The 138,027-nt window shown below is 45.4% G+C and overlaps 3 protein-coding genes across 6 annotated transcripts; 1 reads left to right on the top strand and 2 right to left on the bottom strand.

Moving 5' to 3' along the window:
- Positions 1 to 22,514: 22,514 nt before the first annotated feature.
- On the bottom strand, positions 22,515 to 42,131 carry LOC143806780 (uncharacterized). Of its 2 annotated transcripts, none has more exons than XM_077287681.1 (2): positions 41,717 to 42,131; positions 22,515 to 28,812 (listed from the first exon to the last, which is right to left on the bottom strand). In XM_077287681.1, exon 2 carries the CDS (start codon positions 28,800 to 28,802, stop codon positions 25,272 to 25,274), a length of 3,531 nt encoding a protein of 1,176 aa, XP_077143796.1. In that variant the 5' UTR covers positions 28,803 to 28,812; positions 41,717 to 42,131; the 3' UTR covers positions 22,515 to 25,271. The 2 variants fall into 2 exon arrangements, with proteins under 2 accessions (XP_077143796.1, XP_077143795.1); XM_077287680.1 differs by lacking the exon at positions 41,717 to 42,131 and adding an exon at positions 33,515 to 33,642 and having other exon boundaries at positions 22,516 to 28,812.
- Positions 42,132 to 48,143: 6,012 nt separating this feature from the next.
- Positions 48,144 to 56,182, bottom strand: LOC143806781 (uncharacterized). 2 transcript variants are annotated; one of them, XM_077287683.1, is made up of 2 exons: positions 56,077 to 56,182; positions 48,144 to 51,767 (listed from the first exon to the last, which is right to left on the bottom strand). In XM_077287683.1, exon 2 carries the CDS (start codon positions 51,755 to 51,757, stop codon positions 48,281 to 48,283), a length of 3,477 nt encoding a protein of 1,158 aa, XP_077143798.1. In that variant the 5' UTR covers positions 51,758 to 51,767; positions 56,077 to 56,182; the 3' UTR covers positions 48,144 to 48,280. The 2 variants fall into 2 exon arrangements, with proteins under 2 accessions (XP_077143798.1, XP_077143797.1); XM_077287682.1 differs by having other exon boundaries at positions 48,150 to 51,767; positions 55,995 to 56,129.
- LOC143806782 (pre-mRNA-processing factor 39-like) lies at positions 56,059 to 135,034 on the top strand. 2 transcript variants are annotated; one of them, XM_077287685.1, is made up of 14 exons: positions 56,059 to 56,232; positions 70,029 to 70,228; positions 71,152 to 71,277; positions 78,043 to 78,161; positions 87,233 to 87,400; positions 87,503 to 87,650; positions 112,627 to 112,731; positions 120,610 to 120,774; positions 125,827 to 125,953; positions 126,098 to 126,366; positions 128,059 to 128,234; positions 129,108 to 129,179; positions 133,699 to 134,026; positions 134,109 to 135,034. In XM_077287685.1, exons 1-14 carry the CDS (start codon positions 56,190 to 56,192, stop codon positions 134,169 to 134,171), a joined length of 2,109 nt encoding a protein of 702 aa, XP_077143800.1. In that variant the 5' UTR covers positions 56,059 to 56,189; the 3' UTR covers positions 134,172 to 135,034. The 2 variants fall into 2 exon arrangements, with proteins under 2 accessions (XP_077143800.1, XP_077143801.1); XM_077287686.1 differs by lacking the exon at positions 78,043 to 78,161 and having other exon boundaries at positions 56,170 to 56,232.
- Positions 135,035 to 138,027: the final 2,993 nt, after the last annotated feature.

The following is a 138,027-nucleotide window of genomic DNA, read 5'->3' as shown; positions in this document are numbered from 1 at the left end:
TAGTACCTATGAGATTTCAGAAATCTCATGCACACACATTTTTTTTTTTTTTTTTTTTTTTTTGTATTATCAGTATTTTGTGCTTTGCTGCGTTTTTTGGACATGGAGCATGTCACTTCTTTCAGCGTTTTCCACCCACTGACTTGAATGGATGGTGAAAAAACTCTTCAAATACGAAGGATGACTTTTCTTGCAGCGTGTTTGCTGCAGAAAAGTCAAGGACAGCCGGATGTGACATCACACTCTGCTCTGCTACATCTAGATGGCAGGCTGCATGATGAGTCCATGCAGCCTGTCATCCAGCAGAGCGGACCTGATCCCCATTCACTCGAATGGGGGCCCTGACATTACAGCGTGGCAAACAGCGCTTCTGACCGGCGGGGAAATCATCCCCGCCGGTCAAAGTGCCGCAGTTCCCACGCTGTCAAAAGACAGCGGGGAGCGCTCAGCTGTGAACTGAGGTATAAACTTCACTTCTGGTCACTTGTGTCAACTGATGGGACTACTGCTCCCATCATCTGACACCTGCAGCTGCTAATTACAGTGAGAGCAGGAGCGGCGGATGGGAGTTCATCTGCCGCTCCTGCGCTATAAATAATAATAAAAAAAAACTGCCGTTGGTCCCCCCCCCATTTTTGACAACCAGCCTTGCAAAGCAAGCCCAGCTCTTCCCACTCGCCCTGTAGTGGTGGCAAGCAGGGTCATGATGGGTTAATGTCACCTTCCTATTGTAAGGTGACATTAAGTCGGCTTAGTAATGGAGAGGTGTCAATAAGACACCTATCCATTACTAATCCTATAGTAGTTAAAGGGTTTAATAAACACAGGCAGAAAAGTCTTTTAACCCCTTTCTGTCCTGTGGTCGGTGCTCATAGCAATGCAGCAATTCTACTACATAGGAGCGATCTGAGCATGCCTCTATGTAGCAGAGCCGATCGAGTTGTGCCAGCTTCTAGCCTCCCATGGAGGCTATCGAAGCATGGCAAAAGTAAAAAAAAATGTTGTAAAAAATATGAAAAGAATAAAAAAATAAGTTTAAATCACCCCCCGCTTTAAAATAAAACAATAAAAAAAAAAAATCAAACCTACACATTTGGTATCGCTGCGTTCAGAATCGCCTGATCTATCAATATAAAAAAAGGATTAAACTGATTGCTAAGCTACGTAGCGAAAAAAAAGGCAAAAGTTTTTTTGGTTGCCGCGACATTGCATTTACCCCTTCATGACCCAGCCCATTTTGACCTTAATGACCTGGCCGTTTTTTGCAATTCTGAGGTGTCCCTTTAGGGTATGTGTCCACGTTCAGGATTGCATCAGGATTTGGTCAGGATTTTCCATCAGTATTTGTAAGCCAAAACCAGGAGTGGGTGATAAATACAGAAGTGGTGCATATGTTTCTTTTATACTTTTCCTCTGATTGTTCCACTCCTGGTTTTGGCTTACAAATACTGATCAAAAATCCTGACCAAATCCTGATGCAATCCTGAACGTGGACACATACCCTTATGAGGTAATAACTCGGGAACGCTTCAACGGATCCTAGCGATTGAGATTTTTTTTTTGTGACATATTGGGCTTTATGTTACTGGTATATTTAGGTCGATAATTTTTGCGTTTATTTGTTAAAAAAATGGAAAGTTGGCTAAAATTTTAAAAACTTTGCAATTTTTAATTTTTATTCTGTTTAAACCAGAGTTATGTGACACAAAATAGTTAATAAATAACATTACCCACATGTCTACTTTACATCAGCACAATTTTGGAAACAATTTTTTTTTTTTTTTTGCTAGGGAGTTATAAGGGTTAAAATTTGACCAGCGATTTCTCATTTTTACAACCATTTTTTTTTTTTTTTTTTTTTAGGGACCACCTCACATTTGAAGTCAGTTTGAGAGGTCTATATGGCTGAAAATACCCAAAAGTGACACCATTCTAAAAACTGCACCCCTCAAGGTACTCAAAACCACATTCAAGAAGTTTATTAACCCTTCAGGTGCTTCACAGCAGCAGAAGCAACATGGAAGGAAAAAATGAACATTTTAACTTTTTAGTCACAAAAATGATCTTTTAGCAACAATTTTTTTTAATTTTCCCAAGGGTAAAAAGAGAAACTGGACCCCAAAAGTTATTGTACAATTTGTCCTGAGTACGCCAATACTCCATATGTGGGGGGTAACCACTGTTTGGGCGCACGACAGGGCTTGGAAGGGAAGGAGCGCCATTTGACTTTTTCAATGAAAAATTGGCTCCAATCTTTAGTGGACACCATGTCGCGTTTGGAGAGCCCCTGTGTGCCTAAACATTGGAGCTCCCCCACATGTGACCCCATTTTGGAAACTAGACCTCCCATGGAACTAATCTAGATGTGTGGTGACCACTTTCAACCTACAAGTGCTTCACAGAAGTTTATAACGCAGAGCTGTGAAAATAAAAAATCATTTTTCTTTCCTCAAAAATTATTCTTTAGCCCGCAATTTTTTTATTTTCACAAGAGTAACAGGAGAAGTTGTTGTCCAGTTTGTCCTGTTACGCTGGTACCCCATATGTGGGGGTTAACCACTGTTTGGGCACACGTCGGGGCTCGGAAAGGAAGTAGTGACGTTTTGAAATGCAGACTTTGATAGAATGGTCTGCGGACGTTACGTTGTGTTTGCAGAGCCCCTGATGTGCCTAAACAGTACAAACCCCCCACAAGTGACCCCATTTTGGAAACTAGACCCCCCCCCCCCCCCAAGGAACTTGCCTAGATAGGTGGTGAGCACTTTGAACCCCCAAGTGCTTCACAGAAGTTTACAACGCAGAGCCGTGAAAATAAAAAATCATTTTTCTGTCCTCCAAAAAATGTTTTAGCAAGCAATTTTTTATTTTCGCAAGGGTAACAGGAGAAATTGGACTCCAATAATTGTTGCCCAGTTTGTCCTGAGTATGCTGGTACCCCATATGTGGGGGTAAACCTCTGTTTGGGCGCATGTCGGGGCTCGGAAGGGAGGGAGCACCATTTGACTTTTTGAATGCAAGATTGGCTGGAATCAATGGTGGCGCCATGTTGCGTTTGGAGACCCCTGATGTGCCTAAAAAGTGGAAACCCCTCAATTCTAACTCCAACACTAACCCAAACACACCCCTTGCCCTAATCCCAACTCTAGCCATAACCGTAATCACAACCCTAACCCCAACACACCCATAACCATAACCCTAACCACAAGCCTAATCTTAACCCTATTTCCAACCCTAACCCTAAGGCTATGTGCCCACGTTGCGGATTCGTGTGAGATTTTTTCCGCACCATTTTTGAAAAATCCGCAGGTAAAAGGCACTGCGTTTTACCTGCGGATTTCCAGTGTTTTTTGTGCGGATTCCTATTGAACAGGTGTAAAACGCTGCGGAATCCGCACAAAGAATTGACATGCTGCGGAAAATACAACACAGCGTTTCCGCGCGGTATTTTCCGCACTATGGGCACAGCCGATTTGGTTTTCCATAGGTTTACATGGAACTGCAAACCTGATGGAAAACTGCTACAAATCCACAGCGTCCAATGCGCTGCGGATCTGCAGCCAAATCCGCACCATGTGCACATAGCCTAATTCTAACCGTAGCCCTAACCCTAGTGGAGAAAAAAGAAAAAAAAATATTTTCTTTAATATTGTCCCTCCCTATGGGGGTGATAAAGGGGGGGTTCATTTACTATTTTTTATTTTGATCACTGTGATAGGTTTTATCACAGTGATCAAAATGTACCCGGAACGAATCCGCCGGCCGGCAGGTTCGGCGGGCGCACTGCGCCCGCCATTTTGGAAGATGGGGCGCCCATGGAGCAGACGGATGGACACCGGGAGGCCCGGTAAGTATGAGGAGATGAGGAGGGGGGGATTGGAGCACTGGGGGAGCGGACAGGCGGACGGAGGGGAGCTGAGCACAGGACGGAGGACTGGGGAGGCGATCGGTGGCGGTGGGGGGCACATCAGGCTTTCCAGCCATGGCCGATGATATTGCAGCATCGGCCATGGCTGGATTGTAATATTTCACCAGTTTTCATAGGTGAAATATTACAAATCGCTCTGATTGGCTGTTTCACTTTCAACAGCCAATCGGAGCCACGGGTGGGGGGGGGGGGTGCTGGGCTGAAGTACCACTCCCCCTGTCCCTGTAGGTCGGGTGTTGGAGTTAACCCTTTCACCCGGCATGCAGGGACGCGATCATTCTGTGACACAGCATATGCATCACAGGTCGGATTGGCACCGACTTTCATGACGCAGTCGCAGACGCTGTCACAGGTCAGGAAGGGGTTAAAATGCAATAATGGGCGATCAAAAGAACGTATCTGCATCAAAATGGTATCATTAAAAATGTCAACCTGGCACGCAAAAAAATAAGCCCTCACACAACCCCAGATCACAAAAAATGGAGACACTACGGGTGTCGGGAAAACTTTTTTTTTTGTTAGCAAAGTTTGGAATTATTTACTACATTTTTTACTACTTGGACACCAAACATGTCTAGGTTCTTTTTAATCTATGAACTTGTAATGACCTGAAGAATCATTTTGGCAGGTCAGTTTTAGCATTTAGTGAACCTAGCAAAAAACAAGTGTGGAATTGCACTTTTTTTTGCAATTTCACCGCTCTTAGAAAACGTGTAAACAAAATTCCAGTACACGACATGCTAAAACCAATGATGTCGTTCAAAAGTACAACTCGTCCCGTAAAAAATAAGCACTCACATGGCCATATTAACGGAAAAATAAAGTTATGGCTCTGGGAAGAAGGGGAGCAAAAAATGAAAATGCAAAACCAAAAAAAAGCTGGGGTCATTAAGGGGATAATGAAATAAAACAATACACACCGTTGTACCATTTTATTAGTCTGCCCTTCCAAGCAAAGCCCTCGATCTTCTGAAACAAAAATAATAAACCAACACAAATACTCCCTGATCCGATGCAGTCCAATATATCGAGTGTCCCACGCAGCATCTGGGGGAGATAAAGCTTACAACCGGGAGCGCTGCTAATGCGACCGCCCCCGGCTGTAAGCTACTGGGGAATGAATGAGACGGAGCGGGCGCAGGCTCAGTAACTAGCGGTGACGTCACCGAGCCTGCGCCCGCTCACAGCCTGACCTGAGGTAACCTCTGCACCGTGGGAAAATGCCGTCTCTCTTCTATTCAGTCTCGTTTTTTTTTTTTTTTTTTTCTTTCTCTGTGCACTCAACTTTGTTGTCATGCACAAAGAGAAATAAAACCCATAACAAAAAACGCACCTAAACCTGCGTGTTTAGCGCAGCTTCTTTCCTGCCAAGATCAGGTTTGGCTGCAGAAAAAAACGCAGCAAAACGCCCTGTGTGAACTAACCCTTAGAGCCTGCAAGTATGGCTCTGATGCTGATAGGATCTCTGAATCTGGACTGCTTTTGTCCTGTAGTTTACCCATGCCTTATCGGCAGGACTGCTTCTGGTAGCAGCCTGACAGCACTAAGTACAGAACAGCGCTGTAATATTGCCGCTGATCTTAACTATCTTTATGAGCATATTCTTCCCTGACAAACAGGGAGCTGGAAGGCAGAGATGCAATGCTCTTGTAAAAAGGGAACATAAAGGATTTGTCTAAAGAGCGTAGTGTCCTGCACAGAAAGTATGGCCCTACATGGACTCCAAAGGATTTTCCTTACATTTGGAATTTGAGGAGGTGTTTTCAGTGGAACGGAAACATCCAGACAAAAAAAATTCTCAACTTCTGTTTGGATATTATGTATTTTTACCCTTAAGAAGGCACTTTAATGTCCCAAATCTACAGCTGTGAATTGTTAAGGCTATTGTCTGTCTGCCAAGAAGACCACCATTCCAATAAGAGATGCAAGGGAGCACCAGGGCCCCAGTCGTGGCTGAGTTTCTATATTTTAACAAGCCCTGGTCGCCTGTCACATGAATATAGTATCCCTGCTGCAGCATACCTTCCGCTTCACCTTCTGCACGGTCAGGGTCCCATCGGGCTGGCTGTAGGTCCACTGCTGCCGTTGTTGAATATAAAGACAGTCCGTTTCAAACTTCAAATACAAAACCTAATTGTTTTCACAGCACATCCATATTCGTCACAGCTTCCACAACGGATTCCACACTAAACATTTCTTCCTCTTTACCTGTACTTTTCTCCTTCTCGGATCGTATCATACGCTTCCTCAGCGTCCTCCCTGTTCAGACTGCGCTGTGGAGTTCTCTCAGCAGTTTCGTGCCAGATCTGAGGGCATTAGCCCATGCGATGATCTGCCACATGGCGAGTGACCTGCCCTTTGGTACTGTGACTTCTCCTGCAGCTCCAATTTCTGCTACTGCTAAGACCGGGATCACACACAGCGAGATACGTCTGAGTCTCGCAGGTTAAAAGCAAGCTCTGACACCTGCACTCCAGAGCGGAGCGTGCAGCCGCATAGCAATACATGGAGCCGCACGCTCCGCTTCGGAGTGCTGGTGCCAGAGCTTGGTTTTAACCTGCGAGACTCTGACGTATCTTGCTGTAGTGTGACTCCGGCCTAACTCTGCTGCTGTTCTGGCCTACTGGCCCTGGATGGCTGGACTTCTCCCTTGTTAATGTTATGGGGTCACTGTGCTGTCCTGGGCACTAAGCCCATCTGGACTGTCCGGGCTTCCTGGCTCCTCTCCCCAATATCAGGAAATACTCCTGGCTACCCACACAGCAGAACCCTCCTATATTAACTATTTACTATATGTTTCTCCTATCTATAGTGTGTCCACTATATAATGCCCCCCATCTAGTGGCCAGGAATGGGCACTGCACTTTCCCTATAAACAATTTACAAAAGTGCAAAAGCAGCTAAAACAAAATATACACCTATCACATACAGTACAGACCAAAAGTTTGGACACACCTCATTTAACCCCTTCACGCCGCTGCCCTTTTTCGTTTTTGCATTTTCGTTTTTCGCTCCCCTCCTTCTCATAACTTTTTTTATTTTTCCATCAATCTGGTCATGTAAGGGCTTATTTTTTGCGGGATGAGTTGTACGTTTCTACGACAGACGAGTTGTACGTTTCAACGACACCATTGGTTTTACCATGTCTTGTATTAGAAAACGGGAAAAAAATTCCAAGCGTGGTGACATTGCAAAAAAAAAAGTGCAATCCCACACTTGTTTTTTGTTTGGCTTTTTTTGCTAGGTTCACTAAATGCTAAAACTGACCTTCCACTATGATTCTCCAGGTCATTACGAGTTCATAGACACCAAACATGTCTAGGTTATTTTTTATCTAAGTGGTGAAATTTATTTTTTTAAACTTTGCTAAAAAGAAAAAAAACGCCATTTTCCGATACCCATAGCGTCTCCATTTTTCGTGATCTGGGGTTGGGTGAGGGCTTATTTTTTTGCGTGCCGAGCTGACGTTTTTAATGATACCACTTTTGTGCAGATACGTTCTTTTGATCGCCCGTTATTGCATTTTAATGCAATGTCACGCCGACCAAAAAAGGTAATTCTGGCGTTTTTAATTTTTTTTCTCGCTACGCTGTTTAGCGATCAGGTTAATGCTTTTTTTTTTATTGATCAGGCTATTCTGAACGCGGAGATACCAAATATGTGTAGGTTTGATTTTTTTTTTTTTTTTTATTGTTTTATTTTGGATAAGGGGGGGGGGGGGGTGATTTAAAATTTTATATATATATTTTTTTTCATATTTTCAAAAACTTTTTTTAACTTTCGCCATGCTTCAATAGCCTCCATGGGAGAAGCTGGCACGACTCGATCGGCTCAGCTACATAGTAGCAATCATCAGATCGCTGAAATGCAAGGTTGGTATGAGCGCCGACCACAGGGTGGCGCTCATAGCAATCTGGCATCAGCAACCATAGAGGTCTCAAGGACCTCTATGGTTACCATCCTGACGCATCGCCGATCCCCGATCATGTGACGGGGGTCGGCGATGCGCACATTTCCGGCCGCGCGACCGGAAGCGGTAGTTAAATGCCGCTGTCAGCGTTTGACAGCGGCATTTAACAGATTAATAGCGGCGGGTGAATCGCGATTTCACCCGCCACTATTGCGTGCACATATCACCGCCGGAGCCCACATCGAAGGGGGAGACACGACATGCGCAGTAATAGTATGAAGGGGTTAAAGATTTTTGTGCATTTTTATGACTATGAAAATTGTACATTCACACTGAAGGCATCAAAACTATGAATTAACACGTGGAATTATATACGTAACAAAAAAGTGTGAAACAACTACTTTGGCTACTTTGAAGAACCTAGAATATAAGACATAATTTCAGTTTCACACTTTTTTGTTAAATATGTCATTCCACATGTGTTAATTCATAGTTTTGATGCCTTCAGTGTGAATGTACAATTTTCATAGTCCTGAAAATACAGAAAAATCTATAAATGAGAAGGTGTCCAAACTTTTGGTCTGTACTGTATACTATAATATACACAGTACTAGACGACGAGACGCATACAGTACTAATAAATCACATTGAACCGGAACGTAATTAAAGTGATGAAGGCGTGCATCAGTCCTTGTAACCCATTACACAGACACCACTTTCGAAAGGGTTTTTTTTTGTTCTGTAATATTATTTCTTGCAATCTGGCCAGTTACAGAGGAGAGTTTTACAGTTCTATTGGAAAGTAGCTCCTTGCCTGAGACACTGATCACTACAGATAGAATGCAGCAGTGACCAGTAACCTAGGTAGAGAGCAGTGAACAATAACATTTTAAAAATCTCATATTAAGAACCGAGATGATTTTTAATAACCTTGCAATCTTAAGCCATTCATGATGATGAGAATAACTCATTAACATTACTATCCATGGTGGTTTAGGGCAGAAAGATGATTGTCAGTCCCTATTGTGGTCTAGATTAGACAGTGTTTTCCATGGGCAAAATTAACCCCTTTCTGCCAGCTGACGGAATAGTACGTCAGCTGGCAGATCCCCTGCTTTGAGGTGGTGGGCTCCGGCGGTGAGCCCTCTCAAAGCCGAGACATGTCAGCTGTTTTGTACAGCTGACATGTGCGCACAATGAGCACGAGCGGAATCGCGATCCGCCCGCGCCCATTAACTAGTTAAATGCCGCCGTCAAACGCTGACAGCGGCATTTAACTAGCGCTCCCGGCCGGAAGTGCTCGCACCGCTGACCCCTGTCACATGATCTGGGGTCATCGGTGCATTGCCATAACAACCAGAGGTCTCCTTGAGACCTCTATGGTTGTTGATGGCCGATTGCTTTGAGCGCCACCCTGTGGTCGGCGTTCAAAGCACACCTGCATTTCTGCTACATAGAGGTGATCTGTGCTTCACCTCTATGTAGCAGGGCCGATCGTGTAGTGCATGCATCTAGCCTCCTATGAAGGCTATTGAAGCATGCCAAAATAAATAAAAAAAGTGTTAAAAAAAATAAATAATAAATATATAAAAGATCAAATCACCCCCCTTTCGCCCCAATCAAAACAATAAAAAAAAATCAAACCTACACATACTTGGTATTGCCACATTCAGAATTGCCCGATCTATCAATAAAAACAAAGGATTAACCTGATCGCTAAACGGTGTAGCGAGAAAAAAAATCAAAATGCCAAAATTATGTTTTTTTGGTCGCCGCGACATTGCATTAAAATGCAATAATGGGCGATCAAAAGAACGTATCTGCACCAAAATGGGATCATTAAAAATGTCAGCTCGGCACGCAAAAAATAAGCCCTCACCCGACCCTAGATCACAAAAATTGGTGACGCTACGGGTATCGGAAAATGGCGCAATTTTTTATTTTTTTTAAGCAAACTTTGGATTTTTTATTTACCACTTAGATAAAAGAGAACCTATAAATGTTAGGTGTCTATGAACTCGTAATGACCTGGAGAATCATAGTGGCAGGTCAGTTTTAGCATTTGGTGAACAAGCAAAACAGCCAAACAAAAAACAAGTGTGAGATTGCACATTCTTTGCAATTTCATCGCACTTGGGATTTTTTTCCTGTTTTCTGTTACACGGCATGGTAAAACCAATGGTGTCGTTCAAAAGTACATCTCGTCCCGCAAAAAATAAGCCCTCACATGGCCATAATGACGGAAAAATAAAAAAGTTATGGCTCTGGGAAGGAGGGGAGCGAAAAACGAAAACGAAAAAAGCTCCAGGGGTGAAGGGGTTAAGGTTTTATGTTGCATTCCTGGTGTTTGGCTTATTCCCACCAGATGGGGTCACGGAGAGTAGTCCTTTTGACAGACTACTACCTTATTTCCCCATTTTCCCTCCTATTGTTTTTTCCACCTCCTTTCTTACCACCTCCAGGCAGCTGCCTGTGGTTTCTCGGCATCAAAGAATGGTCCTCTCTGTCTCATCAGGACCAATATTCTGGGGATTCTATTTTGATTTCTTTGGCAAAGAAGGATTGATCAGCCGAATCCTAGACCTCAACCATCTCAATACTTATTTCCAGTTTTGTCACTGCCCCATGGAGCCCCTAAGGTCATTCATTGAACATTTAAATGGAGCATTGCTTCCATCAATAGAAATGTGTATTTACACCTAACCATCAGCTCATCGCGCTCCCTACACTTTGGAGTACGTTTCCATCTCTAAGTGAAAAAAAACAGAAAAATAGCGGGCACCGCACAGATTAGTAACACAGGGATCAACCATGTGCATATAACAAAGTACAGGACAAAAAAAAAAAGAGAAGAAAAAGATATGCACACTAGTGGGATCAACCAACTGTAATATATTTTATTAAGCACATAATCACAAAAGGGCAACAAGAAGGACACACAGTTTAAAAACATTTAAAAATCAAAAAGGACCAACCTAGGTCCCCCCAGGACAAGTTTAGATGTAAAAAAGGACCAATATGGCAATATACAAAGATAATATAGGCAAAACACATACAAGGAATATATAATAATTTAACTAGACAGCAAATTACATACAGGTAAGAAGTATATAGTCACCATCCTATGCTGCCAGCTGACCTTAGCCATATACTACCAGTCCGTATATATAGCGGTAATCCATTCAAACAGCCAGGAACAGACAAAATATCAAAATAAATGACTATGTTTCTATACCATATAATATGTCTAAAACCTGCCTCAATACTAGTGCACTAGAAAATAGTATACATAGCCAAAGGAAGGTTATTCTAGCCCCAACCGCAGTGGGATGTTATCCAAATAACGGAGATGTCACAATAATCCCCATAAAAATACCCAAGCGGTGGGCGCACATAAAAAATGTGCAAATAGCAAGTCTAAAGTGCATATGGAAGTTACCAAAGAAAGTCCATAGGGGGACCAGGGCCCCACGCGTATCGACGCTACTAGTGCGTCTTCATCAGGGGAGGGTTGTTGCCCTTTTGTGATTATGTACGTTTCCATCTCTACCAATTTATTGCTTTCCCATTTGGACAGGTGACTGCTCCACAGGTGTTCACGAAAGTTCCTTTTGTGATGATATTCCTCAGCTTCAGATAAGAGCTTTGGCATCCTCTATATGGATGATGTCCTGATCCTGGACTGAAAGTCTTTGAATTATTCGATGTCTTGTCTTTCCTGGATAAAATTGAGACAAGCCCTTCCCTCATGAAAGGTGACACTTCTTCATATGCTAATTTATACTGATTTAGCAAGGTTATTTCATTTTTCAGAAAGGAAATCTGTCTTTATTTTGCTTCTACATGTCATATCTGGGCATCAGCAGATAATGATTGAGACTAGTGATGAGTGAATATATGCGTTACTCGAGATTTCCAGAGCACGCTCGGGTCTCCTCTGAGTATTTTTTAGTGCTTTATTTAGTTTTCATCACTGCAGCTGAATGATTTACAGCTACTAGCCTGCTTAATTACATGTGGGGATACCCCAACAACCAGGCAACCCCCACATGTACTTATGCTGGCTAGTAGCTGTAAATCATGCAGCTGCGGTGAAGAAAACGAAATCTCCGAACACTTACAAATACTCGGAGGATACCCGAGCGTGCTCGGGAAATCTCGAGTAACGAGTATATTCGCTCATCACTAATTGAGACATTTCCATTGGTATTCCTAAACTCTTGTCCTCTACAACGGGCAATTCTCACTGCCGGAACGGGTTGCATGACGTGTTGAATCATTTCAGCCTTCAACCCTTGGACATGGTTTAGTCCCTTCACTGTGGTTCTCCTCCATAGGGGTGATGCTTTACATCTTGTCCACAGTCTGATCTTCTGCAAGTATGGTTGTAAACTTCTTGGGCCAGGGCCTGTTTAGGGATTCCTTCCTTGATATGAACGTCCAGGAGTTGGAGGCAATTGTGCGGTCTACAGCATTGAACTGACCCCCTGCCTGAATTATTCATTGAAAAAGCCTATGCCATTTGCCATCAATTTTGTGCCCACTCTTATGCAAGGAATCGGTAGAAGCTCCTCCTCTCGGCAACTGACTTGCCATTTCTCTTAGCTGCAAGTGTATCAACCAGGAAAATAATTTCTCATCTAGGTTGGTCACACTGCAGAGAGACCTGAAGTCATAAAGATACAACTACAGTTTCCTGCCATATTGTGGGCTCTGGTTCCCAGGCGGTGTTGGTGGGGTGGCATGTAGTTAAATGTTTCATATTGGCTTTGTTGCTCCTAGACATTTAGTGGTGATCATTGCAGCAGCAACATCACATTTACTGCTATTTTACAAAAGGAAACAATTGAATAACTTGATTAGCAGCAATTGGAATGTTAATGTTTTTCAGTTGTTCCATTAAGGACAAGCACACTCCTACTAATCCAGGTTATTTATTATGCTTTGCTCATGTAGCGCAAACATATTCCGCGGCACTTAACAGACATTATCATCACTGTCTAGATTCCCTATCAGTATATCTTTGGAGTCTGTGAGGAAACCCACGTAAACAGGGGAGAACATACAAACTCCTTGCAGATGTTGTCCTTGGTGGGATTTGAACCCAGAGCTGCAAGCAACAGTGCTATCCACTGAGCTCCATACGGTTCCAAGTAACATCCAGCTTCATAGTTTCATGCTGGTCCGGCACCAACATACAACTTTAGCTTTGTTGTTCCATCTGCTGCCAAGATTATTCAACTCGCTGCACCATTGACTTTGCGCTGAGCTGTTTGTCCAGACCTATGGATTAGAGAATCCACGACAACACGGTGAGCCATAATGAAGTCAGCACTGTGGTTCATTCCTGCTGTACAGTAGGTGAGAATGAAATCAAACAAGTGACCATCATGCTTGGCAATTATATAACTCCTTTACAACATGTGCCCTCCATATACGGTGAATGTCACAAGCTGATGTATGGCGCAGGCTCATGCAATAAGCACATACCCGGCAGGCGATGGCTGTATATTACAGCCAGGACCTGCTTCTGACAATCATGGGTGGAGCAGAGTTCCGCCAACGATTGACAGCGGCATTTAACATGTGCCCGAGCATCATTACTTACGCTCATCTTCACGCCCATTACATGATCGTGTGTTGTCATGACAGCTGGGGGTAAGCTGATGACCCCCGCGCTTGTCATTATGGAACTCCTTTGAAACCCTGCCTGTGACCGGCCTTCAAAGCAGACTGCGATTTCTGCTATATGCAGAAATGCTATGGCAGTGATGTCCTGCATGGACATGACGGAGATGCCATCAGCTTCCGGCTTCTGATTTACTGGTGGTTGGTATTGGGATGTAGAGAGCCAGTCTCTGCCCAGCAATACATTTCAACTGAATGTGCGTCTGTGGGTGCATATTCAGTTGAAAAGGGGGCCTGACATAAGTGGCCCAGGTACCGGGCCACAACAGTCTCAGGGGCCCGAGGGACACACAATGGAGCTTTGGGGGCCGTGTGTTTGAGTCCCCTGGCTTAGATTGTAGAAGCCACTTCTGGGTCACACAGAGCACAGCATGACCCGTAGAGGCTACTGGGCAGTGACATCACTGAGAACGACACTGGAGCGCAGCAGTAGATGGGTACATTAATACATTCACACTACGTTACATGCGTACTTTCAATTAAAAAAAATATAGAGAGATAAGAGGGCTTCTTTAAATACGACAGAAGAGGGAGGATTAGGAAACAAATGGAACCCCACTAGGTAAACTAATTAGTAGAGTCAAAACTGGAATACTTTTTTGAATATCACCAGTCTCAAAAATACAAGATCAAAAAAAAAAAAAAAAAAGGCAAATGCAATTCTGGGATGTATTAACAGAAGCATACAGTCTAGATCACGCAAAGTCATTATTGCCCTCTAGTCCTCTTTGGTCAGACCTCATCTGGAATACTGTGTCCAGTTTTGGGCACCACATTTTAAAAAAGACATCAACCAACTGGAGCAAGTTCAGAGGAGAGTGACAAGGATGGTGACCGGTCTGCAAACCATGTCCTATGAGGAACGGTTACAGGATTTGGGAATATTTAGCTTGCAAAAAAGAAGACTGAGAGGAGACTTAATAGCTGTCTACAAATATCTGAAGGGCTGTCACATTGTAGAAGGATCATCTTTATTCTCATTTGCACAAGGAAAGACTAGAAGCGATGGAATTAAACTGAATGGGAGGAGACACAGATTAGATATTAGAAAAAACTTTTTGACAGGGAGGGTGATCAATGAGTGGAACAGGCTGCCACGAGAGGTGGTGAGTTCTCCTTCCATGGAAGTCTTCAAACAGAGACTGGAAAGACATCTGTCTGGGATGATTTAGTGAATCCTGCTTTGAGCAGGGGGTTGGACCAGATGACCCAGGAGGTCCCTTCCAACTCTATCATTCTATGAACCATGTGTGAAAAAGCAAAATAAAAAAATGTTCTATAAAAACCCCTTCCATTTGGATTGTTACTGGTGTAACAAAACAGACTGTAAAGAAGATTGGAGCTTTTCACAGCCATGAACCTAACTGGTGTTTAAAGAGGGCATAAACAAAAATACCAGAATGTAACTGGCCAGAGATAAATCAGTAAACTTTCCTCCAGCTTCGGAGTTCACAAAAGCTTCTGCAGGAAAGTCAAAGGACATGGAGATAAATGAAGCTAAAATTACACAGTTTTCTTTGTAGGAGGATGGCAAGATTTCCTATGTGATCCCTCTGTTCTTACTTAGGGTCTTGGGAGTCCGACCTTGACTCTCCATTTGGGACAATGTCCACAATATTTATTAATTTATTTCACTAACTTACATAGCGCCATTAATTCCACAGCGTTTTAAAGACACTATCACTACCCCCATTGGGGTTCACAATGTACAATCCTTATCAGTATGTTTTTGGATTGCGGGACGAAACTGGAGAACCTGGAGGAAACCCACGCAAACACGGGGAGAACATACAAACTCCTTACAGGTGTTGTCCTTGGTCGGATTTGAACCCATGACCCCAGCACTGCAAGGCTGCAGTGCCAACCACTGTGCTGCCCTAAGCCATGTTTACCCGACAATAAGACAGTACATTATATGATTATCAATTGTATTATTTTTTTACTGTAAAAGGTGGGTTAGTGCTTATTTTCAGGGGATGTCTTAAGTGTTTTCCATCAACAACAATCCACATTTATTCCTCAACAAAAAGTCAACATTTATTCACATATGATCATGTCATCACACACATGCGTATATATACACACACTGCACATACAGTACATACCAGCCTGTCTCCTCTTCAGTTCTTCTAAACACCATTAACCTCGAAATAGCCACAATGGGGGCCCCTAAGAGTGGGGGTCTTGGGCAATTGCACAGTCCACCCAATGCTTGCCCTGACTGTAACTAAGGCTTATTTTTGTAATAGGGCTTACTTTTCAACCATACTCCAAAAATCCAGTAAAATCATGCTAGGGCTTATATTTTGAGCAGGTCTTATGTTCGGGGAAACAAGGAAGGAAATGAACCCTCAAATTGCATATAAGCCCTCTCAGAAGCAGGCAGAATCCTATGGTCAATTATCATGGGCTCAGGTAGACCATCCCTGGACAGAGACTTGCGCTTACTTACAGAGAAGTGCACTATATACTGGTTGATAAAACCCAGAATGGCCCCTTGGATTGACATCAAACACAATGGGGATGGAAGAGGAGAATATCCAGACAATTAAATGTGTCAAGAAGCCTCTTGCAGAACTGGATAGAAGACAGCTGGAGTTTGTTCCATTTGTGGCGAGACATCATGCACAGCCTTCACTAACTTCTGTTGACAGGCGGCAAATAAGAGACTAACTCGGTCAGTAAAGATCTATGGGTAATGGAAAAGAAACCGCTACACCTATGGGATGAATGGACTGAGTATTAGTTGCATCCTCAAAGCCCTCAGACTACATGAGCAGTGTTTGTCCAGTAAGGTGAGATGATGTTGGTGCAACAGGGCGATCTGGTTGGAACAACCGAGACTGAAGAAACTGGACAGAATTGAAACAATTGAGTAGCCGAAGAATTAGCACAGGAAGACTAATGATGCAGAGTGAAGATAGCGGAAGGGTAGACTAGCAATGTATCGGAGCCTGGTGTGATAGGAGGCTCAATGAGATCAGCAGTTTAATAATGTAAAAGAGCTAGCAATACAGTCAGGTTTGATATGTCAGGTGCCTCAATGAAAACACGTTCACCATAATTGTGTAGGTCAGGAGACAGATAGCGGTGATGTAGCAGAGCCCAGTGATGTAACTGGGTGGCGCGTAGGTCGAGAGACTGTGACATTGCAATATAACCAAGTTGTTGTGTTCAGTAGCTACATTGGCAATGTGGCAGAAACAAGAATAACAGCCGAATTTAGCTGGTCAGGCAATATATCAATGTAGCAAAGCCCAGTGTGTAAAGTAGTGATGCAAATGCTAAGTACATGAATACTCAAGCAGCGTCCAGTCGCCTGAAGCGATTGTTAAGACCAGAAAGAGTAATATCACTGTAGTGTATCATTTTACCATGGTAATGCAACTCACAAAACAGCTGTGTCAGGAAGGAAACACAAAGCCAAGAGTGCGTACTAACAAAGAGAACACATGTGCATTCTTATATGTTTCTATTATTCACAAAGTGCTTCAGGCTACTATGAATTACTGTCATTTTGACATATTTGAGAAAAGGAGATATTTTATTATTCACTTTAAAATCTTTTTACCAGTTCACTAGGACACACAGCTCACACCGAAAATATAGTTTGTTTACCTCTTTCAAGTTTCCTAGCCTGGTTTTTAATCTACAGTTTTTATTTCATGCATTTGATTGCTTAAAAAAAGTTTTTCCCACAAACATACACTTTTATCTAAACATCTTGGAATAATAATACGTTTCACAATTTGATGTATTATAAATTTTTTTACTGTACTGAGATAATCTTATAAATGTGCCCCTGCTGTGTACTGTGTAAGTGGTGGCAAGTGGGGTAATAGTTGTGGGGTTGATGTTACCTTTGTATTGTATTTATTATTTTACTTTTATTACAGGAGATCGAGGGCATCGCATGGATTAGGAGTAACAATAAAATAGTAAAACTGTTGTGTTTTATTTCATTAAAAGACTTTATTATGGCTGTGTCTTTATTTAACATGTACCATCTATAGGATTAGTAATGAATAGGTGTCTTATTAACACCTCTCCATTACTAACCCGTGGGCTTGATGTCACCTTACAACTATTACCCCACTTCAAACCGCTACAGGGCAAGTGGGAAATGCTAGGCTAAGTGCCAGAATTGGCGCATCTTAGAGATGAACCTTTTCTGGGGCGGCTCAGTGCTGATGTTTTTAGCCAGGGGGAACAATATTCATGGTCCCTTCCTTGGCTATTAATATCAGCCCGCAGCTGTCTGCATAGCCTTTGCTGGTTATTAATTATGGGGGAACACCACGTCATTTTTTGGGGGTTCCCCCATTTTAATAGCCATTAAAGGCTAAGTATACAGCTGTGAGCTGATATTAATAGCCTGGGAAGCTCCATGAGTATTACCCCCTTTCCAGACTATAAACATCAGCCCCCAGTCGCTGGCTTTCCCTCTGCTGGTTTTGCAAATTTGAAAATTGGGCGGTAGTCCACGCCATTTGTTTCTAATAAATAATTGTTTATGAATTAAATACATGTCCCATAATTTGCACACTATACTAATTGTATTTGTCACTGACATCTATATATCTACCTATTCTATATGTATTTACTGTATGTAATCCATCTCTTCTATCCTTTCGGCTCCTGCAGTGATTTTACAGAAGCCAACAGATGAATTATCGGCTTTTCTTCTATCTTTCAGTTCAATATAAAAAAATATATATGTGTGTGTATTCTATGTGTATATTTCTATTCTATGTATTCTATTATAACCTGTCAGTATGATTTTACTTTACACCGCACATGAATTACCAGCTTTTCAAAGGACACCGATGCGTAAAACATGGTGCGAGTGCTGTGCATTTTTTCTTGCATCCATTGACTTGCATTGGCGAGTCTCTTCCGAGATGCGCTGCAAATCACAGCATGCTGCATTTTTTTCTCAGTCTGATTTCAGCTGAGAAAAAAAAATCGCTGATGAGATGTAACTCATAATAACATTGGTCAGAGTGCAATCTGATTTTTTATCGGATTGCACTCATCCATTTTTCTCGCAAATGAGTATGAGCCCTAATGGTTGTGTCTGATTGTAAAGGAACATGGTCTGATCATTGCACAGCTCCTGGGCAGGGGAGGAAGCAAAAGAGAGTATACAGAAAGGACAGCACAGGATCACAGCTGATGCTTCCTGTGAGGTTAAACATTTCCCAGACAATTGTGTGAAATTTCTAAGGGTATGTGCAGACGTTCAGTAATCGGCAGCGCTTTAGATGCAGCACATGTCCGCTGCGTCTAAAGCGCTGCCGGCTTTTGAACGCAGGCGAGTCCTCTGTGTTCACTGAATCATGCAGACTCACTGCGTCCAATACATTGCATGGGTGAAATTTGTCTTGCGGAGATAAATAGACATGCTGCAGTCTAGAAAGACATGCCGCATGTCTGTCTCTGCAGGGACATCGCGGGCATCGGTGCACGCATAGTGTGCATGTGATTTTTTTAAAATCCCATCCACTATGCTTTAATAGCTGGACACTGTGGATTGGATGTACGCAGCGTCCAACCCACAGCATTTACTGACAGTGGAAACGTACCCGAAGAGTAACACACCAGAATTTCTGGTGAAAACTGTTTCATGAATCAGCCCCTTCATGTACATTTATGTGAATTTTTTCTTTGTTTAAACTGCAGGATACATTCAGAACTCAAAAAAAAGTAAAGACCAAACATTTACGATTTTCATCATCCACCAAGCATAATTAAATACTTGCTACTTTTATTCTATGGCTCAGTATGATTGCAGAAATTAACTTGTGTGCGTTAATAAACTTATGCACAATAATTGCAGACTCCATGAACAAATTGTTTTTCAAATTTTCATATTTTTCAAAATGGCTTTTTTTTTTTTAATCCAGGACAATTCATTATTATTAGAACCATAGTAGGATACATTTAAGTAATTGTCAAACATTTTGTAAAAAAAAAAATGTTGACACAAATAATTGCTTAAGAAATGTTAGCTCAAGAACTGGGAATAGTAATATTAACAACCAAGTAAAATAAATCATTAAAAATTTACAAGTTATATACAGTGTTAGGATTCTTTGGGTAGCATAAATACAGGGAGATCAATCAGCACTCAGAAGTTTGGTACTCTACTTGCAAACCCTTAAAGGGGTTTTACCACAATAAAAAGGTACCACATAGGCACAGGATAGATGCTGGGTTGCCGATTGCTTGGTTATGACCCCAAAATAACTGCAACAAAAGAGGGTTCCAAGTCCTCGATTTCAATGGATTGGTGGTTGACTACAGTGCCCGGCTTTTTCCGTCAGTCCCATAGACTCTGAATGCAGCAATAGTACACAAGTTTGACCACAGCTCACTTAACCCCTTCCCGACCTTTGACGCATACGCTGCGTCATGAAAGTCTGTGCCTTCCCGACCTATGACGCAGCGTATGCGTCATGGAGGGATCGCGTCCCTGCAGATCGGGTGAAGGGGTTAACTCCCATTTTACCCGATCTGCAGAGACAGGGGGAGTGGTGCTTCAGCCCAGGGGGGGTGGCTTCACCCCCCCGTGGCTACGATCGCTCTGATTGGCTGTTGAAAGTGAAACTGCCAATCAGAGCGATTTGTAATATTTCACCTAAAAAACTGGTGAAATATTACAATCCAGCCATGGCCGATGCTGCAATAACATCGGCCATGGCTGGAAAACCTAATATGTCCCCCCCCCACACCCACCGATCGCCCCCCCAGTGGTCCGTTATGGGGTCCGGTCCCCTCCGTCCGCCTGCCGGCTCCCCCGTCCTCCTGCCCGCTCCCTCCTTGTTTGAATAAACCCCCCCTGTGGTCCGATCACCCCCCCTGTGCTCCAATCCACCCCCCAACCACCCCTTCATACTTACCGATCCTCCCGGTGTCCGTACGTCTCCTCGCTGGGCGCCGCCATCTTGGAAAATGGCGGGCGCATGCTCAGTGCGCCCGCCGAATCTGCCAGGTGGCAGATTCCTTACAGGTACATTTTGATCGCTGTGGTAGGTTCTATCACAGCGATCAAAATAAAAAAAATAATAAATACCCCCCCCCCCTTTATCACCCCCATAGGTAGGGACAATAAAATAAAGAAAATATATATATATATTTTTTTTTCGTTTTCCACTAGGGTTAGGGTTAGAACTAGGGTTAGGGTTAGAACTAGGGGTAGGGTTAGGGGTAGGGTTAGGGTTACGGGTAGGGTTAGGGTTATGGCATGTGCGGATTTGGCTGCGGATCCGCAGCGGATTGGCCGCGGATCCGCAGCGGATTGGCCGCGGATCCGCAGCGGATTTGGCCGCGGATCCGCAGCGGATTTGGCTGCGGATCCGCAGCGGATTGGCCGCTGCGAATTCGTTGCAGTTTTCCATCAGGTTTACAGTACCATGTACACCTATGGAAAACCAAATCCACTGTGCCCATGGTGCGGAAAATTCCGTGCAGAAACGCTGTGTTGTATTTTCTGCAGCATGTCAATTTTTTGTGCGGATTCCGCAGCGTTTTACACCTGTTCCTCAATAGGAATCCGCAGGTGAAATCCGCACAAAAAAACACTGGAAATCTGCTGTAAATCTGCAGGTAAAACGCAGTGCCTTTTACCTGCAGATTTTTAAAAAATCGTGCGGAAAAATCTCACACGAATCCGCAACGTGGGCACATAGCCTTAGGGTTAGGGTTGGAATTAGAGTTAGGGTACCGTCTCACAGTGGCACTTTGATCGCTACGACGGTACGATCCGTGACGTTCCAGCGATATCCATACGATATCGCTGTGTCTGACACGCAGCAGCGATCAGGGACCCTGCTGAGAATCGTACGTCGTAGCAGATCGTTTGGAACTTTCTTTCGTCGCTGGATCTCCCGCTGTCATCGCTGGATCGTTGGGACAGCGATCCAGCGATGCGTTCGCTTGTAACCAGGGTAAACATCGGGTTACTAAGCGCAGGGCCGCGCTTAGTAACCCGATGTTTACCGTGGTTACCAGCCTAAAAGTAAAAAAAAAAAAACGTACATACTCACATTTCGGTGTCCTTCAGGTCCCTTGCCGTCTGCTTCCCGCTCTGACTGTCTGCCGGCCGGAAAGTGAGAGCACAGCACAGCAGTGACATCACCGCTGCGCTCTGCTCTCACTGTACGGCGGCACTCAGTCAGAGCGGGAAGCAGACGGCAAGGGACCTGAAGGACACCGAAATGTGAGTATATACGGTTTTTTTTTTTTTTACTTTTACGCTGGTAACCACGGTAAACATCGGGTTACTAAGCGCGGCCCTGCGCTTAGTAACCCGATGTTTACCCTGGTTACCCGGGACCTTGGCATCGTTGGTCGCTGGAGAGCGGTCTGTGTGACAGCTCCCCAGCGACCACACAACGACTTTCCAACGATCACGGCCAGGTCGTATCGCTGGTCGTGATCGTTGGTAAATCGTTATGTGAGACGGTACCCTTAGGGTTGGAATTAGGGCTAGGGTTGGAAATAGGGTTAAGATTAGGCTTGTGGTTAGGGTTAAGGATAGGGTTAGGGTTGTGTTGGGGTTACAGTTGTGGGTAGGGTTGGGATTAGGGTTAGGATTAGGGTTAGGGTTGGATTTAGGGTTACGGGTGTGTTGGGGTTAGGGTTGTGGTTAGGGGTGTGTTGGGGTTAGGGTTGTGATTAGGGTTATGGCTACAGTTGGGATTAGGGTTAGGGGTGTGTTGGGGTTAGTGTTGAAGTTAGAATTGAGGGGTTTCCACTGTTTAGGCACATCAGGGGTCTCCAAACGCAACATGGCGCCACCATTGATTCCAGCCAATCTTGCGTTCAAAAAGTCAAATGGTGCGCCCTCCCTTCCAAGCCCCGACGTGCGCCCAAACAGTGGTTTACCCCCACATATGGGATACCAGCGTACTCAGGACAAACTGGGCAACAACTATTGGGGTCCAATTTCTCCTGTTACCCTTGCAAAAATAAATAATAAATAAATAAAATTACTTGCTAGAACATAATTTTTGAGGAAAGAACAATTATTTTTTATTTTCATGGCTCTACGTTATAAACTTATGTGAAGCACTTGGGGGTTGAAAGTGCTCACCACACATCTAGATAAGATCCTTTTGGGGTCTAGTTTCCAAAATGGGGTCACTTATGGGGTGTTTCTACTGTTTAGGCACATCAGGGCTCTGCAAATGCAACGTGACGCCCGCAGACCATTCCATCAAAGTCTGCATTTCAAATGTCACTACTTCCCTTCCAAGCCCTGACGTGCGCCCAAACAGTGGTTTACCCCCACATATGGGGTACCAGCATACTCACAACAAACTGGGCAACAAATATTGGGGTCCAATTTCTCCTGCTACCCTTGTGAAAAAAAAATTGCTTGCTAAAACATCTTTTTTGAGGACAGAAAAATGATTTTTAATTTTCACGGCTCTGCGTTGTAAACTTCTGTGAAGCACTTGGGGGTTGAACGTGCTCACCACACATCTAGATAAGTTCCTTGGGGGGTCTAGTTTCCAAAATGGGGTCACTTGTGGGGGGTTTCTACTGTTTAGGCACATCAGGGGCTCTGCAAACGTAACATGATTCCCGCAGACCATTCCATCAAAGTCTGCATTCCAAATCGTCACTACTTCCCTTCCGAGCCCCGGCATGTGCCCAAACAGTGGTTTACCCCCACATATGGGGTATCAGCGTACTCAGGAGAAACTGCACAACAACTTTTGGGGTCCAATTTCTCCTGTTACCCTTGGGAAAATAAAAAATTGTGGGTTAAAAAATCATTTTTGAGGAAAGAAAAATAATTTTTTATTTTCATGGCTCTGCGTTATAAACTTCTGTGAAGCATCTGGGGGTTCAAAGTGCTCACCACACATCTAGATTAGTTCCTTGGGAGGTCTAGTTTCCAAAATGGGGTCACTTGTGCGGGAGCTCCAATGTTTAGGCACACAGGGGCTCTCCAAACGCGACATGGTGTCCGCTAATGATTGAAGCTAATTTTCCATTCAAAAAGCCAAATGGCGTGCCTTCCCTTCCGAGCCCTGCCGTGCGCCCAAACAGTGGTTTACCCCCACATATGGGGTATCATCGTACTCAGGACAAACTGGACAACAACATTTGGGGTCCAATTTCTCCTATTATCCTTGGGAAAATAAAAAACTCCGGGCTAAAAATCATTTTTGAGGAAAGAAAAATAATTTTTTTATTTTCATGGCTCTGCGTTATAAACTTCTGTGAAGCACCTGGGGGTTTTAAGTGCTCACTATGCGTCTAGATTAGTTTCTTGGGGGGTCTAGTTTCCAAAATGGGGTCAATTGTAGGGGAGCTCCAATGTTTAGGCACACAGGGGCTCTCCAAACGCGACATGGTGTCCACTAACGATTGGAGCTAATTTTCCATTCAAAAAGTCAAATGGCGCGCCTTCCCTTCCGAGCCTTGCCGTGCACCCAAACAGTGGTTTACCCCCACATATGAGGTATCGGCGTACTCAGGAGAAATTGCCCAACAAATTTTAGGATCCATTTTATCCTGTTGCCCATGTGAAAATGAAAAAATTGAGGCTAAACGAAATTTTGTGTGAAAAAAAAGTACTTTTTCATTTTTACGGCTCAATTTGTGAAGCACCTGAGGGTTTAAAGTGCTCACTATGCATCTAGATAAGTTCCTTGGGGGGTCTAGTTTCCAAAATGGGGTCACTTGTGGGGGAGCTCCAATGTTTAGGCACACGGGGGCTCTCCAAACGCGACATGGTGTCCGCTAAAGATTGGAGCCAATTTTTCATTCAAAAAGTCAAATGGCACTCCTTCCCTTCCGAGCCCTGCCGTGCGCCCAAACAGTGGTTTACCCCCACATATGAGGTATCAGCGTACTCAGGACAAATTGGACAACAACATTCGTGGTCCAGTTTCTCCTTTTACCCTTGGGAAAATAAAAAAATTGTTGCGAAAAGATCATTTTTGTGACTAAAAAGTTAAATGTTAATTTTTCCCCTCCATGTTGCTTCTGCTGCTGTGAAACACCTGAAGGGTTAATAAACTTCTTGAATGTGATTTTGAGCACCTTGAGGGGTGCAGTTTTTAGAATGGTGTCACTTTTGGGTATTTTCAGCCATATAGAACCCTCAAACTGACTTCAAATGTGAGGTGGTCCCTAAAAAAAATGGTTTTGTAAATTTTGTTGTAAAAATGAGAAATCACTGGTCAAATTTTAACCCTTATAACTTCCTAGCAAAAAAAAAATTTGTTTCCAAAATTGTGCTGATGTAAAGTAGACATGTGGGAAATGTTATTTATTAACTATTTTGTGTCACATAACTCTCTGGTTTAACAGAATAAAAATTCAAAATGTGAAAATTGCAAAATTTTCTAATTTTTCGCCAAATTTCCGTTTTTTTCACAAATAAACTCAGAAATTATCGACCTAAATTTACCACTAACATGAAGCCCAATATGTCACGAAAAAACAATCTCAGAACCGCAAGGATCCGTTGAAGCGTTCCTGAGTTATTACCTCATAAAGGGACACTGGTCAGAATTGCAAAAAATGGCAAGGTCATTAAGGCCAAAATAGGCTGGGTCATGAAGGGGTTAAAAAACAGAACTCAGCACCCCATTTTTTTATTCATTGAGGTTACCAGTGGCTGGACCTCGAGCAATCATCCAACTGTCATATAACCTGTATATAGGTGATAAGTTGTTGCGATTGTGATACAACCACTATACGTGTTCCTTTTCCATAAAAGGTGGCTCATTGAAATGTTTTCACCTCCTTGACAAGTGCTGTAACATCATTCAGAATTTCAAAAAGAAAATTTTGGCAATCTGGCTTATACAATGTCTTGACAATCCATGATTTTTGACCTTTGGAGACTTCCAAACTCTGTATCACAGTGCCTAGTAAATCTTCACTTGACGCATTTTTCACCACTTCCTTCACCCTGTGGACATTTCTGTTATGGTCAAGGGCAGCGAGTTGTGTGCGCGCCAACATAGAGTCCATGAAGAAGTGAAACGTCTTTGAACGATATTTGCGGCAAGCGATATGGTATATCTCTAACTCTCCTGTGTGACAGAGGAAGGAAAGCTGTTTTAAGTCTTTCAGTAGAGACGTATTTTCAACAATTTTTTTGAGTTGTTCATAGGCAGCTGAATTTTTCTCCAGCCAATTTGTGTTTTTCACCACTTCTTCTGGGAGAGGCAGATGATGACAGGCTTTGCAGTCACTATCACCACCCCACTCATGGACATTGGTGACATGCTGAAGAACGGATTTCCATTTTTGGGTTAACAGATCATGATTTTTAGAACATGTGCAAGAGCTCCACCAAATATGGTTTCTGACTGCCTCCACCCATTCGTAGAGGACTTCACAGTCTTTGTGTTTTGCTGCCATTAAAACTTCATTACCTATTGATTTGGATAAATGCCACAGATCTATGAGATGTACGATACCTGAATAATTGTCCTTCAGAAGTTCTTGGATAGCGACACTTCTGTCAGTAACAATCATTTTCACATCAGCGTTCATAGTCTGGAGTTCACCCATTGCCTTCTGGAATCCTACTTTTTCTGAGTCTTCCAATCTCACTTCTGGAGTAACCGGCTCCACAGAAAATGAACATATTTTTTTGCTAGCCACGTCCATCAGAGAGTATACAGAATACTTGGGAGAAAATCCAGGATTGTCTAATTGTCGATCTCCTGCTAAGCAAAGTGGTCTTTCCTGGATACTTTGTATGACAGCTTTTTGCTCCTCCTTCCAGTGATGGTTAATGGCCGGAAACAGGTACATGGACTGATTTTTATAGTAAGTAGTTTTGTCTATTGATTTCACATTGAGCAATTTGAACATATGTTGGGATGTTAGAAAACTTGAGCCGCTGAATAGTACTGCAGCCGATAACAGAACATTTCCCAGTGGCTGATATCCATGTCTTGGCTGGCTTTCCCACAGTAACCTTGTATGACCAGACTGGCACCGAACCTCTACTGACAGATATGATCCAATAGTTTCCTTTCTGTACTGTGTAAGAGGTGACGTACATTTTATTTCGGACATACACGGGATCATCATGATCAGTTTTTTGAGACAGGACTCAAATACAAGATACTTTTCTTCATCAACAGGATTTTCCACTGGTGAATCTAAGTCCTGGAAGACACGTTTTACGTCATCTTCATCATCACTTGGAACTAAGAATAATTCATCTTCATCCTCACTCAATTCACAGATATAAAAGGAGGAGTTGTTCAGGTCTTCCTGATCTTCATCAGTTTTTACAGCAAAAGTATCCAATGAATTTGGATTTCTACAAACTGGAACTAATGGCTCCATTGGAATTGGGGAAATCCTTTCAATCTTGTTATCTTGGGATATGAAGTTAGTGATGGTTTTTGAAGGACTAGAAATTGGAAATTGATCCTCTTCTATTTTTATATTGGGTTCTTTTTTCAGTGTAATAATGTCAAAATCTGGTATTGTAAAGTTATTGTTAAAAAGTGTTGGCGGCAGAAGTGATTGTCCTTCTGATGATTCATCTTCTTCTTTAATATGGATTGCTGTTTTTTCATCTGAAGAAGTAGGTCCAGATGCATCAACTTCAGAATCTGATAAGATTTCATCTTTAACAGGATCTAAATTACCAGGTTTCACATCTTCACTCAGATCATTGTCATGGTCACTGGAGCTGTAATATCTGCAGTTACTAAATCCTTTATCTGCTGGGCTGGCAAGAGATGTGGTTGATTCTGAATCATTAGATGTTTCACTTGGAACTGATAAGTTGTGCATAATGTTACTAAGGTTTGTAAATATTTTAGTTTGTGTGTATGCATTTCTTTTCCTATCTGAGAAAAAATCAGTGTTGACACCTTTGTCGACCATTAACGGCTTCTGGATCAGACAAGATGGTGGCACAAACGGTGGTGTATTAACAGAAATCTGGTTTGTCAGAGAAGTTGGATCATAAAAGGAGGCAGTAATAGGTTTCAAGAAAACATTTTCTTCCAGTTTTCTTTTCTTTGATGGAGGCACACAATAAGGGACCACAGTTTGGGAAGCAGGTGGGACATGCACAACAGATATAGAGGGCGGTTTCAGTGTCAAACCAGATGTTGGTGGCGTCTGCGTCACAGTGGACACTTTTCCAGAAACTGGAAGAACTTTCAGAGAGCATGGATTTGTTTCACTAACAGAATTCAAAGGAATATTGATTGGTTGAGCCGTGTTTAACCCAGGGGTAGAGATTACTGGTGCTGGGGCAAAGGGTGTTATTGAAGAGGAAAATATGGTGGATGATAAGGTTTTGGTATTTAAACATGATGCATCTTTTCTGAGCTTAGAACTCAAAGGCAGATTTGTATTTTTGAGGACAGAAGAGAACTCTTTCTTCAAAAATGTGAGAATACTTTGCTTCAAGTCAACAGGTGCTAGCTGTTTCACTTGACCACCATGGGACAGTTTTAATTTTGAATTTGCAAATGTACCAAGTTTAATGCCAGAGGATGACGACGGTAGTTCTTCCACAATGGGTGAGGTAGAAGCTCTCGGTACCGATGACAGCTGCCTTACACCAGACGACGCAGAATGTTTTTGTGTGGCAGTAGTGGTTGCTGTTATTTCAGTAGTTACTTTTGGCGGTTTGTCACTAACTACTGAATTAGATTTTTGACTAGAAATGCATGCTTGTGCTGCTCCAGAGATGGCAGACAGTTTTTGTGTGGCTGCAGTTAGTTCGATAGTTACGGATGTTGGTTTGTTGTCAACTACTGGATCTGATTTTTGACTAGTTCCACATCCTTGAAACAAACCATTTTGAGGATCCATCGGAACTACAGTCATATTCTCAACTCGATATGTACGTACTGTACCGGAGCAAGATTTCTGTCTCTCAGCAAATGGAACAGAAGGGATGTAATGCTCACTAGAAGAGCTTGATGGTTCTGACACAGATGGAAAAATTCTTGATACTGAAGATGGACCTGTACCTGTTTTATCCATATTAAAAACACTAGGAATGGCATCCTTTCTTAATCTCTTCCCACAGCCCTTATAACGGTAACTGTCATGTGTGAAATGTAAAGAACACATTCTATATGAGTCACTAAGTTTTCCTTGCAATACTTTCTCCACCTTTTTTTCAATGTCGATGTCATACTGTCCTGTCTGTTGTAGCCAAAGCTTGATTAGTTCACGATTTCTTGGAAAACTATGAAGAATTCTGGATCGATCACGCGGCTTCTTTGTGGAATCACAACCTCGCACAACACAGGATGGCATGATGCAATGCCTACATAAAGAACACAAAATCCTTGTTATAGTTCAGACCTTCTGAAAAGTGAACATTATTTGAACACATAAAAACCTTGTAGGTTTTAATGTTTTGTGGCCAATGTGAACATGTGTTTAACCTCTGCATGTGTACCAACTCAAGTTAAGCTCAATTTTTGTGCTTTTTTTATTATTTGAACACATTATGAAACTGAGAGGGAGGAAGTTGTCCACATCTTAACCCCATGAAAATCTCCCATGGAAAATAACAGTGTAAAGAGAATTTATAAGAATTTATTGTTCATTGCTCTTATTTTTAACAATATCATTGCAGATAAAGTGAATATTTGTGCCTCATTCATACAATGCAATTTTGCTTCAATTCCTGTGAAGCATCTGAAGGGTTAATACACTTCTTTAATGTGATTTTGAGCACCTTGAGGGGTGAAGTTTTTAGAATGGTGTCACTTTTAGGTATCTTCTGCCATATAGGCTCCCAAAGTTACCTAAAAAAATGGTTTTGTACATTTTGTTGGTAAAATAAGAACTTGCTGAGGAACTTTGAGCCCTTCTAACTTCCTAAAAAAAAAAGTATGTTTCAAAAATTATGCAGATGTAAAGTAGACATGTGGGAAATGTTATATATTAACTATTTTGCGTGATATAACTGTCGGGTTTAAGGGCATAAGAATTAAAAGTTTGAAAATTGCAAAGTTTTCAAAATTTTTGACAAATTTCTGATATTTTCACAAATAAACGCAATTCATACCAAACAAATGTTACCACTATCATAAAGCACAATATGTCACAAGAAAACAATCTCAGAATCGGTGGGATCTGTTGAAGCGTTCCAGAGTTATTACCTTATAAAGTGACACTGGTCAGAATTGTAAAATTTGGCCTGGTCAAAATTACATGAAATACCTGTAGGTTGAAAATGCTTATTGCACCTATAGATGAATTCTTTACAAGGTGTAGTTTCCAAAATGGTCTCTCTTGTGGGCTATTTCTGTTATTTTGACATCTTAAGGGCTCTGCGATTTGGTGGCTGCAAATCAATTCCATCCAAATTTCTGTCCCAAAGATCAAATTCCGCACCTTTCCTTTCGAGCCCTTCAGAATGATCAAACAGTAGTGGGAAACCACCACATTTGGGAGAAATTGTGTAACAAATTGTTGGGGCCAAGTTACAAAAATTAAAAATTTTGAGCTAAGGCAACATTTTAGTGGCAAAAATGTAATTTTTCATTTTCACTGCAAAATGTTATATTTTATGAGAAAATTTTATTTTTTTCTTTCCATTCATTTCACTGGGTGTTGGTTCTGGTGAAACACCTGAAGGGTTAACAAACTTTCCGATAACAGTCATTCCATACCACACTTCTTCCTGCTGTAGGTGTCACCTTTCCTTAATGTGTGACTTTTTAATGTCTTGCTTTAACCCTCCCAATAAACTATACTATATATCTATACTATATATATTTTTATAAATTTATCCGTTTGGTCTTTTATGTGCAGGTACGCTAATGGCGTCTATTGGGCGTAAATTATGCAACAGATCCAATATTGCGTTATGGTTGTTGCTTAAGACACATGAACATTTTGTATTATTATTATTTTCTATTATTTACAGAGACTCTGTCCACACACATGACTGTACAAGCCACGTACAGGTGCTCGGTGCATCATGATGGGGGCAATCATTTATATACACCTTCTACCAGCTTGTTTTCGCTTTATCTCTGCCCTTTCTGTCTCTATGAAGCCAGGGCTATCAATCAAAGTAAAGGGGGTAGAGATAGAGGGGAAACAAGGCGAGAAGGTGTATATAAATGATTGTCCCCGAGCGGCGGAACTTAGTTTGGACCGTCATCCTATGCTAACAAAGTCTCTTTAAGGGAAATGGCTAAAGTAGTTCTTTCTTCTCAACCCCTTCATAAACTAAATGTTTGGCTCTGATAAAAAAATAAACTATAGTTACCGCCTGTGTCGGCTCCATTTCAGCAGTGTCGGCACTCGTCCATCCTGGGGCTGTGATGCGGTGGAAGACACGTGGTGCCTGGCGCCCAATAAGTGCTGGCGTCACTGTCTCCACTTTCGGACAAACTGAACATAAAGAGGAAGTCCGGGATCAGCAGACCTGACTTCCACTTGATGTTCAGTTTTTTATGAAGGTGGAGACAGTGACACCAGCACTAATTGGGCGCCGGGCATCATATGTCAGAACGCCGCATCACAGCCCTGGGACAGCGAGTGTCAACAGATAGGTGGGTGTACAGATAAGTGTGTGTGTATATATATATATATATACAGTACAGACCAAAAGTTTGGACACACCTTCTCATTTAAAGATTTTTCTGTATTTTCATAACAATGAAAATTGTAAATTCACACTGAATGCATCAAAACTATGAATTAACACATGTGGAATTATATACTTAACAAAAAAGTGTGAAACAACTGAAATTATGTCTTATATTCTAGGTTCTTCAAAGTAGCCACCTTTTGCTTTGATGACTGCTTTGCACACTCTTGGCATTCTCTTGATGAGCTTCAAGAGGTAGTCACCGGGAATGGTTTTCACTTCACAGGTGTGCCCTCTCAGGTTTAATAAGTGGGATTTCTTGCCTTATAAATGGGGTTGGGACCATCAGTTGTGTTGTGCAGAAGTCTGGTGGATGCACAGCTGACAGTCCTACTGAATAGACTGTTAGAATTTGTATTATGGCAAGAAAAAAGCAGCTAAGTAAAGAAAAACGAGTGGCCATCATTACATTGAGAAATGAAGGTCACTCAGTCCGAAAAATTGGGAAAACTTTGAAAGTGTCCCCAAGTGCAGTTGCAAAACCCATCAAGTGCTACAAAGAAACTGGCTCACATGAGGACCGCCCCAGGAAAGGAAGACCAAGAGTCACCTCTGCTTCTGAGGATAAGTTTATCCGAGTCACCAGCCTCAGAAATCGCAGGTTAACAGCAGCTCAGATTAGAGACCAGGTCAAGGCCACACAGAGTTCTAGCAGCAGACACATCTCTACAACAACTGTTAAGAGGAGACTTTGTGCAGCAGGCCTTCATGGTAGAATAGCTGCTAGGAAACCACTGCTAAGGACTGGCAACAAGCAGAAGAGACTTGTTTGGGCTAAAGAACACAAGGAATGGACATTAGACCAGTGGAAATCTGTGCTTTGGTCTGATGAGTCCAAATTTGACATCTTTGGTTCCAACCACCGGGTCTTTGTGTGACACAGAAAAGATGAATAGAAGGACTCTACATGCCTGGTTCCCACCGTGAAGCATGGAGGAGGAAATGTGATGTGTGGGGGTGCTTTGCTGGTGACACTGTTGGGGATTTATTCAAAATTGAAGGCATACTGAACCAGCATGGCTACCACAGCATCTTGCAGCGGCATGCTATTCCATCTGGATTGCGTTTAGTTGGACCACCATTTATTTTTCAACAGGACAATGACCCCAAACACACCTCCAGGCTGTGTAAGGGCTATTTGACCAAGAAGGAGATGGGGTGCTACGCCAGATGACCTGGCCTCCACAGTCACCAGACCTGAACCCAATCAAGAAGGTTTGAGGTGAGCTGGACCGCAGAGTGAAGGCAAAAGGGCCAACAAGTGCTAAGCATCTCTGGGAACTCCTTCAAGATTGTTGGAAGACCATTCCCGGTGACTACCTCTTGAAGCTCATCAAGAGAATGCCAAGAGTGTGCAAAGCAGTCATCAAAGCAAAAGGTGGCTACTTTGAAGAACCTAGAATATAAGACATAATTTCAGTTGTTTCACACTTTTTTGTTAAGTATATAATTCCACATGTGTTAATTCATGGTTTTGATGCCTTCAGTGACTGTACAATTTTCAGTCATGAAAATACAGACAAATCTTTAAATGAGAAGGTGTGTCCAAACTTTTGGTCTGTACTGTATATTAGATGGTGGCCCGATTCTAACGCATCGGGTATTCTAGAATATGTATGTAATTTGTGAATCGGGAGCGACCAATCCTCACACCCCGAGGAAGGAGCAGGTTGTTCCGAAACGCGCATCGGGGTGGGCCAATGGTCCTCCACTCCTGCATTCATCAGGTATTGGACCGTGAATTATCTGTCTTTGACTGTTGTTATAATATTAACCATCTAGTTATGTGGCATTTGCCAAGATAGTTTTTAAGTCTTTGGGATATTTGTGATTATAGCTATATGCTATTACACTTATACAGGGTTGGCTGGCCATCCTAGCCCTTCTTTGAGGTGTCGCTATTGAGAGCGTACATTGTTTCCCACTTATGCCATTGTACCTACACATTTCCAGGTTTTATAATTGTATTTAATAAGGTTTGTACACTTCTATGGGACTTTATGACTGCTGGTTTGGTACTCGCCTGTCTGTATACACATGCACCTATCTACATACTGTACATATATATATATATATATATATATACTCTCACCCAGCTATCTCTATCACAGCCCTATGGCCCTGCAGATGAGAGGTAGCCACTGCACATGATGAGGCTTCTTGCACTTCTGACCCTGTACCCCGGTGCCGCCCATTTGCCTTCGTTTGCACTCACACCGTGTATCTATAGACACATGTCTCCAGGCCTCAGTATAACGTGCGGCACGTTGCCATCACACTGATACACAGACGGGTGATTGCACCCCGGGGCGGTGACACACGAGCACACATCCCGGTAGGAGCCGCCGCCAGTTACCTCAGCACACTGCGCCGCGCCGCCTCTTAGTCTCACAACAACGTCTGACGTCATCACCCTGCGACCCGGAGGCAGCGCGGCCCCCCGGTGACGTCACGCAGTGCAGGCTCTTATTTCCTCATGGTTGCTTCTTACATCGCAGTTGATATTTTGAGTTTCTCACCACAGCCACCCTGGTGTAGACGCTTCAGTGCTGACTAGATCGGAGGTGATTTTTTGAGGAGCTCATTTTACCACCTCCTCTGTAGACGGCTCAGTGCTGAGGATACTGGATCGGAGGCTGCAGTGAGATCCTCAGCACTGACCCGTCTAGATCGGAGGTGATTCCTGGAGCTCCTCATACAGACTCCATTCTGGTCCCCTCTTCTGGCTTTTTACTGCTTTTTTGATGGAATTTCTCAAGCGCTCTGCGGCCCCATAGAGCAGGGATGGAGCTCAGACTGCGCATGTGCAGTGCTGCTGGGCTCATTCACACTAGAGTATAAATAATCGGTCCCGTTCTCATCCCGGAGAGTGATCCGATTTTTTTATATTGCACTCAGCTGGGTTATATGTCAGTATGAGCGTAACCTTACAGAAATAAGTGCCCCATTCTGCCGGCCAGTGTAGGGCCCAGCTGATGGACACCGATCCCCTTGGATAGATGATAAAGGGGTTGTCTGATGAAAACAAGTTCTGTATTCATACATGGAAGCATCGTTATAAGATACAACTTCCCCTCAGTGAGATTTTAGTATTCTTTACACCAGCGGTGGCCAATTTATTTTCCCAAGGGGCCACATGAGAGTCTGTGACTGTTGTAGAGGCCGAACCAATAGGCTGAAATTCTGCTCAATATAACTAGATGGTGGCCCGATTCTAACGCATCGGGTATTCTAGAACATGTATAGTAGTATATAGCACAGCCCACGCAGTATATAACACAGCCCACGTATATTGCACAGCCGACGTAGTATATAGCACGGCCCACATAGTATATAGCACAGGCCACGTAGTATATAGCCCAGCCACGTAGTATATAGCACAGCCCACGTAGTCTATAGCACAGAGACGTATATAGCACAGCCCACGTAGTCTATAATAAATAATAATAATCTTTATTTTTATATAGCGCTAACATATTTCGCAGCGCTTTACAGTTTGCACACATTATCATCACTGTCCCCGTTGGGGCTCACAATCTAAATTCCCTATCAGCATGTCTTTGGAATGTGGGAGGAAACCGGAGTGCCCGGAGGAAACCCACGCAAACACAGAGAGAACATACAAACTCTTTGCAGATGTTGTCCTTAGTGGGGCTTGAACCCAGGACTCCAGCACTGCAAGGCTGCTGTGCTATCCACTGCGCCACCGTGCTGCCGTGCTATAGCACAGAGACGTAGTATATAGCACAGCCCACGTAGTATATAGCCCAGCCACGTAGTATGTTGCCCAGCCACGTAGTATATAGCACAGCCCACGTAGTCTATAGCACAGAGACGTAGTATATAGCACAGCCCACGTAGTCTATAGCACAGAGACGTAGTATATAGCACAGCCCACGTAGCATATAGCCCAGCCACATAGTATATTGCCCACCAACGTAGTATATAGCACGGCCCACGTAGTATATAGCACAGCCCACGCAGTATATAACACAGCCCACGTATATTGCACAGCCGACGTAGTATATAGCACGGCCCACGTAGTATATAGCAAGGCCCACGTAGTATATAGCACAGGCCACGTAGTATATAGCCCAGCCACGTAGTATATTGCCCAGCCCACGTAGTATATAGCACAGCCCACGTAGTATATAGCACAGCCCACGTAGTCTATAGCACAGAGACATAGTATATAGCACAGCCCACGTAGTATTTAACACAGCCCACGTAGTCTATAACACAGCCCACATAGTATATAGCAATGTGGGCACCATATCCCTGTTAAAAAAAAATAATTAACATAAAAAATAGTTATATACTCACCTTCCGGCGGCCCCCTGATCCAGCACAGGCGTTTAGCGATGCTCCTCGCGACGCTCCGGTCCCAGTAATGCATTGCGAGAATAACACGTGATGATGTAGCGGTCTCGCAAGACCACTACGTCATCTCCGATCATTTCCGCAATGGATTCTGACATTGGCGCGGAATTTAAACCACGCTTCGCTGATTTGTCGCGCCCGGCCGCGACCAATCAGCGACCATCCCGGACCAACTTTTTACTATTGATGCTGCCTATGCAGCATCAATAGTAAAAAGATATAATGTTAAAAATAAAATAAAAAATCGTGATATTCTCAACTTCCGGCGTCCGCGGCAGCTTTTCCTGCTCCTCGCGATGCTCCGGTCCCACCACTTCACTGATTGGTCGCGGCCAGCGACCGCGACCAATCAGCAACATTGGCGCGGGATTTAAACACCGCTTCGCTGATTTGTCGCTGCCAGCCAGGTGCGACCAATCAGCGAAGCAGTGTTAAAATCCCGCTCCATAACCCGTGATGACGTAGCGGTCTCGCAAGACCGCAAAGTCATCTGGGTAATTACGCAATGCATAACTGGGAATGGAAGCTGCCAGCCGCATCGCGAGGAACGGGAAAGCTGCGGAGGCAACGGAAGGTGAGAATAGCATGATTTTTTATTTCTTTTATTATTTTTAACATTATATCTTTTTACTATTGATGCTGCATAAGCAGCATCAATGGTAAAAAGTTGGTCCGGGAAGGGGCGACACACTGGCACTGACTGGAGGGGAGTAGGCACTGACTGGAGGAGAGTAGGGAGGGGCCAATTCACGGCCGGACTAAGCCTGTCGCTGATTAGTCGCGGCCGGCCGGTGCGACCAATCAGCGACGTGGGATTTCAGTGACAGACAAACAGACGGAAGTGGACCTTAAGGTAATGTTACACTAAGCGACGCTCCAGCGATATAGACAACGATCCGACCTAAACTAGATCGCTGGAGCGTCGCTGTTAGGTCGCTGTAGAGACGTCAAACACAGCAACTCCAGAACGATGCAGGAGCGATCCAGTGACGTAACGGTGACTCACTTATCGTTCACGCTCCATGTAAAAACATTGCTGACATCGTTGCTTTTGCTGTCAAACATGACGATACACGCCGATCTAGCAACCAAATAAAGTTCCAGACTTCTAGCTCCGACCAGCGATATAACAGCGGGATCCAGATCGCTGCTGCGTGTCAAACTCAACGAGATCGCTATCCAGGACGCTGCAACGTCACGGATCGTTCTCGTTGGAAAGTTGTTTAGTGTGAAGGTACCTTTAGACGATTATATAGATAGATTATTACTATTTTATATTATTTGTATCAATACTGAGCAGAATTAATTCCACTTAGGCTACTTTCACACTAGCGTTAACTGCAATACGTCGCAAATGCGTCGTTTTGCCGAAAAAACGCATCCTGCAAAAGTGCTTGCAGGATGCGTTTTTTCAGCATTGACTAACATTAGCGATGCATTTGCGACGCATTGCCACACGTCGCACCCGTCGTGCGACGGTTGCGCCGTGCTGTGGCGGACCGTCGGGACCAAAAAACGTTACATGTAACGTTTTTTGCTCCCGACGGTCCGCTTTTTCCGACCGCGCATGCGCGGCCGGAACTCCGCCCCCACCTCCCCGCACCTCACAATGGGGCAGCGGATGCGCTGGAAAAATGCATCCGCTGCCCCCGTTGTGCGGCGGAGACAGCGCTAGCGTCGGGGACCTCGGCCCGACGTACTGCGACGGGCCGAGCCCGACGCTAGTGTGAAAGAAGCCTGACTCGCTGCTACATGTCACGAGAGAGATTATTGTCACTTGTGTCCTTACTTGTAGCAGAAAATCGGCTCCATATAATTTACTGCTTTTTATAAAATCTATAAATCATTTGCTCCCATTATTCAGCCATTGTACCTTGAACACAGTAAGATGTCTCCACAGCCCTCCTACACAGTACAATGCCCCACACACAGTACAATGCCCTCACAATGTACGATGACCCCACAGCCCCAGCCACACAGTACAATGCCCCACACACAGTACAATGCCCTCACAATGTACGATGACCCCACAGCCCCAGCCACACAGTACAATGCCCCACACACAGTACATGCCCCCACAATGTATGATGACCCTATAGCCCCAGCCACACAGTACAATGCCCCACACACAGTACATGCCCCCACAATGTACGATGACCCCCACAGCCCCAGCCACACAGTACAATGCCCCACACACAGTACATGCCACACTAACATACGATGTCCCCACAGCACCAGCCTCAGACAGTACAATGCAAGATGCCCCCACACAGTACAATGCCCCCACACACAGTACAATGCCACCGCAACGTAGGAGGCCCCCACAGCTCCCGAACATAATTTGATTGCCCCAAAGACAGTATGATAGATCTCACAGCACCCCCCACACATGGTTTGATGGTCATCACAGCCCCCCTCCCACACAGAGTAATGGCATCCATATACCCCCACAGACAGTAATGATGGTCCTCACAGCCCTCCCCACACACAGTATGCCTGTCCTCACAGCGCCACACACATGGTTCACATGGTCCCCTATACACAGTATAATCCCCCACAACAACCCAGACAGTATTATTGTCACCACAGTCCCCCTATATAGTATGAGCCTCCACACACAGCCACTTATGCCTCTGATGCTTATATACCAGCAGAAAGCTGTGTGATGGGACGCTGCTCACATCTGTTTTGGAGGCTGTCACAGGATCCATTATTAGAGTTTGTGTAAATCGAAGTGCAGGACGTGGTCTAACGGCCTCGTCAGTAATCTGTGGCCATTGTCCTGGAGCCCTGTGAGCTGCTTCCTACCGCCCGGCATCCACGGATTGTCTTGTGTATAGCCATTCTGGTGTAAAATTACGTCACGCCATTCACAAGTAGCTCTGTGTATGCCGGTAGGTAGGAGACTGTTTGTCCTGACGAAGAAGTTTGAAACTTTAAAACGCGTGAAAAAAACTGAAATGAAATGGGTTAATCTGCGCTGCCACTGGAATTCTGTCTTGAATTGTCTGAGATGTTCTGTGTTGGACACTCCCCTCTAGTATATATGCTCACCACTTGCACTTGGGAATTGCCAGTGATAGCTCACATTTCCTGGTTTGGTGACAAATAAGCCACATACTTGTATTCCTGTCTTATCTTTCCGCTGGCAGCGCATATTAACCCATTTGATTCCAGTTTCTTCACGTCGAAGGCAGCTCTCCGGGCTCGCGTCCAGTGGCCACAGATGGACCACTCCTGGCACAGCGAGTCACACAAACTATCTGCAGCATAGGATGGACACCTCAGAAGAGCGCTAATGGTGCCCGTCAGGCGCTAATGGTGCCGAGGTGCGACAGATCCAGAGCTGCGGCGTAATTTCCATCTATGACAGAACCTGATGGGGGAAAGTTTGTTTTATTATTTCCATAAGTGTCTAGAAAACTAATAACAGAGCGTGGTGTGACACCCTGAGCCCACCATAGAGAAGAGCACATCCCCCAGCAGACTCTATTGTTATAAACACTTCTTGTTATCTGACGTCATCAACTTGAGACGTAATGGCGCCCAGTCGGTGACGTCACGCATTGGACAAGGGTTAAGACTATCCTGGATGGTGTCAGCAGGGTTCCTACAGTCAGGGAGGGGCTGGAGTGTAAATGGTTAATGGCCTCCCTTATAGCATGCGGCACGTCTGTTTACAGCGCCGCAGTGATCACCTGCCGTGCCGTCCTGAGCTTGGAGCGGCGCTGCTGGTCACATGGTGTACCTGCAGACGTCACGCAGGAAGCGGTCACGTGTTTGTACGGCTCCTCCTCGCTGCAGTGGATGGAAAGTGAGGTCTGAGAGGAGCCGGGAGTGATGGAGGCTCTGCACAGTGGACACTGGATGGTCTGTGAGGCCAGAGGAATGAGGGAAACTGTTAACAGGATTTTTTTTCTACATTTCCACCATGATACAGCACAATACTTCTGTATAGCGCTGTAATAAGCCTGATATAAAGGGGTCCCCAGCATCACCCTGCAATCACATTGTGGGGGTCCACATGAAGGTGCATAGGTGATGTGCATACATCCAAGCACATTACAACTAGACGTGTCTGGCCTCACTGATATCACCCGCACTGAGCGTGGCTGTGTACGTCTAGTCGGCATGTGACCGCATGCAACGCTGTAGAATCTTGACAGCATGCACTGTGAGGATCCACAAGTCTGCAGCCAGATAGAGTAACTGCAGACTTCAACCACTTTGAATATTTCTGTCCTCACAAACCAAGAACTTGTTTTCTCTCCTATAATGCTCCTGGATCTTTATAGGGTTCAGTATATTTATTCTTTCAGAGTGCATTGTGGTAGATCTTTTATTGCAGAATTTGACAAATGCTTCAAGTTACTGCACAGAATCCTATGTCAGAACACAAACAAGCAAGATTCACATCAGGCCGGTATTTAGACTCCTATCTTAGTTTTATGATTTGCACTTTTAAATATATATATATATTTTTTTTACTATGGGTTTAACAAGTAAGAGGCAGGTGGTTGCTAACTAGCAGCCTGTTGTACCCAGCGCCGGCACAGAGTGGTCACAAACTGTTTCTGCCGGCGATTCTGGTGCTTTATGTCAACAGAGCAGTTCTTTTTCTTCTGGGCGCTTCTGTCGACAGGGCGTGACTGCTGACATCATGCTGATTGACAGCCGGCTCCACGCAGTTAGTCAGCGGTGAGCTGGCTGTCAATCAGCATGACGTCAGCAGTCACGGACCATTAGCAGAGCGGAAGAGAAGTTGCTGCTCTGTTGATGTGACATCAACAGAAGCCGCAGAATCGCCGGCAGTAGCAGTTTGTGACTGCTGTGTGGTGGCAGAGATCCCAAGTGGGCTGGTAGTCAGCTCTTAAGTCCATAGTAAAAAAAAAAGTCTCATATAACCCCTTTCTCTTGCTACTATTATAAGCCTTCTTTTTGAGATGTATTTGGTCATTTCACCAACGGGTCATTCCATGTCAAGTGGACCAGTGGTCCCCACTCGACCTTCTCCGATTTTGCTGAAAATTTATAAGGATGTGCATGTATGTTTGAAAAGAGGTTCTGTAAATTTTTAGGGCCAGATCTCAAATACATTGGGCACTGTTGACCTTTCACTGGAGGTTCCACCAAGCCTGCGGCTTCAGCTAAGAGGATTTTGCAAACTTTGGCACATAGCCATTAGAGTTCTATACTGGCTATGATGCTGAAATTTGGCATACTAGCTCAACTTTTGCTGCTAAACACGATAAAATTATTACCGGCTATGACAAAACAATATTTCGGCCGCAATTTTGTGTCAAAGTAGCTTGAAAAACGCGTCGCATAAAATTTATGCCAAACTTTGCCCATATATAACTCAAGACCAAAAACCAATAGTAACTGGTGCTTTGCCCTGTACACCAAACATCTACATGACTTTGCATTGCTGCAATATCACGGTCAAAGCATATGTATTTGTGGAAATATTCACACCCACATATGATGAAAAACTTCAAAAAACTGAATTTTACCTATTTTTAGGTCAAATTTCTCAAAAAGGGTACCCCTAAAATATATTAATTCTGATATCATTAGAAAGAGCACATTTTTCTCTACAAGCATCATTGGGTTTTTTTTTGGAGTCTCTCAGTTTAAGAAATGAAAAATGCCACTGAACATGGTGTTATTTATTAATACGCAATGAATGGTAACTGCACTAGTCAAACCCTTGCGTTGGTCCATCGTGCTTATACCACAACCAATTCCCTAAGAAATGGTATTATAATCCTATTAAGAATTGTAATAATGCTGTCTTTCGAGAATTGGCAGCCCCATCGCCTAGGAGCCATGGCCGATAGCCGTGCAAGGCGAGCCTCGGGCGGTCTCTTTATCGCAGGTTCCGAAGCCTGAGGGTGGGTATCTTTGCCTAGGATCCCAAGCCTAATATTGGGTATCTTTTGTTGGTTCCCAAGCCATAATGTTCAGTCTAAGTGGTCTGGAATTGTTGCTGAATTTGCAACATAATCGGTTCAGAGAAGCTGTATTGTCGGCCCATTGCTGTCCAAAAAGGTCCAAATCTTGACATTGGCACCTAAAAGTTGGTCCATTAAGGCTATATCAGACGAATTCGGTGTCTCTGAACGAATGGTCAAACAAGCTCGAAAGCTTAAATGTGAACATGGGATCTTAGCCTTACCTGGAATCAAGTGTGGCAAGAAAGTTTCTTAGGAAGTGAAGAAAAAGGTGCAGGCATTTTTTGAGGATGATGAATTCAGTCGAATGTGCCCTGGTAAAAAAGACTATGTATCAGTGCGAATAGCAGGAGAAAAAAAGCAGATGCAAAAGCGACTATTACTGAGCAATATGAGGGAAATGTTTGTTGCCTATCGGGATCGGAATGGCCCTGAAATTGGGTTTTCCAGGTTTTGTGAGCTTTGGCCAAAGTGGTGCGTAACCATTGGATCTGCTGGAACACATTCCGTTTGTGTGTGTACCATTCACCAAAATGTCAAACTAATGCTTGCAGCATGCCCAATCAATGATGACTACAAAGAGCTCATATGCAAAATGGTCTGTGGAATTGAATCCAAGGACTGTATGCTTGGCTGTTGTGATAAATGCCCGGGTCCTGAAGTTTTAAAAGAATTTCTTGTCAATGTGTGTTTGTCAACAGTGACCCTGAAGATATTATTGAGTTCAAACAATGGATTCACACTGATCGAGACACGCTTGATACCAAACAACTGACTATAGAAGATTTCATTGACGAATTGGTTTTGAAAATTTCTAAACTTTGTAGCCATCACTACATCGCCAAGCATCAAAGTTGATATCTGAAATCGTTGATGGAAAATCTGAGACCTGGAGAGCTTGTGATCCTTATGGACTTTGCTGAAAATTACTCATTTATTGTTCAAGATGCCATTCAAGGTTTCCACTGGGAAAATAGTCAAGCTACAGTACACCCATTTGTAATTTACTTCAAGGAGTTAAATGGTGAAGCTGCCCAGAACATCAGCTTGTGCATAATCAGTGATTGCTCACGACATGACACAGTTGCAGTCCACACTTTCTTAACAGTAATTGTGGAGTATCTCAAGACTCATCTATGGGATTCGTCATATCCACTACTTCAGGGATGGATCTGCAGCCCAGTACAAAAATTTTCTCAACTTGTGCCACCACAATGCTGATTTCAATATCAGCGCTGAATGGAATTTTTTTGGTACCAGTCATGGAAAGTCGCCCTGTGATGGGATTGGAGGGACAGCAAAGAGGTTGGCAGCTCGTGCCAGTCTTCAACGTCCAACTGAAAACCAAATACTGAACCCGGTGGATTTATTCAACTTTTGCAACGAGCAACTGCATGGAATCATGTTTTTTTTTGTTCCAAAAGAAAAAATTTACGAAATACGGGTAGTTCAAGAGGAAATGTTCAAAGATGGACATACGATTGCTGGAACAAGAGAAAATCACCAGTTTGTGCCAATTGATGACAAAAAGATTCGCATTTCAAGGGTGTCAAATGACCCATCATCTTTCATTGCCCATGTAGATAGATCTGTCAGATCAGAAATGCCTTTTGTGTCAATTGCAAACCTCCAGCCAGGGCAATACATTGCCTGCATTTACGATAGGAACTGGTGGATTGGAAATATTTCTGAAATTTCAGTCGACGAGCATGATGCATTAATAAATTTTATGCATCCTCATGGACCAGCTAGCTTCTTTCACTGGCCTGTGAGAAATGATACATGCTGGATTCCCGAGCAGTCAATCATTGCAATAATTCCAGCACCAGCTGCAACAGCAATGTGCCGACAATACAGCTTCTCTGAACCGATTATGTTGCAAATTCAGCAACAAAGCAGAGCGGTGATGTCACCGCTGTGCTCTGCTTTACGGCCGGCGCTGACACAGTGCAGGGAAGCGGACGCCGGGGGACGCGACAGACACCGGAATGTAAGTATGTAGTGTTTGGGTTTTTTTACATTTACAATGGTAACCAGGGTAAATATTGGGTTACTAAGCGTGGCCCTGCGCTTAGTAACCCGATGTTTACCCTGGTTACCCGGGGACTTCGGCATCGTTGGTCGCTGGAGAGCTGTCGGTCTCTCCAGCGACCACACAACGACGAAACAGCGACGCTGCAGCGATCGGCATCGTTGTCTATATCGCTGCAGCGTCGCTTAATGTGACGGTACCTTAATATTGGGTATCTTTTGTTGGTTCCCAAGCCATAATGTTCAGTCTAAGTGGTCTGGAATTGTTGCTGAATTTGCAACATAATCGGTTCAGAGAAGCTGTATTGTCGGTTGTTGTAATTTACCCTGGTTACCAGTGAAGACATCGCTGAATCGGCGTCACACACGCCGACTCAGCGATGTCAGCGGGTGAGCCAGCGACGAAATAAGGTGCTGGCCTTCTAGCTCCGACCAACGATGTCACAGCAGGATCCTGATCGCTGCTGCGTGTCAAACACAACGAAATCGCTATCCAGGACGCTGCAACGTCACGGATCGCTATCGTTATCGTTGTTAAGTTGTTCAGTGTGAAGGTACCTTTAGGCTTGGGATCCTAGGCAAAGACACCCACCCTCAGGCTTCGGACCTGCGATAAAGAGACCGCCCGAGGCTCGCCTTGCACGGCTATCGGCCATGGCTCCTAGGCGATGGGGCTGCCAATTCTCGAAAGACAGCATTATTACAATTCTTAATAGGATTATAATACCAATTCTTAGGGAATTGGTTGTGGTATAACCACCATGGACCAACGCAAGGGTTTGAATAGTGCAGTTACCATTCATTGCGCATTAATAAATAACACCATGTTCAGTGGCATTTTTCATTTCTTAAACTGAGAGACTCCAAAAAAAACCCCAATGATCCTTGTAGAGAAAAATGTGCTCTTTCTAATGATATCAGAATTAATATATTTTAGGGGTACCCTTTTGAGAAATTTGACCTAAAAATAGGTAAAATTCAGTTTTTTGAAGTTTTTCATCATATGTGGGTGTGAATATTTCCACAAATACATATGCTTTGACCGTGATATTGCAGCAATGCAAAGTCATGTAGATGTTTGGTGTACAGGGCAAAGCACCAGTTACTATTGGTTTTTGGTCTTGAGTTATATATGGGCAAAGTTTGGCATAAATTTTATGGGACGCGTTTTTCAAGCTACTTTGACACAAAATTGTGGACGAAATATTGTTTTGTCATAGCCGGTAATAATTTTATCGTGTTTAGCAGCAAAAGTTGAGCTAGTATGCCAAATTTCAGCATCATAGCCAGTATAGAACTCTAATGGCTATGTGCCAAAGTCTGCAAAATCCTCTTAGCTAAAGCCGCAGGCTTGGTGGAACCTCCAGTGAAAGGTCAACAGTGCCCAATGTATTTGAGATTTGGCCCTAAAAATTTACAGAACCTCTTTTGAAACATACATGTACATCCTTATAAATTTTCAGCAAAATCGGAGAAGGTCGAGTGGGGACAATTTTTAAAACTGGTCCACTTGATGTGGAATGACCCCAACGGCAAACTTACCACATGCTCTAAAAAAATAAATTATACTCTCTAGGGCTAGCTATCCAGACCTGGGGAGTTTAAGGGTATGTGCACACGTTGCGGATTTCTTGCAGAAAATTCCTGAAGAAAACCGGAAATTTTCTGCAAGAAATCCGCATTTTTTTTTTTGCGTTTTTTTTCCGTTTTTTTCGCGTTTTTTTAGCATTCTGCAAGCGTAATTAGCTTGCAGAATGCTAAAGTTTTCCAAGCGATCTGTAGCATCGCTTGGAAAACTGACTGACAGGTTGGTCACACTTGTCAAACATAGTGTTTGACAAGTGTGACCAACTTTTTACTATAGATGCAGCTTATGCAGCATCTATAGTAAAAGATAGAATGTTTAAAAATAATAAAAAAAATAAAAAAATGCTTATACTCACCCAGACATCTCACCGGCGTCCGTTCCGTATAGCTGGTCTGTGCGCACAGGACCTCCCGTGACGTCACGGTCACGTGAGCGGTCACATGACCGCTCACGACCAATCACAGGACAGTGACGTCATTCGGCGAGGTCCTTCAGCGCACACCAGGTACAGAAACCGAACGGCAGCGTGCGAGGAGGCGGCAAGACATCGAGGGTGAGTATAGGACTGTTTATTATTTTATTTCTTATTTTTTGACCACTTATATGGTGCCCAGTGCGTGGAGGAGAGTCTCCTCTCCTCCACCCTGGGTACCAACCGCATATAATCTGCTTACTTCCCGCATGGTGTGCACAGCCCCGTGCGGGAAGTAAGCAGATCAATGGACCCCTAGGTGTGCGGAATCCCTGCAATTCCGCATTTTTAATGAACATGTTGCTTTTTTTTCCGCTATGCGATTTTTTCGCGGAAAAAAATCGCAACATTTGCACCAAAAATGCGGAATACCCTGTAAATAATAGGAGGCTTATGTAAGCGTTTTTTTTCGCGTTTTTATCACGTTTTTATAGCGAAAAAACGCGAAAAAAACGCTAACAATCCTGAACGTGTGCACATGGCCTGAAGATATGATGGGATAGCAGACAAGGTAGTCTGCACTGAGGAGTACACAGATACCTTATCTTAGGAATCCAGTGCTGCTATTGTCATCTTGAGATGGCATTGTCTAGCGAGGCAGCATCGTACCAGTGGATTTGCCTTGATTTGAATAAAACATGTAATAAATACATTTATTTTCCCAAATGTGTCTCTCCTTTCAGCATCAGTAATAATCTTCCATTTAGCGGCTGGGTTAGCTGAAGCAGCTCACGCTGTGCGCGACATCTAACTTCTTCATAGATCTGGACTTCAGTAATGTGGATTTGGGATAAGTTGTGGCTGTTTTTGCTGTGTACAACATTAGGCTCCAATGTATGATAGCTTTCGCATACACTTACTAATGCATGGGTAGAATGGGGATGGAAGAGGTTCTTTGGGCTTTTAACTTTGTTCGCTATCCTTAAGATAAACCGAAAATGTTTGATCCATGGAGGCCCAAACCTCAAGACCCCTTCCCTTGCTATGTGCCAACCAGGCCTCAAAACAGACCAGGGAAGAGCAGGACCAGTGCCTAGAAAAGTGGAATATACAATGGAGCACAGCCCAGCTGATCCAATGTTGTAACACAGCCTGCACCAGAGTATGGAGCAGGCTCAGATCCTGAGCCCGCTCTATACAGCCGAGAGGTTAAAGCATTTGCTAATAAAATCTTTGTGATGTTTTAGGGGAAGGAAAAGCACCTGGCATGACAAAACACGAATACTTGTGACTTCTCCCAGAAGCTGCTGTCAGTCAGCTAAGCCAGGCATGCAGTTGTATGGGCACCTTTACATTGTAGTGTATATATGACGGGCACGATGCATAGCCTGCAGTATTAAACATTCAGCAGAAATGCATGTAGTATGGCATCCTTCACATCGTACCTGATCATACATTTTCAGACCTTAATTTAATTAAGTTATTGGTTATAAATTTTAAAATTTAAATTGGACGGGGAATCATCATCTGTTTTTTACATTTTCTCATTGATCCAAAGAGAAAAATTTTCAATGTACTATATTGGAAAGTCATCAAAAATATACAGCCTCCATGCCAATGTAAACTGTGGGTATTTTGTTATCTCCAACTCTGAAATTCTTTGCATGAAAAATGTAAAACCCACAAATAATTAAAACCCGGCTTTATTATTTCTGAAGTGCAAGTTTTATGGAGCAGTCAGATGGACGTATAACACTGATGAAGATGGCATCGCAATGCACGGACTGGCCGGCGGGTCACCTGATCCGAGCGTGACAGCGTGATGTATTTCTATGCAGCTGTCACGCCTGGGTCAGGAGAACCGTTGGCCACTCCGTGCACTATGATGCCATTGACGTCCGTGCTATACTTCTGACTGCGCCATTATTATGAAACACTGCAGCGTTTCAGAGGAAATATGCTTTTAGAATCTGGCTGGGGATGTTGTGACTAGGATGATTCGCCCTTAGCTGCTTCTCCTTGAATGACAGGTCTCTTTACAGACAAGTAGAGAGAGACCTGTCAATCAAGCCAAGCAGGGCGAAGGTCCCAGGTACCTGCATGAATCAGAGACTGGCTCTGTTATTGCAACCATGTATGTTTTACTCTGAAACACTGCGGTGTTTCAGAGTGGACATACATTCGAAAACGGGGCCCGACCCACTTGTGTGTATAAAAGATGGGGAGATGCCAGTGGGGACGTACCTCTGTGAATAGTCACTTTAATCACTGGACGCTGATATAAAATGATACTTTCTCTGAAACGTCGCAGCATTTCTGAGTATGGAAAACACGGCTGCAATAATCGAATCAGTCTTGGACTTGGGCCATGTTCACACGTTCAGTATTTGGTCAGTATTTTACATCATTTGTAAGCCAATACCAGGAGTGGGTGATAAATACAGAAGTGGTGCATATGTTTATATTATACTTTACCCCTGATTGTTCCACTACTTACAAATTCTGATGTAAAATATTGACCAAATACTGAGAGTGTGAACGAACGTGGCCTTAGCCTGCCCGTGGTTCTGACAGGTTCCCTTTTACAAATATGTTGTTACAAGAACGTGGAATAGTATTATCAACCGATTTGTAAATTTTTTATGGGTATAGAAAAATACTTCAATATACACAATATATATCATATACATCACCATGCAAAGGAAAAAAAATGCATTGTTTGTAATCCTCTAAATGGTGCTTTCCATAAGTGTAGGCTTATTTAAAAGTTTTCTCCTCTCTGACAAGTGCTGTAACATCATTCAAAATGTCAAAAAGAAAATATTGGCAAGCTGGCTTATACAGTGCCTTGACAATCCACGACTTTAGACCATTTGAAACCTCTAATCTCTGTGTCATAGTATCTAAAGCATCTTCACTTGAAGCATTTTTCACCACCTCCTTCACCCTGTGGACATTTCTGTTATGGTCAAGGGCAGCGAGTTGTGTTCGTGCCAACATAGAGTCCATGAAGAAGTGTAACGTCTTTGGACGATATTTACGGCAAGCGCTATGGTATATCTCTAACTCTCCCGTGTGACAGAGGAAGGAAAGTGCCTTTAAATTCTTTAATAGACTGGTACTTAGAACTATCTTTTTGAGTTGTTCATGGGCAGGTGAATTTTTCTCCAGCCACTTTGTGTTTTTCACCACTTCTTCTGGGAGAGGTGGATGATGACAGGCTTTGCAGTCACTATCACCTCCCCACTCATGGACATTGGTGACATGCTGAAGAACGGATTTCAATTTGTGGATTAACAAATCAGGGTTTTTAGAACATGTGCAAGAGCTCCACCAAATATGGTTTCTGATCGCCTCCACCCATTCGTAGAGGACTTCACAGTCTTTGTGTTTTGCTGCCATTAAAACTTCATTACCTATTGATTTCGATAAATGCCACAGATCGAACTGATGTATGATACCCGGATAATTGTCCTTCAGAAGTTCTTGGATAGCGACACTTCTGTCAGTAACAATCATTTTCACTTCAGCGTTCAAAGTCTGGAGTTCACCCATTGCCTTCTGGAATCCTACTTTTTCTGAGTCTTCCAATGTCCCTGCGAGAGTAACCGGCTCCACAGAAAATGAACATATTTTTTTGCTAGCCACGTCCATCAGAGAGTATGCAGAATACTTGGCAGAAAATCCAGGATTGTCTAATTGTCGATCTCCTGCTAAGCAAAGTGGTCTTTCCTGGATACTTTGTATGACAGCTTTTTGCTCCTCCTTCCAGTGATGGTTAATGGCCGGAAACAGGTACATGGACTGATTTTTATAGTAAGTAGTTTTGTCTATTGATTTCACATTGAGCAATTTGAACATATGTTGGGATGTTAGAAAACTTGAGCCGCTGAATAGCACTGCTGCCGATAACAGAACATTTCCCAGTGGCTGATATCCATGTCTTGGCTGGCTTTCCCACAGTAACCTTGTATGACCAGACTGGCACCGAACCTCTACTGACAGATATGATCCAATAGTTTCCTTCCTGTACTGTGTAAGAGGTGACGTACATTTTGTTTCGGACATACACGGGATCATCCTTATTAGTTTTTTGAGACAGGACTCAAATACAAGATACTTTTCTTCATCAACAGGATTTTCCACTGGTGAATCTAAGTCCTGGAAGACACGTTTTACGTCATCTTCATCTTCACCATCACTTGGCACTAAGAACGACTCATCTTCATCCTCGCTTAATTCATTGATATGAAAGGAGGAGTCGTTCGGGTCTTCTTGCTCATCGTCGGTCTGTAGGGCAGAAGTTCCCCATAAAACTGAATTTTTGCAAATTGGTTCACTTGGAATGGGGGAATTTCGTTCATTTTTAGGATTTTGTGATCCAAAGTTAGTGATGTTATGTGTCAGGATAGAAATTGGAAATTGATCCACTTCAATTTTTATATTGGGTTCAATTTTCAGAGTATTGATGTCGAAATTCGGTATTGTAAAGTTACTTTTAAAAGGTGTTGCTGATAGCAGTTTTTGCCCTGCTGATGAATCATCTTCTTGTTTAATATTAATTTCCTGTTTTTTACCCGAAGAAGTAGGTCCTAATATATCAACTTCAGAATCAGATAAGATTTCAACTTTAACGAGATCTAAATTAGCGGTTTCCAAATCTTCACTCGGATCATTGTCATCATCACTTGCGCTGGAAGAACTGCAGTCATTAAATCCAATGTCTTCGGGGCTGGCAAGAGACGTGGTTGATTGTGAGGTATTAGCTGTTTTGCTTCCAAGCAATAAGGTACACATAATTTTGCGATTTCTTCTAGATATTTTAGTTTGTGTGTGTATGCTTCTTCTCCTATAAATTGGGTCAGTAGCAACACAGAAACTTTTGCTATTTGTGCAGAAATCAGTGTTGACTCCTTTGTCCACCATTAAAGGCTTCTGGAGTAGACAGGATGGTTGAACGAATGGTGCGTTATGTGGCAAGAAAATAAAATTACCTGTGTTAACAGACGTCTGGCTGGGCAGAAAAGTCGGAGCAGTAGACGATACGGCTACAGGATTAAAAAAAAGCATATTGTCCTTCAGTTTTCTTTTCTTTGATGGCGGTGCACAATCGGGAACTGTGGAATAGGAGGAAGGTGGGTTCTGTACAACAGACGTAGAGGGTGCGTTCTGTGCCAAAGCAGATGCTGCTGGTGCCTGTGTTACAGGGGATGCAGTTACAGAAACTGGAAGAACCGTCATGGAGGACGGCTTTGTTTCACCAATGACAGGAATATTGGCTGGTGGAGCTGTCCGAGTTTTGGATGATGTGGTTTTGGTGTTTGAAGATGTTGCTTGTGATCTAAGCTGGTTATCCAAAAACAAGTTGGAACTTGTGGGAACAGAAGGTTTCCCCAGAAATGTGACAGGGGCCATTGTACTTTGCTGCAAGTTAACAGATGTTAGCTGCCCCCCCAGTTGACCACCTTGGGATGATACTTTTAATTGTGAAATTGTAGGTGTACTCTGATGAACTATCAATGATGACGACACTGGTACTTCCACAATGGATGATGTAGAAGGTCTTGATACAGATGGCTTCTCACTTACACCAGACACGGCAGACATACTTTTTGTGGCCATAGTGGTTGCAGTTAGTTGAATAGTTACCATTGATGGTTTGTTGCTAAGTGCTGGATTAGGTTTTTGATCAGTTCCACATGACTGAAAAAAAACATGTTGAGGAACCACAGGAATTAAAGTCATTTTCTGAACAGTGGGTTGTGAGGATACCTTTGGAGGAACAACAGGAACCTCAACTCGATATGTACGTATTGCTTCAGAACAAGATGGTGTTTGGCCTTGGGTATGTGGAGTAGAAGATGTGTGTTGCTTATTAGAAAAGTCTGATGGTCCTGATGCTGAAGGAATAGTTGTAGATGGTAAAGATGGAATTGTAGATGGTCTTACTGTATTAAAAATAGTAGGAATGGCATTCTTCTTCAATATCCTCCGACATCCGTCATAGTGGTAAGAGTCATGTGAGAAGTGTAAGGAACACAGTCTATAGGAGTCATTTACTTTTCCTAGAAACACTTTTATAACCATTTGGTCAACAAGCTCGGGGTCATATTGTCCTGTCTGCATCAGCCATAACTTGATTCTATCAGGTTCTTTTGGAAAACTATGAAGGCTTCTAGAACGATCATAATTCTTTCTTGTGGGATTACAACTACGCACAACACAGTTTGGCATGATGAGATACCTACATAAAAAAAGATGGAAGTTACCTTTCATAAAGAATTATATGTTAAAGGGAACCTGTCACCTGAATTTGGCGGGACCAGTTTTGGGTCATATGGGCGGGGTTTTCGGGTGTTTGATTCACCCTTTCCTTACCCGCTGGCTGCATGCTGGCCACAATATTGCCTTGCGCAGGCGTGTACTCCGGAGGACAGAGAATGAACTTCAATCCAATATTGCGGCCAGCATGCAGCCAGTGGGTAAGGAAAGGGTGAATCAAACACCCGAAAACCCCGCCCATATGACCCAAAACTGGTCCCGCCAAATTCAGGTGACAGGTTCCCTTTAAAATGCTACGTTTGAAAAAAGTAGAAACATTTTTACCTCTTCCCACAAATAAAAGGGCACATTCACATTGCTTTGTGTGTCCCATCGGACCATACAGTACACCCGAAATCCCCAGCAAAACGGGGTCCTGACATAGGCGCCAACAGATTGTAATGGTGCATGTTCGCTCTGCCGTCACCATTGCAATCTATTGGCCCCGTCGGCACATACGTCCGGACCCCATTTTGCTGGGGATTTCGGACTTATGCCCCAACGGGGACATAGAACGCAATGTGAAAGCACCCTAACTGTACGGTCAGATTGCAGGTGATTTCCGGTAAATGGGTGTACAGTTAGATCTGATGGATGGCACAAGCACAGGACTTGTGCTCATGCTAGCTGAAACAGGATCAGGCTGTTAGGGCTCTTTCAGTCATCTGTGATTATCAGTCCCATATCAGATCGCAAAGCATGGACTGACCGCTCGTTTCCTGAACTGAGTGTGACAGCTTCATACAAATATAAGAAGCTATCACGCTAAGGTTGGGAGACGCATGACTAGCCTGTGCATTGCAATCTGAGATTGGACAAATGATCACGAATGTCTGAAAGAGCCCTTATAAACAGCTGCGCTCCGGCAGAGTGTGCTGGGACAGGACCTAGTTCTGATCTCAGCACTTTAACCACTCAGATGCCACGGTCAATAGTGACAGCAGCATTTGAGGAGTTAGACAATGGGAGATCGCTCCCCGTCAGTCCGTCGGGACCTCCGCAGTATGACTGTTGCGGCACAGTGCAGGTGACACACAGTCTAGTGGTGCTTATGCAAGACACGCGGCGCGATCCCCATGAGTGCTCAGAGGACATCAGCACTGAAAACCTTGCCAGGAAGCTAACACACTCCTAAGGTGTCTCCCCTTCAATTGCCAGAGTTGATACTTCCAGTGTATAATAATGGAGTTAAAAAAAATAACTTAAGTACACTAAGGAGTAAGAAGTGGTTTGAAGGCCACTTAGATGCGCTTTTTCTTTTACAGAACTGAAGTCAAGTTGCTTAAAAAAAATGATTTTCAGAGTTGTCGACTACTTTTACATTGATGTTGTATCTGTAGGATAGGTAATCAATATTTGATTGGTTGGGGTCCGGCACCCTCGCTGATCAGCTGTTATCGGTGCCAGTGATGGCGGCAGTCTCCAGAGGTACTTACTTGCGGAACTTGGCCGTCTACTTTTAGTGGCCAAAGCTTGTTACTGCACATCCGCCTCCTATTGAATTGAATAGGAGGCAGATGTGTAGTACCCCACAGCGAAAACTACAAGTAGATGGCCAAGCTCCGCAAGTAAGTACCTCTGGAGGCCGCCGCTGGCACCAATAACAGCTGATCAGCGGGGGTGCCGGACCCCGACTAATCAGACATTGATGACCTATCCTAAGGATTGCAGGAGACAAAAACCTGACCAGCACCTCCATACAATGTGAATAGGTTCAAGTTGCAATGACTGCATAATATGCAAAAAGAGAGCACAGCAGCACTCTATAAGGGCCAAAGTATATGCAAACACTGAATATATGAGATCTAAAATGAATTGTTGCTAAATAAAGTGAACTTGCAAAAATGAAAGTTCTTAGTGTATAAATTGGCCAATTCATATATGCCCATCAACGGCGGCAAGGTGACACTTCTCTGATGGGTAATCAATGCAAAAGTAGTGGACGACCTCTTTAACTTTCAAAGCTGCATAAATTATTTAAAGAAATTTGGAAGTTTATTTACTCTTAAAATGGGTTGTCCGATCTTTTGCTAAAAGTCTGCAGTCACTATGTGACTGCAGACTTCTGAATCCTCACAGCGTGCAATTCTCTGTTGTCAATGTTGAGAGCGGACAGTAACATAACTGCACATTTCAAGTCACTCAATTCATTTGTATTCTTCCCTTGGGGCATGTACCATTGACCAATCAAAAGCAGGCATCCTGCAAGTCTAAAGGATAATGCCAGCTACTGTGTAGTATAGAGCAGAGCTTACTCTGATTACAAACACTTTCAGATCTCCACTCACAGCAGTCAGTGTGGAGGGAGCAGGTCAGAGCAGTGCTGATTATGACCGCAAACACTTCAAGATCTCTCACAGCAGTCACTGTGTGGTGGGGATAAAGCTGAGCTCAGTGCGATTACAAACACTTCCGGATCTCTCACAGCACAGCAGAGCTCAGTGCGATTGCAAATACTTCCAGATCTCCTCTCACTGCTGTCAGTGTGGTGGGAGGGAAAATATAGCAGGGCTGTGTAATTACAAACACTTCAAGATCTACTGTCCCAGAAGTATTAGTGTGAAGTGAGGGGAGGAGTGGACCTTACAGCGCTGTGAGAGGAGATGTAACATGATTCCTATGACCAATCAGCGCTGCCTTTACTCTCCTACGGACGTAATTGACATCCTGTGGAAGGGAGAGGGCAACAGAGGCTCTCCTGTCCTCCGAATCTCTTGATTTTTCAGAAGGAGGGGAGAATAAAGCCAGCGCTGATTGGCTGCAGGGGTCACATTACATATTAATGTCACATGAGCAGTGGGAGAGGCAGCGCTAACACCAGTGAAATGGCACTTGCACCAGAGTCAAATACACGTGTTATTATTTTACTGTGGGGTTACATAGGTATTCAGAAGGGGTTGTCTGAGTAGTGGGTTCTCCTTCTCCAGTGTAAATCCAGGCTTTGGCTCCTTCACTAGCACCATATCTAGCACGGTGTGGGACAGAATGACAGGTGAGGCATATTGCTATTTTTTTGTTTGTTTGTTTTATTATAGGAGATGAGGGATTCAATGGAATGGACGTTTGGTAAGTATAACTGTGTTTGTTATTTTTAAATAAAAAAAGGAAACCTGTGTTTTGTTTTATTTCTAATAAAATACTTTATTCTGGCCGTGTCTTTATTGACCATATAACTATAGGATTAGTAATGGATAGGTGTCTTATAGATGCCCCTCCATTAGTAATCCATGGGCTTGATGTCACCAGACAATACAAAGGTGACATCAACCCCACAACTATGAACCCCACTGGACACAGCTACAGGGCAAGTGGGAAGAGCTGTACAAAGCGCCAGAATTGGCGCATCTAATGGATGTGCCTTTTCTGGGCGGCTGCTATTTTTAGGCTAGGGGGACAAAATCCATGACCCCTTACTAGCCTGAGAATACCAGCCCTTACAGCTGTCTGCTTTAGCAAGGCTGGTTGTCAAAAATGGGGGGGGGGACACATTTTTTAATTATTATTTACTTATAAAACAGCGTGGGGACCCCTCTATTCTTGATAATTAACCTTGCTAAAGCTGACAGCTGCGGGTTGCAGCTCCCAGCTGTCAGTTTTGCCTGGCTGGTTATCAAAAATACAGGGGAACCTACGTTTTTTTTCCCTTTTTAATTATTTCTTTAGAGCACAGGCTGATGAATACTCCCATCAGCTGCCACTTGCTCTCACTGTTATTAGGGGCAGCAGGCGTCAGCTGATGGGAGCAGTAGTCCCATCAGCTGATGCAAGTGACCGGAGGTAAACTTTTTATGTCTGATCACAGCTGTGGGCTGAAAGAGAGAGAAAAAAAAATAGAGGGAGAGAAAAAAAGGAGGGAGAGGAAAAATATAGAAAGAGAAAAAGGAAGGAGAAAAAAAAGAAGAGAGAAAAATAGGGAGAAAGAGAAAAACGAGAGAAAAGAGGAAGAGAAAAAAGAGAGAAAGAAAGGGAGAAAGGAAAAAAGGGGGAGAAAAAGAGGGAGAAAGAAACGGAGAAAATAGAGGGAGAAAAAAAAAGAGGGAGAAACAGAGAGGAAAAAGAGGAAAAAAAGAGAGAAAATGAGAAGAGACTGTCCACACGCAGCCATGACATTATGACTAGTACCACAGACTGTCAGTTACCTAATACTCACCCTTCCTCCCAGCCTAATCCTACAGACACGTGACATGTAGCGACAGACGCCAGAGCACATCACACCGTATCCCGCCAGTTACCTCAGGGGTCACCACACACTGCGCCGTCTCGACTTCTGGTAACCATGTCGTGTTGTCTGACGTCATCAACTGGCGACCGAGCGGCGCCGTGACAGTGACGTCACGCTGCGAAGATGGCGGAGAAGAGGAGGCTTCCGTCTGGAGGCTTTAGCGCAGGTGACTAGAAGAGAGCAGCTCGGTGTGATGGCCGCCCGTGCCGACTGCTGCTGCCCCGGGGAAGCCATGAGAGATGAGGGAGGCTGTGCAGGGGAAGGCAGCGGAGGCGCAGGAGAGTGCGGGGCCCGAAGTACAGTGCGGGAGGACATGGCGTCTCTGTAGATAATGGGGGACTGAGGGTAGTCCGTCATGTAGACCGCTCACGGGGAATAAATGGCGCCAGGATAATCCCCTGCGCTTGGTGGGAGAGGGAGGCACATGGGATATGTGTAGATTACAGGGGATATAATCTCCACCTGCTTATATGGGGCATGTGATCGTTCCTACATATATATGTCCTGGTCATTCCATGTCGGATGCCAAGGAAACCTATCAGGCTATGTGTACACTTGGTGGTTTTTCTGCGTTTTTATATGCACATTTTCAGCTGTGTCTTGCAGTATCTTATGAAGTAGAATGTCTTTTTTTGTGTCTCTAAAATTCATTGGCATGCACGAGAGACAAATGTAGCGTTGCAAAAAACGCAATTAAAAACAGGCAAAACTTAATTCTTTTCATCAACTTCTTTACTGAAGAACAAAATGCAGCAAAAGACGCCACATGTGAATATAGCCTAATATCTCTATATTTTAGGGACCAATAAGCTCTGTTCTATATATATAATTGGAACAGCATCAAGTACTACCTTACAAAACATGCAGAGCTCTTCTGCCCAGCAATCCAATGATCACCAATAATAAATAAAAAAAAAAGAGCAGCACAAAAGAAATGAAAAAAAAGTGGACTTTAATGCCTGAACGGCGTGGCAACGTTTCGGATGTGTTATCCTTTCTCAAGGCTTGAGAAAGGATAACACATCCGAAACGTTGCCACGCCGTTCAGGCATTAAAGTCCACTTTTTTTCATTTCTTTTGTGCTGCTCTTTTTTTTTAATATATATATATATATATATATATATATATATATATATATATATATATATATATATATATATATATATATATATAATGGTATAATATATATATATTAGATGGTGGCCCGATTCTAACGCATCTCGGACTGTGCCCGTCGCTGATTGGTCGCGGCAGCCATGACAGGCAGCTGCCGAGACCAATCAGCGACGCGGGATTTCCGTTACGGAAGTTGAGGACAGAAAGACGGAAGTACCCCTTAGACAATTATATCTATAGATTATACACCCAGATACTGAACGTGTGAACATAGCCTTAGATTCCATGGTGATCAGCAAGTATTAAATCCAACTGGTTAGACAGAGGGAATTCCTTTGCCGACCTCATTGAGCCTTCATGATAGGATGGTAGGAACCCGATGGGTTGTTTAATGGCAGCTTTGTGCCCTAATTCAGACTTCACGGTGGCTCAGTGGATAGCACTGTAGCCTTTGCAGCGCTGGGGTCCTGGGTTCAAATCCCACCTTGGACAACATCTGCAAGGAGTTTGTATGTTCTCCCCGTGTTTGCGTGGGTTTCCTCCGGGTTCTCCGACTTCTTTCTACAGTCCAAAGGCATACTGATAGGGAATGTAGATTGTGAGCCCCGATGGGGACAATGATGATAATGTGTGCAAACTATAATGCGCTGCGGAATTTGTTGGCACTATATAAAAAGATTATTATTATTAGCTATAGGCCCCCAAATAATATGGCCTATATTATGTCTGCCTTTGCTCCAATGTAACAAAAATAATTATTATTTTTACCACTAAATGGACATTTGGCATTATGCTTCTATGCTTCTATTTGGCATTAGGCTTCTATGGTTAGAAGCATTTTTATTGCTACCAGATAAAATTGAAAAATATAAAGCTGTTTTCACACCATACTCTAGAGATCTCCTGAATGTCATTCTTTACTGAAAAGCAGAATCTGATCACAGCACAAAGAAGGGGATATTGTTAGAGGATATGGCATCTCCTCTGATATTCCTGTTTCAGTAGACATATACCTTCTTCATAAAATATTTCTGGAGTTTTCTTGTAATTCTGTGTAGTGCAATTATTCTGTTACTCCTCCTGGATATGTTTTTTTTTTTTTTAAACCCATATGTGTGTGGCATCATTTCATTTTCTTACTAAGTCGTATCACCACACAAACTGACAGGGCCTGGTCATTGCTGATAATGTCAAACTGTAGAAACAGACCTCACAACACTGTTGAATCACAGTCAATATCGGATTATAATACATTCGACCCCTGGACTGGTCTCCCAGCAGCAGTTTAGGGCTATCTGAGCACCTGCTACATTATTGACTGTCTCTAAAGATGTTCGCTTTCTATCCAAGCTGCATCTGCTATTTTGCACATGGCCATGTCTTCTGAATTACATCATGCAGCACAGTTAGTGCTTCCTGCAGGATACTGAGATTACCATTTGTGCTAGCAGTATGGCTGGGGGAGAGAGAAGCCACATGGGAGGATATAAGCACTGTGTATCTGGCTATGTGGCCATCATCTATATATATAAGAGGCATCGTGATTACTCGCTAATCCCTCCCCCTGTACAATAGCTCCGCCCCCACCACATCACCACACAATCCCACCCCCCACCACATTACCACACATAATCCCGCCCCCCCACCACATTACCACACACAATCACGCCCCCCCACCACATTACCTCACATAATCCCGCCCCCCACCACATTACCACACACAATCCCGCCCCCCACCACATTACCACACACAATCCCCCCCACCACATTACCACACACAATCCCCCCCACCACATTACCACACACAGTCCCACCCCCCACCCCATTACCACACACAATCCCACCCCCCACCCCATTACCACACACAATACCGCCCCCCACCCCATTACCACACACAATATCGCCCCCCCACCACATTACCACACACAATCCCGCCCCCCACCACATTACCACACACAATCCCGCCCCCCACCACATTACCACACACAATCTCGCCCCCCACCACATTACCACACACAATCCCCCCCACCACATTACCACACACAGTCCCACCCCCCACCCCATTACCACACACAATCCCACCCCCCACCCCATTACCACACACAATATCGCCCCCCCACCACATTACCACACACAATCCCGCCCCCCACCACATTACCACACACAATCCCGCCCCCCACCACATTACCACACACAATCCCGCCCCCCCACCACATTACCACACACAATCCCGCCCCCCCACCACATTACCTCACATAATCCCGCCCCCCCCACCACATTACCACACACAATCACGCCCCCCCCACCACATTACCACACACAATCACGCCCCCCCCACCACATTACCTCACATAATCCCGCCCCCCACCACATTACCACACACAATCACGCCCCCCCCACCACATTACCTCACATAATCCCGCCCCCCACCACATTACCACACACAATCCCGCCCCCCACCACATTACCACACATAATCCCGCCCCCACCACATTACCACACACAATCCCGCCCCCACCACATTACCACACACAATCCCACCCCCCACCCCATTACCACACACAATACCGCCCCCCACCCCATTACCACACACAATATCGCCCCCCACCACATTACCACACACAATCCCGCCCCCCACCACATTACCACACACAATCCCGCCCCCCACCACATTACCACACACAATCTCGCCCCCCACCACATTACCACACACAATCCCCCCCACCACATTACCACACACAGTCCCACCCCCCACCCCATTACCACACACAATCCCACCCCCCACCCCATTACCACACACAATACCGCCCCCCACCCCATTACCACACACAATATCGCCCCCCCACCACATTACCACACACAATCCCGCCCCCCACCACATTACCACACACAATCCCGCCCCCCACCACATTACCACACACAATCCCGCCCCCCCACCACATTACCACACACAATCCCGCCCCCCCACCACATTACCTCACATAATCCCGCCCCCCACCACATTACCACACACAATCCCGCCCCCCACCACATTACCACACACAATCCAGCCCCCACCACATTACCACACATAATCCAGCCCCCACCACATTACCACACATAATCCAGCCCCCACCACATTACCACACATAATCCCGCCCCCACCACATTACCACACACAATCCCGCCCCCACCACATTACCACACACAATCCCACCACCCACACCCCATTACCACACATAATCCCGCCCCCCACCACATTGATCCAGGGAACTAGTCTGACTGCCGTATGTGGAGTCGGGAAGGAATTTTTTTTCCCATGTGGAGCTTACTCTTTGCCACATGGTTTTTTTTTGCCTTCCTCTGGATCAACATGTTAGGGCATGTTAGGTTAGGCTATGGGTTGAACTAGATGGACTTAAAGTCTTCCTTCAACCTTAATAATAACTATAACTAACTATTACCACACAATCCCACCCCCCCAAATTACCACACACAATCCCACCCCCCCAAATTACCACACACAATCCCGCCCCCACCACATCACCACACACAATCCCGCCCCCCACCACATCACACACAATCCCGCCCCCCACCACATCACCACACACAATCCCGCCCCCCACCACATCACCACACACAATCCCGCCCCCCACCACATCACCACACACAATCCCGCCCCCACCACATTACCACACAATCCCAACCCCCCACATTACCACACACAATCCCGCCCCCCACCACATTACCACACACAATCACTCCCCCCACCACATTACCACACACAATCCCGCCCCCCCACCACATTACCACACACAATCCCGCCCCCCACCACATTACCTCACATAATCCCGCCCCCCACCACATTACCACACACAATCCCACCCCCCACCACATTACCACACACAATCTCGCCCCCCCACCACATTACCACACACAATCTCGCCCCCCCACCACATTACCACACATAATCCAGCCCCCACCACATTACCACACATAATCCCGCCCCCACCACATTACCACACACAATCCCGCCCCCACCACATTACCACACACAATCCCGCCCCCACCACATTACCACACACAATTCCGCCCCCACCACATTACCACACACAATTCCGCCCCCACCACATTACCACACACAATCCCGCCCCCACCACATTACCACACATAATCCCACCACCCACACCCCATTACCACACATAATCCCGCCCCCCACCACATTGATCCAGGGAACTAGTCTGACTGCCGTATGTGGAGTCGGGAAGGAATTTTTTTTCCCATGTGGAGCTTACTCTTTGCCACATGGTTTTTTTTTGCCTTCCTCTGGATCAACATGTTAGGGCATGTTAGGTTAGGCTATGGGTTGAACTAGATGGACTTAAAGTCTTCCTTCAACCTTAATAATAACTATAACTAACTATTACCACACAATCCCGCCCCCCCACCACATCACCACACACAATCCCGCCCCCCACCACATCACCACACACAATCCCGCCCCCCCACCACATCACCACACACAATCACGCCCCCCCACCACATTACCTCACATAATCCCGCCCCCCACCACATTACCACACACAATCCCGCCCCCCACCACATTACCACACACAATCTCGCCCCCCCACCACATTACCACACACAATCCCCCCACCACATTACCACACACAGTCCCACCCCTCACCACATTACCACACACAATCCCACCCCCCCACCCCATTACCACACACAATCCCACCCCCCCACCCCATTACCACACACAATATCGCCCCCCCACCCCATTACCACACACAATCCCGCCCCCCACCCCATTACCACACACAATCCCGCCCCCCACCACATTACCACACACAATCCCGCCCCCCACCACATTACCACACACAATCCCGCCCCCCACCACATTACCTCACATAATCCCGCCCCCCACCACATTACCACACACAATCCCGCCCCCCACCACATTACCACACACAATCTCGCCCCCCCACCACATTACCACACACAATCCCCCCCACCACATTACCACACATAATCCAGCCCCCACCACATTACCACACATAATCCCGCCCCCACCACATTACCACACATAATCCCGCCCCCACCACATTACCACACACAATTCCGCCCCCACCACATTACCACACACAATTCCGCCCCCACCACATTACCACACACAATCCCGCCCCCACCACATTACCACACATAATCCCACCACCCACACCCCATTACCACACATAATCCCACCCCCCACCACATTGATCCAGGGAACTAGTCTGACTGCCGTATGTGGAGTCGGGAAGGAATTTTTTTTCCCATGTGGAGCTTACTCTTTGCCACATGGTTTTTTTTTGCCTTCCTCTGGATCAACATGTTAGGGCATGTTAGGTTAGGCTATGGGTTGAACTAGATGGACTTAAAGTCTTCCTTCAACCTTAATAATAACTATAACTAACTATTACCACACAATCCCGCCCCCCCACCACATCACCACACACAATCCCGCCCCCCCACCACATCACCACGCACAATCCCGCCCCCCCACCACATCACCACGCACAATCCCGCCCCCCCACCGCATCAGCACGCACAATCCCGCCCCCCCACCACATCAGCACGCACAATCCCGCCCCCCCACCCCATTACCACACACAATCCCGCCCCCTCACCCCATTACCACACACAATCCCGCCCCCTCACCCCATTACCACACACAATCCCGCCCCCTCACCCCATTACCACACACAATCCCGCCCCCCCACCCCATTACCACACACAATCCCGCCCCCCCACCCCATTACCACACACAATCCCGCCCCCCCACCCCATTACCACACACAATCCCGCCCCCCCACCTCATTACCACACACAATCCCGCCCCCCCACCCCATTACCACACACAATCCCGCCCTCCCACCCCATTACCACACAGAATCCCGCCCCCACCACATTACCACGCACAATCCCGCCCCCCCACCACATTACCACACACAATCCCCCCACCACATTACCACACACAGTCCCACCCCTCACCACATTACCACACACAATCCCACCCCCCCACCCCATTACCACACACAATCCCACCCCCCCACCCCATTACCACACACAATATCGCCCCCCCACCCCATTACCACACACAATCCCGCCCCCCACCCCATTACCACACACAATCCCGCCCCCCACCACATTACCACACACAATCCCGCCCCCCACCACATTACCACACACAATCCCGCCCCCCACCACATTACCTCACATAATCCCGCCCCCCACCACATTACCACACACAATCCCGCCCCCCACCACATTACCACACACAATCTCGCCCCCCCACCACATTACCACACACAATCCCCCCCACCACATTACCACACATAATCCAGCCCCCACCACATTACCACACATAATCCCGCCCCCACCACATTACCACACATAATCCCGCCCCCACCACATTACCACACACAATTCCGCCCCCACCACATTACCACACACAATTCCGCCCCCACCACATTACCACACACAATCCCGCCCCCACCACATTACCACACATAATCCCACCACCCACACCCCATTACCACACATAATCCCACCCCCCACCACATTGATCCAGGGAACTAGTCTGACTGCCGTATGTGGAGTCGGGAAGGAATTTTTTTTCCCATGTGGAGCTTACTCTTTGCCACATGGTTTTTTTTTGCCTTCCTCTGGATCAACATGTTAGGGCATGTTAGGTTAGGCTATGGGTTGAACTAGATGGACTTAAAGTCTTCCTTCAACCTTAATAATAACTATAACTAACTATTACCACACAATCCCGCCCCCCCACCACATCACCACACACAATCCCGCCCCCCCACCACATCACCACGCACAATCCCGCCCCCCCACCACATCACCACGCACAATCCCGCCCCCCCACCACATCAGCACGCACAATCCCGCCCCCCCACCACATCAGCACGCACAATCCCGCCCCCCCACCCCATTACCACACACAATCCCGCCCCCTCACCCCATTACCACACACAATCCCGCCCCCTCACCCCATTACCACACACAATCCCGCCCCCTCACCCCATTACCACACACAATCCCGCCCCCCCACCCCATTACCACACACAATCCCGCCCCCCCACCCCATTACCACACACAATCCCGCCCCCCCACCCCATTACCACACACAATCCCGCCCCCCCACCTCATTACCACACACAATCCCGCCCCCCCACCCCATTACCACACACAATCCCGCCCTCCCACCCCATTACCACACAGAATCCCGCCCCCACCACATTACCACGCACAATCCCGCCCCCCCACCACATCAGCACGCACAATCCCGCCCCCCCCACCACATCAGCACGCACAATCCCGCCCCCCCACCACATCAGCACGCACAATCCCGCCCCCCCACCACATCAGCACGCACAATCCCGCCCCCCCACCACATCAGCACGCACAATCCCGCCCCCTCACCCCATTACCACACACAATCCCGCCCCCTCACCCCATTACCACACACAATCCCGCCCCCTCACCCCATTACCACACACAATCCCGCCCCCCCACCCCATTACCACACACAATCCCGCCCCCCCACCCCATTACCACACACAATACATTACCACACACAATCCCGCCCCCCCACCCCATTACCACACACAATACATTACCACACACAATCCCGCCCCCCCACCCCATTACCACACACAATCCCGCCCCCCCACCCCATTACCACACACAATCCCGCCCCCCCACCCCATTACCACACATAATCCCGCCCTCCCACCCCATTACCACACAGAATCCCGCCCCCACCACATTACCACACATAATCCCGTCCCCCCACATTACCACACGAGGCTCCGTCCCCACACATTACCACACGAGGCTCCGTCCCCACACATTACCACACGAGGCTCCGTCCCCACACATTACCACACGAGGCTCCGTCCCCACACATTACCACACGAGGCTCACGCACGACCATCATACTGTGTATAGGAGGGGCGTGGGACCATCACACTGTATATAGGAGGGGCGTCGGACCATCACACTATGTATAGGAGGGGCGTGGGACCATCATACTGTATATAGGAGGGGGTGTGGGACCATCATACTGTATATAGGAGGGGCTTGGGGCCATCATACTGTGTATAGGAGGGACGTGGGGCCATCACACTGTGTATAGGAGGGGCGTGGGGCCATCACACTGTGTATAGGAGGGGCGTGGGGCCATCACTGTGTATAGGAGGGGCGTGGGGCCATCACACTGTGTATAGGAGGGGCGTGAGGCGCCATCACACTATGTATAGGAGGGGCGAGGGACTATCATACTGTGTATAGGAGGGGCGTGGGACCATCATACTGTTTATAGGAGGGGCGTGGGACCATCATACTGTATATAGGAGGGGCGTGGGACCATCATACTGTATATAGGAGGGGCTTGGGGCCATCATACTGTGTATAGGAGGGACGTGGGGCCATCATACTGTGTATAGGAGGGGCGTGGGGCCATCACACTGTGTATAGGAGGGGCGTGGGGCCATCACACTGTGTATAGGAGGGGCGTGGGGCCATCACACTGTGTATAGGAGGGGCGTGGGGCCATCACACTGTGTATAGGAGGGGCGTGGGGCCATCACACTGTGTATAGGAGGGGCGTGGGGCCATCACACTGTATAGGAGGGGCGTGGGGCCATCACACTGTGTATAGGAGGGGCGTGGGGCCATCACACTGTGTATAGGAGGGGCGTGGGGCCATCACACTGTATAGGAGGGGCGTGGGGCCATCACACTGTGTATAGGAGGGGCGTGGGGCCATCACACTGTGTATAGGAGGGGCGTGGGGCCATCACACTGTGTATAGGAGGGGCGTGGGGCCATCACACTGTGTATAGGAGGGGCGTGGGGCCATCACACTGTGTATAGGAGGGGCGTGGGACCATCACACTGTGTATAGGAGGGGCGTGGGGCCATCACACTGTGTATAGGAGGGGCGTGGGGCCATCACACTGTGTACAGGAGGGACGTGGGGCGCCATCACACTGTACAGGAGGGACGTGGGGCGCCATCACACTGTGTATAGGAGGGGCGTGGGGCGCCATCACACTGTATAAGAGGGGCGTGGGGCGCCATCACACTGTATAGGAGGGGCGTGGGGCGCCATCACACTGTGTATAGGAGGGGCGTGGGACCATCACACTGTGTATAGGAGGGGCGTGGGACCATCACACTGTGTATAGGAGGGGCGTGGGGCCATCACACTGTGTACAGGAGGGACGTGGGGCGCCATCACACTGTACAGGAGGGACGTGGGGCGCCATCACACTGTGTATAGGAGGGGCGTGGGGCGCCATCACACTGTATAGGAGGGGCGTGGGGCGCCATCACACTGTATAGGAGGGGCGTGGGGCGCCATCACACTGTGTATAGGAGGGGCGTGGGACCATCACACTGTGTATAGGAGGGGCGTGGGACCATCACACTGTGTATAGGAGGGGCGTGGGACCATCACACTGTGTATAGGAGGGGCGTGGGACCATCACACTGTGTATAGGAGGGGCGTGGGACCATCACACTGTGTATAGGAGGGGCGTGGGACCATCACACTGTGTATAGGAGGGGCGTGGGACCATCACACTGTGTATAGGAGGGGCGTGGGACCATCACACTGTGTATAGGAGGGGCGTGGGACCATCACACTGTGTATAGGAGGGGCGTGGGACCATCACACTGTGTATAGGAGGGGCGTGGGACCATCACACTGTGTATAGGAGGGGCGTGGGACCATCACACTGTGTATAGGAGGGGCGTGGGAAAATAAAGTCTCACAGAAAAAAACAATAATCAAGGAGTTAATAATTTATCAGTCTCACAGAACAAAACCCCAAAAATTCTAAAAAATCTCTTTATTAGCAATTATTTAAAAAACATAGTGCATTCAAAACCATCACCAACTGAACACTTGAAAATAGAAAACAAACCTAGGGGGGTGCCTATCCCTAGTAGCCTAACACTCATCAGTACCCTACCTGCCAGCGGAGGTTGGCACCCTAGTCCTGCGCAGTGGCGCCCCCGCTCACCGTCTACTGTCCCTCCTGATCTATTAAACCCTATTAAGGAAGGGAAAAGAAAAATGTATATGTGTGGTTTAGTGAGGAGGGTTTAGGTATGTGGGTAAATACTATCCCTCACACTCACCCTACCTGTCCGCAGGGGTTGGCACCCTAAACCTGCGCAATGGCGCCCCCACTCCTCGACGGCTGTCCCAACAATGATAGCCCTAGCAGAAAAAATTCCGGACCCTTGATGTCGTAGGGTACTGAAAAAATGTGAGAGCGTAGTGAACAAAAAAAAAAACACACCACCAGGGGATTTTCTTAGGGATATAGTAATCAAATGATTTTCTCGATTATATGCTAAATAGCACGATTTTAGGCTGCCCTGATTCGAACAGAAATGTATTGCCTGTAAATCTTAATCAGGCAATTCAGCCTCAATAATGTACCATATATTGCACAAATGCCCACCTTCATAATAGGATAAATCACAAGTCCCATACAGATACTAGAATCCAAAAACAAAAATAATACTCCCCAAAGTGATGTCCTGGTTCACACACTTTTAAACAATAGGGTCATGAAGCAAACATACTTGTTTCTCTGGCTTCAAGATACTAGGACCCACAGTCTGCCAAAAGAAGCAAATCCCTCAATTTAACAAATACTTAAAACTCACATTCCAATAGATAGGCATAAAAAAACAGTCTCATAGCTCATCAGTCTCATAGCTCGACACGTTTCTCCTCCCAAAGGAGGTTCATCAGGAGCATATTTAACAATAATATCAGAGACCGCTACTTAGCTTTGTGTTGTCCATCACGATACAGCACCAACTTAATCTGGAAGGTACATGCCTGGTGCGCAATATTGCCTTGTGCTGGCATGTACTCCGGAGGACAGAGAATGAACTTCAATCCAATATTGTGGCCAGCATGCAGCCAGCGGGTAAGGAAAGGGTGAATCAAACACCTGAAAACCCCGCCCATATGACCCAAAACTGGTCCCGCCAAATTCAGGTGACAGGTTCCCTTTAAGACCTACCTCTTCCAGCAAGCCTGCAACCTGCAGTAACCACCGATCCACCAAACCACTACACGACCAGCTCTACCCTCACCTACTGTATCCTCACCCATCCCTTGTAGATTGTGAGCCCTTGTGGGCAGGGTCCTCACTCCTCATGTACCTGTCGTGACTTGTATTGTTTAAGATTACTGTACTTGTTTGAATTATGTTATACCCCTTTTCATATGTAAAGCGCCGTGGAATAAATGGCAGTATAATAATAATATAGTAGGGGTGTGTGGCCATCATACTGTATTTATAGGGCTGTGAGGACATCATACTGTATATAGGTAGGCTGTGGGGACATCATACTGTATATAGGTAGGCTGTGGGGACAGCATACTGTATATAGGTAGGTTGTGGGGACAGCATACTGTATATAGGTAGGCTGGGGACAGCATACTGTATATAGGTAGGCTGTGGGGACATCATACTGTATATAGGTAGGCTGTGGGGACCGCATACTGTATATAGGTAGGTTGTGGGGACAGCATACTGTATATAGGTAGGTTGTGGGGACAGCATACTGTATATAGGTAGGCTGTGGGGACAGCATACTATATATAGGTAGGTTGTGGGGATAGCATACTGTATATAGGTAGGCTGGGGACAGCATACTGTATATAGGTAGGCTGTGGGGACAGCATACTGTATATAGGTAGGTTGTGGGGACAGCATACTGTATATAGGTAGGCTGTGGGGACAGCATACTGTATATAGGTAGGTTGTGGGGACAGCATACTGTATATAGGTAGGTTGTGGGGACAGCATACTGTATATAGGTAGGCTGTGGGGACAGCATACTGTATATAGGTAGGTTGTGGGGACAGCATACTGTATATAGGTAGGCTGGGGACAGCATACTGTATATAGGTAGGCTGTGGGGACAGCATACTGTATATAGGTAGGCTGTGAGGACAGCATACTGTATATAGGTAGGCTGTGGGGACAGCATACTGTATATAGGTAGGCTGTGGGGACAGCATACTGTATATAGGTAGGTTGTGGGGACAGCATACTGTATATAGGTAGGTTGTGGGGACAGCATACTGTATATAGGTAGGCTGTGGGGACAGCATACTGTATATAGGTAGGTTGTGGGGACAGCATACTGTATATAGGTAGGCTGGGGACAGCATACTGTATATAGGTAGGCTGTGGGGACAGCATACTGTATATAGGTAGGCTGTGGGGACAGCATACTGTATAGAGGTTTTCTGGCAGTGGGGTATACTACTGTGTATTTTGGGTAGCTGTTGGGCCATCATATTGCAAAAAGGGCAATTTTACTTGTATCACACTATGATATAGAAGCTACACAGAGTGTACTTTGGCTGCTAGAACTCTGTTGCACCAAAAATCAGCTTGTAACTGCAGCATAAAATTATGAATGCAGCCCGCACCTTAACGGTATTTTTCTAAGTTATCAACATATCTGACTGATCTGTTGATAAGCTGAGTTACTCCGATTGTTGGAGAAATAATGCGGATTTTACCATTTGCTTTGCATAATATATAATACTTAAGTGAAATCAGCAGAAATCTGCAGTACTGCGTGATTCTGAATGAGCCGCATGTGAATGAGAAAAAAACCATGTAATTACACAGCATGTATTCCATCCATAAAATCTGTATAATAAATCTGCTTATAAGACCCATGTGCACGTACCTTTACTGTGCACAGCAGTGCTCGTCTGCTGGCCGTAGTTTGATACACATTCTCTACTTTTGCTTACAGGGTCTCTGTCGTGCTTTAGCCAGTCTTCCCAAGACTGTGATGTCCTCACCACTGAGGATTGCTCAGGCAGTGATGATGACTCCGATTATCCAGATACAGTTGAAATGTCCCCAGACTTGCTCTCTTACTGGAAAGCAGCTGTGAAGAAATCCAGTGATTTCAGTGCATGGAGTAAGCTTATTGCGTGTGCTGAGAAAGAGGTAAGACTGTTTAAATTCACCCTCACTCTCCTTTTTTTATAGGGTTGCCCAGTCTTGTGATAAAAGTCTGTAGCCATTTTATGTGATTGCAGAATTCTGAATCACGACAGTATGCGGTGTGCACGCTGTCAAGATCTCCCTGTATTACTGGTTAGAATGGGTGACTGCAGACTTTTATTAGAACACCAGACAACTGATTTAAAGCATACCTTTAACTTCAGGTGAGTTTTAAAAAGTGTGTACTTAAGGAATAACACCATTACTGACCATTATTTGATCAGATGTGAGTGAAGACCAGTTGTTGTAGTGTCTCCCATACACAGAGACATGAAGGATTCATGCTTGTCTTTATGTAGCACATGTTCATAAGCAGCAGAAACATGTAGGACGTTATACAGCAGTACTGAGCAATGTAGCCGAGAATCCACCTCTAGTAAACACTTACTAGAAATCAGCTCAATCTGTCTCTATGCTCTTTTGCTCTGATTCTTCCTCCACCTACCCTCTCCAAATACTTCCATTGGCAGCTGTAATGTGATCTCTTTGAGCTAGCGGTCAGTCGGGACAGATTTTAGTCTTTGTTTTTTTTCAGAATGTATGATGTGTTCATGAGATGGAGAAGTGTCTCATAAGTGTAGAAATGTAAGTAATGATAACCTCCTGCTGATAAAACAGTGATTTTATCAAAACTGCAGCAAGCAGCCCAGTAAGTGACACATCGCTGGAATCAGGGTCTCTGTCTCTACATCATGCTGCTCTCAGATTAGGTGGCAAAAACCTGCCAACATAATCCCCTTAAGAGATGATCTTGTTGTTCTTTTTCACTTGGCGTTTAGTGATCTTTCATTTTCACACAACATTATTATTTCTCAGTTGTTTTTTTTCCTTTAGTTTACGTAGCTTTTTGTCATTAACCTCCACAGAAAAACCTTGCAGCTTGTAGGAAAGCCTATGATGCCTTCCTTACGTGTTTTCCACTTTCTCATATATTTTGGAAGAAGTATGCAGACATGGAGGAGCATCTTGGGAACGAAGAAGAGGCTGAAAAGGTACGTGTGTCACCACTCCAGAAGCTCTTTGTATATTACTCTCGTGGACTCAGGTAGTTAAACACCTTATAATGACATAGATTGTTTTGAAAGTCCTCTGACAATTTAGTAATTTCACAGAATGTCAAGCTCTTCCATTGTTTCCTTCAGAAGAGGCCACATTTTTTGAGGGGCTGATCCTGCAAGATGTTGCATGTTGATTTGATGACGTTGAGCAGTTGACATAGATTTAGGGATGTGCATGTTCAGCAATAATAATAATCAGGATGTGCTGAGATAATATTAGCAGATGTAATATGTGCCAAACCAATGTTCCCCATATCAGTAACACTGCGATCAGTACGATGGATCCATGTGGATTAGTGTCATTTCTAACCATGCCATCTGTGTGGTTCAGAAATTATCAAAATTTCCAGATTCATTTTGGTGACTGATATCAGTCACCAAGCGGTAGCATGTACTTCCATACACTACAGCAAATACTAATCAAGAGAAACAATGGAAGCTTTTTTTTTAAAGATTGTTTTATATAAACTTTATTCATAACAATAACATGCTTAAAACACTAGGCACAATTGACATGTGCCTAGTGTTTTAAGCATGTTATTGTTATGAATAAAGTTTATATAAAAAAATATTAAAAAAAAAAAGCTTCCATTGTTTCTCTTGATTAGTAGTGGTTCAGAAATTGTAGTTTTCACATAGATTTGAGAGTTTGATTTACATATTGGGTTTTTTCCTGGAAGTGAAAATAACATGACAAAAGGCGACGAAACCGTGGAAAATGAAGGGTCATTCACCTGAAGTTGCCATATATTGGAGAAACAGAACACAGACCTGAAATTGAAGATGCTGGAATTTCTGGAGGATGGCTTGTGCCATGTACATCAGCAGGGCAACTGAGATCAGTGAATGGCTGCAGAGCTGTGGTCGTGACTAGTGATGAGTGAATATACTCGTTACTCGAGATTTCTCGAGCATGCTCGGGGGTCCTCCGAGTATTTTTTAGTGCTCGGAGTTTTAGTTTTTCTTGCCGCAGCTGAATGATTTACATCTGTTAGCCAGCATAAATACATGTGGGGGTTGCCTGGTTACTAGGGAAACCCCCACATGTAATCAAGCTGGCTAACAGATGTAAATCATTCAGCTGCGGCAAGAAAAACTAAAACTCCGAGCACTAAAAAATACCCGGAGGACCCCCGAGCATGCTCGAGAAATCTCGAGTAACGAGTATATTCGCTCATCACTAGTCGTGACCTCACCACTGCAGACGATCAATAAAGACCGGAGCAGGTGAGACAGCGCTGGAGTACCGGAGGGTAGGTAGCTCGTTTTTAATTGTTCACTTTTTCACCACCTTGGATTTTGGGAGCAATAATCTTTGAAGGGGGGGGTAACCCCTTTAAGTATTTGTATGTCATAATCCAGTTTTTTAAATATCTCAATCTCTGCAATACTTCAAGTTTAAAGGGAACCTGTCAGCTGATTCATGTTGCCCAAACCACAGACAGCATGTATCAGAGACTAGCCCCTTATAAACTTCTATGTCTTACTCTGAAACCGCTTCCCTCGTGCCTGCTCAGGTAGACGGATGGGCCTCTCCCTATACACACACATAGGGAGAGAGTGGTCAGTCTAGCTATGTAGTTGGTAGGAAGTCAGCGGCCTCACTTTTCAGTCGTCAGGTAGGAAGGTTTGCAATAGGTTCCACCATTCAGCACATCTAGAGCTTATATGTATAAAAATATAAATATTACAGAGTGACAAGTAATTACTGGCTCAAGCAAGACTTGAGGAACTTACCCTTTAAAGTCCCTCATTAAAGTTGGCAGATCACGATGATTTCGCCCTAAAATATCTTGGGTGTGAGGTAGATGATGTCAGAGTGGATAGGGATACAACGGTTTGAGTTTAATCACCCGATCCTTTTGTCCCGGAGATAAGCTGCCACCAGAGCAGTCTTGTAGCTGCTTTCTATGTTCTCCCCATTAAAAACATATGAACATTCGGTCAAGCCGAATGTTGATTTCTTTTTTCTTTTTTTTTTTGGAGTGAGGAGAGCATTGTATGGCCAGCTTAAGGGTGAAATGAGATGAAAATATGTGATCTGGGCAATAATCTAGACCTCTTTTGCATCAAATCGGGCTCAATATTTGTAGTGATCCATGAGCCAGCCACCTCCCAGTGTTAGTCTAACCATAGATCAGAGATGCATTAGGGCACATGACGTGTAAAAGATTATTTAATAAAAAGATGAAAGATTAAGTTGTTTGGAATATATTGGAAAAGCAGTTAAATTAGGAAAATTATTGACTTTCGCTAAAAAGATGTGATTTAGGGCACACCGTGGATTTGATTTTCTGGGGTTGCGCATTCCAGACAACTGGAAGCGCAGCGTAAGGAAAATCCTGGAGAAGGAAGATCAGATTTATGTTAGTTAAATTACTAACAGAACTTGGAACACATGTTGTGTGATAGACAATGGCAACATGCAACACATTAATAATAATCTCTTTCTGGATGTGAAAACCAGTATGTTAAACACATTTAATATGGTAATAGTAAGATGACATCCAGAGAAGAGAAACGGTGGCTGAACAGGCTGCATCCACAGCAAGCGTTTCTCTTCTCAATCGCTACTGCCGATCTCCCACGGCTTTGGAGCCGGAAGAAGAAGCCGAGACATTGAAAGAAGACTTTGAGTAAAAGAAAACCAGCATTTCCTACACTTCAATCATCTTTACCTATTAACCAAGTCACTTCTGTTACAGTCTGGAGAAATATGGATAGAGAGGAAGAGCTGACACCTGGACATCATACCCAAGTATTCTGCTCCCTGGAGATTTTTTTTTGGTAGCCTAAAATTGGGGGAAAAAAGGGTTCCCTTCACTTCCTTTCTCTTATTAACTTTGTAGAGGCAGCAATTGGGCGAATAGTGATAAAACTTTTGCTGTAAAATCAATTTCCTAATGTAAAACCTTTCCTTTGAGCTGCAGCAAGAATATTGACACTTGGAAGATATCAGTGATCGGCAGACGGTTATGTGTAAGGGAAAATGCTGAGATGCTTATTTATTTTATTCGATGATATATTTTATTATAACATAAATTATCTTATATCTATTTATTTTATATCATAGATATAATATCGTATTATCGCGTACATTTAGACCTTGTACAGTTATTGTCTTGTTGTGATTCCCTATTGTAACTTCCTTTTCATAATCCCTAAATAAATAAAAAAAAGTAATGTAGTTCAAAGGCTAAATTAGTTGCACAACTTCATTCTTGTCTCCTTCCCCCATAGACTGGTTATATTATTTGTGTTGACTTTTGTATAGAATGTTTCTCTTATTTCTGATTTACTTTTCTTCCTCCTTTTGGGTCCCAACGCAGTATTAAAGGGCTTTTCCACTACTGTGATATTGATTATCTATCTTTATGATAAGTCATCATTATCAGATCAGATGGGTTCCGATCAGCTGTTACCAGTCTCGTCGATGGGTGGGTGTAAACTGTGCTTATTAGGCCCGCGGATCTGAGCAGAGTATTACACAGATATGTGGGAAAAATACGGTACATTGAAATGGTATAAATGTATTTTCCTGCAATTTTTGATCATACATATTGTACGTGCCAGGAAAATTCTCTCAAAGATCGCATTGCAGTTCTGTACCACAGGATGCCTGAGTCAAGGCACTGAAAAGTTTCAAGTATTAACTACTTACCGATATCCACTAACACAACCTATCCACTAACGCATGGCTCCATAGAGGCTCATGCAGGCGTCCGTATTACCAGGCTGGGTGCGATCCGACAAAAACATCGGATTGCACTCAGAGCAATGTTTTTCCATTTGTCCGATATTTTACTTTGAGAAAATCACTGCATGCCCGAGTTTGATCTGGTATTCTGATCGCAGTCTGCTTTGCCAGTTAATGAATCCATGGAAAACATCGAACTGCACTCTGATGACATCAGATTTCTGCAAACGGACACAATGGAGAAGATGGAGACATCTTCTTCACATTGTACAGAATCAGATCACACTGTGCCGACACTCTGATCAGAGTGTGAGCTGCATAATCAGTCCAATTCTCTTGGATGAGAGAAAACACTAAAGTGTGACCATAGCCTAAAAAGAGGTCATCAATTTCTAAGTAGTGGAAAACTCCTGTCAAGTGTAATCTTTGCCTGCTAAACCAGGGCTACTCAAACTATTACTACTGGAGCCTCACCACCAAGGGTCACAAGCACAACCAAAGTTAGTTACTGCTCAATTGTCATTTTGCCTCATTGCATTAAAATAAGGACAAAATGAGTCAATTATATTTTCTAAGCTAAAATTAAAGAACTTGTACAGTTTATCACCACCACTGTAAAAACTACCTCGTCCAACAACTAGAGGGCGCCTCGTGGTTTGAGAAGAAGTTCTCTAAATCATGTGTGTCTCCTCTGAAGCCCCGGGGAGGCAACTGCAGAGTGAGGGGGCAATGCTTTCCTCAAGTCCATAAACGGGCAGCAGCACTTCTGTACACCGAGTGACATCCTATTGGACACTAGGGCCGCCATCGGAATTTGCTGAGAGCACTGTGCCGTCCTTCCCATCTCCAAATGTTACAAGCTGTGTTTATACATGTAGGGTCCGATTCATCATTTGCACTTTAAGTAACTTTTTTTTTGGGGGGGGGGGGGGGGGGGGGGGTCTTATGGGATTTGTGAACTTTTTTCCCCCTCCAAACTCCTCAAAATGGTGCAGCTTCGCGGTTCACGAATGTTCGGCAAAATAAAAAAATCTCTTTAATTTTGGCTTTTAACCTTTTTGTGCCTTCTGTAAATCAAAAATATGTTGCATATTCTTCTAAAATGTTGCACAAAAAAATCCAGGCGTGAATAAAATCACTCCAGGCAGAGGTACGGGAGTACACGGGAGAAAACTTGCACACACAAAAAAATTGGCAACTTTTTAAAAGAAATTGATGAGTCAGCCGAAAACGTTTGGAAACCCCAAACCTTGCCCAGAAGACATCAAAAAGGCCCAAATTTATAGTCGAATTTGGTGCTAATCAAAAAGTAGACCTGAAACTGGTGCAAATGTCAATGAATCGGGCCTGTAGTGTATACGTGTATGTATTTATGCTGTTGTAACTGTTTCATTACAGTAGATTGTTTGTTTACATGGATATATTTGCAATATATTCACTTTACTTATTGTTAGAAAATCGGCGCTGTGGAATATGTTGGCGCTGTATAAATAAAGATTATTATTATTCATTTTTACACTGTTTTTAAGTAAAAGAGTAATATCTTATTTTGCATGTCTCTAACAAATTAACAATCAATGTATGCAATGAATATGTTTTACATTTTGCTAGTTTTGGTGATTACTGGCACCAGACAATCCAGCTTTTTAATTGGTCAAAATTCACCTTTCTTTATTTTGCTTTTAAACTGACTTTTTCTCTATTATTTCTTCTTATTCTGCCAGTGTACTGCAAGGTAAAAATGTTGAATTATCACAAAACTGGCCATTGGGGTATGGACTAGTAGTCTGGCATAGTCATTGCCTATTTTTCCTGCACAGCTCACTAGTAGACACTACGTCCTCCAATTTGGTTGCTTGTATGTTATGTATCGGGTAGTCGGAGTGGGGAATCGGATCTGAATGTTGGAATTATTAGTACTCATTCATAGAGTGCATGGGGTGACTCCGTCTTACCGGAGAGATCATTATTATTCTACTCCGATTGCATTTGTCTAAAAACCTCTGCAAATTCAGCACTGTACAAGGAAGATGGCGATTCGAAAGGACTGAGACAACCGGAAGCTAAAAAAGGCAAGTTTTAAAGTATTTTGTTATCATTCAAAATCTAAAGCCTAAGACTACCCCAAATAAGTTTCCTCCCAGCTTTTTTGCATGGTTCTTGGGGCAAAAGTAATTATTTCACCTCAATAGAACAGCTGTTTTACTAGACAGGGACAAACCCACACTAACAATCCGGAATCTAAGGGTGTGTGCACACGTTGCAGATTCTGAAAAATCCGCAGGTAAAACACCCTGCGGATTTAGTGCAGTTTTGGTGCGGATGTCACCTGTGTTTTTACACCTGCGGATTCCTAAAAAGGAACAGGTGTAAAATGCTGCGGAATCCGCACAAAGAATTGACATGCTGCGGAAAATAAACCGCAGCAATTCTCCACGGAATTTTCCGCAGCATGTGCACAGCGGATTTGGTTTTCCATAACTTTACATGGTACTATACAACGCATGGAAAACTGCTTCGGATCCGCAGTGCACATACCCTAATAGGGCCAATACCTTATCGGACATTATTGTCATCAATGGAAAATTCAGAATTTATAACTATGGCCCAAACCTGTCGAAGTGTCAGATCAACTTGTGCAAATAACGTTTGTGTTACTACGCTACGTCTCTCCCACCTGATGTGACGATCACTATATACAGATTCTACTGCACACATTTGACTTTTTTTTATTTTTATCTAAAATGTTGTTTAATATTTTTTGCTTAACTTATTTCTAATGTTATAAATATATATATATATATATTTTATATATAATTATTTTTCACTCTTGGTATGTGCTTTCTATATTCTTGACTTAACTGCTTTTTCTTCTGCTATTTATAAGCATGAGGGGAAATATGTATTTTCCATGACCTGAAGAACTGCTGGATACGATTGAGCTTGTGAATATGTATTTGGTAATTCCAGTGCAGAATTACTGATGTTTCTGATTTGTGCAGATCTTTAGTCGCGCTGTGAAGGCAAACCCACTGAACGTGCCTCTATGGACCAGCTACATGTTGTTTTTATTCAAGAAAGTGGACACGAACCAGCCAAATTCTGCTCAGACATTACAAGGGTAAGGGTGAAATCATATAATTTAAATTTTTTTCAGCATTTATATATACATTTTTTAATTAATTAATTAATTTATTTATTTTTTATCCGGCATGAATGATTGAATAACGATGACTGGATATGTTTTTGAATATCAATGCGAGTGAATGAATTTTTTTATATTAATGGAAGTGTGACAGTACAAAATGACTATTCAAACCAAGCACAAGCGCTTGGTGCACCCTTGTCATGGCCAAACAGTTTTTTGCCCCTTCCAATATATTTGTTTTCCATTTATCTCCAGCCTCCCTTTTCCTTGCTTGACAATTCTGATTTTTACGGGAGCCAGAGAATGACAAAGATCACTGGTGGGCAATTCATTTCCCCAAGGGGCCACATGAGATCTCTAAATATTGAGCAGAATTAAGTATGCTAACATATCCCTATATACCATATGAGCCATCACACAGCCTGCTATAATCCATATGAGCCCACACACAGACCCCTTATATACCATATGAGCCTGCACAGTCCCCTATACCGTATGAGCCCACACAGTCTCCTATATACAATATTTTTATTTATTTTTATTTTAGCTAAATAGCGCCATTAGTTCCACAGCGCTTTACAGACATTATCGGTATGAGCCCCCACATAGCCTCCTATATACAGTATGAGCCTCCTGTATACAGTATGAGCCTCCACATAGCCTCCTATATACAGTATGACAACCACATAGCCTCCTATATATAGTATGACAACCACATAGCCTAAATACAGTACAAACCCTAGCCTACACAGTAAGAGCATCAACATAGCCCCTGTATACAGTATGAGACCCCATATAGCCTACATACCGTATTAGACACCCATAGCCTCCTGTATACAGTATGGCCCCCCAAAATCTTCTGTATACAGTATGAGACCCCATATAGTCTATATACCGTATTAGACCCCATATAGCCTTCTGTGTACAGTATGGCCCCCCATAGCCTTCTGTATACAGTATGGGCCCCCATAGCCTCCTGTATACAGTATGGGCACCCATAGCCTCCTCTATACAGTATGGGCCCACATAGTCTCAAGTATGCAGTATTGCCACCTGTATACAGTATAGCCTCCTGTACACAGTATGGCCCTCCCATAGCCTCCTGTATACAGTATGGCAATCCGGTATACAGTATGGCACTCCCATAGCCTCCAGTATACAGTATGGCACCCGCCATAGCCTCCTGTATAGTGTGGGACCCCCATAGCCTCCTGTGTACAGTGTGGAACCCCATAGCCTCCTTTGTAGTGTGGGCTTCCCCAGAGCCCCCTGTGTACAGTATGGGTGCCCCTCCCATAGCCTCCTATACAGTATGCCCCCCATAGCCTACTGTATACAGTATGGCCGCCCACCCCATAGCCTACTGTATACAGTATGGCCGCCCACCCCATAGCCTCCCGTATACAGTATGGCCGCCTACCCCGATAGCCACCTGTGTACAGTATGTGCACCCCCATAGCCTCTTCTGTACAGTATGGGCACCCTCCGCCATAGCCTCTTGTATACAGTATGGGCGCCCCCACCATAGCCTCTTGTATACAGTATGGAGGCCCCCTCCATAGCCTCCTGTGTACAGTATGGGCGCCCACCACAGCCTCCTGTGTACAGTATGGCCGCCCCCATAGCCTCCTATATACAGTATGGACGCCACAGCCATAACCGCCTGTGTACAGTATGGACGCCCCCCATAGCCTCCTACATAGAGTATGGACGCCCCAGCCATAACTGCCTGTATACAGTATGGAAGCCCCCCCTCCATAGCCTCCTGTGTACAGTATGGCCGACCCCTCATAGCCTCCTGTGTACAGTATGGGCGCCCCCATAGCCTCTTGAGTACAGTATGCCCCCATAGCCTTCTGTATACAGTATGGCCGCCCACCCCCATAGGCTCCTGTGTACAGTATGTGCACTCCCCATAACCTCGTGTACAGTATGGGCGCCCCCGCCATAGCCTCTTATACAGTATGGGCGCCCCCATAGCCTCCTGTGTACAGTATGGCCGCCCCCCGCCATAGCCTCCTGTGTACAGTATGGCCGCCCCCCGCCATAGCCTCCTGTGTACAGTATGGACGCCCCCCGCCATAGCCTCCTGTGTACAGTGTGGACACCCTCGCCATAACCTCCTGTGTACAGTATGGACGCCCCCCGCCATAGCCTCCTTTGTACAGTATGGACGCCCCCCGCCATAGCCTCCTGTGTACAGTATGGACGGTCCCCGCCATAGCCTCCTGTGTACAGTATTGACGGCCCCCGCCATAGCCTCCTGTGTACAGTATGGACGGCCCCAGCCATGGCCTCCTGTGTACAGTATGGACGCCCCCCGCCATAGCCTCCTGTGTACAGTATGGACGCCCCCCCCCGCCATAGCCTCCTGTGTACAGTATGGACGCCCCCCCCGCCATAGCCTCCTGTGTACAGTATGGACGCCCCCCCGCCATAGCCTCCTGTGTACAGTATGGACGCCCCCCCGCCATAGCCTCCTGTGTACAGTATGGACGCCCCCCCGCCATAGCCTCCTGTGTACAGTATGGACGCCCCCCCGCCATAGCCTCCTGTGTACAGTATGGACGCCCCCCCGCCATAGCCTCCTGTGTACAGTATGGACGCCCCCCCGCCATAGCCTCCTGTGTACAGTATGGACGCCCCCCCGCCATAGCCTCCTGTGTACAGTATGGACGCCCCCCCGCCATAGCCTCCTGTGTACAGTATGGACGCCCCCCCGCCATAGCCTCCTGTGTACAGTATGGACGGCCCCCCGCCATAGCCTCCTGTGTACAGTATGGACGCCCCCAGCCATAGCCTCCTGTGTACAGTATGGACGCCCCCCCGCCAAAGCCTCCTGTGTACAGTATGGACGCCCCCCCGCCAAAGCCTCCTGTGTACAGTATGGACGCCCCCCCGCCATAGCCTCCTGTGTACAGTATGGACGCCCCCCCGCCATAGCCTCCTGTGTACAGTATGGACCCCCCCGCCATAGCCTCCTGTGTACAGTATGGACGCCCCCCGCCATAGCCTCCTGTGTACAGTATGGACGCCGCCCCGCCATAGCCTCCTGTGTACAGTATGGACGCCCCCCCGCCATAGCCTCCTGTGTACAGTATGGACGCCCCCCCGCCATAGCCTCCTGTGTACAGCATGGACGCCCCCCGCCAGAGCCTCCTGTGTACAGCATGGACGCCCCCCGCCAGAGCCTCCTGTGTACAGCATGGACGCCCCCCGCCAGAGCCTCCTGTGTACAGCATGGACGCCCCCCCGCCAGAGCCTCCTGTGTACAGTATGGACGCCCCCTCGCCATAGCCTCCTGTGTACAGTATGGACGCCCCCCCGCCAGAGCCTCCTGTGTACAGTATGGACGCCCCCCCGCCAGAGCCTCCTGTGTACAGTATGGACCCCCCCCCCGCCATAGCCTCCTGTGTACAGTATGGACCCCCCCCCGCCATAGCCTCCTTTGTACAGTATGGAACCCCCCCCCCCGCCATAGCCTCCTGTGTATAGTATGGACCCCCCCGCCATAGCCTCCTGTGTACAGTATGGACGCCCCCCGCCATAGCCTCCTGTGTACAGTATGGACGCCCCCCGCCATAGCCTCCTGTGTATAGTATGGACCCCCGCCATAGCCTCCTGTGTACAGTATGGACCCCCCCCCCCCGCCATAGCCTCCTGTGTACAGTATGGACGCCCCCCGCCATAGCCTCCTGTGAACAGTATGGACCCCCCCCCCGCCATAGCCTCCTGTGTACAGTATGGACGCCCCCCGCCATAGCCTCCTGTGTACAGTATGGACGCCCCCCGCCATAGCCTCCTGTGTACAGTATGGACCCCCCCGCCATAGCCTCCTGTGTACAGTATGGACGCCCCCCGCCATAGCCTCCTGTGTACAGTATGGACGCCCCCCGCCATAGCCTCCTGTGTACAGTATGGTCGCCCCCCGCCATAGCCTCCTGTGTACAGTATGGACGCCCCCCGCCATAGCCTCCTGTGTACAGTATGGACGCCCCCCGCCATAGCCTCCTGTGTACAGTATGGTCGCCCCCCGCCATAGCCTCCTGTGTACAGTATGGACGCCCCCCGCCATAGCCTCCTGTGTACAGTATGGACGCCCCCCGCCATAGCCTCCTGTGTACAGTATGGACGCCCCCCGCCATAGCCTCCTGTGTACAGTATGGACGCCCCCCGCCATAGCCTCCTGTGTACAGTATGGACGCCCCCGCCATAGCCTCCTGTGTACAGTATGGACGCCCCCCGCCATAGCCTCCTGTGTACAGTATGGACGCCCCCCGCCATAGCCTCCTGTGTACAGTATGGACGCCCCCCGCCATAGCCTCCTGTGTACAGTATGGACGCCCCCCGCCATAGCCTCCTGTGTACAGTATGGACGCCCCCCGCCATAGCCTCCTGTGTACAGTATGGTCGTCCCCCGCCATAGCCTCCTGTGTACAGTATGGTCGTCCCCCGCCATAGCCTCTTGTGTACAGTATGGACCCCCCCCCCGCCATAGCCTCCTGTGTACAGTATGGACGCCCCCCGCCATAGCCTCCTGTGTACAGTATGGACGCCCCCCGCCATAGCCTCCTGTGTACAGTATGGACGCCCCCCGCCATAGCCTCCTGTGTACAGTATGGTCGCCCCCCGCCATAGCCTCCTGTGTACAGTATGGTCGTCCCCCGCCATAGCCTCCTGTGTACAGTATGGTCGTCCCCCGCCATAGCCTCTTGTGTACAGTATGGACCCCCCCCCCGCCATAGCCTCCTGTGTACAGTATGGACGCCCCCCGCCATAGCCTCCTGTGTACAGTATGGATGCCCCCCGCCATAGCCTCCTGTGTACAGTATGGACGCCCCCCGCCATAGCCTCCTGTGTACAGTATGGTCGCCCCCCGCCATAGCCTCCTGTGTACAGTATGGTCGCCCCCCGCCATAGCCTCCTGTGTACAGTATGGTCGCCCCCCGCCATAGCCTCCTGTGTACAGTATGGACGCCCCCCGCCATAGCCTCCTGTGTACAGTATGGACGCCCCCCGCCATAGCCTCCTGTGTACAGTATGGACGCCCCCCGCCATAGCCTCCTGTGTACAGTATGGTCGCCCCCCGCCATAGCCTCCTGTGTACAGTATGGTCGCCCCGCCATAGCCTCCTGTGTACAGTATGGACGCCCCCACGCCATAGCCTCCTGTGTACAGTATGGTCGCCCCCCGCCATAGCCTCCTGTGTACAGTATGGACCCCCCCCGCCATAGCCTCCTGTGTACAGTATGGTCGCCCCCCGCCATAGCCTCCTGTGTACAGTATGGTCGCCCCCCGCCATAGCCTCCTGTGTACATTGAAACATCCCATACACATGAGAATACAAACACCACCACCACCACATACTCCCCTCGCTCCCATTCCCCTGCTCTCTTCTGTCTCCAATGCAGTGACTCTGCGCTGACCCGGTGACATGATGTAATCACGACTGCTGTCTTACACGCTGATTGGTGGAAGATGGAGCTGGCAGAGGGTATGGTGCTGACTAGGTCTGTGGGCCAGACTGGAACAGCCAGAGTGCTGGATTTTTGCCCAGATCTAACATAGATGGGAAAACAAAGTAGGTGGGAAGGTGCACTGAACTGTTTGGCTGCGCCAAGGGTGCACCGAACGCCTGGGCTTGGTTTGAACAGTCATTCTGTGCTGACAGACTCCTTTTTAAAGGGAATTAAAATGTTTAGCCATGTGTGATACTCGCTGGTCGTTCACTGCTATACAAATCAGTAAGGCCCATCTTCAGTCTTGTTGACCTGTTACATTTTCCTTTTGGTTAGCAGCGAGAACGAGAACCAAAGTTGTATAAACTCCACTCCATCACCGTCTATTATAACGGCAGTCTGGCACTTGCCTGGTTTATTGCTAATTTCCTTCCACCGTTCGTGTACATGTTCTCGCTTGCATGCTGCTGAATTCTTTATTAACAGGTAGCCCGGCAATAACCTTTTTTTTTGCACATTTGAAGATGAAGACCTTTTCTTCCCGTTGGAGTCATTGTTCCCTTGTGTCCAGTTTTATTCTTAATGTAAAGTCACTATTGTAATGAAATGCTCTGTTCAGTATATATGTATTCCTTTTAATAAATTCTCTATCTCTTGCATTATTTTCTATCTCGAGTGCTGTATTTCATTTGGTGCTTGAAAATAGCGGAAGAAAAAGGACTTGTATAACCGTATAACGTTTATGAGACAATACCGCCACTGTTCCGCTCAGAATAGCAACTATTGTGCGACACAGAATTGCGCATTATGTGGGGCTTGTTTCATTTTTTTGTTAGTTGCTACGTAAAATGGTGAAATCACACGCGTATTGTGAATAGTGTCCGCGGAAACCCTGACCTCGCTGGCGCAACAGCAATCAAAAGGAAGGTCCACGTGTCTTTAAATAAGAGTGCATGAAATAAATAAGTGGCTCAGTGGGTACAAGTTATATCTGGAGATCCATTGCCTCCATTCTGTTACAGGGTGCAAAGAAAAATTGTACACCCCAACATGGCATTATCCATTCTTTTCTCCAGTAATGTCGCGTACTTGTGCGTGAGTGCGAATTTGCTTAGGTGTCTGTATTTGCCATATATCCATATTTTTCTATGTATGTGTGAATTATTATTTTTTTTCTTTTGTGGAGATATATTTGTTAAATTAGTTGTGTGCACACCGTATGTGTCGTCTGCATAAATGTAGATATTTGAGTGTACAAAGTTGTATTATTGTAGTAGTGTATATAAGTATGCATCTTTTGTGTTGGTGTGCATGTATGTGTATATATTTTGTGTGTGTGATCATTTATGTGTTCGTGTCTGTGCAGAACAGTGGTTTTGTTGAACTATGTATTTTTGCTGGCTCTATATTATTATTTATTTATTTTTTTGCTCTATATTATTTAGTCCTTTTTAGACTTTAAATTCTGGATTATTGTTTTTGTTTGTTTTTACAGCATTTTAATGCAATTTTAATCCTTACTGTTCCTCCTGTTTTATTATTGGAGCATAGCTGCTTTACATAGTGGACAGACCCCGGCAGCACCTGACAGACCCCAGCCAATTTAGTGGGATTTCTCGGGTTTCTGTTATGGTGTCCGTGATTTTACCAGTTAAAATTGCACAAAAATTTGCGCTTTATTATCTGAATCTGCGACCGAGGCTTCAAGCCATTGCTCCAGTGCAGATGTGAACCATACACTACAAGGTGATGGACTTCGTCAGAATTTCATGGAGATCGTTTTGAAACTGACATGTTATAGCTGTCATGACTCTGGTGTAGCTGCATCGTGTCTCGCCTCTGCACAGGAGTGATGCAGGGCTGCTAGGCTCTGTGCAGAAGAGCTGCATCATGGCTTTCCTAGGTGCAGGAGTGATGCAGTGCAGATAGGCTCTGTGCAGGAGGGCTTCAGCCCGGTTCACCTCTGCATAGGAGTGATGCAGCGCGGTTCACCTCTGCATAGGAGAGCTTCAGCCCGGCTCGCCTCCGCACAGGAGTGATGCACCGTGGCTAGGCTTATGCGCAGGAGAGCTTCAGCCCAGCTTGCCTTTGCACAGGAGTGATGCACCGTGGCTAGGCTATGTGCAGGAGAGCTTCAGCCCGGCTCGCCTCCGCACAGGAGTGATGCACCGTGGCTAGGCTTATGCGCAGGAGAGCTTCAGCCCAGCTTGCCTTTGCACAGGAGTGATGCACCGTGGCTAGGCTATGTGCAGGAGAGCTTCAGCCCAGCTTGCCTCTGCACTGGAGTGATGCACCGTGGCTAGGCTATGCGCAGGAGAGCTTCAGCCCGGCTCGCCTCTGCACAGGAGAGCTGCATCATGGCTCGCCTCTGTGCAGGAGTAATGCTAAGCTTTTCGCAGAATACCTGCAGGGCGGCTAGGCTCTGTGTAGGAGAGCTGCAGTGCGCCTTTGCTCTGTGCATGACACCTAGGCTCTGCGCCGGAGACCTGCAGCGCTGCTCCTTTGGCATTAATGTGCTCATCAGTAGTTCTCTTCATACCTGGTTGGCTGGACGTTTAGATGTGCAGAGAAGAAGCAGTGAAAGGGTGCTACGGATCCTTTATTCTCAGGTTTGCAAAAGATGGACCCCCACCAATGATAAACCGATGACCTATATACTTGCCATCATATTAGGAGATAGAAATGCTGTGTGCGATCGGATGCAGGATTGAAAAATCCTATGAAGGAGGAGCTGATATTGTGGTCTCCCATGTCGTCCTAGTTCTCAAATGACATAATTGTGAGTGGTAAGTAGATCAGTGAAAACTGGGATCAGAATTGCTCTTATTTGCATCATAAAGAGAATCTCTCACCAGGAACAGCAGCATAAAGTAGCATCGGGCAGCTTGATTTTGCCGCTTTCAGTAGTTTCATAAAACCGCTGTGCAGCGATGGAGTCCTGTCAATGATGTGTGCCACCAATGGAGTCCCCAATACCGACCCCTCACTGAGTAACAGCTTTCCTCCTATGCTGAGCGTGAAGGAAAATCTGTCAGTGACAGCGCCAGGAGTTGCTGGCAGCTTATTTTGAGGACTTGAAATCTTACAATTAGTCGTCTGTTTTGCAGTTCTACTGTGCCTGAATTACTCTGTTAGGGGACGGCTTTTCTTTAATATGGTTATCTATTAGTGATGAGAGAGCATGCTCGGGTGCTAACCATGTCACTTCGTGCTCGAATAATATGATCGCGTCCCCGCTGCTGTTTGACAGCCGTATCACATGCAGAGATTGCCTAACAAACAGGTAATCCCCGTATGTGTTGTGACTGTCGAACAGCTGGGGGGAGGGACTCGAACATATTATTCGAGCACACCAAAAATGCTCGGTTAGCACCCGAGCATGCGCAGATAACACCTTATCCCAGCACGTTCGCTCATCACTATTATCTATATCTACACCTCTTTACAAGTCACGATTTAGGCAGAGCAGTCCACCCCCTACCACGTCCCTACGAGAGCCATCATTATTTACAGTGCACTGGGCATTAACCCGTATAACTACACATAAGATGTGATTTATTTATTTTTTATGATACACTTTTGCAGGGTATTTAAGGACGCTATGGATTCCTGTGGCATGGATTACCGCTCCGATGAGCTCTGGAACCTGTACATAGAGTATGAGCTGAAACATGATCACTTTAGAGAAGCCATGACGCTCTATAATCGTGTACTGAATATCCCCACTCAGAGTTATCAGATGCATTATGAGAGGTGAGGACGCGGATACAGAATGTGGGTGCGATCGCAGATCTTACTGGATGCTGTTCGTTGCTTCGGTTTCTACATGGTTTTCTTTCCTGTTTTTCTGTGCAGGTGTAAATTTCTTATATCTACTCGATCTCCCGTTGAATTCCTGACTGCGGAAGAACTCAACGCATTCTATGCAAAAATGCAAGCGGAAAATGATTATCCGGTTGCTATGGAGGATTTAGCTTCAGAGGACATCGGAGACTCGCTATCAGTATGTATAGTTTAACAGAGCTAATGCTTTCACATCTTTTCTCAAAGTTTTTTTTTTTAAACTATAAGTCTTCTGCTTTCCTTGGTTTGTAGCACTGCTTTCTTATAAAAGATTATCTGACTGCAGATTGCAAATCATTTTCATAATTCACAATCCCCATGCCACCTGTTTTTTTTTTTTTTTTGTTTCAACAGCCATTGTCTTTTTGAGAGAACCCCATTTAACCCCTTTCTCATGTTTGGGGTATTTGGAATCCCTTTTCTTTTACATTTTCAGGGCTTGTTTGTTTTTTTTGCAGGATATGTAGTGTTGAATATCTTCATTATATGTATTACCGGGGAAAAATAAATCTCTTGTTGTTGATCAAGTGTAGTTTTCACAGCATTTAATGTGTGATATAAATGACATAAGTCATGAAATTCTGGAAATCACAGGATGGATAGACATGTTACTGGATATAAGTTGCTTTAAAACAATGAGGTATCGCGCTAAAACCACTAGGAACAGATAAGAGTACGAGTAGTAGGATCTCCTTTTGGACCCCCAGATGGTTGTGAAACAAACTGCCAAAATAGTGACGGGCTCATATAAAACTGGCAATAGAAATGCAGATAAAAATAAACACTTATTGAGCTGTAGGGATATTGCCGTTAGGTATTGTGGCTGACAGATATAGCAGCTGAGGGTTTCGAGTGGTCAGATGACAGGAGACTCGTGTCTCTGTGAAGAAAGCCCGCAGAGCCAGAAGCACCCCGGCCGGTGGTGATCCTGGATGCGCGGCAGGAAATATGGCCGGCGCTGCTCGACTGTGCAGCGTGTGACGTCACAAAGCTACGGAGCTAGAAAGGGGCCAAAAGACTAACCAACGCGTTTCGAGGGACTGCGTCCCTCTTCGTCAGGGTTGACGAAGAGGGACGCAGTCCCTCGAAACGCGTTGGTTAGTCTTTTGGCCCCTTTCTAGCTCCGTAGCTTTGTGACGTCACACGCTGCACAGTCGAGCAGCGCCGGCCATATTTCCTGCCGCGCATCCAGGATCACCACCGGCCGGGGTGCTTCTGGCTCTGCGGGCTTTCTTCACAGAGACACGAGTCTCCTGTCATCTGACCACTCGAAACCCTCAGCTGCTATATCTGTCGGCCACAATACCGAACGGCAATATCCCTACAGCTCAGTAAGTGTTTATTTTTATCTGCATTTCTATTGCCAGTTTTATATGAGCCCGTCACTATTTTGGCAGTTTGTTTCACAACCATCTGGGGGTCCAAAAGGAGATCCTACTACTCGTACTCTTATCTGTTCCTAGTGGTTTTAGCGCGATACCTCATTGTTTTAAAGCAACTTTTTTGGTTCACCTGTAGGTGTGACAGGGTAGGCACGGTACCTGTCCGGTATCAGCAGCTTTTCTTCACTTTTCACAGCAGCGCCAGTGTGACAAGTATTTGATGTTACTGGATATGCAAAAAGAAAAATACATAATATATAAATATTGTGTATACTTACAATAAAGAAAAGAATGTCCAGCTTCACCGAATCCGTAAAAAAGAGTTTTCTTTATTCACATACTATTAAGCATATGTAGCGCCCCCACTCCCGCAGGGCCGAGGGGTACCCGGTGCCGGGTCTCTGAGTCTCTGCTCTGGGGTTGTCACGGTGGCTAGACCCGGTCCGTGACCCTGCTGAGGGGCGTACAATAAAGGTGGAGGTATGGGATGATGTTATGGTGCGGTGAAGTGCCGATCGCAGTAAATAACGAGGACACCAGGTTGCAGTCTCTTTACCTCTTTTACTGAAGGCTTCAGGATCCTCAATCCGGAATACGGTTAACCGGGCCGTGCAAGTCCGGCGGGTCCGATGGCACCTCCAGAGTTCCCTTTGCAGGTGGAAATCTGTGCCTACCTTCTAGCGCTTGTGTGTTGTGGTCCTCCCCTGCTGTGCTTACGGGATAGTACCCCACAACTGTTGTCTGTTTCTCGTGTTCCCTCACAACTCGATTCTGATGTTCTTCCACGTCCCCCAGATGTTATGGTTAGGACGCACCCGTATGACGGGGAGGCTCGGAGCTCTTCCGGGACTCTAGCGTCGCCCCACTCCTGTTGTTACCCCCCTGTGTCTTCCTAGGTCAATTGGGTGAGACAGCCCGCCTATAACTGACTGTCCTGCCGTAGGTTTGAAGTATTGCTTGGAGCCTAATACTTCCTCGGCGTTCCGGCCACCTGTTACGCGCCTCAGTAGGATGTTGCCTCGTCTTACAGCACGACTCCTACTGGTATTCTCCTTGTTGCGTTGATCTCGTTTCTCACTCAGCACAATAAACCTCGCTTCTTGTCCTTTCTTGGGGTACCGCCGCTATATCGTGCAGGCGCGGTCCCGTAACGTTCTCTCTGTTCGCTAGGCCTCTGTCAGGATCCCACCCCTGACAGGGACCCCCCTGAATCTTCCCCTGCAACACCCTCTGCCACAAGGTGTTGCCTGGCTCCAACCCAGTCAGCTTTCTGATGTAACTTCCTATCTAACCCCCAGTTTTACCAGACTGTGAGGAGTGGCCTAATGCATAGTGCCCTTAGCTCCCCCTGGAGGCCAGACTGTGAAATGTATTGGTGTCTGTGATACCTGGTCAGATGAACTCCTTCAGTGCCATCAGACGTACCATAGCCCCCCTTAGTGGCGGAGCAACAGTACTGCAACAACCAGGACTCTGGGGCGCTGCACTCCCCCCCGGTTAAATCCAGTACTCCTGGACTGGGAAGAAAACAACAATACATGTCAGCAAAAAGACATACAATTTTGAAATGCAATAACAAGTAAACTTTAACAGAGCTTCCCTTTATGGGAGGTGAGGACACTTGAACGTTACAAACATGGTTAAATATTTAAGTAACATACTATAAATAACTTCTTTTACCCAACCGGGTATTCTACTAAGTGCAAATTTTTGAACAATAATTTAACGTTGCCTTCAAGGACGTACACACTGAATCCACTAAAGACCTTCTTATAAAACACTATAAGGCTAATCAACTTTTCTGCATTCTCCTTCTTTACATCTGCAGGACCGCCTGTCCTATCTGCTCCAGGCCTACTGCCTCTCTTTTCTGTTACAGGACCGCCCCTTTCTGCCCGGGCCTACTGCCTTTCTGCTACTATACACGGTATAGAACTTATCCATCTTTCAGTTTAGGATTACTGAGCCATCTCTGTATGGCTCCTAGGAGGACTCACTGACTAACCTCGTACGGGTTCACTTTCTGTCCTCATTCTTCTATCAACATCATTAAACATTTCTTACAATCAACTAGTTAGCTGCATTTAACTTCTTCTTTCAAGACATTATTGCCATTTAACCGTCTTAAGGCAACACTGTTCATAAGTGCAATATGTGAACATTCCCTTTAAGAGGGGACCCAGTCTCTATGAGGTAGTGCAACTTCTCAAGCTGCAAGTCTGTTCGCAGTAAGGACTCCGGTGCTGGTTCCAAGACCAGTGTCTTCGCAAAGAGTCCTTTCCTCGTGTAAAACCAGTAGAGAGCACCTTTAACCCCTTCATGACCCAGCCTATTTTGGCCTTAATGACCTTGCCATTTTTTGCAATTCTGACCAGTGTCCCTTTATGAGGTAATAACTCAGGAACGCTTCAACGGATCCTTGCGGTTCTGAGATTGTTTTTTCGTGACATATTGGGCTTCATGTTAGTGGTAAATTTAGGTCGATAATTTCTGAGTTTATTTGTGAAAAAAACGGAAATTTGGCGAAAAATTTGAAAATTTTGCAATTTTCACATTTTTAATTTTTATTCTGTTAAACCAGAGAGTTATGTGACACAAAATAGTTAATAAATAACATTTCCCACATGCCTACTTTACATCAGCACAATTTTGGAAACAAATTTTTTTTTTTGCTAGGAAGTTATAAGGGTTAAAATTTGACCAGTGATTTCTCATTTTTACAACAAAATTTACAAAACCATTTTTTTAGGGACCACCTCACATTTGAAGTCAGTTTGAGGGTTCTATATGTCTGAAAATACCCAAAAGTGACACCATTCTAAAAACTGCACCCCTCAAGGTGCTCAAAACCACATTCAAGAAGTTTATTAACCCTTCAGGTGTTTCACAGCAGCAGAAGCAACATGGAGGGGAAAAATTAACATTTAACTTTTTAGTCACAAAAATGATCTTTTCGCAACAATTTTTTTATTTTCCCAAGGGTAAAAGGAGAAACTGGACCACGAATGTTGTTGTCCAATTTGTCCTGAGTACGCTGATACCTCATATGTGGGGGTAAACCACTGTTTGGGCGCACGGCAGGGCTCGGAAGGGAAGGAGCGCCATTTGACTTTTTGAATGAAAAACTGGCTCCAATCTTTAGCGGACACCATGTCGCGTTTGGAGAGCCCCCGTGTGCCTAAACATTGGAGCTCCCCCACAAGTGACCCCATTTTGGAAACTAGACCCCCCAAGGAACTTATCTAGATGCATAGTGAGCACTTTAAACCCTCAGGTGCTTCACAAATTGATCCGTAAAAATGAAAAAGTACTTTTTTTTCACACAAAATTTCTTTTAGCCTCAATTTTTTCATTTTCACATGGGCAACAGGATAAAATGGATCCTAAAATTTGTTGGGCAATTTCTCCTGAGTACGCCGATACCTCATATGTGGGGGTAAACCACTGTTTGGGCGCATGTCAAGGCGCGGAAGGGAAGGCGCGCCATTTGACTTTTTGAATGGAAAATTAGCTCCAATCGTTAGCGGACACCATGTCGCGTTTGGAGAGCCCCTGTGTGCCTAAACATTGGAGCTCCCCTACAAGTGACCCCATTTTGGAAACTAGACCCCCCAAGAAACTAATCTAGATGCATAGTGAGCACTTAAAACCCCCAGGTGCTTCACAGAAGTTTATAACGCAGAGCCATGAAAATAAAAAAATAATTTTTCTTTCCTCAAAAATGATTTTTAGCCCGGAGTTTTTTATTTTCCCAAGGATAATAGGAGAAATTGGACCCCAAATGTTGTTGTCCAGTTTGTCCTGAGTACGATGATACCCCATATGTGGGGGTAAACCACTGTTTGGGCGCACGGCAGGGCTCGGAAGGGAAGGCACGCCATTTGGCTTTTTGAATGGAAAATTATCTTCAATCATTAGCGGACACCATGTCGCCCCTGTGTGCCTAAACATTGGAGCTCCTGCACAAGTGACCCCATTTTGGAAACTAGACCTCCCAAGGAACTAATCTAGATGTGTGGTGAGCACTTTGAACCCCCAAGTGCTTCACAGAAGTTTATAACGCAGAGCCATGAAAATAAAAAAATATTTTTCTTTCCTCAAAAATGATTTTTTAACCCACAATTTTTTATTTTCCCAATGGTAACAGGAGAAATTGGATCCCAAAAGTTGTTGTCCAGTTTCTCCTGAGTACGCTGATACCCCATATGTGGGGGTAAACCACTGTTTGGGCACATACCGGGGCTCGGAAGGGAAGTAGTGACGATTTGGAATGCAGACTTTGATGGAATGGTCTGCGGGAATCATGTTACGTTTGCAGAGCCCCTGATGTGCCTAAACAGTAGAAACCCCCCACAAGTGACCCCATTTTGGAAACTAGACCCCCCAAGGAACTTATCTAGATGTGTGGTGAGCACGTTCAACCCCCAAGTGCTTCACAGAAGTTTACAACGCAGAGCCGTGAGAATAAAAAAACATTTTTCTTTCCTCAAAAAAGATGTTTTAGCAAGCAATTGTTTATTTTCACAAGGGTAACAGGAGAAATTGGACCCCAATATTTGTTGCCCAGTTTGCTGTGAGTACGCTGATACCTCATATGTGGGGGTAAACCACTGTTTGGGCGCACGTCAGGGCTCGGAAGGGAAGTAGTGACATTTGAAATGCAGACTTTGATGGAATGGTCTGCGGGCGTCACGTTGCATTTGCAGAGCCCCTGATGTGCCTAAACAGTAGAAACCCCCCCTAAGTGACCCCATTTTGGAAACTAGACCCCCCAAAGAACTTATCTAGATGTGTGGTGAGCACGTTCAACCCCCAAGTGCTTCACAGAAGTTTACAACGCAGAGCCGTGAAAATTAAAAATCATTTTTCTGTCCTCAAAAAAGATGTTTTAGCAAGCAATTTTTTTTTCACAAGGGTAGCAGGAGAAATTGGACCCCAATATTTGTTGCCCAGTTTGTTGTGAGTATGCTGGTACCCCATATGTGGGGGTAAACCACTGTTTGGGCGCACGTCAGGGCTTGGAAGGGAAGTAGTGACATTTGAAATGCAGACTTTGATGGAATGGTCTGCGGGCGTCACGTTGCATTTGCAGAGCCCCTGATGTGCCTAAACAGTAGAAACACCCCACAAGTGACCCCATTTTGGAAACTAGACCCCAAAAGGATCTTATCTAGATGTGTGGTGAGCACTTTCAACCCCCAAGTGCTTCACATAAGTTTATAACGTAGAGCCATGAAAATAAAAAATAATTGTTCTTTCCTCAAAAATTGTGTTTTAGCAAGTAATTTTTTATTTTTGCAAGGGTAACAGGAGAAATTGGACCCCAATAGTTGTTGCCCAGTTTGTCCTGAGTACGCTGGTATCCCATATGTGGGGGTAAACCACTGTTTGGGCGCACGTCGGGGCTTGGAAGGGAGGGCGCACCATTTGACTTTTTGAACGCAAGATTGGCTGGAATCAATGGTGGCGCCATGTTGCGTTTGGAGACCCCTGATGTGCCTAAACAGTGGAAACCCCTCAATTCTAACTTCAACACTAACCCCAACACACCCCTAACCCTAATCCCAACTGTAGCCATAACCCTAATCACAACCCTAACCCCAACACACCCCTAACCCCAACACACCCGTAACCCTAAATCCAACCCTAATCCTAACCCTAATCCCAACCCTACCCACAACTGTAACCCCAACACAACCCTAACCCTATCCTTAACCCTAACCACAAGCCTAATCTTAACCCTATTTCCAACCCTAGCCCTAATTCCAACCCTAAGGGTACCGTCTCACATAACGATTTACCAACGTTCACGACCAGCGATACGACCTGGCCGTGATCGTTGGAAAGTCGTTGTGTGGTCGCTGGGGAGCTGTCACACAGACCGCTCTCCAGCGACCAACGATGCCAAGGTCCCGGGTAACCAGGGTAAACATCGGGTTACTAAGCGCAGGGCCGCGCTTAGTAACCCGATGTTTACCGTGGTTACCAGCGTAAAAGTAAAAAAAAAAAAAAACGTACATACTCACATTTCGGTGTCCTTCAGGTCCCTTGCCGTCTGCTTCCCGCTCTGACTGAGTGCCACCGTACAGTGAGAGCAGAGCGCAGCGGTGACGTCACTGCTGTGCTGTGCTCTCACTTTCCGGCCGGCAGACAGTCAGAGCGGGAAGCAGACGGCAAGGGACCTGAAGGACACCGAAATGTGAGTATGTACGGTTTTAATTTTTTTACTTTTACGCTGGTAACCACGGTAAACATCGAGTTACTAAGCGCGGCCCTGCGCTTAGTAACCCGATGTTTACCCTGGTTACAAGCGAACGCATCGCTGGATCGCTGTCACAACGATCCAGCGATGACAGCGGGACATCCAGCGACGAAAGAAAGTTCCAAACGATCTGCTACGACGTACGATTCTCAGCAGGGTCCCTGATCGCTGCTGCGTGTCAGACACAGCGATATCGTATGGATATCGCTGGAACGTTACGGATCGTACCGTCGTAGCGATCAAAGTGCCACTGTGAGACGGTACCCTAACTCTAATTCCAACCCTAACCCTAAGGCTATGTGCCCACGTTGCGGATTCGTGTGAGATTTTTCCGCACGATTTTTGAAAAATCCGCAGGTAAAAGGCACTGCGTTTTACCTGCAGATTTCCAGTGTTTTTTTGTGCGGATTTCACCTGCGGATTCCTATTGAGGAACAGGTGTAAAATGCTGCGGAATCCGCACAAAGAATTGACATGCTGCAGAAAATACAACGCAGCGTTTCTGCACGGAATTTTCCGCACCATGGGCACAGTGGATTTGGTTTTCCATAGGTGTACATGGTACTGTAAACCTGATGGAAAACTGCAACGAATTCGCAGCGGCCAATCCGCTGCGGATCCGCAGCCAAATCCGCGGCCAATCCGCTGCGGATCCGCGGCCAATCCGCTGCGGATCCGCAGCCAAATCCGCACATGCCATAACCCTAACCCTACCCGTAACCCTACCCCTAACCCTACCCCTAGTTCTAACCCTAACCCTAGTTCTAACCCTAACCCTAGTGGAAAACGAAAAAAAAAAAAAAAAAATATTTTCTTTATTTTATTATTCTCCCTACCTATGGGGGTGATAAAGGGGGGGGGGGGGGGGTATTTATTATTTTTTTTATTTTGATCGCTGTGATAGAACCTACCACAGCGATCAAAATGTACTTGTAAGGAATCTGCCGGCTGGCAGATTCGGCGGGCGCACTGAGCATTCGCCCGCCATACTGCAAGATGGCGGCGCCCAGCGAGGAGACGTACGGACACTGGGAGGATCGGTAAGTATGAAGGGGTGGTGGGGGGGTGGATTGGAGCACAGGGGGGGTGATCGGACCACAGGGGGGGTGAATTCAAACAAGGAGGGAGCGGACAGGAGGACGGGGGAGCCGGCAGGCGGACGGAGGGGACCGGACCCCATAACGGAGGACTGGGGGGGCGATCGGTGGGTGTGGGGGGGGTCACTTAAGTATTTCCAGCCATGGCCGATGATATTGCAGCATCGGCCATGGCTGGATTGTAATATTTCACCATTTTTTTTTTAGGTGAAATATTACAAATCGCTCTGATTGGCAGTTTCACTTTCAACAGCCAATCAGAGCGATCGTAGCCACGGGGGGGTGAAGCCACCCCCCCTGGGCTGAAGCACCACTCCCCCTGTCTCTGCAGATCGGGTAAAATGGGAGTTAACCCCTTCACCCGATCTGCAGGGACGCGATCATTCCATGACGCCACATAGGCGTCATGGGTCGGATTGGCACGGGTTTTCATGACGCCTACGTGGCGTCATGGGTCGGGAAGGGGTTAAGAAGGTGCAAACTATGTACAAAAAGTTTGTAATCATGCATTGTTCATGATTCAGCAGTTCTTTCAATGATGAATAAACAGGAAACAAAAACAAAAAGCAGAAGAAGGGATCCCGGGTAAACGAAGGGATCCCTTTAAGAGTTAACCCTGGTCGGGTTGTAGCAGCAAACTGGAAACAAACAGTCAACTATTTACATTTGCAGAGTGTTAGGATATTTACTTGAACCACTCAGGAGGCAGCACCGGTGGAGGCAACCCCTAGGATATTGCGCGCCGCCTGGTACTGCGTAAGGGGGAATGTTGTCCCATCTGGGGGTCTGCGTACCCACTGTCTTCAGTTCTGGAGTAGCAGGGGCACCGACCACCTGAAGAGGCGCCTCCTTGGCCACGAGGGTGGTTGAGGTGACGATGCTGCAGGTCGTGGTCTTGACCGTAGTGCACGTTGGAGTGACCACGGTGGTCTTGGTGATGACCGTGGGCTGATCACAAGGGGGCACCTTGGCTATGGGGGACAGCTTCTCCGACACCTTAGTCGAGGGTGTCACGGGGCTGCGCTTCTTGTGGACATTCAGGGCGAACCACCCCTTTTCCCCAAAATGCCGGGTGTAAGTGACTTCGTCCCCCGGGTAGAGATCCCGGTCTGGGTGGCCCTCTCTGAGATGCGACTCCACATCCCGCCGGTTGACAAAGACTTCGGCGTATAGGCCCGGCTCTTTTATAAAGCCCCAGCCTCCGCGGAGCTTGAAGGCGACAATGGTGCCCTGCCTGCGCGGGGCCTGGTGAGCGGTGGGGTCCTTGCGGGCCCGGTCCTTGACCGCCAGGTCTTTTTGATGGTGGGTCTCCAGCCCGGCCTGGTACGCCTTTTCCTTCTCCTCCCACTGCTGTTCCAGCTGGGTCTGGTATTCCTCCCAGCTCAGGGCCTGTACCATCTCCCCTTCCCGTGTCTTCACCCCAGGGAACCCCATGAGGTTGGATCCTGGGTTCACCCAGCAGCATACCGTGCGCTCCGCATGGGCCTCACACAGCAGGGTGGTTGGCGGGATCGGGGCTTTCAGGAAGTGTTCCATACCCGTTGTCTCCTCCCATGGTAACAGGCGCTGGAGTCTATGGGTCCCAGGGAGAGGGGGTGCCGCAACGGGGCCTACTAACAAGCCCTCTGCCAGCGGGACGGGGTCGGCGGACTCACCAGCCGATGCAGGCTCCTCCTCCGCGGCGGGTTCCGCTGGCTGTGTCGGCGAGGGCCTCAGCAGCAACTCCGGTAGCGGTACAGGATCCGATGCCAGAGGACTTTCTTCCGGCGCTACCTGGTGCGGAGCCTGGGCCTTCACGTTCAGCTGAAGGAGCTGGTGGATCAAGTCCTCCATCTCAGCCTGCAAGAGATCAGCGCTGTCCATGGAGAATTGGCTGCGGTGCTCATCCGGGTAGTTGGGGGAGACTTCTGCTTCAACCCCACATTCGGGTCCCGAGCTGCTGGCCATGGCGTCCTCCACGTGGGTCGCTTCCTGATCCTTTTCCCGCTCTCTCCTTCGTGGGCGGTTCCGTTTTCTCTGTCTCCGCCCACCATTGAGAATCAGAAGGCGGATCTCGGCTGCTGACGGACACGTCCTCACGGTGCAGAAATATTTAGACTGGGCGGCCATTGTCCTTCGCGCTCTCCAGCTTGTCTACGCCCACTCCACGCCCCTCTTCTTCTCCTGCGCTCTCCTCAGGGCGTTGTAATGGCGGATTTTGGCGGTAAATGGCAATACACAGTCCTTGCAATAAAACTCAGTCCAAGCACAGTAAATCACAGTTCCAAGGCACACATGACCTGATTCTTCAGGCTTAAGTAGATCCTGTTCGTGACGCCAAGTTGTAGCGCCCCCACTCCCGCAGGGCCCCCGGTACCGGGTCTCTGAGTCTCTGCTCTGGGGTTGTCACGGTGGCTAGACCCAGTCCGTGACCCTGCTGAGGGGCGTACAATAAAGGTGGAGGTATGGGATGATGTTATGGTGCGGTGAAGTGCCGGTCGCAGTAAATAACGAGGACACCAGGTTGCAGTCTCTTTACCTCTTTTACTGAAGGCTTCAGGATCCTCAATCCGGAATACGGTTAACCGGGCCGCACAAGTCCGGCGGGTCCGATGGTACCTCCAGAGTTCCCTTTGCAGGTGGAAATCTGTGCCTACCTTCTAGCGCTTGTGTGTTGTGGTCCTCCCCTGCTGTGCTTACGGGATAGTACCCCACAACTGTTGTCTGTTTCTCGTGTTCCCTCACAACTCGATTCTGATGTTCTTCCACGTCCCCCAGATGTTATGGTTAGGACGCACCCGTATGACGGGGAGGCTCGGAGCTTTTCCGGGACTCTAGCGTCGCCCCACTCCTGTTGTTACCCCCCTGTGTCTTCCTAGGTCAATTGGGTGAAACAGCCCGCCTATAACTGACTGTCCTGCCGTAGGTTTGAAGTATTGCTTGGAGCCTAATACTTCCTCGGCGTTCCGGCCACCTGTTACGCGCCTCAGTAGGATGTTGCCTCGTCTTACAGCACGACTCCTACTGGTATTCTCCTTGTTGCATTGATCTCGTTTCTCACTCAGCACAATAAACCTCGCTTCTTGTCCTTTCTTGGGGTACCGCCGCTATATCGTGCAGGCGCGGTCCCGTAACGTTCTCTCTGTTCGCTAGGCCTCTGTCAGGATCCCACCCCTGACAGGGACCCCCCTGAATCTTCCCCTGCAACACCCTCTGCCACAAGGTGTTGCCTGGCTCCAACCCAGTCAGCTTTCTGATCTAACTTCCTATCTAACCCCCAGTTTTACCAGACTGTGAGGAGTGGTCTAATGCATAGTGCCCTTAGCTCCCCCTGGAGGCCAGACTGTGAAATGTATTGGTGTCTGTGATACCTGGTCAGGTGAACTCCTTCAGTGCCATCAGACGTACCATAGCCCCCCTTAGTGGCGGAGCAACAGTACTGAAACGACCAGGACTCTGGGGCGCTGCACATAGAGGATACAGACTTCAGCACAAGCCATATGGGTAAGAATCTCTTTGAGATTCTTACCCATATGGCTTGTGCTGAAGTCTGTATCCTCTATGCTTAATAGTATGTGAATAAAGAAAACTCTTTTTTTACGGATTCGGTGAAGCTGGACATTCTTTTCTTTTTTGGACTCTCTACGCCTGAACACAGCGGGTCCGTGCTCCCGAAGATTGGTTTATGCATCACGGGTGAGCTGGTTTATATTCCTTCTTTCAAAGTATACTTACAATACCCTTTATTTTTAATTTAGGAAATTTAGAGTCAAAACTGAGAAAAAAATCTGCAGGCTGAAGACCCTGGTATAGGTTTAATTTATAGGTTAAAATCTGAACAGTATGGGACCTGATAAAGGGTGTGAAGTAAGGTGATGGATTCCTTCCAGGGATTTTCTTTAACCAGTTCACCACATATGACATACTAGCTTAAGAGCCCGGCATTGCCTGGGCATAGTAAATTTCTGTGGTTAGTTATAGCACCTCACTTCTCTTATTTTCCCATCAGGCCTGTTATTTTCCCCTCACTCCTCTCATTCCCCCCTCACTCCCTCTCATTCCCCCTAACACTTGTCATTTCGACCTCACATCTGTCATTTTCTGATCACTCCACTATTTTCCCTCACTCCTCTCATTTTGCACTCACACCTTTTCATTTTCACCTCACACCTCTCATTTTCACCTCACACCTCTCATTTTCACCTCACACCTCTCATTTTCACCTCACACCTCTCATTTTCACCTCACACCTCTCATTTTCCCCTCACACCTCTCATTTTCCCCTCAGTATATATGTTTGTCATCTCCCTTATATATAGTATACACCTGTATGTCATCTCCTGTATATAGTATATACCTGTATGTCATCTCCCCTGTAAATAGTACATACCTGCTGTATGCCATCTCCTCTTGTATATTGTATATACCTATGTGTCATCTCCTGTATATAGTATATACCTGTATGTCATCTCCTCCTATATATAGTATATGCCTGTATGTCATCTCCTGTATATAGTATATACCTGTCATCTCCTCCTGTATATAGTATATATCTGTATGTCATCTTCTCCTGTATATAGTATGTACCTGTGTGTCATCTCCCCTGTATATAGAATATACCTGTGTCATCTACTCCTGTATATAGTATATACCTGTATGTCATCTCCTATATATAGTATAAACCTGTGTGTCATCTCCTCCTGTATATAGTATATACCTGTATGTCATCTCCTCCTGTATATAGTATATACCTGTGTCATCTCCTATATATAGTATATACCTGTATGTCATCTCCTCCTGTATATAGTATATACCTGTCATCTCCCTGTATATAGTATATACCTGTGTCATCTCCCCTGTATATAGTATATACCTGTGTCATCTCCCCTGTATATAGTATGTACCTGTATGTCATCTCCTCCTGTATATAGTATATATCTGTGTCATCTCTTCTGTATATAGTATGTACCTGTGTGTCATCTCCTCCTGTATATAGTATATACCTGTGTGTCATCTCCTGTATATACTATATACCTGTATGTCATCTCCCCTGTATATAGTATGTACCTGTGTGTCATCTCCTCCTGTATTAGGCTATGTGTACACGTTGCAGATTTGACTGTGGAATTTTCTGTGCAGATAATGAATTTCTTGGCAGAAAACGCAGGTCAGAATCTGCACCTATTTTTGGTCTGTGAACACGTTGCAGATTTTTGTGCAGATTTCTTTTTTTACCCCGCAGATTTCTATTATGGAATGGGTGCAGAAACGCAGCAGTTCTGTACAAAGAATTGACATGGTCCTTTTTTGAATCTGCTGCGTTTTCTGTGCAGATTTTTCTGCACCATTAGCACAGCATTTTTATTTTGCCAATGTTTTACATTGTACTGTAAATCACTTGCAGATCTGCAGCGTTTCTGCGCGGAAAAAAAAGCTGCAGTTCTGCATGAATTCAGCAATGTGTGCACATTCCCTTAGACCTCGTTCACACATTATTTGCTCAGTATTTTTACCTCGGTATTTGTAAGCTAAATTGGCATCCTGATAAATCCCCAGCCAACAGGAAGCCCTGCCCCCTGGCAGTATATATTAGCTCTCACATAATAGACAGGTCATGTGACTGACAGCTGCCGGATTTCCTATATGCTACGTTTGTTGCTCTTGTAGTTTGTCTGCTTATTAATCAGATTTATATTTTTGAAGGATAATACCAGACTTGTGTGTGTTTTAGGGCGAGTTTCATGTGTCAAGTTGTGTGTGTTGAGTTGCGTGTGGCGACATGCATGTAGCGATGTTTGTGAGATGAGTTTTGTGTGGCGACATGCGTGTAGCAACTTTTTGTGTGTCGAGTTGCATGTGACAGGTTAGTGTAGCAAGTTGTGTGCAGCAAGTTTTGCGCATGGCGAGTTTTGCGCATGGCGAGTTTTATGTGTGGTGCGTTTTGAGTATGTGCAAGTTTTATGTGAGGCAACTTTTGCATGTGTTGCAACTGTTGTGCATGTGGCAATTTTTCCGCGTGCGCAAGTTTTGCGTGTGGCGAGTTTTCCATGAGATGAGTTTTGCACGTGTGGCGAGTTTTGCGTGAGCCTAGTTTTGCATGTAGCGAGTTTTGCACGTGGCGAGTTTTGAGCGGCGACTTTTGTGTTTCGACTTTTATGTGGCGAGGTTGGTGTATGTGTGGTGAAATGTGTGCTGAGGGTGGTATATGTGTTCAAGCACGTGGTAGTGTGTGGCATGTTTTGTGTGTGTGTTCATATCCCCGTGTGTGGTGAGTATCCCATGTCGGGGCCCCACCTTAGCAACTGTACGGTATATACTCTTTGGCGCCATCACTCTCACTCTTTAAGTCCCCCTTGTTCACATCTGGCAGCCGTCAATTTGCCTCCAACACTTTTCCTTTCACTTTTTCCCCATTATGTAGATAGGGGAAAAATTGTTTCTTGAATTGGAACGCGCGGGGTTAAAATTTCGCCTCACAACATAGCCTATGACGCTGTCGGGGTCCAGACGTGTGACTGTGCAAAATTTTGTGACTGTAGATGCGACGGTGCAGATGCCAGTCCCGGACACACACACACACACACACACACACACACACACAAACACACACACACACACACACACACACACACACACACACACACACACACACACACACACACACCTTTATATATTGGATAGTTATGTCATTTGTCGTGTCCCTGACTTTCCCTGCACATGACAGCTCATTTAATCAGCCATCTTGTGTCTTTACCAGCCGTGGGTGGATAGGAGCTTTACCAGCTGCTGTTAACCAGTTAAATACCGATGTCAATATCTGACAGCTGGCTGTAACACACACCATTCGGAAGGGCATAACAGATCCTTCTCATCGGCGCCCCTGTCACGTAATCGGGGCTCGCCAATAGGTTCTCACCACAGCCAGAGGCCTCCAGAAGACCCCTGTGGCTGTCGTTACAATGCTCCTGTGAATCGGATGATCGCAGCTTCAAGTTTCCTATGAGACTATTAAATAAAGTGAAGAAAAAAAGTTTTAAAAACAACAAACGTTCAAATCACCCACCTTTTGCCCAATTGAAAATAAAATATATTTTAGAGGATGGGAGGATACAGGTAAAATTTGTTAAAGGGAACCTGTCACCACGTTTTTGGAAGATGGGATAAAAATAGCGTTAAATAGGGGCAGAGGTGGGCGTTACATTAGTGTGTTTGTTATGCGTTTATTACCCACCTAAGTTGCCGAAATACCTTTGCAAAGTCTCCGTTTTCGCCTGTCAATCAGGCTGGTCTGGTCAGATGGGCGTCTTGTCTTCCCCCAGATTTTGCGTAGTTTTCCGTTGGTGGCGTAGTGGTGTGCGCATGCCCAAGGTCCTGAATCCTCTGCCAGGGGATTTAAAAGAGCGCGCTGTTCGTTTTCATTTGTGATCGGTGGGCGCGGCCATCTTCCTTTGGCCGCGCGTGCGCAGAAGCGGCGCTCTGCTGGCCGCGGCTTCAGGAAAATGGCCGCGGGATGCCGCGCGTGCGCAGATGGATATCGCGGCGGCCATTTTCCTGAAGCCGCGGCCAGCAGAGCGCCGCTTCTGCGCACGCGCGGCCAAAGGAAGATGGCCGCGCCCACCGATCACCAATGAAAACGAACAGCGCGCTCTTTTAAATCCCCTGGCAGAGGATTCGGGACCTTGGGCATGCGCACACCACTACGCCACCAATGGAAAACTACGCAAAATCTGGGGGAAGACAACGCCCTTTTGACCAGACCAGCCTGATTGACAGGCGAAAACGGAGACTTTGCAAAGGTATTTCGGCAACTTAGGTGGGTAATAAACGCATAACAAACACACTAATGTAACGCCCACCTCTGCCCCTATTTAACGCTATTTTTATCCCATCTTCCAAAAACGTGGTGACAGGTTCCCTTTAAAGGATGTCTTCCATTGGGGAGGGGGGGGGATAGCCGATCTTTATATGAAGCACTAGAGAGTAACAAATTAAAATCTTCTCCAAAAAAAACTTCTCACTTTATCGTTAATGCATAAAATATGGTGGAAAATCAGAGATCTGCAGCAAATAGAGAGTTGTTCACAATTTACATCAATATGGGACACCCCATGGTTAGTTAATCTGAGAAGTTTGGTGGGTTTTGGGAAGTGGAGGGAGAGGGGGGAGAGCAGGGTATCCCAGCGGCTATTAGATAATGTACTCACATCTTACGCACAATTACAGGAGGAGTTTGATCTCAATCAAGGACTTTTATAAATCCCTCCAGCTACGTCATGTGTTCAATGTAGACTTTACAGAGAGTGGTGTGAAAGATGTGCCAGATACTGTTAGAGTTAATTGGTAGATCAAATAGTTCATCTGGGATAATATCGTGCCTATATAGATCTTTATTAACATGGTTGGGGTCTGTAACACGGGGGGGGTCCGTAACATGGGGGTGTCCGTAACATGGGAGGGGGGTGTCCGTAACATGGGAGGGGGGTGTCCGTAACATGGGAGGGGGGTGTCCGTAACATGGGAGGGGGGTGTCCGTAACATGGGAGGGGGGTGTCCGTAACATGGGAGGGGAGTGTCCGTAACATGGGAGGGGAGTGTCCGTAACATGGGAGGGGGGTGTCCGTAACATGGGAGGGGGGTGTCCGTAACATGGGAGGGGGGTGTCCATGACATGGGAGGGGGGTGTCTGTGACATGGGTGGAGGGTGTCCGTGACATGGGAAGGGGGGTGTCTGTAACATGGGGGGTGTCTGTAACATGGGGGGTGTCTGTAACATGGGGGGTGTCTGTAACATGGGGGGTGTCTGTAACATGGGGGGTGTCTGTAACATGGGGGGTGTCTGTAACATGGGGGGTGTCCGTAACATGGGGGGTGTCCGTAACGGGGGGGTCCGTAACATGGGTAGAGGATGTCCGTAACATGGGTGAAGGGTGTCCGTAACATGGGAGGGGGGGGGGGTGTCTAACATGGGGGGTGTCTAACATGGGGGGTGTCTAACATGGGGGGTGTCTAACATGGGGGGTGTCTAACATGGGGGGTGTCTAACATGGGGGGTGTCTAACATGGAAGGGGGTGTCCGTAACATGGAAGGGGGTGTCCGTAACATGGAAGAGGGGGTCCGTAACATGAGGGGTCTGTAACATGGGGGGTGGGGCCATAACACAGGGGGATCCGTAACATGGGGTGGGGGTCCGTAACATGGGTGGGAGAGGTCCACAACATGGGGGGTGGGGCAGTAAGATGGGGGGGTCCATAACACTTGGGGGTCCGTAACATGGGGGGTCTGTAACATTGTGTTGGGGGTCTGTAACAGGGGGGGATTTGTAACACGGGGGGGATCCGTAACACTTGGGGGTCCATAACATGGGGGGTCTGTAATATTGTTTTGGGGGTCCGTAACATGGGGGGGATCTGTAACACGGGGGGGGGATCCATAACACTTGGGGGTCCGTAACATGGGGGTCTGTAACATTGTTTTGGGGTCCTGTAACATGGGGGTCCGTAACATATGAGGGAGGGGGGGTCTAAGTGCTAAGCAAACACCCAATTCATAGTAAAGAGAGATGGGAGGCAGAGATCGGCCCAATAGAAGGTCAATGGATAGAGATATTGGAAAGGGTATCTCAGCTCTCTCCTAGAGAAGCGCATAGACTTTCTCAACTTCATCTAATACATAAGGTGTATAGAACAGCGGAGTTTATGTGTAAGATTGGGGCCAGAGCAGACGCATGCTGTCCTAGGTGTGGGGTGGAGCTGGCTAATCTGCTTCATATGATGTGGTCATGTCCTAAACTGGAGGGATACTGGAGGAAAGTACTAGGATTAATTAGACGAGTGTTTAAGGTGACATTGGAAACTACGCCCTTAAGGCCCCGTCTCACTAAGCGATTTACCAACGATCACGACCAGCGATATGACCTGGCCGTGATCGTTGGTAAGTCGCTGTGTGGTCGCTGGGGAGCTGTCACACAGACCGCTCTCTCCAGCGACCAACGATCAGGGGAACGACTTCGGCATCGTTGAAACTGTCTTCAACGATGCCGAAGTCCCCCTGCAGCACCCGGGTAACCAGGGTAAACATCGGGTTACTAAGCGCAGGGCCGCGCTTAGTAACCCGATGTTTACCCTGGTTACCAGCGTAAATGTAAAAAAAAACAAACAGTACATACTCGCCTTTCGGTGTCCAGGTCCCTTGCCGTCTGCTTCCTGCTCTGACTGAGATCCGGCCGTACAGCGAGAGCAGAGCGCAGCGGTGACGTCACTGCTGTGCTCTCACTTGTCACTGTACGGCGGCAGTCAGTGAGAGCAGGAAGCAGACGGCAAGGGACCTGGACACCGAAAGGCGAGTATGTAGTGTTTGTTTTTTTTTACATTTACGCTGGTAACCAGGGTAAACATCGGGTTACTAAGCGCGGCCCTGCGCTTAGTAACCCGATGTTTACCCTGGTTACCAGTGAAGACATCGCTGGATCGGTGTCACACACACCGATTCAGCGATGTCAGCGGGGCCTCAACGACCAAAAAAAGGTCCAGGCCATTCCGACACGACCAGCGATCTCACAGCAGGGGCCTCATCGCTGGTACGTGTCACACATAGCGAGATCGCTACTGAGGTCGCTGTTGCGTCACAAAACTTGTGACTCAGCAGCGATCTCGCTAGCGATCTCGCTATGTGAGACGGGGCCTTAAGTTTGTGTGCTGGGGTATGTGGAAGATCTACAGACAACTGAGCCGGGTAAAATTGCTATAGCACGGATGCTGTATTTAGCAAGGAAACTAATAGCGCAACACTGGATACTGAGAGCCCAACAAAAAAGGAATATATCAGCAAAATAAACTGGTTTATAAGTTTGGAAAAAGGTGTATACAAAAAGAGGCATTATTAATAAATTTGAACAGCTCTGGGCTGCCTGGATAATGAACCAGGGCTCCCATCAAGGGAATTAGCGAGATATAGATTGGGCTTGAGTTAATAAAGAGGATTACAAGAGATATGATCCATTGTTTATCCCATGAGCAATAATAATGATTGCACGACTAGAAGCTCCAAAAGGAGATGTTTTCTTTCTAGACATTACAGTGGTGATAACTATATATGTTTTGTCTTTTTTTTTTTTTTTTGTAGAATGGGAACTTTTGTTTTTTATTTAATTTGGTCTTTCCCTTTCTATGTCCCATTCCCCCCTTCCCACTTGTTGTTAATTTTCTGTGTTTACCTGATGCGGATAATATGTCCATGTAAAAATTTTTGCAAAACTTCAATAAAGATACTTTATTTTTTTTAAAAAAATTGGTATCGCCACATTCAGAAATGCCCCGATCTATCAAAATGTAAATTAGTCAGATCCGTAAATAGCATAACGATAAAAAAAGTGAAACTCCCAGAATTATGGGAGTTTTTTTGGTTACCACATTATTACAATAAAATACAATAAGAGGCGATCAAAACATTATCTCTACCCCAAAATGGTATCAGCTCAGGGTGCAAACAATGAGCCCTCACCCAGCCCCAAATCGCAAAAAATAAAGACACTACCGGTCTCGGAAAATGGTGACTAAAGCAAAAAATCTTTCATATAAATTTCTGAAATTTTTTCACCAATTAAATAAAAAATAAACGATACATGTATCTGCTTTTTCATACTGGCCTGGGGAATAATATTGCCAGGTAAGTTTTACCATATAGTGAACATCGTAAATTTAAAAAAAAAAAAACCAATTGTGGAATTGCACTTTTTTTTTTTTTTTTTTTTTGCAATTTCACCGCACTTGCTTACCATATATTAAAATCAATGGATTCAAAAGTGCAACTCATTCCGCAAAAAAAAAGCCCTCACACGGACATATTGACAGAAAAATAAAAAAAGTATGGCTTTTGAAAGATGGGGAGGCCAACACAAAGAGAAAAAAAATATAAAAACCCTAAAATGGCCATGGCGTGAATGGGTTAAAGGGAACCTGTCACTAGATTCATGCTGCCTGTGCTGACATCCGGCACTATGTGCCAGGAGCGGTCACGGACCGCCCCCGGCACATTAACCCCCGGCACACCGCGATCAAACATGATCGCAGTGTACCGGCGGTACAGGGAAGCATCGCGCAGGGAGGGGGCTCCCTGCGTGCTTCCCTGAGACGATCGGTACAAGGTGATGTACTCACCTTGTACCGAGCGTCTCCTCCCTGCAGGCCCCGGATCCAAAATGGCCGCGGGGCTGCATCCGGGTCCTGCAGGGAGTACTTCCGGGTCGGAGCAGGCTGCAGAGCAGCCTGCTCCGATGAAAGTATGATCGCCGATCTGATAGAGTGCTATGCAAACTATCAGATCGGCGATCTGTGATGTCCCCCCCCCTGGGACAAAGTAAAAAAAAAAATTTTCACATGTGTAAAAAAAAAATAAAAAAATTCCTAAATAAAGAAAAAAAAAAATATTATTCCTATAAATACATTTCTTTATCTAAAAAAAACAAAAAAAACAATAAAAGTACACATATTTAGTATCGCCGCGTCCGTAACGACCCAACCTATAAAACTGTCCAACTAGTTAACCCCTTCAGTGAACACCGTAAGAAAAAAAAAAACGAGCCAAAAAAACTACGCTTTATTATCATACCGCCGAACAAAAAGTGGAATAACACGCGATCAAAAAGACGGATATAAATAACCATGGTACCGCTGAAAACGTCATCTTGTCCCGCAAAAAACGAGCCACCATACAGCGTCATCAAAGAAAAAATAAAAAAGTTATAGTCCTCAGAATAAAGCAATGCCAAAATAATTATTTTTTCTATAAAATAGCTTTTATCGTATAAAAGCGCCAAAACATAAAAAAAATGATATAAATGAGATATCGCTGTAATCGTACTGACCCGACGAATAAAACTGCTTTATCAATTTTACCAAACGTGGAACGGTATAAACGCCTCCCCCAAAAGAAATTCATGAATAGCTGGTTTTTGGTCATTCTGCCTCACAAAAATCGGAATAAAAAGTGATCAAAAACTGTCACATGTCCGAAAATGTTACCAATAAAAACGTCAACTCGTCCTGCAAAAAACAAGACCTCACATGACTCTGTGGACCAAAATACGGAAAAATTATAGGTCTCAAAATGTGGAGACGCAAAAACTTTTTGGCAATGAAAAGCGTCTTTTAGTGTATGACAGCTGCCAATCATAAAAATCCGATATAAAAAACGCTATAAAAGTAAATCAAACCCCCCTTCATCACCCCCTTATTTAGGGAAAAATAATAAAATTAAAAAATTGTATTTATTTCCATTTTCCCGTTAGGGTTAGGGCTAGGGTTGGAGCTAAAGTTAGGGTTGGGGCTTAAGTTAGGGATAGGGTTGAGGCTAAAGTTAGGGTTAGGGTTGGGGCTAAAGTTAGGGTTAGGGTTGGGGCTAAAGTTAGGGTTAGGGTTTGGATTACATTTACGGTTGGGATTAGGGTTGGGATTAGAGTTAGGGGTGTGTCAGGGTTAGGGGTGTGGTTAGGGTTACCGTTGGGATTAGGGTTAGGGGTGTGTTTGGATTAGAGTTTCAGGTAGAATTGGGGAGTTTCCACTGTTCAGGCACATCAGGGGCTCTCCAAACGTGACATGGCGTCCGATCTGAATTCCAGACAATTCTGCGTTGAAAAAGTAAAACAGTGCTCCTTCCCTTCCGAGCTCTCCCGTGCGCCCAAACGGGTTTACCCCATCATATTGGGCATCAGCGTACTCGGGACAAATTGGAAAACAACTTTTGTGGTCCAAGTTCCCTTGTTATCCTTGGGAAAATAAAAATTTGGGGGGCTAAAAATCATTTTTGTGAAAAAAAAAAATTATAATTTTTATTTTCACGGCTCTGCGTTATAAACTGTAGTGAAACACTTTGGGGTTCAAAGTTCTCATAACACATCTAGATAAGTTCCTTGGGAGGTCTAGTTTCCAATATGGGGTCACTTGTGGGGGGTTTGTACTGTTTGGGTACATCAGGGGCTCTGCAAATGCAACGTGACGCCTGCAGACCAATTAATCCAAGTCTGCATTCCAAATGGCGCTCCTTCCCTTCCGAGCTCTGCCATGCGCCCAAACAGTGGTTCCCCCCCACATATGGGGTATCAGCGTACTCAGGACAAATTGGACAACAACTTTCGGGGTCCAATTTATCCTGTTACCCTTGTAAAAATACAAAACTGGGGGCTAAAAAAATCATTTTTCTGAAAAAAAAAAAAAAAAAAAAAATTTTCATTTTCACAGCTCTGCGTTATAAACTGTAGTGAAACACTTGGGGGTTCAAAGTTCTCAAAACCCATCTAGATAAGTTCCTTAGGGGGTCTACTTTCCAAAATGGTGTCACTTGAGGGGGGTTTTAATGTTTAGGCACATCAGGGGCTCTCCAAACGCGACATGGTGTCCCATCTCAATTCCAGTCAATTTTGCATTGAAAAGTCAAATGGCGCTCCTTCCCTTCCGAGCTCTGCCATGCACCCAAACAATGGTTTACACCCACATATGGGGTATCAGCGTACTCAGGACAAATTGCACAACAATTTTTGGGGTCCAATTTCTTCTCTTACCCTTGGGAAAATAAAAAATTGGGGGCGTAAAGATCATTTTTGTGAAAAAATATGATTTTTTATTTTTACGGCTCTGCATTATAAACTTCTGTGAAGCACTTGGTGGGTCAAAGTGCTCACCACACATCTAGATAAGTTCCTTAGGGGGTCCACTTTCCAAAATGGTGTCACTTGTGGGGGGTTTCATTGTTTAGGCACATCAGGGGCTCTCCAAATGCAACATGGCGTCCCATCTCAATTCCAGTCAATTTTGCATTGAAAAGTCAAATGGCGCTCCTTCCCTTCCGAGCTCTGCCATGCACCCAAACAATGGTTTACCCCCACATATGGGGTATCAGCGTACTCAGGACAAATTGTACAACAATTTTTGGGGTCCATTTTCTCCTGTTACGCTTGGTAAAATAAAACAAATTGGAGCTGAAATAAATTTTGTGTGAAAAAAAGTTAAATGTTCATTTTTATTTAAACATTCCAAAAATTCCTGTGAAACACCTGAAGGGTTAATAAACTTCTTGAAAGTGGTTTTGAGCACCTTCAGGGGTGCAGTGTTTAGAATGGTGTCACACTTGGGTATTTTCTATCATATAGACCCCTCAAAATGACTTCAAATGAGATGTGGTCCCTAAAAAAAATGGTGTTGTAAAAATGAGAAATTTCTGGTCAACTTTTAACCCTTATAACTCCCTAACAAAAAAAAATTTTGGTTTCAAAATTGTGCTGATGTAAAGTAGACATGTGGGAAATGTTATTTATTAAGTATTTTGCGTGACATATCTCTGTGATTTAAGGGCATAAAAATTCAAAGTTGGAAAATTGTGAAATTTTCGCCAAATTTCCGTTTTTTTCACAAATAAACGCAAGTTATATCGAATAAATTTTACAAATAGCATGAAGTAGAATATCTCACGAGAAAACAATGTCAGAATCGCCAAGATCCGTTGAAGCATTCCAGAGTTATAACCTCATAAAGAGACAGTGGTCAGAATTGTAAAAATTGGCCCGGTCATTAACGTGCAAACCACCCTCGGGGCTTAAGGGGTTAAAAATATGAAAAAAATATAAAAAATATAAAAGTTTAAATCACCCCCCTTTCGCCCCATCCTAAATAAAAAAAATCAAACCTACACGTATTTGGTATCGCCGCGTTCAGAATCGCCCGATCTATCAATAAAAAAAAAAGCATTAACCTGATCACTAAACAGCGTAGCGAAAAAAAAATTTGAAATGCCAGACTTACGTTTTTTTTGTCGCCGTGACATTGCATTAAAATGCAATAACGGGCGATCAAAAGAACGTATCTGAACAAAAGTGATATTATTAAAAACGTCAGCTCGGCACGCAAAAAATAAGCCCTCACCCGACCCCAGATCATGAAAAATGGAGACGCTTCGGGTATCGGAAAATGGCACTTTTTTTTTCTTTTTTTTTTTTTTAAGCAAAGTTTTGAATTTCTTTTCACCACTTGGATAAAAAATAACCTAGACATGTTAGGTGTCTATGAACCCGTAATGACCTAGAGAATCATAATGGCAGGTTAGTTTTAGCATTTAGTGAACCTAGCAAAAAAGCCAAACAAAAAATTGTGGGATTGCACTTTTTTTTGCAATTTCACCGCACTTGGAATTTTTTTCTTGTTTTCTAGTAAAAGACATGGTAAAACCAATGGTGTCGTTCAAAAGTACAACTCGTCCCGCAAAAAATAAGCCCTCACATGACCATATTGACGGAAAAATAAAAAAGTTATGGCTCTGGGAAGGAGGGAAGTGAAAAACGAAAACGCAAAATTGAAATAGGGCCGCGACTTGAAGGGGTTAAAATAGACTTGTGAGATTCTAATTTATTTTTTCCCCCGTTTTGACAGGAAGCAGATGTGCAGAAGATTCGGCAGCATTTTCTAGATACAAGGGAACAGATGTATCTCCGTAATGAAATGGAAGTTCAGAAACGTTCTGCATTTGAAGACGGGGTAAGTGTCATTTCTTAAGGTCTTGCAAAGGTAGAAATGATTGATGTATATATGTGTGTGTGTGTGTGTATATATGTATGTACCGTATTTTTCGCTTTATAAGTCGCACCTGATTATAAGACGCATCCCCCAAATTTGGTGAAGAAAAAGAGGAAAAAATAATTTTTTAGGTAAATGGGGTCTGTCTTATAATGCCAGTGTCAGTTTTACAAATCATCTGTCCCTCATCCTGGTATCTATATAACTCCCATCCTTGTGCTGGCACATGCCCCCCTGTGCTGCTGTCAGGCACATGCCCCCCTAGTCACTATATGCCCCCCTGTGTTACTGGCAGACACATGCTCCCCCTGGGTCACTATATGCCCCCCTGTGCTGCTGGCAGGCACATGCCCTCCTGGGTCTCTATATGCCCCCCTGTGCTGGCAGGCACATGCCCCCTGGTCACAATATTTCCCCTTGTGCTGCTGGCAGGGACATGCCCCCCTGTGCTGCTGGCAGGCACATGTCCCTCTGGGTCACTATATGCCCCCCTGTGCTGCTGGCAGGCACATGCCCTCCTGGGTCTCTATATGCCCCCCTGTGCTGGCAGGCACATGCCCCCTGGTCACAATATTTCCCCTTGTGCTGCTGGCAGGGACATGCCCCCCTGTGCTGCTGGCAGGCACATGTCCCTCTGGGTCACTATATGCCCCCCTGTGCTGCTGGCAGGCACATGCCCCCCTGGGTCACTATATGCCCCCCTGTGCTGGCAGGCACATGCCCCCCCGGTCACAATATGCCCCCCTGTGCTGGCAGGGACATCATCCCCTGTGCTGCTGGCAGGGACATGCCCCCCTGGGTCACTATATGCCCCCCTGTGCTGCTGGCAGGCACATGCCCCCCTGGGTCACTATATGCCCCCGTGCTGGCAGGCACATGCCCCCTGGTCACAATATGTCCCCTTGTGCTGCTGGCAGGGACATGCCCCCCTGTGCTGCTGGCAGGCACATGCCCCCCTGGGTCACTATATGCCCCCCTGTGCTGCTGGCAGGCACATGCCCCCCTGGGTCACTATATGCCCCCCTGTGCTGCTGGCAGGCACATGCCCCCCTGGGTCACTATATGCCCCCCTGTGCTGCTGGCAGGCACATGCCCCCCTGGGTCACTATATGCCCCCCTGTGCTGCTGGCAGGCACATGCCCCCCTGGGTCACTATATGCCCCCCTGTGCTGGCAGGCACATGCCCCCCCCCGGTCACAATATGCCCCCCTGTGCTGGCAAGGACATGCCCCCCTGTGCTGCTGGCAGACACATGCCCCCCCCGGTCACTATATGCCCCCCTGTGCTGCTGGCAGGCACATGCCCCCCTGGGTCACTATATGCCCCCGTGCTGGCAGGCACATGCCCCCTGGTCACAATATGTCCCCTTGTGCTGCTGGCAGGGACATGCCCCCCTGGGTCACTATATGCCCCCCTGTGCTGCTGGCAGGCACATGCCCCCCTGGGTCACTATATGCCCCCCTGGGTCACTATATGCCCCTCTGTGCTGGCAGGCACAAGCCCCCCGGTCACAATATGCCCCCCTGTGCTGGCAGGGACATGCCCCCTGTGCTGCTGGCAGGGACATGCCCCCCTGTGCTGCTGGCAGGGACATGCCCCCCTGTGCTGCTGGCAGACACATGTCCCCCTCCTGTGCTGCTGCCAGACACATGTCCCCCTCCTGTGCTGCTGCCAGACACATGCCCCCCTCCTGCGCTGCTGGCAGGCACATGCCCCCCTCCTGCGCTGCTGGCAGACACATGCCCCCCTCCTGTGCTGCTGCCAGACACATGCCCCCCTCCTGTGCTGCTGCCCGGAGGGGGGCATGTGTCTGGCAGCAGCAGGGGGGGGTCATCTGTCTGCCAGCAGCACGGGGGGGGGCATATCCATGATGGGAGGAGGGGGAGTGCAGGCACATGTAATATTCACTGCTCCCCTGTGAATCAACTCGGCACAGGTTCAGCACCAAGTGGATGGACAGCAGGTGCAGTGAATATTACATGAGGCTAATTGGCAATTATCAAGACACAAAAAAACACCAGTATACAGGCAGAGATGCTTACCTGTTCAAGGCCTCCAACAATTGCACTAACCAAGGTGCAGCGGACCCAAGTTAAGATGGCAAATACACAGGTGCAATAATACCGATAATGCAGCCACCCTACAATCAGGAATTGGACGCTTGGTGCACCTGTGCAAACAAATAGTCTGTATGTGGCGTGTTCACACAGGAATGCACAGTATATGGCTCAGAGTCTATTAATGACGCCATATAGCGGGCTCACCATAATGCATCCTGTGTGAACAGAGGCCACAGTGTACAGAGCCATCTAGGGCCCAGCCGCACCCTGGAAAAATATACAGTGCACCAAAAACATAACAATGTATGCAAGGTATTGGTCGATATTATGGCCACAATATTTAAGCTGCCAACCCACGTCAAGGGTCCTTACATATTGGCAGTCCTAGTCTAAAAAAACACCATAAGAGGAAAGACCTCCACTATTCTAAACAAAAAAACACACCAGTATACAGGCAGAGATGCTTACCTGTTCAAGGCCTCCAACAATTGCACTTATCAAGACACACTCCATAAAGGAGTGGTTCTGCAGGTGGGGACCACAGACCACATCTCAGTACCAATGCTTTCTGGCAGATGGTTTGGCCAGTTTTGAATGTTGGTTGTGCTTCCACACTCGTGGTAGCATGAGACGGACTCTACAACCCACACAAGTGGCTCAGGTAGTAGTGCAGCTCATCCAGGATGGTACATCAATGCGAGCTGTGGCAAGAAGGTTTGATGTCTGTCATCATAGTGTCCAGAGGCTGGAGGCACTACCAGGAAACAGGCCAGTACACCAGGAGACATGGAGGGGGCCGTAGGAGGGCAACAACCCAGCAGCAGGACCGCTACCTCAGCCTTTGTGCAAGGAGGAACAGGAGGAGCACTGCCAGAGCCCTGCAAAATTACCTCCAGCAGGCCACTAATGTGTATGCGTCTGCAAAACGGTTAGAGACCGACGTCCACAGATGGGGGTTGTGCTCACAGCCCAACACCATGCAGGACGCTTGGCATTTGCCACAGAACACCAGGATTGGCACTGCCACTGGTGCCCTGTGTTCTTCACAGATGAAAACAGGTTCACACTGAGCCCATGTGACAGACGTGACAGAGTCTGGTGACACAGTGGAGAGCGATCGGCTGCCTGCAACATCCTTCAGCACGACCGCTTTGGCAGTGGGTCAGTAATGGTGTGGGGTAGCATTTCTTTGGAGGGCCGCACAGCCCTCCATGTGCCCACCAGAGGTAGCCTGATTGCCATTAGGTACTGAGATGAGATACTCAGACCCCTTGTGAGACCATATGCTGGTGCGCTGGGCCCTGGGTTCCTCCTAATGCAGGAAAATGCCAGACCTCGTGTGCTGGAGTGTGTCAGCAGTTCCTTCAAGAAGATATGGACTGGCCCGCCCGTTCCCCAGACCTGAATCCAATTGAACACATCTGGGACATCATGTCTCGCACCATCCACCAACGTTGCACCACAGACTGTCCAGGAGTTGGCGGATGCTTTAGTCCAGGTCTGGGAGGAGATCCCTCAGGAGACCATCCACCGCCTCATCAGGAGCATGCCCAGGCATTGTAGGGAGATCACACAGGCACGTGGAGGCCACACACACTACTGAGCATCATTTCCTTGTCTTGAGGCATTTTCACTGAAGTTGGATCAGCCTGTAACTTCATTTTACACTTTGATTTTGAGCATCATTCCAACTCCAGACCTCCGTTGGATATTAGTTGTGATTTACGTTGACAATTTTTTGACACATTCCACTATGTAATGAATAAAGAATAATAATACAACTGGAATATTTAAATCAGAGATATTTAGGATGTGGGAATTTAGCGTTCCCTTTATTTTTTTGAGCAGTGTGTGTGTGTGTGTGTGTGTGTGTGTGTGTGTGTGTGTGTGTGTGTGTGTGTGTGTATGTATGTATATATATATATATATATATATATATATATATATATATATGTATATATATATATATGTATGTTTATATATGTTGGGGTTATGTTATAGAGATAAAAATATACCTGTGATTTATGTATATTAGTATAAATTACACAGCATATATAAACATGCCTGGGTAATATATAGTACACAGTTATAGTGTGTGTGGTCATTGCTCTCACCCCTAGAGCCGCACAGCCCTCCATGTGCTCGCCAGAGGTAGCCTGACTGCCATTAGGTACCGAGATGAGATCCTCAGACCCCTTGTGAGACCATATGCTGGTGCGGTTGGACCTGGGTTCCTCATAATGCAGGACAATGCCAGACCTCATGTGGCTGAAGTGTGTCAGCAGTTCCTGCATGATGAAGGCATTGAAGCTATGGACTGGCCCGCCCGTTCCACAGACCTGAATCCAATCGAGCACATCTGGAACATTGTGTATCATTCCATTCACCAAGGTCAAGTTGCACCACAGACTGTCCTGGAGTTGACTGATGCTTTAGTCCAGGTCTGGGAGGAGATCCCTCAGGAGAACATCCGCCCCCTCATCAGGAGCATGCCCAGGCATTATAGAGAGGTCATACAGGCACGTGGAGGCAACACACACTACTGAGCATCATTTCCTTGTCTTGACTTATTTCCACTGAAGTTAGATCAGACTTTAAATGATTTTCCATTTTGATTTTGAGTATCATTCCAAATCCAGACCTTCATGGGATATTAATTTTGATTTACCTTGATCATTTTTATGTTTTATTGTTCTCAACGCAGTCCATTCTGCAATGAATAAAGATTTGCAACTGGAATATTTAATTCAGTGATATCTGGGATGTGGTATTTTAGTGTTCCCTTTAATTTTTTTGAGATGTGTGTGTGTATGTATGTATTTGTGTATATATAGATACAGCAATAGAGTGGTGTGTATATACAAGTATACGTATACTATTATAAATGCAAGAAAACGGAGCAAGAACATCCATAACAACATATTTATATGTAAAAGGATATAAAGTTTATTAAATAACTCCAACACAGTAACATAAATATTAGAACTGCAGCGAGTGCTGTACGCACTCCGCAAACACAGAGAGGCAACAAAAGAGGGAAATGATGATAGCCAAACACAAGGGGGGATAGCACCTAAAGTTGTGCCCTTTTAACCCTCTTCAAACACTGGGATGCCTAGCCCACAGTAATAGTCACATATAGGGTCCTTCCGTTATCCCCTTCACATAAAGGACAGGGCTATGATGCACAAATGTACCCTATATTCAATAAGGCTTACCCATTGTAGTTGCTTGAAAAGGGTTCCCCCTCCTGGTGTGGCTCCCCTGGACGCGCGTTTCGCGTATTCGCTAAATTCCCACATCCTAAATATCTCTGATTTAAATATTCCAGTTGTATTATTATTCTTTATTCATTACATAGTGGAATGTGTCAACAGGGTTGAGAAAGCGAATACGCGAAACGCGCGTCCAGGGGAGCCACACCAGGAGGGGGAACCCTTTTCAAGCAACTACAATTGGTAAGCCTTATTGAATATAGGGTACATTTGTGCATCATAGCCCTGTCCTTTATGCGAAGGGGATACCGGAAGGACCCTATATGTGACTATTACTGTGGGCTAGGCATCCCAGTGTTTGAAGAGGGTTAAAAGGGCACAACTTTAGGTGCTATCCCCCCTTGTGTTTGGCTATCATCATTTCCCTCTTTTGTTGCCTCTCTGTGTTTGCGGAGTGCGTACAGCACTCGCTGCAGTTCTAATATTTATGTTACTGTGTTGGAGTTATTTAATAAACTTTATATCCTTTTACATATAAATATGTTGTTATGGATGTTCTTGCTCCGTTTTCTTGCATTTATCTTTGTTGGGAGCTATCCTGTGTGGCTTATGCCCGTGGGGCGGGTAGAGGGAGCTAATGTTGTTTGCTCCCCAATACTACTTTTAGTGGTGCTTCAGTATTCTTTAATTAAAATACGTATACTATTGTATTATATAGACAGGCTCAACCACAGAACACCACACGCTGAGCTGTCAATCCCAAGATGGCAGCTCCCATAAACTGTGATTGTCTTATTTCATAATTCAAGTAATTCTAGTCATTCTTCCAAAGGTAATTTATTTCATGTTTATATCTACAGTCACCTTACTGTAATATACCATAATATGTGTGAAGGTGATAGGTCCTCTTTACGGGAGTGACCACTTTCTGATTAAATCAATAAAACCTTCTAAGGCCTGTCCCACACGTCCAGATAATTCCGGTACCGGCGTTATCCGTGTCCGTGAGCTCACGTAGGCCATCTGTGTGGCACACGTGCGGCAGCCGTGTGCCGCCCGGGTACCACACGGACCGTGCAGGAGAGACAGCGCTACAGTAAGCGCTGTCCCCCCTGTGTGGTGCTGAAGGCTGCATTCATCTCTTCTCCCCCGTTTGCTGGAGAGAAGAGATGAAAGATCAATTTTTTCTAATTTTTTGTTAAAAATAAACTTTGCTGGTGTCCTCCCATCCACAGTGCGCCGCGCGGCCCCTTGCAGATGCAGAGAAATATTCCCTAGCTCCCGCAATGTCTCCTCTCCGCGCCGCAGCTTCTCCCTGTATGAGCGGTCACATGGTGCCGCTCATTACAGTTGATGAATATGCGGCTCACTGTAATGGGCAGCACCACGTGACCTCTCATACAGGAGAAGCTGCGGCGCAGAGAGGAGACATCGCGGGAGCTAGGTGAGTATTTCTCTGCATCTGCAAGGGGCCGGGCGGCGCACTGTGGATGGGAGGACACCAGCAAAGTTTATTTTTAACAAACAATTTGAAAAAATTGATCTTTCATCTCTTCTCTCCAGCGAACGCTGCGGGGGAGAAGAGATGAATGCAGCCTTCAGCACCACACAGGGGGGAAAGCGCTTACTGTAAGCGCTGTCTCCAGCACGGCACACGGACAACATCCGTGTGCGGTACGTGTTTTACACGGACCCATTGACTTTAATGGGTCCGGGTAATCCGTGCGCTCCCACGAACACTGACATGTCTCTGTGTTTTCCAAACGGACACACGGTCCACGAAAACACGCTGACATGTGCAGACACACATTGATTTTAATGTGTCTACGTGAGTCAGTGTCTCCGGTACGTGAGAAAACTGGCACCTCACGTACTGGAATCACTGACGTGTGAAACCAGCCTAAAATGGTGCTCCTTACCACCCACTGAGACGAGGACCCAGCATTACAGCAGCTCTTTCATTTTTGGTATTAGCGGTGGTCCCAGAGATTGGATCCCAATCATTTCTAAAGTGGAATATCATACCATTAAAATATACAGCTTGTCCCGCAAGCCCTCATAGGCTAGGCTTTGTCAACAGAAAAATGTATTTAAATAAATGTTATAGCTCTCTGAATGCCATGACATCAAAGCAAAGAAAATCGCTGTTACCTAAATGCCCCTCTAAAAAATTCTGCATCTTTAAAGTGGTATAATATTGAATATTAGATCTGTGGCAGCCCGCCATCAATCACCTCCACCGATCATGTGTTACCCAATTCCTCAGCCACTGGAAGTACTCAGCATATGGAGCCGAAAACACACAGCTCCGTGTACTTCTGTGCACTGACTACTCGAGGGCGCTACAGCTCAGCGGCCACTAACTTCTGTAGGAGCCGCAGTACCCAAGACAAGATCCCTTCAGTAGTAGATGAGCTGCAGGACATGCTCACATCAATGTCATAGTCTTGGACATCCCATTTTTAAAGCACTGACTTCTCGGAAAGTTGTGAACATCTGCCTTCCAATAAAGATCTAAAGTAAAATAGTGTGTGAATAACTTCTGTATTATTGCTTTCTTTTAGATCAAGCAGTTGTATTTCGTTTCCATGCCACTAAATATCAAACAACTGCAAAACTGGAGGAAATACCTGACGTTTGAGAAGTCTCAGGGGCAGCACGATCGCATAGTTGTGCTGTTCGAGCGCTGTTTGATACCATGTGCAATGTATGAAGAATTCTGGCTGTCGGTGAGAATCTCGGCAGTTATTACTTGTGCTTGGTGTATTCTTCACTTGGTCTATTCCTGTGAATATAAGCATGTACTCATGGGCTGTATGTACAAAAGTGAGATAGAGGGTTACACTAAAGCTCATTCTCTGCAAGGAAAAGGAGGCACCTGTTAAAATAGATTTTTTTTTTTTTTTTAGTAAGTTGAGCCGGTGTTATCTTTGCCAGGGAACTCTGCTCTTTTCGCACTGAGAATACAATATTACACGTATTCTGTGCCGAATTTCCACTATCGCTGTTTCTTTTAACTGCATAGGAAAATTATGTATTTCCTAATATAAATGCACAATTTCACGAAATAAATCTTCACCAAGTAGTCATAGGATTAAAACCACTGACAGGTGAAGCAACAGGCAATCCCTGCATGTTTTATGGCTGTCGAACAGCCGTGCGACATGCAGCCACTGGGACTCAAACATATGTTTCGAGCACGCCGAAGACACTCGGTTAGCACCCAAGCATGGGCGGGATAACACCTTATCGGAGCACGTTCACTCATCACTAAAGAACATGATAAATCTTTTAAAGAGAATGTGTGATATTGAATGTGCAGTCTGATCTGCCATCAGTATGGTGTAGAGCAGAAGTAGCTCTATAGGTTTGCAGGAAAAAAATCAGCATTTTTATATTTATAGAAATCCATGTTTGTTCTGAAGTCAGAAGTCTAGGGGGTCTGTCTACATAGTGACTGACAACTATCTCTATGCACGATTATTTAGACTGCTCCCAGTGACTAATTAGGACCCTCACTTGACTGCTAAGCCCAGAAGCAGCAGGGATTTTCTTCAATGAGATAAAAGCTATGCTGAATCCTTTCCCACAAACAAAACATCTCTGTATGTTCAGCCTGTCCTGCTCTACGTCATGCTGTCTGCAGATCATACTGAATGTTTACTGTGATAGATTGCTTTAAAGTTTGGGTACTGTCACACTCTGCAACTTTCCAACGATCACGACCAGCGATACGACCTGGCCGTGATCGTTGGAAAGTCGTTGTGTGGTCGCTGGGGAGCTGTCACACAGACCGCTCTCCAGCGACCAACAATGCCGAGGTCCCGGGTAACCAGGGTAAACATCGGGTTACTAAGCGCAGGGCCGCGCTTAGTAACCCGATGTTTACCGTGGTTACCAGCGTAAAAAAAAACAAAAACGTACATACTCACCTTTCGGTGTCCTTCAGGTCCCTTGCCGTCTGCTTCCCGCTCTGACTGAGTGCCGCCGTAAAGTGAAAAGCAGAGCACAGCGGTGACGTCACCGCTGTGCTCTGCTCTTACTTTCCGGCCGGCAGACAGTCAGAGCGGGAAGCAGACGGCAATGGACCTGAAGGACACCGAAATGTGAGTGTGTACGGTTTTTTTATTTTTATTTTTACGCTGGTAACCACGGTAAACATCGGGTTACTAAGCGTGGCCCTGCGCTTAGTAACCTGATGTTTACCCTGGTTACAAGCGAACGCATCGCTGGATCGCTGTCACACACAACGATCCAGCGATGACAGCGGGAGATCCAGCGACGAAAGAAAGTTCCAAAAGATCTGCTACGACGTACGATTCTCAGCAGGGTCCCTGATCACTGCTGCGTGTCAGACACAGCGATATCGTATGGATATCGCTGGAACGTCACAGATCGTACCGTCGTAGCGATCAAAGTGCCACTGTGTGACAGTACCCTTAGTGATTTGACCCCCCAAGGTTCTTGAGTTGTTGTCGTGCCCCCCGAGGTTCTTGTGAGTTGCGCCCCCCCCCAAGGTTCTTGTGAGTCGTGCCCCCCAAGGTCCTTGTGAGTCGCGTCCCCCGAGGTTCTTGTGAGTCGCGTGACTCACAAGAACCTCGGGGGTGGCGGGGGGGTGGCCGCGCGACCATCCCCCCGCCACCCCCACCCCAGAGGTTCTTGTGAGTCGTGCCCCCCAGAGGTTCTTGTGAGTCGTGCCCCCCGAGGTTCTTGTGAGTCGTGCCCCCCGAGGTTCTTGTGAGTCGTGCCCCCCGAGGTTCTTGTGAGTCGTGCCCCCCGAGGTTCTTGTGAGTCGCGCCCCCCGAGGTTCTTGTGAGTCGCGCCCCCCGAGGTTCTTGTGAGTCGCGCCCCCCGAGGTTCTTGTGAGTCGCGCCCCCCGAGGTTCTTGTGAGTCACGCCCCCCGAGGTTCTTGTGAGTCGCGCACCCCCCCCCCCCCCGAGGTTCTTGTGAGTCGCGCACCCCCCGAGGTTCTTGTGAGTCGCGCACACACCCCCCCCGAGGAGGTTCTTTTGAGTCACGCACCCCCCGAGGTTCTTGTGAGTCGCGCACACCCCCCCCCCAAGGTTCTTGGGAGTCGCGCATTCCCCCCCCCCGAGGTTCTTGTGAGTCGCGCACTCCTTGATGTTCTTGTGAGTCGCGCACCCCCGATGTTCTTGTGAGTCGCACACCCCCCGAGGTTCTTGGGAGTCGCGCCCCCCGAGGTTCTTGTGAGTCGCGCACCCCCCGAGGTTCTTGGGACTTGGGAGTCGCACCCCCCGAGGTTCTTGTGAGTCGCGCCCTCTGAGGTTCTTGTGAGTCGCATGCCCCCCCCCCCCCCCCCCCCCCCCGAGGTTCTTGTGAGTCGCGCCCTCCGAGGTTCTTGTGAGTCGCGCCCTCCGAGGTTCTTGTGAGTCGTGCCCCCCCTCCCCGAGGTTCTTGTGAGTCATGCCCCCCCCCTCCCTGAGGTTCTTGTGAGACGTGCCCCCCCACCCCGAGGTTCTTGTTAGTCGCGCCCCCCGAGGTTCTTGTGAGTTGCGCCCTTCAAGGTTCTTGTGAGACGCGCCCCCTAACTAATGGCCAGGAAACATTTGCACTAAATGAAAAGGCCTATATCGCTGAAACTACAGTGGGTTTTGGGGAAAAAAAAAGAAAATTAGAGGAAAAACTGGTCACTTTTGACCTTGGTACAAATCCTCTTTAAATATGCATTGTTGTCCTTATGGTCTGGATTAATATGAAATATTACTGTTGGACTTAGTTGTATTTAATATGATTGACAATGATGAAATACCTTAACCCTGCCCTCACTTTACTGATATTGTAATTCTGGTTATTGTAATCTCATGTAACATATACTGTTGAATAGTGTGACTTTCCATGGGTGGCGTACGACATACAGTTAGGTCCATATATATTTGGACAGAGACAACATTTTTCTAATTTTGGTTATAGACATTACCACAATGAATTTTAAACAAAACAATTCAGATGCCGTTAAAGTTCAGACTTTCAGCTTTCATTTGAGGGTATCCACATTAAAATTGGATGAAGGGTTTAGGAGTTTCAGCTCCTTAACATGTGCCACCCTGTTTTTAAAGGGACCAAAAGTAATTGGACAATTGACTCCAAGGCTATTTCATGGACAGGTGTGGGCAATCCCTTCGTTATGTCATTCTCAATTAAGCAGATAAAAGGCCTGCAGTTGATTTGAGGTGTGGTGCTTGCATTTGGAAGGTTTTGCTGTGAAGTAAACATGCGGTCAAAGGAGCTCTCCATGCAGATGAAACAAGCCATCCTTAAGCTGCAAAAACAGAAAAAACCCATCCGAGAAATTGCTACAATATTAGGAGTGGCAACATCTACAGCTTGGTACATCCTGAGAAAGAAAGAAAGCACTGGTGAACTCATCAATGCAAAAAGACCTGGGCGTCCACAGAAGACAACAGTGGTGGATGATCGCAGAATAATCTCCATGGTGAAGAGAAACCCCTTCACAGCAGCCAACCAAGTGAACAACACGCTCCAGGAGGTAGGCGTATCAATATCCAAATCTACCATAAAGAGAAGACTGCATGAAAGTAAATACAGAGGGTTCACTGCACGGTGCAAGCCACTCATAAGCATCAAGAATAAACAGGCTAGACTGGACTTTGCTATAAAACATCTAAAAAAGCCAGCACAGTTCTGGAAGAACATTCTTTGGACAGATGAAACCAAGATCAACCTCTACCAGAATGATGGAAAGAGAAAAGTATGGCGAAGGCGTGGTGCAGCTCATGATCCAAAGCATACCACATCATCTGTAAAACACGGCGGATGCAGTGTGATGGCTTGGGCATAAATGGCTGCCAGTGGCACTGGGTCACTAGTGATTATTGATGATGTGACACAGGACAGAAGCAGCCCAATGAATTCTGAGGTATTCAGAGCCATACTGTGTGCTCAGATCCAGCCAAATGCAGCAAAACTGGTCGTCGTTTCATACTACAGATGGACAATGACCCAAAACATAAAGCCAAAGCAACCCAGGAGTTTATTAAATCAAAGAAGTGGAATATTCTTGAATGGCCAAGTCAGTCACCTGATCTCAACCCAATTCAGCATGTATTTTACTTGTTAAAGACTAAACTTCAGATAGAAAAGCCCACAAACAAACAGCAACTGAAAACCACTAAAGTGAAGGCCTGACAGAGCATCAAAAAGGAGGAAACACAGCGTCTGGTGATGTCCATGAGTTCAAGACTTCAGGCAGTCATTGCCAACAAAGGGTTTTCAACCAAGTACTAAAAATGAACATTTTATTTAAAATTATTGAACTGTCCAATTACTTTTGGTCCCTTTAAAAACAGGGTGGCACATGTTAAGGAGCTGAAACTCCTAAACCCTTCATCCAATTTTGATGTGGATACCCTCAAATGAAAGCTGAAAGTCTGATCTTCAACTGCATCTGAATTGTTTTGTTTAAAATTCATTGTGGTAATGTCTATAACCAAAATTTAAAAAATCTTGTCTCTGTCCAAATATATATGGACCTAACTGTACATCTTATTGACAAGAGAACTGGTAACACCTTGTTGTCGATGCATTTGTATATTTCCAGGAGTAATAAGAGGGATGACTTAAGGAAGGTACACAAATGTTATTTTGTTGGGAAAAAAGTTATATCAGGAGAGATTAATTTTTTTGTATCATGATGTATAGACAAACATTTTAGGTTACATAGATATTATAATAGTCTGTGAACATAAAAATAGATTACCAGGATATAGGTTGGAAATATTGACAATGTGCATCTCTGCAGTATGCTCAGTATATGGAGGGACAGTCCGTGGAAGCTGCCCGTTCAGTGTTTGAGCGAGCCTGTCGGACCCATTTACCACGGAAATTTACGCTTCACCATCAATGGGCTTTTTTCGAAGAAAAGCACGGTATGTCTCATTGTTTAGCTAGTAGCCAGATTTTTCACATTGTTCCATGTTCTGCAGTGTTTTTTTTCTAATCAATAAATATATAACTTGTGTGTGTATGTATACACATATATATAATATAGATTTGGGGTTTTTGATCCCTAGGGGAACTAGACTCTGCTCGGGCTATTTTACACAACCTAGAAAATGTGTTACCCGGACTTGTCATTGTGCGGCTGAGGCGCGTGAACTTTGAGCGACGCAATGGAAATCTGCAGGAAGCAGAGAGATTGCTCAGAGAAGCTGTGCAAAACAGCGGTATCCCGGGCGTTGCAGCATTTTATACAGTCAAGCTTGCACGACTACTGCTAAAGCTGAAAAAAGATCCAGAGAAGGCCAGAGACTTACTGATGGAAGCTCTCGAGAAGGAACCGGTGAGAAAACATTAGCAATTAAAGGGGCTTACCAGCGCCACTCACTCCCCACCACAATGGTAGGTGAGAAGGTATTGGTAAGCCAAATTCAGAAGTTGTTCCCAAATACAGAACTGGTGTGTATTCCTCAATTATAAGTCTAGGGCCTGGAAGGATGGTGGAAATGAGACTAAGTGAAGGTAGAGGATGTTTAGATGGGAGTGTGATGTATCTGGGGATGCACATGAAAATCTTAGTAGTGGTGGAGTGAGCAAAAGACCAGGACATCAGAGGAGATGGTCTTGTGTTGTGAAGTATCAAGAGATTAGCCTGAGATATGCGGAATGGGCAGGTTATGGATAGCCTTATAGCACGTTGTATTTTGAGTTAATTGTTTGGGGGCAGTGCGTACCCAGAGATAGGGGAGAAGCGAGGGGATTAATCGGGAGGCAGTGTTGAGGTTGAATAGGAATGGTGCAATCTTGAAGGATGTTGCAGTAGTCTAGGTGGGAGATGATGAAGACATACACGGGCAAAAGGAGAATAACAGAGAGATCACACCTGAGCCAGAGAGGTAAACTTGAATGTCATCAATGTAGAAGTGGTATGGAAAGTTGTGGGTTTCATTGAGCTGTCCCAGGCCACCAAGATGTAGATTCAGAGTAGAGGTCTTGGGATAGAGGCGGAGGTGGGAAGACAATTTAAGGTGGACATGTTCCTTAAGTAGCTTTGCGGCCATGGAATAGCTGAATAAAGAGGACAGGAAAAGGGATGACTTTCTACCGAGGGGTGTAATGGTTGTATGGAAAGCTTCATTTAGACGTCTGTGAAACGTGGTCTATGTACAGAATGCAAAAAAAACAAGAGAGAAAGATATGCATAACACTGGGATCAACCTTCAAAGGATTACAACTTTATTTGTACAAAAAGGCACATCAAAACAAGACATACATTTAAAAGCATTTAAAAAAACAGAAAATACAGCACATGGCTGGTAAGCTACATGCAACCCCCAGACAATTGGAAATAAATGCCATTAAGCACTAAGCAATGTGACATATATCAAAAAGGGTACATGTATACAAACACGTACCCTAATATATATTCGTCTGCTACCAGCTATACTCTATAGGCATCAAACAATATCTAAGAAGAAAATAGTAGAAAGTAGAGCAGCAGTCTGTATATTACTGTCCATAGACAATGATTCACGGACGTCTGAAAGAGTCAAAAGGAGGAGTGCGCAGATGCCAGTGAGTAGTGATGGTTTGAGGAGCTAGGTAAGGTTGAGATTAGCACAGTAGTTTGGTTGGGGATGAAATGGGATAAGATTGAGACACTTGAACTGTGATTTGGAGAGTAAGGCGGAAAGCTTTCCATCAGTAACAGTAGAGAATCTGTTTCTGGATGGGTGCGTGAAAGGCAGTTGTTTTTTTTTCTGTAAAGTTCACCTGACACTATAGACATTAGATGAGATGGAAAAACCCACCAAACCAAAATCTGATATTTTTGGACATTTTACTTTAGTGGCCAATTGTGGCGTCACCTTGTTCGTTGGAACCAAATGATCTGTGAGATTTTTTGTTTGTACTTGTTTATCCTGAAATATATTCTCAGTAACCGTCTTGAGATTATAGCGAATTTAGATATTATTTTCTCTTTTAGTCTTAGGTGAAAGTTTGATTATATATTTTTTGACATATTTTCTTCCAGAATATTCCTTGTCTACACGAGTGTCTGCTGGAAATTGAGATATCCAGAGATGCTGTGGATGATGTGATGCTTTGTCTAGAAAGGGCGCTGAACAGCAACATCCATGATTCTCTAAAGGGGACCTTGTCCCAAAGACGTCTTGAGTTCCTGGAGGACAACGGCACCAGTGTTAAAAGGTACTGAGACCTGTCTATTATTTCATAGCAACATCTTTGAGATGATGGAAGTTAGCTGCACAATCAAATGATTTTTTTTTTCTTTTTTAAATTCGTTTATTAGTTTCAAAATAAAATGATTTTTATCTACCCGATTATTGATAAGAGGTCATGGTTCTGCTTCAGGGAAGATGTTTTTTTCTGTACCCCTCCGTTCCAAAGTTCTGTCTTCCAGTATTAAAGAACTGCCAATATTTTTCCTTCAACTAACTGGGTGTATACCATCGTAGTTTGCTCCTTTTTCCTTTTTTTCCTCTATGACTCTGGCCAATCAAAACACAGCTGTGGCATAGAGGGGAAAAAAAGAAAACGCTTCCAGAGAAAGTCACAGCTACTGCTCAGCTCAGAATATTGAAAGAAGCGGAGGGAAATCTAGTCGGTTTTTAACTACACACATGGGGTTATGTGACTGTCCACTTGCACGGGAAATAGCTACGTATGGCTATGATTCAGCAGACTTTTTTTTTTTTTTTTTTTTTTTTACACTTAAGCCGGGGTTACACTTGTGAGTGTGATGTGAGAAACTCGCGCATCAATAGCCGATACTCGGACCGGAACGTGCGGCTACATAGAAATACATGCAGCCGCACATGTGGCCCCGACCTAAACCCGAAAAAAACTATGAATTTGGCCCACTGCTTTGTGGAACACTAGAATACCAGTTTGAACTCAATTTTCAGGTTGCCTTTTTTTTCATTCCTGTGTATTGGGGCTACAGGAAAAAAAAAAATCTGAATTTTGCATGTTACCATTTTAGCAATTTAATCAAATATGATAAGTGTTATCTATTCTGTTTCAGTGCAAATGTACTAGTTTTATTTTTTTTACTTGCAGTCTACTTAAAGCTTATGATGAGCATCAAATACTGGTAGAGAAGGATGAACTGAAGAGAAAAGGAAACGATGGGTAGGAGTTATCATTTACAAACAATTATGTAAATTACTCTACAGTGTTGCTATTTGCTGCTAAAGACGCCATTAATAAAACAAAAATACTCCCTAAGGCTGCATTCACACATCCGTGTAATGTCCGAGTGCTGCCAGATTTTTTTTAAATTGTACCCAAATGGATCTATTTAGACATCTGTGAAAACAATGGATCCGCGAGTGAGGGCCGTGAGATTCAGAGCATGTCCTATAATGCTCCAATTTTGAGGATCTGAATAAGACATACTTAGTGGGATAAAAAAAAAGTTGGGCAGCATTCCAACACAACACACTGGTGTGTGAATGCACCCTTAGAGTGCATTTACACTGACTGATATTCGTGAATGGGGCCACTCATCACAAAAAACACTCGTTCGTCCAGTGACATTATTTTTATCCCCTTTACCAAAATGTAGCCATAGTCTATGGCACAGATACCAGTTATCCTGGAGCACTGGGTAAAGTTGATCTGTCAGCGGATTAGTAGTTCCTATATAACTGGTTTAAAGTAAATCAATTTTGCAACATACGAAAAGAGCAATCACTGGTGAAGAACATCATGGTTGGAAGAAAAGAAGGAACAAGGTGAAGAGGAAGATCAGCAACTAGATGGCTGGATACTATCAATAGAATGGTGGAGAAGACCCTGGTGGACCTATCTAGGCTTGCGCAAGATCAACCTTCTAGTTCGTTCATACAAGTCGCCATGGCTTGAAATCGAGACGAAGGTTGTTAAACTATATATATGTAGGATATCACAAAAGTGTAGGTCCATAGTGATAGCAGCTGAAGTGGCACAAAAAGAGCTAGGGCTTGTTTCGTCTAATGAAAAAAAAAAAAAAAAGTAGAATCACAGACTGTGTGGTATTCTTGCACGTCCTCTGATGGTAGATGTCTGGGAGGAAAACCAAAAAAAATGTAATAGGAATCAGATCTTTGATCAATGTAGAAAAGCACCCTGGATAGGACCTGTGCACAGTATATACCATATGGGAATAAACATACTAGAAATAGGAGGAAACCAATATGGCTAAATAGAGCTGTAAGGGGCGCAATAAGGGACAAAAAGAAAGCAGAGAATTAAAGGAAGTAGGTAGTGAGGAGGCATTAAATACAAAAAATTAAATAAATTCTGTAAAAAGCAAATCAAGGCAGCAAAGATTGAGACAGAGAGACTCATTGCCAGAGAGAGCAAAAATAATCCCAAAATATTCTTTAACTACATAAATAGTAAGAAACTAAAAAATGACAGTGTTGGCCCCCTTAAAAATAATTAAATTAATAATAATAATGAGGAAAAAGCCAATATGCTAAATGACTTTTTTTCATCAGTATTTACAAAAGAAAATCCCATGGCAGCCAATATGACTAGTGATAAATATTCCCAATTAAATGTTACCTGCTTAACCCAGCAGGAAGTACGGCGGCGTCTAAAAATCACAAAAATTGACAAATCTCCGGGCCCGGATGGGATACACCCCCGAGTACTGCAGGAATTAAGTACAGTCATTGATAGACCATTATTTTTAATCTTTAAAGAGTCCATAATAACAGGGTCTGTACCACAGGACTGGCGTATAGCAAATGTGGTGCCAATATTCAAAAAGGTGACAAAAACTGAACTCGGAAATTATAGGCCAGTAAGTTTAACCTCTACTGTGGGTAAAATCCTGGAGGGCATTCTAAGGGATGCTATACTGGAGTATCTGAAGAGGAATAACCTCATGACCCAGTATCAGCACGGGTTTACAAGGGACCGTTCATGTCAGACTAATTTGATCAGCTTCTATGAAGAGGTAAGTTCCGGACTGGACCAAGGGAGCCCAGTGGATGTAGTGTATATGGACTTTTCAAAAGCTTTTGATACGGTGCCACACAAAAGGTTGTTACATAAAATGAGAATAATGGGGATAGGGGAAAATATGTGTAAGTGGATTGAGAGCTGGCTCAGGGATAGGAAACAAAGGGTGGTTATTAATGGAGCACACTCGGACTGGGTCGCGGTTAGCAGTGGGGTATCACAGGGGTCAGTATTGGGCCCTCTTCTTTTTAACATATTTATTAATGACCTTGTAGGGGGCATTCAGAGTAGAATTTCAATATTTGCAGATGACACTAAACTGCAGGGTAATCAATACAGAGGAGGACAATTTTATATTACAGGATGATTTATGTAAACTAGAAACTTGGGCCGATAAATGGCAAATGAGCTTTAATGGGGATAAATGTAAGGTCATGCACTTGGGTAGAAGTAATAAGATGTATAACTATGTGCTTAATTCTAAAACTCTGGGCAAAACCGTCAATGAAAAAGACCTGGGTGTATGGGTGGATGACAAACTCATATTCAGTGGCCAGTGTCAGGCAGCTGCTACAAAGGCAAATAAAATAATGGGATGCATTAAAAGAGGCATAGATGCTCATGAGGAGAACATAATTTTACCTCTATACAAGTCACTAGTTCGACCACACTTAGAATACTGTGCACAGTTCTGGTCTCCGGTGTATAAGAAAGACATAGCTGAACTGGAGCGGGTGCAGAGAAGAGCAACCAAGGTTATTAGAGGACTGGGGGGTCTGCAATACCAAGATAGGTTATTACACTTGGGGCTATTTAGTTTGGAAAAACGAAGGCTAAGGGGTGATCTTATGTTAATGTATATATATATGAGGGGACAGTACAAAGACCTTTCTGATAATCTTTTTAATCATAGACCGGTGACAGGGACAAGGGGGCATCCTCTACGTATGGAGGAAAAAAGGTTTAAGCATAATAACAGACGCGGGTTCTTTACTGTAAGAGCAGTGAGACTATGGAACTCTCTGCCGTATGATGTTGTAATGAGTGATTCGTTACTTAAATTTAAGAGGGGACTGGATACCTTTCTGGAAAAGTATAATGTTACAGGGTATATATATTAGATTCCTTGATAAAGCGTTGATCCAGGGAACTAGTCTGATTGCCGTATGTGGAGTCGGGAAGGAATTTTTTTCCCCATGGTGGAGCTTATTCTTACCACATGGGTTTTTTTTGCCTTCCCCTGGATCAACATGTTAGGGCATGCTAGGCTATGGGTTGAACTAGATGGACTTAAAGTCTTCCTTCAACCTTAATAACTATGTAAAAAGACCTAAAAATCCCCAACTTTATTGATGGTATTTTTAAAAAAATTCAAAAAAAACAAACCAGAAACAACAAAAATCACAGAGAAAATTTGAGGGTCCAATCAAATGCTAATAAAGCATTAGTAACTCCACAGGTAGTAATATACAAACAGATGCCTGTTCAGGCCAAAAATAGTCAGACTTATTATATTGCACAATAAAAGGAAAATGGGCTAGGGAGGATAGACAGTGCCTTCCCCTATCAGTATCCCTTCCTTGCAGCAGAGGTTGGCACCCTGGGAAACGATATGGCGCCCCCGCTCAACGTAGACTGACCCTAGGAGACCCTCCAATCCCTGTCAAAGCCACCACCAAACACACAAATTTAATAAAGTGCTGTTAGTGCTTATATTGTTGATCTGTACGTGCTCTTAAAAATTCCTCTTGAGCCACTACTATAGAGACTCCATCATATTTGGAATTAACCGTGGCACAGCTATTATCCAACATGATCTCTTGTAATGGTGTAAAAGAGAAGAGAGTATCAAATAATACAGATCAACTACCGAACAGTATTACATATAATATCTAGTAATTATGAATATAGATATACTGTTCTATCATTCTGATACATTACAGTTCATAAATCATTAAATGCGGGTTCTTATATATGATAACTTATCTTAGGGAATTAGTCCCATCCCGAAGCTTTTCCCCCCCATAGACAATCCAGAGTGGTTAATCAGGGGAACGCCGGAAGTAGGCGACGGGCAGCTGTAACTAGCAGGAAGGGATACTGATAGGGGAAGGCACTGTCTATCCTCCCTAGCCCATTTTCCTTTTATTGTGCAATATATTAAGTCTGACCATTTTTGGCCTGAACAGGCATCTGTTTGTATATTACTACCTGTGGAGTTTCTTATGCTTTATTAGCATTTCATTGGACCCTCCAATTTTCTCTGTGATTTTTGTTGTTTCTGGTTTGTTTGTTTGTTTTTTATTTAAAAAAAAAAAAAAAAAATCAATAAAGGTTTTTTTAGGTCTTTTTGTAGATGTCTGGGAGGAGAAGGATCGGGGATGATGGGTTTTAACGCACCAGATTTTTCTATGATTGATGAGCTCCAGCAGAGACGTTTTCCTCTCCCCATTTGTACTGATTTTGGTTCCGAAAGTGTGAATATTATGAAAACGTTTTTCCATGACATTTTCCATGTGGTTTTGCCCATCGCAGTATTCAGAGCTTCTGAAACGTCATTTATTGAAGTGGTCTGCAGATGGATTCTGCGTAAAAACCCCAGTGGGTAGCGACTCAGATTAACCCCAACGCAAATGCACAATATTTCTACCACGTGTATTTTCTCCATTTACTATCCTGATTTTGTTTTCCTATGCAGGAGTGAAGGAGATGAAAAGAGCAAAAAAGCCAAGCCGTCTAATGACCCCTCTGTACAGGACAAGCTTTCCATCCCGAAAGTTTCACAACCCGCAGGGTCAGCTGTAGAATCTTCTCTAGTGACGACTCCAAGTGTTTCTACAGGAAATACAACTGTGACCAAACCTGTGACGACTCAACCAAGCCCTCGATTACAGGCTTATGTACCACGACCTTCAGTACGACCATACCCTGCACCTATATTTTCTAACTTTTTCAGAAGTCCATATCCCCCACAAAGAATGCCTCCTGGACCTTTGCTGCCTTACGGTTATGGACCATGGTATCAGGCAAGTGCAAAGTAAATTTTAGCCCCTTTTTTCATATTGTCCATCTTATTCATTATTGATTTTTTTTTTCTTTCTTTTTTAGAACTTTGGAGGATATAGCAACCCACTGCCTTGGAGTTACAACAGATTTTACCATCCCTTTTAATCTTTTATTATTGGAAGCTTGCTAATTGTTGCCAACTGTTCGAAGCCCCAAACCACGAAGGGTGGATTTTTTTTTATTTCACACTTTGTTGAAAAGTTAATGTTTTATATCTCCATGAACTATAGAAAAGCAATACCTCTTCCAGGAACATATGAATGCAAAGCGTTGGACGGCTTGTTGCCTGGTACATACACAGTGGCTTGCAAACGTATTCACCCCCTTGGCATTTTATCGTGTTTTGATACCTCCCAGACTAAATTGCACAGTTTTTTTTTTTTAGGGTTTACATCAATTGATGTAATGACCATGCCTACAACTGTGAACATTTGGTTTTCTTTTTATTGCGAAACAAACCATAAATAGGACAAAATAACTGAAATCTTCAATGTGCAGAACCGTTCACCCATTAATGTCAGTACTTTGTAGAGCCTCCTATGATCTATTTGGTTTCTCGCTTATTAATGCCCTCGTTGCCTGAGCTGAGAGTTTTGGTGGGCGTCCCTCTCCTGACAAAATAGGTAAAAAGAAAAGGGGGTGAATACTTTTGCAAGCCACTGTAAGAAATGATTAGCAACTGCTACTAATGGACAGTCACCTAAAGCTCCTGATCAGGCCAGGTTCATACAGCGTGGTTTGCATCAGTTATTTATTTTTTTTCTAGGGAACAGCAGGAATGGATCCCACAAAGACATGCAAATCAAGATACAGCTTTAGTGTGTGAACCAGTCCTTTATTCATTCAGTTTTCTTCAAAAAGTTTTGTTTTACCTATTCAGATGAAAAAGAGACAGCCTAGAAAATGTGATGCCACTTATTGTATGTGATTTATTTTTCTGTAAATAAAGTGTCACCTGGGGAAATAAACCTAAAAGTTGTTTTTTTTACATATGCCATGAATGTCTGACACATAAAAATACATTTTTACGCCCAAGATTACCCTCTAAAGTCAGGTTTGAAAATTGGTATTTTAAGAGGGGTGGTCCTGTGAAAGAAAGATGCATAATACATGCTGGGAATTACCATAAACCAGTCACAGAAATTCTAATCTTGATAAATGTTGATCGGTTGGAGATTTTCTTTTTCTTTTCAAATAATTTTTATTGTATCTTTTGAAATTTAGTATTAACATGCAAAGATAGTCATATAATCAGCTCTCAAGGGAATAAGGGTAAGGAGAGGGAGGGAGGTAAGGGAAATGGGACTGGGAAAAGGTAAGTACAACTTTGTGGACACGCTGTCCAGACATAACAGAATTTGATAGTTATTAACCCCTTCCCGACCTGTGACACAGCGTATGCGTCATGAAAGTCGGTGCCAATCCGACCTGTGACGCATATGCTGTGTCACAGAATGATCGCGTCCCTGCAGATCGGGTGAAAGGGTTAACTCCCATTTTACCCGATCTGGCAGAGACAGGGGGAGTGGTACTTCACCACCCCCCCCCCCCCCCCCCCCCCCCCCCCCGTGGCTACGATCGCTCTGATTGGCTGTTGAAAGTGAAACTGCCAATCAGAGCGATTTGTAATACGTCACCTATGAAAATGGTGAAATATTACAATCCAGCCATGGCCGAGGCTGCAATAGCATCTGCCATGGCTGGAGACCCCGATCTGCCCCCACCCCACCGATCGCCTCCCCAGTCGTCCTTTTTGCCCCGATCTCCGTTCCGCTCCCCTCCTCCCTCCTGTCGGCTCCCCCGGTCCTCCTGTCCGCACCCCAGGTCCTCCGATTCCCCCCCCGCCCCCCGTGTTCCGGTCCCACCCCCCCATACTTACCTAGCTCCGATGTCCCTCCCGGTGTCCGGCCGTCTTCTTCATGGGCGCCGCCATCTTGGAAAATGGCGGGCGCATGCGCAGTGCGCCCGCCGAATCTGCCAGCCGGCAGATTCGTTCCTGCACATTTTGGTCGCTATGATAAGTTCTATCACAGCGATCAAAATGAAAAAAATAGTAAATAAATCCCCCCCTTTATCACCCCCATAGGTAGGGACAATAATAAAATACAGAAAATATAATTATTTTTGTTTTTCCATTAGGGGTACGGTTAGGGGTAGGGTTGCACTTAGGGTTGCACTTAAGGCTAGGGTTGCACTTAGGGCTAGGGTTGCACTTAGGGCTAGGGTTGCACTTAGGGTTGCACTTAGGGCTAGGGTTGCACTTAGGGTTGCACTTAGGGTTGCACTTAGGGCTAGGGTTGCACTTAGGGCTAGGGTTGCACTTAGGGCTAGGGTTGCACTTAGGGCTAGGGTTAGAATTAGGGTTAGAATTAGGGTTGCAATTAGGGTTAGGGTTGGAATTAGGGTTAGAATTAGGCTATGTGCACACGGTGCGGATTTGGCTGCGGATCCGCAGCGGATTGGTCGCTACGGATTCGTATCAGTTTTCCATCACGTTTACAGTACCACGTAAACCTATGGAAAACCAAATCCACTGTGCCCATGGTGCGGAAAATACAGCGTGGAAACGCTGCGTTGTATTTTCCGCAGCATGTCAATTCTTTGTGCAATTCCGCAGCGTTTTACACCTGCTCCATAATAGGAATCCGCAAGTGAAATCCACACAAAAAACACTGGAAATCCGCGGTAAATCCGCAGGTAAAGCGCAGTGCGTTTTACCTGCAGATTTTTCAAAAACTGCGGAAAAATCCACACAAATCCGCAACGTGAGCACATAGCCTTAGGGTTAGGGTTGGAATTAGGGGTAAGACTAGGGTTAGGGGTGTGTTGGGGTTAGGGTTGTGGTTAGGGTTGGGATTAGAGTTAGGGGTGTGTTGGGGTTAGTGTTGGAGTTAGAATTGAGGGGTTTCCACTTTTTAGGCACATCAGGGGGTCTCCAAACGCGACACGGCGCCACCATTGATTCCAGCCAATCTTGCGTTGAAAAAGTAAAATGGTGCTTTCTCCCTTCCGAGCCCCGACGTGTGCCCAAACAGTGGTTTACCCCCACATATGGGGTACCAGCGTACTCAGGAGAAACTGATCAACAACTTTTGGGGTCCAATTTCTCCTGTAACCCTTGGGAAAATAAAAAATTGCAGGCTAAAAAATTATTTTTGAGGAAAGAAAAATGATTTTTTATTTTCACGGCTCTGCGTTATAAACGTCTGTGAAGCACTTGGGGGTTCAAAGTGCTCACCACACATCTAGATAAGTTCCCTTGGGGGTTTAGTTTCCAAAATGGGGTCACTTGTGGGGGGTTTCTACTGTTTAGGCACATCCGGGGCTCTGCAAACGCAACGTGACGCCCGCAGAGCATTCCATCAAAGTCTGCATTTCAAAACATCACTACTTCACTTCCAAGCCCCGGCATGTGCCCAAACAGTGGTTTACCCCCACATATGGGGTATCAGCATACTCAGGAGAAACTGGACAACAACTCTTGGGGTCAAATTTCTCCTGTTACCCTTGGGAAAATAAAAAAATCAGGGCTAAAAAATTTTTTGAGGAAAGAAAACGTATTTATTATTTTCACGGCTCTGCGTTATAAACTTCTGTGAAGCACTTGGGGGTTCAAAGTGCTCACCACACATCTAGATTAGTTCCTTGGGAGGTCTAGTTTCCAAAATGGGGTCACTTGTGGGGGAGCTCCAATGTTTAGGCACACAGGGGCTCTCCAAACGCGACATGGTGTCCGCTAACGATTGGAGCTAATTTTCCATTCAAAAAGTCAAATGGCGCGCCTTCCCTTCCGAGCCTTGCCATGCGCCCAAACAGTGGTTTACCCCCACATGTGAGGTATCAGTGTACTCAGGAGAAATTGCCCAACAAATTTTAGGATCCATTTTATCCTGTTGCCCATGTGAAAATTAAAAAATTGAGGCTAAAATAATTTTTTTGTGAAAAAAAAGTACTTTTTCAT

This window comes from Ranitomeya variabilis, chromosome 2 (assembly GCF_051348905.1).
Source record: "Ranitomeya variabilis isolate aRanVar5 chromosome 2, aRanVar5.hap1, whole genome shotgun sequence".
NCBI lineage: Eukaryota > Metazoa > Chordata > Amphibia > Anura > Dendrobatidae > Ranitomeya > Ranitomeya variabilis.
The sequence above is the reverse complement of the archived record's forward strand: the minus strand, read 5'-3'. Positions and strand labels throughout refer to the sequence as shown.

Coding starts and splice junctions, on each gene's coding strand:
- LOC143806780 (XM_077287681.1), bottom strand. CDS start 28,802: ATGCCATCCTGTGTTGTGCGAGGTTGTGATTCCACAAAGAAGCCGCGT.
- LOC143806781 (XM_077287683.1), bottom strand. CDS start 51,757: ATGCCAAACTGTGTTGTGCGTAGTTGTAATCCCACAAGAAAGAATTAT.
- LOC143806782 (XM_077287685.1), top strand. CDS start 56,190: ATGGCGGAGAAGAGGAGGCTTCCGTCTGGAGGCTTTAGCGCAG. Junction 70,229..71,151: donor TTGCGTGTGCTGAGAAAGAG/GTAAGACTGTTT, acceptor TAACCTCCACAG/AAAAACCTTGCAGCTTGTAG. Junction 78,162..87,232: donor TCTGCTCAGACATTACAAGG/GTAAGGGTGAAA, acceptor ACACTTTTGCAG/GGTATTTAAGGACGCTATGG.